Below are 144,179 nucleotides of genomic sequence, written 5' to 3' on the forward strand. Positions count from 1 at the left end.
TGTCATCTCCTCCGCTGCCTTGACTTTCACTGCCTGTACTCTCAGCGCCATTCAGATGTTCCTCGTAGTGCTGCTTCCACCTTTCGATCACCACACGTTCGTCCGTCAAGATGCTCCCATCCTTATCCCGGCACATTTCGGCTCGCGGCACGAAGCCTTTGCGGGATGCGTTGAGTTTCTGATAGAACTTGCGTGTATCTTGAGAACGGCACAGCTGTTCCATCTCCTCGCACTCCGCTTCTTCCAGGCGGCGTTTCTTCTCCTGAAAAGGCGGGTCTGCTGTCTCCGCTTCCGTCTATAACGTTCCACGTTCTGCCGGGTACCTTGCTGCAGCGCGACCGCCCGCGCTGCGTCCTTCTCCTCCAGAATCTGTCTGCACTCTTCGTCGAACCAATCGTTCCGTCGACTTCGACCCATATACCCGACGTTGTTCTCCGCTGCGTCGTTAATGGCTGCTTTGACTGTATTCCAGCAGTCCTCAAGAGGGGCCCCATCGAGCTCACCCTCTTCCGGCAACGCTGCCTCGAGATGCTGCGCGTATGCAGTGGCGACATCAGGTTGCTTCAGTCGCTCTAGGTCGTACCGCGGCGGTCGTCGGTACCGAACATTGTTGATGACGGATAGTTTTGGACGCAGTTTAACCATCACCAGATAGTGGTCAGAGTCGATGTTAGCGCCACGATATGTCCTGACGTCGATAATGTCGGAGAAGTGCCGTCCATCAATCAGAACGTGGTCGATTTGTGATTCTGTCTGCAGTGGTGATCTCCAGGTGTACCGATACGGGAGGCTGTGTTGGAAGTAGGTGCTGCGAATGGCCATATTCTTGGAGGCGGCGAAATCAATTAGTCGTAGGCCGTTTTCGTTCGTCAGCCGGTAAGCGCTGAACTTTCCAATAGTCGGTCTAAACTCCTCCTCTTGGCCAACCTGAGCGTTCAAGTCTCCTATGATGATTTTGACGTCGTGGCTTGGGCAGCTGTCGTACTCACGTTCCAGCTGCGCGTAGAATGCGTCCTTATCATCATCATCAGTGCTTCCGGAGTGTGGGCTATGGACGTTGATTATGCTGAAGTTGAAGAACCGGCCTTTGATCCTCAACTTGCACATTCTTTCATTGATCGGCCACCACCCGATCACGCGCCTTTGCATATCGCCCATCACTATGAAAGCTGTTCCCAGCTCGTGTGTGTTGCCGCAGCTCTGGTAGATGGTATGATTACCTCTAAACGTTCGCACCATTGATCCCTTCAACAAACCTCCTGCAGCGCTACGATGCCGAATCCACGGTCCTTGAGCACATCGGCGAGTATGCGTGTGCTCCTGATGAAGTTAAGAGATTTGCAGTTCCACGAACCGAGTTTCCAATCGCTAGTCCCTTTTCGTCGCAGTGGTCTTCGCCGATGGTTCCGGTCCGTACTCTCTTGTTGATTGTTCATTGTTTACGATTTTTAAAGGCTGGCTTGCAGGGCCTGACACCAAACCCCCTAAATTTCCGGAGGACCATTCCTCCTTATTTCCGGGGCACAGTTTCACTTAGAGTCCCTCGCTGGCACTCGGACGATGATCAGCCGCCCCTAACATGGAGAACAGACGCTGTTGTGAGCCGATCCTGACATGGAGAACAGACGCTCATTAAGATTTGCACCTCCGGAGAGGAACAAACCCCTTCCCTGTCAGCATACGACCATAGTTCCCACCGGGGTTGGTTACCCGATCTTCCCTAAGGTTGCTCGTATCCCGGCCAGCACCGCGGGGAGGTAGGGATAGGAGTTGCTGGGTAAGAGGCTAAGGACCGCGAGATGGGGTCTATTTTATTCCTTCAGGTACGCGAAGTACCAATGGTACGCTTTACCCAGCATTTGCCGTGCCATTCCGAATTATTACAGACTGCAATTCTCTGGCTATGACTCTAAACAGGAAATCTATCAATGCCAAAATCGCGAGATGGGCTTTAGAGTTGGAAAATTACCACTATGTCATTCAGCACCGTAACGGTAAACTAATGAACCATGTTGATGCTTTAAGTCGTATTCCCAACAATCCCGATCAGATCGTTTCCGCTATCAGCCCAGATGACATTGATTTTCAATTGCAATTGGCTCAAGGACGTGACTCAACAATCCTCAAGTTAAGAGAAGAACTCGAAAAGGGACCTGTTAAACGTTTTACTCTGGATGACGGGTTGGTTTATCGTTCACTTGTGGATGGAAAACTCTCATTTTATGTCCCAGCTGAAATGGAAACTCACATTATTCGGAACGTCCATGAGAAGTTATGTCATATGGGTATAACAAAGACTGCAGATCAACTGAAAATGCATTATTGGTTTCCGAAACTTAAGAATAAGGTCGAAAGTTACGTGAAAAATTGTGTCCGCTGTATTACGTATTCCGATTCAAAATCCGATGGTGGTCGTATGCTGCACAGCATTCCGAAGAAACCTGTTCCTTTTGACACGATTCACATTGACCATTTCGGACCCCTTCCGTCTATTGCGTCTAAAAGGAAGCACATACTAGTTGTTGTTGATGCTTTCACAAAATACGTTAAGCTGTACCCTGCCAATTCTACCAGTACGAAAGAAGTGTGTGCTTGTTTGGATAAGTACTTTGAATGTTACAGTCGACCTCGTAGGATTATCAGTGACCGTGGATCGTGTTTTACATCATTGGAATTCGGAGCATTCGTGTTGGAAAACAATATGGAACACGTAAAGGTGGCAACAGCTTCAGCTCAGGCAAATGGCCAGGTGGAACGTGTTAATCGTGCACTTAAGACTATGCTAGGGAAAGTTTCTGAACCAGTTCAGCACGCTAATTGGAGTAAAATGTTAACCAAGGTGGAATACGCATTGAATAATTCTGTTCATTCTAGCACTCACCAAACGCCTTCGGTCCTCTTGTTTGGAGTTGGTCAACGAGGAAGGGAAGTAGATAATCTGTCTGAGTATTTGGAAGATAGGTCAGATTCAAATGCAGCTCGGGATTTACATGCATTACGTGACGCTGCTTGTCGTCACATTGAAGACTCTCAGAGTAAGAGTTCCGCTTTATATGAAAGAACTCACACAACACCAAATGTCTTTCAAGAAGGTGAATACGTTGTAATACGGAACGTCGATACTACCATTGGAACCAACAAGAAGTTTAACCCTAAGTATAAGGGACCATATCGTATACATAAAGTACTTCTTAACGACCGTTATGTTATTCGAGACATCGAGAATTGTCAAATATCCCAACTTCCCTATGACGGTATAATCGAGGCAGCCCGAATCAAGAAATGGGCAGATTGGAGGACACCTTCTGAAAAGGGGATGCACTGATAAGTAAAGCGACACTTGTTAAATATAATGTAGTTCATGTTTGTTGCTATGTTATCAATCGAGATCAAAAGGCCCAATTGATCGAGTCGATCAGTAGTCAGGAGTGGCCGAGTTGTAGTACATATTCCGTTTCCGTGTTTTATTATAATCTATATTTCCTTCAATTATGTGTTGTTTCCGATAAGTGTGTTTCCCAATTTGATTATTTTGTTCAGTGTATTATGTATGTCAAAAGTCCCACCTTTTTGTATTATTTAGAAAGTACTTCCTGTATCACTTCTAATCCGGCAACCGACACGCGCAGTCGTGAAAATAAAATAAGTGTAAAACCACGAAAAGTAAGACCGCGTGTTCTAGTTATCACATGTTATACATTTTTTTATTAATGCTTACTACATAATCCCATTCTGAGTCGACAAATACGTTTTTTTTTCTATAAAACGTCTTCAGTGTTTTGTTGGAAATGACTAACAGAATACGAAAAGTATCTTCAACTATTCTACATGTTCGCTCGTACCAATATGTTCAGACTTCACTGTAGATTTGATTTTTTTATGAAGAAATTTGTATTAATTATCCGTACTGTACTGACGTCTGGACGAAACCAACCAACCTTCTGTGCAACCTGTCTGGGAGAAGATCGATCCATCCGAGCCTCGTTGGGTGCTCCAGGCAGCACAGCCATCTCTCCAGTGGTTTTCAAACATTCTGGCCGGTATGAAGGTAGTAAGACGGAGATTGGTAAGTCGGGAAAGATGAAGTTGACTAAAGGGCATATGACGCAGGAGCTAGCGCAGGACAATGATATAGAAGACGTCGATGACGTTGAAAATTCGACAGAAGTAGGAGATCAGGGACAGGCAGAGATAGGCAAGAAACACGTAAGCGGAGACGAAGACGCTACAGAGGATGATCACGATGAGTTGTTGCATGTGTTGTCAGGCATGATCGGTCGGTATTGCAACCGCGAAAACCAGTCGCGTTCGTGGGTGCAGTAAAGTTCAAAGAAAACTGGTCTACTGGTCTACTACTCAGTGACTGAGTAAAATTGTATTGATCTCTCTTTCTTCTTCTTCTTATTGGCATTACATCCCCACACTGGGACAGAGCCGCCTCACAGCTTAGTGTTCATTAAGCACTTCCACAGTTATTAACTGCGAGGTTTCTAAGCCAAGTTACCATTTTTGCATTCGTATATCATAAGGCTAGCACGATGATACTTTTATGCCCAGGGAAGTCGAGACAATTTCCAATCCGAAAATTGTCTAGACCGGCACCGGGAATCGAACCCAGCCACCCTCAGCATGGTCTTGCTTTGTAGCCGCGCGTCTTACCGCACGGCTAAGGAGATCTCTCTTTCTATTCCACGGAAATTTTACTCAATTTCCGATAAAAGCAGGACAACTCAAAACTATGAGTAATCCTGCTTTTGACGGAAATTGAGTAAAATTTCCGTGGGAAGAAAAAAGACGGCAATGCCATTTTACTCAGTCACTGAGTAGGTGAAAGTTAGAGTGTACCATTAATGGTCTTTTGCCCTGAGTGCTGTAAAGAAAGTTGAGGTGCGCATACCCAACAGAAGCCCTAGTGTTATCTTGTTTCTGAGCCGAAGTCGCTCCAATGTGCTGTGAAACCATCCCTCCTGGCCAGAGAGCCGGAGAACTCCCCATCCGGCAAGCATGTGCTGGAATCCGCATTGTGGCAAGTAGCCATACTCCATCCGGCTGTCCGTCGGGCCTTCGAGCATCGAAATCGTGAGTCGAGCCAGAGTCTAAGCCAGAATAGAATTCCGTGAATAAAATTTGATCCTAAAAATCCTAATTTGACTTGAATTCGCGTACTTTCTCGCACCAATTCTTTTTACAGGTTGAGAATTTACTACAGAAAGAGATAAGTGCTTCCTTAGTGCGGTATTGTGCCGGCCCTGAGTCAAAAAAAGTGAGCTGGATCGGGACGTGCGGACATCCATGCCACAAACGCATGGGCGTCCCTGGTTCCTAGTAATAAAGTCTAATCATAAATATGGATATGGTGATATTATGTAAAAAGAGATTAAAAGTCCTGGCAATATAATAGAAAACATTCTATTTCATGACACAGTGTTACAGTAAAACCTTACGCTAATACAAAAATACAAACAACAAATTTCGTTACGCTTTAACTTTCATATAACGAGAAGTACATTACACGTGGTTCAAAATCCGGACACGAATGATCAGAAAGACAATACATAAGTTAAAATGGCTTTGAAGCATTATGTCGGACATATTTACACACATACATTGCGCACCGTTTTACTTTGTTTCTTTTGTTCTAAGCCAGACGAACAATTGATTCTGTTTTTGCATTTGTTTATAAGTTTTTTTTTATTTCTATTATGTCGTATTTGTGTATGTTTTCCATAGTTTCATTTAAAATCAACCGATATTCGGTTGATATGTTCAGTTAGAATAAATATTATAGTTTTCTCACTTAAGTAATGATACTTAAGTAAAATGTTCCTTTTAAAATTCAATTTCAATAGTTGAAATTATAAGTACGTTTCAACAAATGAATAATCAATATGACTGAGGGTTCCTACGATATCACTTTTGTCCGTTTAGAACAGTCGAAAGGAGAGATAATTTGTAACGGTGTTAAATAGCAGATAAGGAAGAGATTGCAGACATTGTTTCGCGCTTTGAAACATTGGAAGGATTTAAGAAAGAATTTGAATTAAATGTGATTCACCAGACCTCACATTTTTGTGCTGGATTCATTGGCGATCCGACCGGGCAGTTGAAATCCTTCGCGAACTCAACCATATTGCTCATTGGTCCAAGTACTCGGAACTGACCCGGAGAATGCACTCCGGTGGTAATGCGCATCTTCATGGTTTCCGGTCGATACACTGAGCACCAAGTTTGAGCTGCAGATAGCCAGAACATCTGCTCTGGTGTGAGATCCAGCCCAGGCAGACGTGATTCCGGACCATGCTTCTCAGTCCATTTTTTGTAGGCGTAGTAAGCTTCCTTGATGCCGCCGTTGTCCGCAATGTTTTCGCCCTGGGTGTTGATACCGTTCAAATTAAGCTTCACATTCGGTTCCGTGTAGTTGCCGTACTGTTCAATGATGCAGCGAGCCTTCTCCAAATAGGCTTTCTTGGTATCGGATTGCCACCAGTCCACAAGGTTTCCGTTTTTGTCAAACTGTCGCCCCTGGTCATCGAATCCATGAGTAATTTCGTGTCCAATCACGAATCCAATTGCTCCATAGTTCATGTACTTTGGTCGGTCGTACGAGAAGAACTGGCCCTGTAAGATACCGGCTGGGAACTCTGTAGAAGAAATACATTTTGAAAAATTTCACTGCATTGTTCAGATTATTCTAAAGTACTTACGAATACTGTTTTCAATAGATGAATAGAATGCATTGACAACAGCTGGTCTAGAATGGGTAATCCAGTCGGTTTTGTTGACAGCCTGTCGAAGCTTCTTGAACGCTTTGGTAGTTCCAAACTGGTTCATGTATAAAATTGTGTTCAGATAGTTATCTTCCGGTTTGAATTTCAAATCCTTGTAGTAGTCAGCAATTTTGTTGTCATCCATCAGTTCATCTGGATAACCGATGTGAGTAACCATCGAGTCAACCTTATCAAGGGCAGATTTTCTAGTTATTTCGTCCATCCAATCTACCTTCTTCAAAATGTCCACAAATACACTTTTGATTCCGTCCACCATATCTAGAGCTGCGCGCTTGGAATCTTCCTTGAAATATTTTCTAATGTAGAGAGCCCCCACTGAGATTGGAAGGCTTCCTGATGTGATGTCCACGCATTCTTTCCAGCGAGGTTCCTGTTCTTGTTTGCCACTGAGTGCTGTACTGTACTGCAACTGCCGCTTTCGCAGTTTCTCTGTGAGGAAGAATGAAGAGAATCCACTGACGCGCCACATCACGTAATTAGCCATAGTTCGCTTGGGGGTGTTCTGCAGCAGTGGCCCCAATTGTTCCATGAAGCTCGGTACGCTGACAATGATGACTTCGTTCTCATCAATCACGATGTCCGTATCCTTCAGAATAACGTTGAAGTATTCGACCCAATCGGTGTACGGATATTTGTGCTGGAAATCTTTCACGGTCATGGGATTGTAGAGGGCAGTCGCATTACGACGTTTTTCATTTGGCAGCGAAATGTTAGCCAGAGCGATTTCGAAGTTCAGCGAGTCCATCAGTTCTCGTTTGGCGCGTTCTTCTTCTGCTCCGAATAGTACCGCCATGTCAACCATGTAGCTGTAGTAAGCAGACACGATCGGATTTTCCATGCCCTTCACTAGATACTCGCGACTTATGCCAAGGGCAGCTTGATCCGTCTGCGAATAAAAATTAAGATAGAAATAAGTTAGTAGATGGGTACTCAGTATTCACGTCAGGTAGTATCAAATCAAATCTGTTAAAAAATATAGTTGTGTAAAGCTTTTTCTGAATCTTTTCTAACAAATAATTTTAGAAAAATAGCATATAAACTATAACTATATACCGTTGTCCAGGGAATCACGGGGAAAAAGTCCTGGTTGATCTGGCAGATAAAGGACAAACCTAGAATATTTCATATACCTACATGTAAGCTACGTTGCCATGCAATGGGGGGTGTCGTATGCGCATTTGCGTGCTGTGGAGTGTAGGTTTCTTTGTGTAAATGTCCTGTCCGTTGTATAATGCTAGGCGTTATTCGATTTTTAATCTATACGACCTCTAGTCGAAGACGGTAATTATGTGTCTATTAATGAAATTAATGTGTATACACCTTTATTTTTATTGCCGAGATTACAGCGCAGTTTTAGTTTCTTTTTCTAAAGAGTTCTTGCTGAGGTCTCAGTTAGCGCTGTCAAAAGGCGGGAAACTTTAGCCGAAAATCAACTTTTAATTTTGTCGAACTTAGCTTTTAAAATTTACTTAGACCTGTGCGCTGATTGAAATTTTACCGGCAGCGGCGTGATAGGCCATTTTTAGCCAGCGGCGACGGTGTGGTGGCGTCACGCCGTTGGTGATCTTCGGCGACGGCGTGGCAACGTGGGTCGGCGTGAACTTATTTTAAGCGTCAAAAATTCCCCCGGAATTCTTCGGAAGTTCATCATCGAATTCCTCAGGGAGTTCCTCTATGAGTTCGTTGAGAAATTCTTCAAGAAATGCCTCTAGACATTCCTACAGATATTCTTCCGGAAGTACCTCCAGGAAGTTTTTACAGGAATTCCTCCGGAAAGCCCAGGAATTCCTCCGGAAAGCCCAGGAATTCCTCCGGAAGTTCCTCTAGGATATAGTCCGGAAGTTTCTTCAGGATTTCATCCGGAGTTCCTCCAGGAATTCCTTCGGAAGTTTATCCAGAAATTCCTTCGGAAGCTCTTCCAGGAAGTGCTCCGAAATTTTATCCAGAAATTCCTTCGGAAGTTCTTCCAGGAAGTGCTCCGAAAGTTCTTCCAGGAAGTGCTCCGAAAGTTCTTCCAGAAAATGCTCCGAAAGTTCTTCCAGAAAGTGCTCCGAAAGTTCTTCCACGAAGTGCTCCGAAAGTTCTTCCAGGTAGTGCTCCGAAAGTTCTTCCAGGAAATGCTCCGAAAGTTCTTCCAGGAAGTGCTCCGAGAGTTCTTCCAGGAAATGCTCGGAAAGTTCTTCCAGGAAATGCTCCGAAAGTTCTTCCAGGAAGTGCTCCGAAAGTTCTTCCAGGAAGTGCTCCGAAAGTTCTTCCAGGAAGTGCTCCGAAAGTTCTTCCAGGAAGTGCTCCGAAAGTTCTTCCAGGTAGTGCTCCGAAAGTTCTTCCAGGAAATGCTCCGAAAGTTCTTCCAGGAAGTGCACGAAAGTTCTTCCAGATAGTGCTCCGAAAGTTCTTCCAGGAAGTGCTCCGAAAGTTCTTCCAGGAAGTGCTCCGAAAGTTCTTCCAGGTAGTGCTCCGAAAGTTCTTCCAGGAAATGCTCCGAAAGTTCTTCCAGGAAGTGCTCCGAAAGTTCTTCCAGGAAGTGCTCCGAAAGTTCTTCCAGGAAGTGCTCCGAAAGTTCTTCCAGGAAGTGCTCCAAAAGTTCTTCCAGGTAGTGCTCCGAAAGTTTTTCCAGGAAGTGCTCCGAAAGTTCCTCCAGGAATTCCTTCTGAAGTTTATCCAGAAATTCCTTTGGAAGTTCTTCCAGGAAATGCTCCGAAAGTTCTTCCAGGAAATGCTCCGAAAGTTTTTCCAGGAAATGCTCCCAAAGTTTTTCCAGGAAATGCTCCGAAAGTTCTTCCAGGAAGTGCTTCGAAAGTTCTTCCAGGAAGAGCTCCGAAAGTTCTTCCAGGAAGTGCTCCGAAAGTTCCTCCAGGAATTCCTCCGGAAGTTCCTCCAGGAATTCCTCCGGGAGTTCCTCCGGGAGTTCCTCCAGGAATTCCTCCGGGAGTTCCTCCAGGAATTCCTCCGGAAGTTCCTCCAGGAATTCCTCCGGAAGTTCCTCCAGGAATTCCTCCGGAAGTTCCCCCAGGAATTCCTTCTGAAGTTTATCCAGAAATTCCTTCGGAAGTTCTTCCAGGAAGTGCTCCGAAAGTTCTTCCAGGAAATGCTCCGAAAATTCCTCCAGGAAGTGCTCCGAAAGTTCTTCCAGGAAGTGCTCCGAAAGTTCCTCCAGGAATTCCTCCGGAAGTTCCTCCAGGAGTTCCTTCGGAAGTTCCTTCGGAAGTTCCTCCGGAAGCTCCTCCGGAAGTTCCTCCGGAAGTTCCTCCGGAAGTTCCTCCAGGAAATGCTCCGAAAATTCCTCCAGGAAGTGCTTCGGAAGTTCTTCCAGGAAGTGCTCCGGAAGTTCCTCCAGGAATTTCTCCGGAAGTTCCTCCAGGAGTTCCTTCGGAAGTTCCTTCGGAAGTTCCTCCGGAAGCTCCTCCGGAAGTTCCTCCGGAAGTTCCTCCGGAAGTTCCTCCAGGAATTCCTCCGGAAGTTACTCCAGGAATTCCTCCGGAAGTTCCACCAGGAATTCCTACGGAAGTTCCACCAGGAATTCCTACGGAAGTTCCACCAGGAATTCCTCCGGAAGTTCCTCCAGGACTTCCTCCGAAAGTTCCTCCAGGAATTCCTCCGAAAGTTCCTCCAGGAGTTCCTCCGAAAGTTCCTCCAGGAATTCCTCTGAAAGTTCCTCCAGGAATTCCTCCGGAAGTTCATCCAGGAATTCCTCCGGAAGTTTCTCTAGGAATTTCTCCGGAATAAGTTCCTCCAGCTGTTCCTCCAGGAATTCCTCCGGAAGTTTCTCCAGGAAGTTCTCCAGATGTTTCTCCAGCAAGTTCTCCGGATGTTTCTCCAGGAAGTTTTCCAGAAGTTCCTCCAGCAATTCCTCTGAAAGTTCTCCCAGAAATTCTTCGGAAGATTCCACCAAGACCATATTGGGAAGTTTTTCCAGGAATTCTTCGGAAAGATTTTTCAGAAACTCCTCCGAAGGTTTTTCCTGGAATTTCATCAGGAAGTTTCTTCGAAAATTCCTTCAGGAGTTTGTACGGAAGTCCCTCAGGTAATTAATCTGGAGATTCCTGAACAAACTCTTTCAGAAGTTCCTGAAGCAATTCCTCCAAATTCCCTTTAAAGAATTCTCTGGTCTCCAGAAATTTCATAGGATCGATTACGAAATTCCCTCATGAACTCCTCCAGAAACTTGCTTGGGGATTATTTAGATTTTTCTTACGAATAGTCCTCTAGAATGTGCCCCAGCTTTTCCTCAAGGATTTTTTTCACAGAAATTCTTCTTGGAGTTCCTCTAGAAATTCCTCCAAGAAATCTTCATGAATTACTTTGAGAACTCCCCAGAAATTTCCACTGAACTCCTTTCGAATGTCACATAGAATTCCTACCCCAACAACATTCACCCCCGAGAATTCTTCCGGGAATATCTCCAGACTTTTTTCTAAGAATACTTACGGAAATTCAATTGCGAATTCCTCCAGAAAATACCTCGAGGCATTTCCCGAAACATTCGTCCAATAATCAACCTGGGAAATTCTTTTTGAATTCGTCATTAATTCCTTCAGAAACTCCTCTGGCAGGGTTTGAGTCCAAAGCAGAATGAGAAAATCTCTCACTTATCATGTCTGTATAGACTCTCGATAGGTAGCATACCGTGAGAGACGTTTTTCGGTAGCTGTTTCGATATAATGAACTGATTCGGGGGGCTACAACCCATGATAAATTTCTTTTAATAAGCCCTAATTGCGGGGGGCACCGGTTCTGATGATGCTTTTAAACTTGTTTTTTACACAGCTGTGCGAAAAAAATATGGTCCCCAAACAAGAAATGAGCGAGAACAACGCGTTTTATCAAACCCCCTCGGTGGGGACCGCCTATCGGAATAAGCTTTTTTTCAACTTGTATACACGTGCGATAGTTTTGTTTTCATGGCTTGTTATGATTCGAAGAGGTTTTTGCCTCTCTTTTATCTTTGTTCGTTATCTATTGAGAGCGATTTCTGCAATCCCTGTCCTCTGGACATTCCTTCACAAATTTTTCTCGAATGCACATGAAAATAAATGATTTTTTTAAATAAAATTCTTATATAAATTTCATTATTTTTTATTCTTTATTAACGTGTTTTTGCCTTTCTCGTACAACTAAGTTGTACCGAAAGGCTATCATTTCACTCCGAAAACGAACTTTTTATAGAAGTCTCTGAGACCCATAGTATTATATACCAATCGACTCAGCTCGACGAGCTGAGCACATGTCTGTCTGTCCGTGTGTATGTGTGTCCCAAGTAGCACACGCAACATCTTCCAAAAAGCACATTGTTTCTATTCAGTTTCATTAAAGGCATTGGAAAAACATCAAAGCACGAAAAAGTTGCATCAAGATGTCAAAAACGTTCGAGTTGTGATCAATGTTTCATTAGCATTGCAATGCAGTACGTGTTTGACAGTTGGAAACAAACAACCAAAGAATACTGCACTTTATGTTGCAAACACGAAACAAAATCATCAAGTTGCATATTTTTTATCATGTAACTTCAATGCGTCTTTCAAAATTTATTTGTTTGTTTAATTTAAGTTGCAGATAAGTTGAGTGTGTCTTCTTGTTTAATTTAGCATTGTTCAACGTTTTGAAAACTAACAATTTTTCCCGGTGATGGTGCAATCAAGTAACAGAAAACCCGAGTACAAAACTTCATAATCGTATGGTTTTTATGGTGAGTCAACATGCAGTCCCTTCGAAGTGTTGAATGGTGCTGTGGTAGAGTGAAGGACTATCAATCACAAGATCCATAAATCGAATCCAGTTTTATATTTTTATTTTATTTTTTTCCGCTGTAGTATTCTGCAACATTATTGCAATTTTACTGCAATCGAAGGATGTTTCCGTAGGCTCCACCTCTTGCGCTTTTTAGATTGCAAGAGAGTTATGTTTGATGGCACATACGCAAAGATTGTTTCTTGCCGAATAGTTGCAACACAGTGAAATGTTCAGTAGTGAAACAAGTTGTGCTGCTTGGGGTGTGTATGTGTGTGTGTATGTGTGTGCACAAAAGCTATAAAAAACATTAGACAACTTTTCGTATAGTAATCCTTAACCGATTTTCTCGCAACAAGTTTTATTCGACAGGGGACAAAGCCTTGTTGATCACTATTGAATTTTATAACGGTAATTGCGTTTCAAAGTTATGAAGAAAATGGTACATTGGACCATATAAACCCCATATAAGGTTGGTGTCTTAACTAAATGCGAGAAAGGCACCACCAACGCTAGGTGGATTAATCTGGGTTTTTAATCTATAGAGTTCAACATCGTTATATAATTTCAGATCAAAACACTAAAGAAGTTCAAATAAAACTTTTTCACAGTTTTCTAAAGCAATTTCTTGAATTCTTGAAAAGCAATGAATTTCGTAGTCTGCGTCTCATAATCTGGTAGCTTGTAGTCTCATTACCTGGTAGAAGGGTTCGATTCCCAGTCAGGAAATTGTCTCGACTTCTCTGGACATAAAAGTATACTGCCGTAATCTGGAAAAGTGACGTAACAGCCATTGTACAACATGTATGTTTTCCATTTTTCTGTTAAAGAGTTCTCGATGAGTAGTACTCGTTAACACCATTTTTGGAAAATGGCGTATAAGTCACTTTTTCAGATTACGGCAGTACCATTGTGTCAGCCTTACGATATTCTTCTATTATAGATATTCTTATTATAGAGTTTTGGCACTTCCTTAGCAAGCGTGCTGGGAATTTTCACCTACCCCGGGCAATCTGAATGCCAAAGGGGATTAGGCTCTGTGGATCTCATTCGCCGGATGACTTAAAATCCTATAATAAATGTTTGCACCGGATGTATTAGTTATGGTGGTTCAGGAATCTTCTTACGATGCTGCAAGTTCCAAGAATCACTGTCTTTTGGATGCTATGGATGTTATGAGATAGTTCCAGCTCTCCTAAGGATCTCAGAAGAGATTTCGGGACTATACCGGTTGCTGAGATAACAACCGGAATTATACACACGTCCTCCAGGTGCCACATGTGCTTCAACTCCTCTGCCAAGTCGTGGTACTTTGTTATCTTGATGGAGAATGTTGTTTGGACATTATGGTCTAGCGGTACAGCAATGTCGATGAGGGGTTACCCGATGAAGGTTACCCGCTTCATCCTTTTGTCGTAGACCACAATATCGGGCCGATTGGCACGAATGAGGACATCCGTTATGATCTCGCGATCCCAGTACAGCTTCACGAAACTATTTTCCAGAACCGGGACAGGCACATATTTGTAGTAGGCGACAAACTGGTTAACCAAGTTGAGCTTTAAAGCAAGCTGTTGGTGCACAATCTTGGCTACTTCGTTATGACGACCGAGATAGGCTGAACACCCGGACACGATATGTTCGATCGTTTCTCCTACTGAATTGCACTTCCTGCAGCGGTCCTCCACGTTTTTGTGCAATATATAGTGCCGATAGCTCTTCGTCGCAATTACCCGGTCCTGGATGGCTACCATGAATCCTTCTTTTTCTGAGAAGAGTTCACCCCGCAACAGCCACGTATTCGACGCCGCTTTGTCGATATATTCCAGCTACAGTTGATGGGGGTGCGTCCCATGCAACTCCTTCTGCTTCCACGATGCGATCATCTCGTCGACAGATTTGATGTCGTAATTCAGCTGATAGTCCTCCTGCGCTAACAAGGCTAACAAGATGATACTTTTATGCCCAGGGAAGTCGAGACAATTTCCAGCCACCCTCAGCATGGTCTTGCTTTATTGCCGCGCATCTTACCGCTAGGCTAAGGACGGTCACCACAAAAATGGTAACTTGGCTTAGGAACCTCGCAGTTGATAACCGTGGAAGTGGTTAATGAACAGAAGAAGAATAATATTACTTTGATTAAAAATATATATTTCCGATAGGATGAACCAGTAAAAATACTCAGAACGAATCCCGTTAACCTACTGGTTTAATAGTCGTTCAATAGCCACCGGCGTGGTGAAAAATATTCGGCGGCGTGGAAAATTTGTATGCGGTGGCGCGTTGATTCATTTTTGGCAGTGGCAGTGGCGATGTAAGAAAATAACGGGCAGCGTGGCGCGGCGGCGCATAAGTCTAAATTTATTGAGCTTCAGCAAATCCCGATTTGCGCGATCAATTTTGTCTACAAACTAGGTAATCAGCCAATCAATCAGTAGCTCAGCATGAAATTTTATTCTCTGTTATCAGGATTTATTTGTTTCAAGGTTCGGGTTACAAAAATACAAAATCATCGTCTTCGACCGAAGAACGTACTACTGAAAAATTAATACCTAACATTATACAACGGACAGAAAGTTAGGCAAATAATATGAATAGATATTGATAAATGTAACTTTGATATGTCTTTTGGATCTAACATCACTAGTTCTCCATACAAACTTTAGCCTTGGATTGTGAAGCCAAACTAAGATAAGATTTTTTTTTTTCAAATTTTGCTAAGTGTAATTATTGAATATCAATATTTAGGGTTTACCGCCATGTGTTGTACTTGTCAGATCTCTTTTTTTTGCTTAAAATGCATATTTGTATGGTCGAAACCGATGACAACTGTTCCAATTCGTTGTGCCAATCATAAGCCAATCCTGTTAAAAACATAATATCGACAGTGTTGAGCTTTAAACTATACTTACGTCGATAATCCTACGGGTCGAGTTTTTCAAATCCGTTCCAACCGAAAAGTCGAAGAAATAATCGGTACTGTAGCCCTTCAGGCGGAAGTCTTTCACTGATTTGGTCCAGGACCAAGAAGAATCCGCATTCCAATTGTCGCCGCTCAAAACAGGCCACCCTCCTAGGGAGTCCAAAATGTCCAGTAATGGCTTGATGCCCTTTTCCTCGATCCTCGCTATAAAATGATCATAATTAATCGTAGAAATTATCACCGTGGTCAATCACCTTTACTCACTCTTGTTCATGCACAGCTTGTACATGTTCTTGGCCAGCTTGAACGGAGTGGCCTCATTCTCGTCAATGTCATCACTTACGAGCGAACGTAGCTGCTCCTGCAGCCGATCTCCAATCACCGAGAAGGTGTTAACCGACACCTTCTCATCCGGAATATTGGTTTCCTTGAGGAAATTACCGCAAGCGTAGTTGTAGAAATCGTCACACGGTTCCACACTGGTGTCCATTTGATCCAATGCTTTCGATGCTGTTTTGGTACAAGTTCGTATTAAATATCATTTTACCGCCATTTGAAATTAGCACACTGACCTGAATGGATGCATCCTGGCGAAAGGCAGAGATCGCTGCCATCCTTCGAATCATTGGAGTTGACTCTCATGTTTTTGCCCCGCCGAGAACCGGTCAGCGCCTGCGGTGACTGTGACGAACCGTTATCCGCTGTAATGGTACCAGAAAGAGAAAGGAATTAACGGTCAATTTATTTGGATGATCGTGTCCGTGTGGATCGAATATTTCGAAGTTGAAAAGAAATAGGTTGATATTTTCATTTTCATTTTACAGATTAGGTAGATGATAAGAACGTAAGTCAATCCAAATCCAATCGTGTTGTTCGAACCATATGAAGGGCATGGGATAAGTAAGCTTATTCTAAGAGTAGGGTGACGTAAGATATCTCGAAGGAAGTGAGAGTAGTCGTATGATCCCATTTCAATTACATGGTCGACTAACATGAGATTAGCCAAAATCGACTCATCTCACGTCACTGTACTCGTCCCCAAAGGTTATAGCTTGTAAATGCTGAATCATACAGCAAACAAAATAATCTTAACTTGAAGCTCTATGATTAGAACCGCCTATATCATGCTGTAGGTATGTGGAAAACACATAGGGCTGTTGTTGAAAGCCTTCAGCCAATTTTTTTTCTCGATTTTGTGATCTCCTCGGAATCATTGCAGTTCCAAGACTGACAAAGAACCCGTGTTTTGAGTCAGTTGCCGTAACTCATATGTGACCGAATTTAGTCACAATCAAGTCGCTGCAACCAGATTTGATAGAAATGTGCTACTTGGGAAATGATTTTTCGAGAACCTCAAAAGTTTATTAGGAGTGTTTCTCGTAAGAGCTTTTTCTCAATATTCTGTTGCCCCAAGTACTCATTTTCAAGCATGTTCTAAGAATTACTATTGCTTTACACATTTGGATCTTGATACCCGAAATTGAAGAATACTGTTTTGGAATTTTGATAATATTCTATGTTTAGAGTAGAGTGGGGCAAGAGTGCGCGTGGAGTAAGAGTACGTTTTCGATTTTTTGAAGTAATAAAAAAAGATAAACTAGCAGCACTGCATCAGTTCGACAGGTATTCTGGCCAACTATTATCATGTGTAATTGTAAACGATTTGAATAAACAACAAGGGACATATGGAGTTAGATAACTTTTTGATCATTTTGCTAAAAATAATTGGATTTCCGCAACTAGTATTTCATTACCATATATACGTTCAATCAGGTGAACATTATACCATTTCGATTACCTATTGTATAGAGTACTTTATGGTACAAAACACCAATCCGGTTGGTTTTCCAAGAAGTCGAAACCATTACTTGAATATTTTTTTGGGACTGTGGGGTAAAAGTACGCAGGAACCGGTGGGGCAAGAGTACGCATAAGAATCTTCAAGTTATGATGCCAAACCCCAATCTCCGGCCGAAATAAGACTGCTTCCAAAGCGTAAAGATCCATAACTAAGAAAAAAAGGACAGAATTTGAAATTATCACAAGTTTTTAGGATAAGTTGAAGTAATTCGGTGTTAGAAAGGACTTAGCGAACAAAGCACTGAAGCAAAATAATGAAATTGTATTAGGACTTGTTGTACACCTAAACATAGTACGAAAACACAATTTCATCTAAATGATAATTTCATTTAATCAAAAGAAACATTCATAAATAACGCAACGTTTAGCTGGGAGGGGTTGCGAGATGTGTGACGATCCATATAATTTTTAGAGGATTCATACAAATAGTGTAAGATAGGGGGGAAGGGGTGATGAAATAGCCAAATTTTACGTTACGTGATTGGTGGACTTTCTTTAAGGAAAATGCCTTTGTATGCGCGACGCGAAACCTGATATATATTTTTACCTCTGTAGTTTTTTGTATATATAAAAAACAATGGTTTTTCGTATGAAAGTGCACATTTTTAGGACCCCCTCCCTCTTAAAGAGTTACGTAATCTTTGAACATTCCCTAATATATGCTTATTAAACATCAATTAAATGTTATTAACTCTTGTTTGTGTTAATATATACTTAAAGCCCTTGATTTAATAAGTGCGTACTCTTACCCCACCCAATGCGCACTTTTACCCCACCGGTGGGGTAAGAGTGCGTTTTTCACTTGTCTTGCAGAAAGGGTTCTACTAAAACGAATCTCAATAATTTCAATATTTTTTCCACTGGGTAACATAAAAGAAGAGTATATGAATCATCGACACTGATTTGATATGCAGAAGCTTGCTTCATAAGGGCCACATGATCGATTGAAAACTAAGTGCGTACTCTTGCCCCACTCTACTCTAACGGTTTAATGGATTCTCTCCCGAATTCCACGGTTTTCGCTTAATCTTTCAATTCATCTTTCAAAAATTCTCATAAATCATTGAACAGTAGAAGCGCATTTATTATAGCCTAAGAACTTCGTTATCATAGGTTCTTATATTACCTATAGAGTTATCAGATACAGAGATGTTGTGCGATTGTTGTTGATTGTGCAAGAAGAATTTCGAAATAAACGCGTGCTAAGAACCGCTGGATCGGTTTTAACCCTTATGCGGCCAACAAAAAAAACACACGTGGATGGCCGACAGGGTACCCGTGTTCCCATAAATTGATATTATCATAATTTCAACAATTTTCAACCGATTTGGATAATTTTGATAGTTTTGGAAACAGAAACTCATATACTTTTTGCTCATTGTCAAGGTTTACAGCTTATGCCCATGGTTATACAAGAAATCTTTGAAGTAAGGCTTAAGAGTCTACACGCGTAACCAAAGGCCATTCAACCAGTTTCAAATATGCTACAAGCTCTTTGCGCTTCTTAGAATTGAACGTGTTCACAGTATATGCTTCGGGTAATGCAAAATCCCTGAAATGAGGTCTTAGTCATCCGAGAAATCTCTGGAGTAAAGCCTAAAGATCTACTCGCGTAACCAAAGGCCTATTATGCATATTCAAATACGGTACATGCTCTTTGTGGTACTTAGCATAGAATGCGTTCACAGTATATGTTCCGAGTCATCCAAGAAATCTCTGGAGTAAGTCCTTAAGGTCTACACTCGTAACCATGGGTCTATGGACTTGTCTCAAAAGTGGTACATGCTCTTTGCGCATCTTGAAATCAAATGTGATCACTACATATGTTCTGCGCTATCGAAGAAATCTCTCGGATAAGTCTTCTGGCTACTTCATTGCATATGTTCATGGTCATCCAAGAAAACCCTGGAAAAGGCCTTCAGGTCTACACGCGTAACCAGAGATCTTTTAGATTGTTTCAAAAGTGGCGCATGCCCTTTGTGGTACATAGAAAAGAGCGCTTTCATTGCATATGTTGATGGTCATCCAAGAAAATCCTGGAAAAGGCCTTAAGATCTACACGCGTAACCAAAGATCTTTTAGATTGTTTCAAAACTGGTACATGCCCTTTGTGGTACATAGAATAGAACGCCTTTATTGCATATGTTGATGGTCATCCAAGAAAACCGTGGAAAAGGCCTTAAGATCTACACGCGTAACCAAGGATCTTTCAGATTTTTTCAAAAGTGTTACACGCCCTTTGTAGTCCATAGAATAGATTGCGTCCATTGCATAGGTTCATGGTCATCCAAGAAAACCCTGGAATAGGCCTTTAAATCTGCTTGGGTACCCAGAGATCTTTTGGCTTGTTTCAAAAGTGGTACATGCCCTTTGTGGTACATAGAATAGAATACGTCCATTGCATATGTTTATGATGTTCCAAGAAAATGCTAGAATAGGCCTCAGGATCTTCACACGTAACCAGATACCTTTCGGATTGTTTCAAAAGTGACATATACCCTTTGAGGTACATAGAATATACCGCTTTCATTGCATATGTTCATCGGTATCCAAGAGAACAATTGAACAATCCTCAAGAACTTCACGCGTAACCAGAGTTCTTTCGGCCTATTTGAATAGTTATACATTCCTTTTATGGTACGTAGAATAGAATGCACCCATTTCAAATGTTCATGGTCATCCATTGAAAACCCTGAAGTAAGGCATTAGGATCTACACCAGAGATATATCAGCCTGTTTTAAATTTGGTACATGCCTTTGGGGCCCATGAATAAAATGCGTTCATGGCATATGCTAATGGTCATCCTATAAATTTATGGAGTAAGACTTCTAAGTTTTCGATGGGACACCACTCGATACGGAAGCAACGCACAACTGTCATTTTTATTATTTCACGCATGCTGTAACGCAGCAAAGCTAAATCAACAAAAATGACAGTTGTGCGCCGCCTCCGTATCGATTGGTGTGCCCCGAAAACGCGAGCATTTTGAAACTTGGATTCCGTGAGGAGTGTCCTTAATCTAATTTAAATATGGTACATGATCTTCGCGATATTAGCCCGTTTTTCCCTCACGTTCTCGGCATGAAGTTGTATCGTTCCAATGTATTTACATTTTGCATTTCCAAAGAATAGACAACTTCATATTAGTGATATGAATGAAGGGTTTTTACTACCTGGAACCAACAATAACTACTTGGAATGCTAATATATCAAGATGAGGTTTAACATCTTGTTTATTCTTCAATAACTGTCCAGAGCTAATGATAACAACTTGAACTACTTGAAATGCAAACATATACAAATAACCTTCCGTTCGTGGGTTGATCTGTAGATCATTCCTATATGGAGTTCACAGACCACCTAGTACCATGGCAAAAACAAAAACTACAGCAGACGTTCGATAACTGCAAGTCATTTAACTGCAATGCTTTTTAACTGCAATTCGATAGTTGCAACAGTTTTACAGTTATCGGACCGCTAAACTTCAAACCGATGTCAGACTCAATGACAGCTGCATTGCGCTGCACATTTAGATGCACTTTTATTGCATCTGACGTCGATTGACAACCGTTTGACGTCTAGAGTGCGTTGCAGTTATCGAACGGCACTCGATAACTGAAAAGTAAACATTTTGCAGTTATCGAACGGCTGCTGTACTAGGAATGCGTACATTCACTCAGATGAGGTTGACCCGATTTTGTCACTACCAGATTTTGTCTACCCCTAATTTTGCCTAACCCGATTTTATCACGTTTTCGACCCAATTTCGACAAAAAACTACGGATTCCATTCACGTATTTTGCCTTGCCTTCATTACGGAGCCCACGACAATGCAATTAACTACTTAAAATTCAAACATATACCAAGATGGGGTCACAAAACTTGTTTATTCTTCGATAACTGCCTCCATTACGGAGATTGATCTAAAGAACTTCGGTGGGGTTTGATCCCACGAAACCAGTACGCTAGACAGGTGAAGGACCTCCGTCGTCCTCCGCAGCTTAGCGGGTACTGATGAAACCAAATTCACAGCACCGGGCATGTAGCCGAACTCTCGCAATACATTCTCAGAACTAACTCTCTCATATATGTTTTTGTACAATGCCAACCAAGTAGGATGAGTATTTAGTATTATCTGGCTCCTACACACTTGCTTCATCACCAACGGCGCTCGATGAAGTAGGGTTGTGTGAGATTATGCCAGTTGGTCGTCAGATCCCAACCCGACCACATAAGCGAAGAGAGATCGCCTTTCGAGTTCAGTACATTCAAAGTTAAATGCCTATGTTCCGGGTATTGAGCCACCCGGAGTGGAAATTAATTACTATGTCTGAAACTCGATTATTCATATGCACAACATGTGATAGATTAAGTTCGGAAAAGGTATTGGAGGAAAACATCTACCTTCCGTCCTTCCCAGTTATTCTTCAATAATTGCATCCGTTACGGAGGTTGATCCACCGACCTTGACTCTATGGAGTTCGTAGACTACCTGGAGTCCTCGACAGCAACAAGAACTACTTGGAATACACACATATACCAAGAGGGGTCAGACAACTTGTTTATTATTCAATAATTGCCTCTATTACGGTGGTTGATCCACAGATCTTGAATCTATGGAGTTCGTAGACTACCTGGAGCCCACGACAACAAGAACTACTTGGAATACAAACATATACCAAGAAGGGGTCACAAAACTTGTTTATTCTTCAATAACTGCCTCCATTACGAAGATTGATCCACAGCCCTTGACTCTATGGAGTTCTTAGACTCCCTGTAACCAATGACAACAAGAACTACTTAGAATACAAAGAAATACCATGAAAGCGTCACACGACTTGTTTATTCTTCAATAACTGCATCCGTTACCAAGGTCGAACCCCATACCTTGACTCTATGGAGTTTGTAGACTAACTGGAGTCCTCGACAACAACAAGAACTACTTGGAATACACACATATACCAAGAAGGGGTCACGCAACTTGTTTATTCTTCGATAACTGCCTCCATTACGGAGATAGATCCGAAGATCTTGACTGTATGGAGTTCGTAGACTACCTGGAACTCACGACAACAACAAGAACTACATGAAATACAAACATATACCAAGAAGGGGTCACAAAACTTGTTTATTCTTCAATAACTGCTTTCATTACGGAGGTTGATCCAGCGACCTTGAATCTATGGAGTTCGTAGACTACCTGGAGCCAACGACAATAACAAGAACTACTTGAAACACAAACATATATCAAGAAGGGGTCACACAACTTGTTTATTCTTCAAACGCTGCCTCCGTTATCGAGGTCGATCCCCAGACCTTGACTCTATGGAGTTCGTAGACTACCTGGAGTCCTCGACAACAACAAGAACCACTTGGAGTACACACATATACCAAGAAGGGGTCAGGCAACTTGTTTATTCTTCGATAACTGCCTCCATTACGGAGATTGTTCCGAAGATCTTGACTGTATGGAGTTTGTAGACTACCTGGAACTCACGACAATAACAAGAACTACATGAAATACAAACATATACCAAGAAGAGGTCACGCAACTGGTTTATTCTTCGATAAACGCCTCCATTACGGAGATTCTTCCGAAGACCTTGACTGTATGGAGTTCGTAGACTACCTGGAACTCACGACAACAACAAGAACGATGACTGCCTCCATTACGGAGGTTGATTCACCGACCTTGAATCTATGAAGTTCGTAGACTACCTAGAGCCCACGACAACAACAAGAACTACTTGGTATACAAACATATGCCAAGAAGGGGCCACACAACTTGTTTATTCTTCGATAACTGCCTCCATTACGGAGATTGATTCGAAGACCTTGACTGTGTGGAGTTCGTAGACTACCTGGAACTCACGACAACAACAGGAACTACTTGGAATACAAACATATACCAAGAAGGGGTCATGCATCTTGTTTATTCTCGGATAACTGCCTCCATCACGGAGATTGATCCGAAGACCTTGACTGTATGGAGTTCGTAGACTACCTGGAACTCACGACAACAACAAGAACTACATGAAAAACAGATATATATCAAGAAGGGGTCACACAACTTGTTTATTCTTCAATAACTGCCTCCATTACGGAGGTTGATCCACAGACCTTGAATTTATGGAGTTTGTAGACTACCTGGAACCAATGACAACAACAAGAATTACTTGGAATACAAACAAATACCAAGAAGGGGTCACACAACTTGTTTATTCTTTAATAACTGCCTCCGTTACTGAGGTTGATCCACAGATCTTGACTCTATGGAGTTCGTTGACTACCTGGAGCCCACGACAACAACAAGAACTACTTAGAATACAAACATATACCAAGAAGGGTCACGCAACTTGTTTATTCTTCGTTAGCTGCCTCCATTACGGAGATTGATCCGAAGACCTTGACTGTATGGAGTTCGTAGACTACCTGGAATCAATGACAGCAACAAGAACTTCTTGGAATGCAAACATGTTTTAAGAAACGGTCATTGAATTACCCGGAACATATACTGTGAAAGCATTATATGCTAAGCACCATAAAGAGCATGTACCGTTTTTGAATTTACACGATAGACCTTTGGTTACGTTAGCAGACCATAAGATCTTATTCCAGGGATTTTTTGGATGACTTAGGCCTTACTACAGGGGTTTTTGGAGACCCAGAATATGTACTGTGAACACCGACCATTCAAAGAAGCGCAATGAGCATGTAATATATTTGAAACTGGTTGATAGTCCTTCGGTTACGTGTGTAGACTCTTAAGCCTTACTTCAAAGATTTCTTGTATAACCATGGACAAAAGCTGTAAACCTTGACAATGGGCAAAAAGTATATGAGTTTCTGTTTCCAAAACTGTCGAAATTATCTAAATCGGTTAAAAATTGTTAAAGTTATGAAAATATCAATTTAGTGGAACACGGGTACCCTGTCGGCCATCCACGTGGTAAAAAAAATCAGGTGCCCCTCCCCACGTCCCTCCTCACTGTATCAACGTGATTTTCTCACAGATGCTACATTTTATGGAGTTCTTAGATGTCACCGAGTTTCAGCTTTCAGCTATGAAAATTCATTGAAATATCACCACTTGAATTTGAAAAAGGAACACGGGTACCCCGTCGGCCGCATAAGGGTTAAAAATGAACATGATTTAGGTCTGCTTTCAGTTCTCCTTTATGAACGCGTTCAAAATAGTTGTTAATATTGATTTGACTCCGCTCAACTTATCTTCAATGCAGACGGTGCAAATAGATACTGATTGGATTATTATATGTAGAAATGTCTTCATATTCAGCTCTATTATTCGGTGTATGTTGCTGAGCTTCACTTTGGGGATAATTTCCAATCAGCCCGTAGACCATTTTTTCATCTTCTCGGATAGTCTTAGTTCTATCGAGGTACTCCGGTCGATGAAACCAGTTAAGCACGCATCTTATTTTCTTACAAACATAAGAGAGTAGATGCGTGATTTGGTCGAAAGATCATTCAAGATTACGTTTATATGGGTCCCATCTTATTGCCTAATTTATGGCAATGAGAAGGCGGACTCGCTGGCAAAGTTGGGGGCACAGGAAGGTGACGTTTATGATATTCAAATATCGAACAACGAGTTTTTTTTCATTAGTGCTCTTCGAAATTGACTAATTTATTGGTCCCACAATGAACTTGGACGGTGGCTATTTTCTTTGGTTCGACAGCAAATGTGGGGGTGGAGCTGGTTACGATTAAAAAGAAATCTTCAGTAAGCTAACTATTGGATATCTTTGTGGCCCGGGGTGAACAACCCTACAGGGAAGTAAGACGTGTTTTGGGAGATCGCGATGTGGTGTATACGCAGACCTTTCTTTGCTCGTCTGATTTTAAAGTCTAATACTTATATTTTTTCAGTTTTTTCATGTCTCTGTCTTATTGTTCCGTGTACTGGCCATCCGGAAGATGCTCCCTGACGAACTACAACTCGAGCACGACGCCACATAGGGGTATTTTGCCAATCTAGCCGGAATAAAGTTGATTTTAAAAAAAATGGCTTTTTCTCAGTGTAAAAATACCCTGGGACGGGGACCTGCTATCTGTATAATTTTGTTTGTTTAAAATGATATTTTGACAGCTACGCTCTTTAAAACTTTGCGGTTTTTAACTAACATATTAGTTTTGCGGCTTGCTTTTTCATTGCATGAAATTAATTATTTCGGTCCAGGGTTCGTATCGCTCACTCAATCTCAGGAGCACAGGTTGCTCCCTCACGAAAATTTTCGGGGAGAAATCACTTTTCGGGAAAGAAAAACAGCCTGGATAGTGATAACCATTTTTCGCTCACTTCGATTGCCGCCAAACGTTGGTTTGCACTTTTTCTTTCATATTCGAGTCTTTTCGTGGCATCATCAAAGCAAATGGTAGTAGCTTATGTGAAACAAATTACTTAATGCTTTCATACAGATAGCGTGGTGGTGTGGCTGGAGTAAGCGCATCCCTACGGCTATTATTGTTACTATTCTGGGATCGCATCCTGGCGCGGCCATACAATTTTGTAATTGTTCTGCGATAATTCTCGAGAAAAGTGGGTGAGGGGTACAGGTGATGAAACGAAAAAGGATTTTCATCTAATAGGCAAGGTTTTCGTTTATCATCCAAGGCTAATTGCAGAGAAAGATTGATGGGTGAAAGATGATCCTCAATATAAATAACGAAAAAGGATTCTCCCTTGGCCCGAGAAATGCTTGCTTTGGTCTCATTGAAACGAAAAGTTGAAACCCTGATTTCCGTGTTCATTCTGTATAACCTTAATTCACATTATTACCACGGATGATGATTATGGTGGTAATATAGTAGTCCACACATATTTAATTCATAGAAAAAATCGATTGTTTTGAGATATATGGAGCAATCAATAGTTATTACTTTTGAGTAAAAAAAGATGAAAAACTCAAAATTTCGTTGGTCTGGCATTTCGTTATTCGGCGATATTCGGTAATATTTCAGTACATAGCCGCTAGATATAGGGGTAATGACGGCTTTGGCAGGTTTTGTTCTATTATTGGCAGGGGTTTTTTTATGTCTGACTATGCTCAAATTTGGCCTAAACATTCTTTGCATGTCAAAGAACATTGTGGCCAAATTTCATAAAATTTGGTCGAAAAAAACCCCCCTGCCAATAATAGAACAAAACCTGCCATAGCCGTCTTTCCCCCTACATCCATATTTTGTAATCCCGAAATAAAATCTTGCGCAAATTTGCGCCATTTTAAAATCGGGGTCTCAAAAGTTGTGATACAATTTGATATTTTTCTATGAAATGCAAGTTATTTCCAGGTGCGATGAACTTACCATTCCACTTTCTAAGCGTAGTGATAGTATATAACAAAATATTTCTCACATTTACGAGATTCTAATCAGCCGCATTACGCTTGGGGAACATGGGGTAAAACGACTCATAATTTATAACGACTAGAAGGAATGTATCTGTGACGATCGGTTATTCACAACTTTAATGTTAAATTCACTTTATAAATCCAATACAATACAATTCTTTCTGTTACTATTGGGAAAGTTGCTAAAGGGCGTCCAGGAAGGTTTTGATTTGTGAATGACTCCAAAACAATAATATAAAATAATAGGATAGAAACAAAATAATCATACAATGTACGGAGACGTTAAGCAAAGCATGATTGAAGTGAATAATAAAGTATACTGATGTCGGTTTTTACACGAGGGATACGTTCCATGGAAATCGAAACCACGTGAATTCCAAAAACCACGAAAACTCTTAAATCCGCGTGAAAAAAAATTAAATTCAACAAAAATCGGTTCTTCATGTTTTTTTTTGGGGTTTTCGATCTTTTTAAAAAATCGCTCCACGAAAACTTATATGGAAATTCGCGTAAAAAATGCGTAAGTCGCTTAAAAAGCGAACCCAGTGTAAACAAAATGATTTCGTTAGAGTAAATTGTCACCACGGAGAACATCAAAACTGATGGTCAGCTGGTAGACGAATTACGAAGAACGATGATCTATTGGCACAAAAGATGAAATCAGTGCGATGTTTGAATGATTTAGTGAAGACTAACTAATTCATTATTTTTTTAATCTTAAACATTCACTCACTCACAGTATCAAACATTCACATATTCGCTCAATCTTTCTCATATATTCACAAACTGATTCTCATATACATTCACTTATATAACTAACTAACTTATATAACTAACTAACTCAATCTAATCTAAGATAACCTCTAACTCACTCAGTCACTAGCTTACACACATATTGGCTCCTTATCTCATAGCTAACTTCCTTACCCACTATTATACTTTAACATTTGCTTACTCGCCCACTTAATCACTTATTCACCTACCCACCCATTATCTCGCATACTCATTCACTCACTCACTTTCTCACCTATTAATTCGTCCGTTTTTTATTCTTACTCGAATAATCATTAATTTGTTTTCTAGCTTACTTACTTCTCACTCATTCACTCACTTACTCACTAATTCATTTGCTCATTCACTTACTCATTCACCCGCTTACTCTTAATTAATTGCCCATTCACTCACTTACTCTCTCATCTACTCATTTGCTCACTTACTCACTTACTCACTCACTCGCTTACTCACTCACTCACTTAAGCAGTAACTCATTCTCTCATACGATTATATCTTCATTTATTGGTTTATCGCGTTCGTTTACTTATTTATTCATATGTACGCTTATGAACGATAGTCTTCCATTCACTTGTTCGCTTACTCACTTACTCACTTACTTGCTCACTCACTTATTCACTCCCTCACACATTTGCTCAATCACCTTCTTACTCACTAAATTACTCACTCACCCACGCGCGTGGGAAAGTTGCGCCCTCATCAACTAGGATTTTGATCGGATTCTACATACAGTCATATATTCATTTTACGGTGCACTAGGGTCGCTTTTTACGCAATTTGTTTTTGGTTGTATTTGGCACTTGGAACTAATAAAGCTTTACGTTTATCGCTCGAAAAATTAGGTGAAATTGAAAAAGTCGTGGAATTTGAGGTGATCAAAAAATTTATGAAAATCAACCGCGTAAAAATCGAGCTCGGCGTATATGAAGGTCATGTTATCCTTAAAACTGTTTTTATATCACAATAACCAAGAAACAAAGTAATTTGAGTGGTTTCAACAAATAAAATAGTTTATTCCGGCTAGATTAGCAAAATACCCCTATGCGCGACGCTATGCTACGCCAAATTACGCAAATTAACCTTGAATCGCCACGAGTATATTGGTCTACATCTCTTTTTCCTCACTAACTATTGATAATAATGATATAGTTTGTATCCAGCTTTTCGCGCACGGTAATGGCTGCCGTTTTTTGACACTTGGCTGCCTGGAAAGATTCTCGGCTCCGTTAAGTGTTATACACGCCGGAGCCTGTAAAATAAACGCAAAAGATAAACAAAATTGTTCTGTATTCCGTACACTGTGGTCGCTTTTTACGGGGTTTGTTTTTGGCTATTTCTGGATTTATAAAAAACATTGAGTTGACCCCACGAGAAAATCGTAGAATAATCAGATGTTATTTGAAAAGCTGTGGAAATTTAGGAGACCAAATAGTTGCTGTTGTGGTTGATCTAAGAATTTGTTGCTCCGTGGCCCCGTGGGTTTACCTTCAACATGCACTGACGAACCTAACCATGTAGCATCAATCATAGTAATTCATGGGTCAGCAGACACAATTTCACAGTTCTATTAATCGAACTCTAACCGTGATAGTAAGAACAGCGAAGCAACTCCGTTCAGAAGTGTGCGCGTTCAAAGAACGGCACCGCGCCGCGTCGACAACGGACATCGTGCGACACTTTGTGAACGCCGGATACGCCATTTCCGGCACCTAAAGCATATTGGCAATATTAGACAACAATCAGAGCATCGAAAGAAGGCTGGTTCCGGACGGCCGACGATCCTGAGCAACAAGAAGCTCCAAAGGAAGCTCGAATGGAATCTGAAGAGGAAGACCGAGCTGCATGCCGGGAGAATCTATTTTCACTGTTAATGGTGAGAAACGTCTTTCACTCATGAATCTTTCTCTGGAGCTAGACTTAGAAGATAACCGAAAATCGTGTCAATTAGCTGTAAATTCTTTTTCGTTTCATCGCTTGTACCTCTCACTAACTTTTCGCGAAAACTATCGCAGAACAATGAATCGCCCACTTTGAGCGTGCTTACAGCGGCACACTAGGAGTTAACTTTCTGAAATCAGTATGGCGAAAGGCATCTAAGGTTCGATTTCTCAAAATTAAGCACCTTCATCGAAAAAATATTTGGTAGGCGTAGTAGCAGACACCTTCCTACATAACCGGTACCAAATAGTTTTTCATGAAAAGTTTCTATTTTCGAGAAAACCCACGTTAGATGTCTTTCACCATACAAATTTCTGGCGGTTAACTCATGCTGGCTATTTTGCGCATATACTATAGCGCCTGAATGTGGCAGCGGCGAGTAGAAAATCAGCCACTGCCAATAATTCATTAAAAAAGTGCATGGTTGCGGCGACCGTGTGCCGCTCAATGCGCACAAGCCCAAGTCCTGGTGTCCGGTGGGACACAAAACAGACCTGACACGACGGCCCTCCGACGAGGCAGGAGATTTGCGCAGGCCCTATAACTCGCCTATAAAACCAACAATTACGAGCAATATAATACTATGTTCGCACTAGGGCCTTGTAACATGTTATTCGGCTGTCTTGATGAGCTTTCTTTTGTCGATAATTTGAATAACATGTTATTCAGGTCGTAGTGCGAACTTAGTATAGGAGATAATACGACTCGATATAATCGACAAAGACATAGGAGACCAACAAAGGATCATGATTGGAAGCTTGGAACATGGAACTGCAAGTTGCTAGGTTTCGCAGGTTGCGACAGGATGACTTACGATGAACTACATCCCCGCAGCTTCGACGTCGTGGCGCTGCAGGAGATTTGCTGGACAGGACAGAAAGTGTGGAAAAGTGGGCATCCAGCGGCTTCCTTCTACCAAAGCTGTGGCACCACCAACGAGCTGGGAACCGGCTTCATAGTGCTGGGCAAAATGCGCCAACGTGTGATTGGGTGGCAGCCAAGCAACGCAAGCATGTGCAAGCTGAGGATAAAAGGCCGTCTCTTCAACTATATCATCATCAACGTGCACTGCCCACACGAAAGGAGACCCGATAACGAGAAAGAAGCGTTCTAAGCACAACTGGAGCAGACATATGCGGATGCCCACTGCGGGACGTCAAAATCGTCATCGGTGACATGAACGCAGTTGACGGTAAGATGCGCAGCTACAATGCAAGACCGGTCCGAGTCTAGAAAATTTTCGGGAGGTATTTGTTTTAACTCCTCTGTGCCAGGGCATACAAAAAACAAGGCAGGCTCATCACGCAGGTAAACATTCAGTTTGAATGTAAACATGTGACGTATGTAATATCTTCGCACAAGCTGAACCGAGACGATGCTCTACGGTCTCAGCATGCTTACTTTTGTACTCCAACATGTTGCGATAAAATATGCGTCATTCCTGAAGTGTCACTTTTCTTACGAGCCTACCTTGTTGTCTGTATACCGTGCTCTGTGCATAGAGAATCATCGTATTAGCCTCATAATTAACTAATGCAAAAATAGTAATTTGGCTTACTTACTTCACAGCTAATAAGTGTAAATATGATTGATAAACAGTAAGTTGCGAGGCGGCAATATCTCCTTGGGGGATTAAAGAAACTCTTAATTTAAAAAAAAATATTTTCTGATTTCAAAGGTAATCCTTGTAAGCCGAAATAAAGTGCCCTAGCAGCGCATATGTTCCACATGGGTTACCGCAACTTATATTTAATTAAGAACACAAGTAAATCCAACAGGACAGAAAGTGTGGAAAAGTGGGCATCCAGCGGCTTCCTTCTACCAAAGCTGTGGCACCACCAACGAGCTGGGAACCGGCTTCATAGTGCTGGGCAAAATGCGCCAACGTGTGATTGGGTGGCAGCCAAGCAACGCAAGCATGTGCAAGCTGAGGATAAAAGGCCGTCTCTTCAACTATATCATCATCAACGTGCACTGCCCACACGAAAGGAGACCCGATAACGAGAAAGAAGCGTTCTAAGCACAACTGGAGCAGACATATGCGGATGCCCACTGCGGGACGTCAAAATCGTCATCGGTGACATGAACGCAGTTGACGGTAAGATGCGCAGCTACAATGCAAGACCGGTCCGAGTCTAGAAAATTTTCGGGAGGTATTTGTTTTAACTCCTCTGTGCCAGGGCATACAAAAAACAAGGCAGGCTCATCACGCAGGTAAACATTCAGTTTGAATGTAAACATGTGACGTATGTAATATCTTCGCACAAGCTGAACCGAGACGATGCTCTACGGTCTCAGCATGCTTACTTTTGTACTCCAACATGTTGCGATAAAATATGCGTCATTCCTGAAGTGTCACTTTTCTTACGAGCCTACCTTGTTGTCTGTATACCGTGCTCTGTGCATAGAGAATCATCGTATTAGCCTCATAATTAACTAATGCAAAAATAGTAATTTGGCTTACTTACTTCACAGCTAATAAGTGTAAATATGATTGATAAACAGTAAGTTGCGAGGCGGCAATATCTCCTTGGGGGATTAAAGAAACTCTTAATTTAAAAAAAAATATTTTCTGATTTCAAAGGTAATCCTTGTAAGCCGAAATAAAGTGCCCTAGCAGCGCATATGTTCCACATGGGTTACCGCAACTTATATTTAATTAAGAACACAAGGAAATCCAACAGGACAGAAAGTGTGGAAAAGTGGGCATCCAGCGGCTTCCTTCTACCAAAGCTGTGGCACCACCAACGAGCTGGGAACCGGCTTCATAGTGCTGGGCAAAATGCGCCAACGTGTGATTGGGTGGCAGCCAAGCAACGCAAGCATGTGCAAGCTGAGGATAAAAGGCCGTCTCTTCAACTATATCATCATCAACGTGCACTGCCCACACGAAAGGAGACCCGATAACGAGAAAAAAGCGTTCTAAGCACAACTGGAGCAGACATATGCGGATGCCCACTGCGGGACGTCAAAATCATCATCGGTGACATGAACGCAGTTGACGGTAAGATGCGCAGCTACAATGCAAGACCGGTCCGAGTCTAGAAAATTTTCGGGAGGTATTTGTTTTAACTCCTCTGTGCCAGGGCATACAAAAAACAAGGCAGGCTTATCACGCAGGTAAACATTCAGTTTGAATGTAAACATGTGACGTAAGTACTATCTTCGCACTAGCTGAACCGAGACGATGCTCTTTTGTACTCCAACATGTTGCGATAAAATATGCGTCATTCCTGAAGTGTCACTTTTCTTACGAGCCTACCTTGTTGTCTGTATGCCGTGCTCTGTGCATAGAGAATCATCGTATTAGCCTCATAATTAACTAATGCAAAAATAGTAATTTGGCTTACTTACTTCACAGCTAATAAGTGTAAATATGATTGATAAACAGTAAGTTGCGAGGCGGTAATATCTCCTTGGGGGATTAAAGAAACTCTTAATTTAAAAAAAAAAAATTTCTGATTTCAAAGGTAATCCTTGTAAGCCGAAATAACTTAGCAACTTATATTTAATTAAGAACACAAGGAAATCCAATTCTTGTGATGCCGAAAAGATAAGGATGTTACTTTGAGAATGACCTAAAACATAAAATATTGAAATGCTATTTGTGTTTATATGGATTAAGCAAGGAATGGATAGCATTTTGAGATACTGATTGAATCCTGAAGTATTGAAGCAAATTCCAACCCACTAGATATAATACTGATACTCCTTTTATAGAATCCTATTTGAGAGCTGTGCGAAGAAATGTGATACTCTAAATATCATCTTGGAATTCTGTGGGAGTTCCATAAAATGTGGAATCCAGGATTTGGTATAGACTTTTTGAATGAGTGAATAGTAGAGTGGCCCAGCCTTGTACGGGGAGAAAAAAGTTCATTTAATTATTGTATAATGTTCTGTGGAATTGATCTTTAACATATCAACTGCCTTTGTTGCAATTCTGAGCTCAGTCGGGCATACCGAACCAATTTCCTGAACAAAACAAACGGAGGTGTATTTTCCTATGCATTTCGGCTGGAACCACCATTCAAACTTCAAATCAAATGCGCCAGCTTATGCAACAAGCGATTGAGCTGAATTTTTCAGAGATTGATTTTCTTACCCAAAGACACAATCCTGGGGGGTGCCCCCGGAATCAAAAGAAGCCCCGCACGACGGTACACATCTGCCTCAATATGCCTTTTCCTTCGCACCAAATCACCATTATGCCAAACGGATTTGAACAATTCATCCCTCGCGAACACATTATCGTCAAATGAGCGTTCTTGCGAATCGCACCTGAATTCATTGAACACCAATCCAAAAATTCCTTAGTCTGAAATGGGATTTAAACCTATCCACCATCGAAATGGCCTACACGAGATAAAAGATCAGATGACAATATCAACATTTTGCACTGAAATATCATGAGGATATCAAATTATGCTATGCGATCCATATCTCGAGCTATTAGTTTATGCTTATACATGGTGCATACCTTGATATTTAAATGATATTCCGATGCAAATTTTTGATATTGTTGCCTGTTCTTTTAATTCTTAACAGCCACGTCCATGTTATGTTTTGTGCTTCTGTTAGAATAACTACCCTACACATGGTCGCTTATATCTGTTGTATGAACTTCACTAGTTTTCCTTTTTGTACCTCTACGAATGCAATCTTGCGTAGTATAACTCTCTGCTATACATATCATACTTACGTTCCTGTATCCGATCGCTGAGCAGCACCGAAATGAGTGAGATCAGTAGTGCCAGGACAGCGATTGCGCATACGATGCTAACTAATGTGAGCACTTTTTCAAGCGCCGTCCGACGTCTCCACCAGCTGGGATTCCTGCAACGAAAGCAATCGAGACGAAAATTTCTATCAGAGAATGAGACATGGCAAAAAAGGTGCTAAAATGTTGTTACGCAGCAACCAGCGCCAGAATGCGTCATTCAACCCGAATAGAGTTGAATATCAAATTACTGTCTTTATTTTTCTGTAAAGAATATTTTATGTAGTATTCTCTCTTTTCACACTCGTTGAACACATTATTGATATAAAACAGGATTTATGGATTCTCTTCAGTTTTTAATGTGTCATTGTTGTTCATTCGATTATGATTATTCTTGAAGAGCAGAGACAAAATAATGTCAATTTCATAGTGAAATTCTTCTGTCTGGGAATTGAAGAAAAAAAAATACAAAACCGAAACCATTCATTGGGGTTCGTCATCCGCACCCCGGAGGTAAACAACTTTCCTTGCCGTTTCATGCGCGTATTGTGCCCAGTGATTACAACAGGGACACGGGCGATGCCGTATTTGCATGATTCGTATTACTCTGTTTATACTGATAACGAGACTAAATATTGCCATTGAAATGACTGTTAATGAACAATCGGTATAGACAACGACGTGTGTTATTCTCTGCGTCTGAATGGTGTTGACTGTGTTGATAAACTTCGCGCCTGACCTCTCACTACGGCACGCTGGATGAGAATATTACTCACTATCAGTCGGTTGCGTTCGAGGTTCGCGCGCTTTAGACGGCATGATGCCAGTTGCAGAAAAAATGCGCTGATTTGTTACAATAATTGTGCATATATGTAGACAAGGAGAGCTTGACCGTGAAAGAAGCATCACTTGTCCGAGGTTACACCGGAAATTTACAAACAAAAAGTTGCTAAAAACGTAAGCATTCCGCATTACTACCATATGCTGTAATCGGATTGTTTGTTGCAGGGTTATTCGCTGTAAACATAAATTTATGAAATGGATAGAAATGCAAGTTATTTTATTTTATAATGTGTGTTTTTATCTCAAGAGTTCGAACTACTTTTATACAGCTATAACTGAACCAGAACATTACAAGCGCTGAACAACATTTAATCATTGTATGCTTCTGAAATTTCTGAGTCCTGATGGAACTTAACTTCTTCTTTTTCTTCTTCATTGGCATTACATCCCCCACTGGGATATTGCCGCCTCGCAGCTTATTGTTCATTCAGCACTTCCACAGTTATTAACTGCGAGGTTTCTACGCCAGGTTAACATTTCTGGATTCATGAGTTAACACGATGAGGCTAACACGATGATACTTTTATGACCAGGGAAGTCGGGGTAATTTCCAATCCGAAAATTGTCTAGACCGGCACCGCGAATCGAACCCAGCCACCCTCAGCACCCAAGTAACATTTTAAGTTTTATAACGCTTTTCAAGACCATAATTTACTCTACAAGAGTGTTATAAAACCAACATAAAACCAAAATGTTACTAGGGCATGGTCTTGCTTTTCAGCCGCGCGTCTTACCGCACGGCTAAGGAGGGCCCACATGGAACTTAACTAACTAACTTTAAATTTAGTGTTTTCTAATTCTAATTCTAATAGGATCCCATACCGCCCACAATCAACGAACAAATTTTGCTCCTACCTCTCACCGGGTAGCGAACAGTTCGTCAAATTCAAATTTTTCAAACATGCCTAGCTACCTTTGCAAGCATCGCTGATGCAATGTTCAGAGCAAATACTAAAACTGAAACTGTTCAAGTTGGTATCAAATTTACTCAAAAAATTGTTATTGGACTTCGTTTTAATGGATCCAAATATTTTTTAGAAAATTTTAAATTGGAATACCCGCTCTTTAAAGGGTAAGGAAGATGATTTATTGAACTTCCTAACAGTTCATAATGTTCACATTGTCCTTAAAACTGAAACTTATTTAAAACCTGGACTCTTCAGAAAAGAGATCCAAATTATTTTATCTACAGGAATGATTGACTTGACAAGGCCTGTGGTGGGGTCACCATTGTCATCAATAGACGTATCATACATAAATTATATTCTTCTTTCGAAACCAAAGTTTTTGAAATCTTGGGAGTTTCTGTTGAAACAAAATTTGGAAAATTATCTTTTATTGCTGTCTACTTGCTTTTCCAGTGCAATGGTCAGCAAAGGAATGTGTTGAAAGCTGATCTTCAAATTCTAACTCGCAACAAACCATTTTTTTTTAAAATAGGTAACTTCAATGCTAAACACCGTTCATGGAATAATGCTCAAAGCCATTCCAACGATTAAATTTTATTAGAAGATTTTTCTGCGGGGTATTATACTATTCAATATTTCAATGGACCAACTTGTTTTGCTTCCAGTCCTTCGACAATTCTCGCTTAACTTTTCAAAAGGACCTAAGTAACATTTTTTTCATGAATTAATTTTAATAGCGCAATCAACAGAAAAACATGAAAGCTTTTGATTGCAGTACTCAAAATAATTCATGAAAAAAATGTTACTTAGGTCCTTTTGAAAAGTTAAGCGAGAATTGATTTAGTTCTAACGAATTCAAGTTTGGTCAATTGGTAACCCATGCTGACATTGATTCTGATCCACCTTCCTGTGACGTTTGAAATGTCACAAGAAGCCAACAATAATCCATTCACTTCTACTTTTAATTATCATAGAGCTGATTAAGATTTATATAAAACGTATATCGATAGGAATTTTGATTTTGATATCCCTCTCGATACCAAAAGTGATATTGATAATGCTCTCGTGTCTTTGACATTGCAGTTCTTTAATGTGAAATTAAATTCAACTCCATTATTATTGACGACGATCTTCAGCTACTGATCCGTCTTAAAAATCTGAGGCGAAGGCAATACCAAAGAACTCGCGTTCCCGCGTTGAAAGTTATTTGGCGCGATTTGCAAAATTAAATTAAAAACCCTGAATAATCCACCAAGCGGTGTTGGTGCCTCTCTCATGCAAAAAAAAATGGGTGAGTGTTTTTTTTTGCGATAGAAAATAGTATTTTGGCCATAACCTCTTATACCATAGTCCAAAAACTCCTAGTGTGCCGCTGTAAGCACGCTCAAAGTGGGCGATTCATTGACGATTCGCTCGGGCGACAATATTTATCATCGTAGTGAAGTCTGAATACTGAATGTCAGTCCACTATCCAGGATAACGCCAAGATCTCTGATGTGCTGAACTCGAGCGAGCGATTGTCTGGATAGGACGTAGTCAATGATGTTGCATTTTTCGATACTTAAGACCATCATATTTCTCGAGCACCCATCTTCAAAAGAACATAGCATGTTCTGTAGGTCGGTGCAATCTGCTATACTTTTTATAATGTAATACATTTTCAAATCGTCTACGTAGAAGAGGCGGCAGCCTGGTGATAATAGCAAAAAAACATCATTTATGAAGATCAAGAATAGCAGAGGGCCCAGTTTACTGCATTGAGGTACTCCCGAATTGTTTGCAAAAGCTTCAGATTCCGAGGTGCCAATCTTAACCCGTACCAGACGGTCCACCAGGTATGACCTGAACCAATCCACAGCCGTTGATGAGACGCCTAGCAAGCAAGCAAAATTTCATGGTCTACATTATCGAATGCGGCTTTCAGATCCATATACACTGCGTCAACTTGCCATCCAAAATCAAAACAAGGCAGCTAGACGTGAATTGTACCAAGTTCGTACTAACCAACCGCTTTGGATAAAAGCCATGTTAGTCGAAATCGATGCAGTTTTTAAAACAGGCAAACAAGGAGTCATTCAAAATAATCTTGAACAACTTTGAACAAGCACAGATCCACGGTAATTGTAAATGTTCCGCTTGACTCCTTTTTTGTGGATCGGGAACATAAACGAGTGCAGGAAACTCGCTGCGCAGTGCCAAGAGTTTGAAGATTCTCGCCAACGAGCCGTAGAGATTAACAGCGCACCGTTGCAGAGCTGAAGATGGAATTTCATCGGGGCCAGTTGCAAAGGAAGCTTCAATTTGCGCATTGCAGTCATCACCATGTTCTGAGTTATGTGGGGAATGTCAAAATTAATCACATCGCGTGGCGTCCCGGCTGTGGCAGCTAGCACTTGTCCCGCCGAGGCAGAGATATCGTGGAACAGTTGCTTGAATTATCGCGCAAACAGATTGCATTTCTCGCTTCCGGTATTGGCTGTGTCATTTCCAAGGAACATAGGAAATGGCAGTCCAGATCCATTGTGGTTGTACTTGCGGTACCGATTGCTTGCGAAATTGAATAGCTGTTTGTAATAAGGTGAGCGAGAAGTGCAATATTTTCGGAGGGCGGCTGAACTTTGTCGCTTAAATGCGCGTAGGCGTGGATTCGACCATGGAGGTTTTTGCGGGGGTCGTCTTTATGGAACAGTATGGAAAAAGACATCTTCTAGAGCCATATTCATTAAGACCACTAAATGTCAGATGAATCTATACAATAAACATAAACATATTGAATAAATCCGCTGCATAGTTTACGCTGCTAGTCGATTCGATAAATTGCCAGTCAATTTCCGCCAGTGCACTGCAGTGCGTTGTTCAGTGCAGCATAATCAGCACGAAAAAAGTCCAGAGAGTAGTCTTCAGATGGATCATCGGATCAGGAAGAATACACTTCAAGAGCAGGGTGGTCAACGTCTAGACAGATCAGTGGTTCGATTGGAAGAGAGATGAATGTACCTGCGCAGACAAACAGACATAACACATTGAACATTCACTCATCAAATTCATCGTCGTTCAAACACTAACGACATCTGTTGATTTCAGTTAGTTGGGCAAATCACGAACCAGATGGCGGTAGTGAGCAAACGTCAAACTAGAGCAAATCCGATGCGCGCGCTACGAGTGATTGATTGGCCAACTAATGATTATTTATATTGACCAGTGAATCTGTGAACGATGGAAATTTGACGAGTGTTATGTCTGTTTGTCTGTGGTACCCGGTGCTAGGACAAGATAAAGCAATCGTCCGTTTTGATTAGGATAGGAATTGACTTGTGTCAACCCTAGGATAGGATGTGACAAGTAGGGGAGACTGGGTAGACTTGATCCCTATTTCTGATTTCCGATGTATCACAGCCAAAAATAAATAAACATACGCGATTTCCACACAGACTCTCTAAGAAATATAGTATTTAACTTTACTGATGTATGAAAGTCCTTAAATTATTGTTGTTATTGATACACAATCGATTTTTTGGACTGCTGTCAAAAATCAACTTTTAAAATATTCGGGGGAAATTGATCCCTCTCCAAGAACTTGCTTTGATAAAATTAGAAAGGTGCCCTCAGATTTTTAAAATATTTTTCCTTCAAAATACGCGGAATTTTCGAAGTGCTGTTCGTATACGTGAACGATTTTTGTTATTGAATTCGACAGCACATGCAATTATAAAATTTGGGGAGACTTGATTCCCTTTTTATGATATCTACGCAATAAATATTTTTTCCTATAAATATTTTTTCCCCTTCATCAAATATGTCAAATCTATAAAAAATTAGAAGCCTGAGAATAGATTTATATTTTTTTGAATTTATTCGCCAAAATTTTGTATGGGTGACTAATGGGGGATCAAGTGATATTGAGGCAATAACTTCAAATCCAAATATCCTTAAACTTTGGTGGAATGTTAACATTTTCATCAGTACAGATCATTAAGCATATTTGAGGCTTTGTGCTATGAAAAAACGAAAGCTATGGTCATTGTTATGAAAAGTTATTCAAATTTTGCTTGGCCAATAAAAAAATCTTTAGGAAGGTCAAAACATACAAACCGCCCTGCAGAATAAATAAGGTTGTCAATCCAAAAAATAACTAACCACATAAAGGTCATTTGCCTAGAGAAGCCATACTAAAAATACGTTAGAACAAAACTACTTTAGTCCTCGATAAAACAGGGGGTGATCAAGTCTCCCCGGGGATCAAGTCTACCCACCTTCCCCTAGACATTGAAAATCGTACCGATTTTTTGTCACAATCGTACCTGTTGCTGATTGGTTGAAAATGACAATCGATTACTTCGATTGGCGGCGGCGCGTTTTTCGTAGGGCAGCAGTTTGTTAGTTTGGCCGTGTTGCTGGTTTGTAAAGTTGATATAAGCAATATACGTGAATGTTTAAGTTCGAGTTTGTTGACACAAAATTAATCACTTGTCCTAAGACGAGTTTATACCATCCCATTGAATTCCACTACTTAATTGTATCTTGACAGATACGTATTTCGACCTCAACAGTAAGGCCGTCTTCAGTGTCTCGTACTTGACTCGACTTGAAGAAAATGATCGCAGCTTACACTATTTATACTATGCGTAGGTATAATAATTTATCTAGGTACTTAACTAGTTACATTTCATACGGTGCTTACTTCTACTCGAAATGTAGCACGAAATGTAACTAGTTAAGTACCTAGATAAATTATTATACCTACGCATAGTATAAATAGTGTAAGCTGCGATCATTTTCTTCAAGTCGAGTCAAGTACGAGACACTGAAGACGGCCTTACTGTTGAGGTCGAAATACGTATCTGTCAAGATACAATTAAGTGGTGGAATTCAATGGGATGGTATAAACTCGTCTTAGGACAAGTGAAGACATTCCACTAAAAAGCTCAAAATAATTTTCTTAACAAAATTAATGCATATTGAATTGCAAACGCCTTATAAATTATGCTCAAGGGCTGTAAAAGTTTAAAACTGTTGATTTTAATCATTTAAATTTAGTTTTCTGTCATTTTTTATATCAAAGTCATATTTTTATTAGCGAAAACTTTTTTCTGTTAGTATTCCGCTTCTCTTACATAAATAATGGATGAAACGGAATGAAAAACATCAACTTTTGATACATGATATCTGGAAGATTTTGAACCAAATTAATTCAACAAGGCAGTCTCAATGGAATTTTCACATCATATCCTAGTGTGAACCCATTGAAATTGAATCTATCCAAAAGAGCGCAGCAAGCTCAGCCATGGGCGTAGCCATAAATATAAAATCGGCTATAACAATTATTATAAAAATCCTGCATTCTTCCATAAGTTTAAGAAAACTAGAACCATACATCTGAATTTCAAAACAAATCCTCTCTGAAATAATATTTATTATAAAATAGGCAGCAAAATCAATATGCAAGCTTTCTCCAGGAATTCCTTCGACAATTGCTCCTGTCATTCTATCCGAAATTCTATCAGGGATTCTTTAGGAATGCCTTCAGTAACTTCTTCGGCAGTGTCTTCAGGAATTCCATCATAAATTTTGCCGGGAATTGATCCGAAAATTCCACCATTATTTACTCCAAGAAAATCTTCACGAACTGATTTATAAGTTCGGCAGAATTCCCTGCAATAATTCAAATAATTTCGTGCTGTTACCCATAATTTTTAAGAACAAGAATATTCCGTGGAAATTCCGCAGAATTGCCAGTAAACATTCCTGAGAATTTCACGAAAAATCTTCGAATTTCTTGTGTAAATTCCATAAAATTTTCCGTGAATTGTTTCGAATAATTTCTTGTGAAAATTTCAAAGAATTTCTCCAGCAATTCCACCGGAAATTTATACAGAAATTATACCGAAAATTAGATCTACAATGGAATTTTCGGAGGAATTCCTAGATTAATTCGCAATGAAATCCTGAAATAATTCCACTGGAAGCTTCAAGATTTCCACTGGTAGATCCACCGGCATTTCGGCCAAGAATTTCTCTAGGATTTCGTTCGAGAATAATTCCGGTTCTATCGGCAGTTCCTCTGAAAAATCTTCCGAGAATTTCGGCAAAATTGGAATTTATTTAGCCTTCTTCAGGAATTTATATGGATTTTCCACCAGAAGCTTCTCCGAGAATTTCTCTGCGAGCTCCTCAGGGAATTCTCCGGGAGGTCCTCTGATGATGATGATGGCCCAGCTACAAACCCCAACAAAGGTTTCAGCTAGACGAGATTTATTTATAAGATGAATTCTCTTGCTTCCGAGAATGCTTCTGGTAGTTTCCCCAGGGTTCCTTTGGAAATTCTCCCGGGAGTTTCTTCAGAAATTCTTCCAGAAAATTCCTTCGAGAGTTCCTCCGGGAATTAAACCAGCAATTCATCCGAGAGTTTCTCCGGAAATTCCTCCGGGAGTTTCACCAGAAGCTATTCCAGGAAATTATTCAGGCTTTTTTCAGGAAATCATTTAGGCTTTCTTCAGAAATTAAGCTGGAAATTCTTCCCGAAGTTCTTCCGATAGTTTCTCTGGGAGCTCATCCGGGAGGTCCTCTAGGAATTCTTCTAGGAGTTCCTCCTGAGATTCCTCCGGGAGTTCTTACGGGAGATCTTACGGGAGCTCCTCCGGCAGTTCCTTCGGGAATTCCTCCGGGAGATCCACCAGCAGTTTCTACGAGAATCCCTCCGGGAGTTTCACCGGCAGTTTCTCCGGGTGTTTCTCTGAAAAGGAACTCCCGGAGGAACTCCCAGAGTAATTTCCGAAGGAACTTCCGGGGGATTTTCTATTGGAATTTCCGGAAAAATTATCAGAGGAATTCTCGGAGGAACTGCCGGTGGAACTTCTGGAGGAATTTATTGAAGAACTACAGGAAGAATTTCCGGAGGAAATCCTGGAGGAACTCTCGTAAGAATTCTCGGATGAACTCCCAAAGGAACTTCCGTAAGAATTCCAGGAGGAACTCCTGGAAGAGTTCTTAAAAGAACCTCCCGGATGAATTCCCGTAAGAACTCCCAGAGAAATTCTCCGAGGAACATCTGGAGGAATTTGTAGATAAATGCCTAAAGAAATGCTAAATGAATTCCTGGAAGACATCCTGATTGAATTCCCGAAGGAACTACTGGTGGAACTTCAGAGGAACAGCCGGTGAAATACCCTAGAGGAAGAGAAAAAATATTTCTGAAGGAACTTCCGAAATCCCATTTCCCGTGATCGTCAGGAATTCCCTGTAAAGTTCCTGGAAGTATTACCAGAGAATTTCTTGAAAAAAAAACTCAAGGAAGAACTCCCGGAGGAACTCCCACAAGCACTTCCGGAGGAATTCCCACATGGAAGTCCTGAAATAATTCTTAGAGAAGTTCCTAAAGAAATTTCCGAAAAAATATCTGAAGGAATTCCCAGAAAAATACCAGGAGAAATTAATGCAGGAATTCCCAGATGAAATCCTGAAAGTATTCCCAGATGAATTGCTGAAGAAAATCCCTGCGGATTGATTCGAAGAAATTTCTGGAAGAATTCTTGGCAGATATCCGAGTAAATTCCGAGTGAAATCCGGAAGGAATTCTAGTACACTTCCGCGGAAAATCTCCCGGAGAAATTCCTGAAGGAATTCCTGGAGAAGTACCTGAAGAAACTCCCGACAAAATACCTGTAAGAATTTCTGGGGAAATACTTGGACGAATTCCAGGAGAAATTCATTAAGATATTTCTAGAGGATTTCTTGAAGGATGTTCTGAAGTAATCGCGAAAAGAATTCCAGATTGGAATGCTAGATGATTTCGCTATTGAATAATTGGAGGTATTCCCGGAAAATTTCCTGGAAGTAATCCCGGAGGAATTAAAGGAAGAGTTCCGAGAGGAATGCCCGGAGAAGTTCCTAGAAGAATTTCCGAAGGAATTTGTTATAGATTTACAAGTGAAATTATGGAGCTAAATCGGAGGATTTCCGTCATAAATTTTTGAAGAAACTTCTGGTAGAATTTTGGGAAGAAACTCCGTATGTATTCTTGACGGAACTCTCGAATGCATGCCTGAAGGAAATGCCGGATTCTTCCTGAAGAAAGAATAGCCGAAGAAATATTTAGAAGTAAATCTTGAAGAGAAGAAAAGAAATCTTCAAGGAATATCCTCGTGAATTTCCTAAAAAAAATAGTGGGGGGTTTCTAGATAAGGAGGAATTACAATTACATGAGAAGGATTTTCGAACGATTTTCAGAGGAATTTGTGGATAACTTTCCGGAGGAATTCAGAAGTTCCCAGGGGAGCTTCTAGAAGGATTTCAAGGAGAATTTTTGAGCCCGAAATGTTTCGAGTTGTTTTGAACTTTCATATATTATGGATCCTGGATGCCCTAATAAGTTCTGGGAATCTTTTGAATTTCAACCACCTAATTCTGTATATGATTGGATCGTAAAGTGCACATGTTTGAGGGAATTCAATTCAGTACGCGTTCAATCTTTCCACAATTAAGGGGGGGCGGCGGCCCCCCTGCCCCCCCTTGGCTACGCCCTTGAGCTAAGCTGCGAAAGCAATGGGTCGATAGTTGGTGTTTTGTTTTCGGCCTGCACCATTGTAATCCAGCTTGGTTGTAGTCGCCAAATATGAGCGCAGGAGAGTGAGGTCTCAAACCAGATGAAATCGAGGATAGCGAATCCACATGCTCACGGATAATTGTGTTGTCGTTTTTACGATCGGGAGGAAGGTAAACTGCATCTACGGAGAGTGTTTCTCGTGGAAGTGTCGTAGAACTTCCAAAACTGTTCTAATAAGCTTGAGACAGGTGAGGTACTCAGGTAGCTAGTTAGTCTAGTAGAAACGGCAATCAGGACTCCGCCACCGCGTGATTTGTGGCTATTCAACGTAGATCGGTCGGTTCTGAAGACGTTGTATAACGAGCCGAAAAGTTGCGAAGAATTAATTCTATCGTCCAACCAGGTTCAACCAAGTTTTCGTTAAAACGATTAAATAGAATTCGGCCTCAGAAACTTCCAGGAAGAACGAATCGATTTTGGTCCTCAATCCACGAACGTTCTGGTAATAAATCCGTAGTCTGTTTGAGCGATGATCCGGAAAGCTGCAAATTATGGTCAGACTAGACTTGCCTGGATATGTCGGCTGGAAGACCCCTTCTCCTGACCCAAGCACATGGCCGGGACGACTGTGGAGCGCTGGCGGGAGTTGTTCGAACTTAATGGGGGGATACGGGGCTTCCAAAGGGCGGATGTTTGCGCTTCCCGGGATGACGTCTGTATGTTAAGATCCTTTGTCAGAGTTGGATTTGGATGAGGCGGTGTTTATTGTAGTTGTAAGATGAACGATGAATGAATGGGTTGAGTCACTTTGGGTGAAAAATTATATCTGCATCAGGTAGCGAATTACCATTTTCAAGAGCGTACTTGTCTGGAACTGCAGGCTGGAAGACCCCTTCTCCTGACCCAAACACAGGGCCGAGACGACTGTTGAGCGCTGGCGGGAATGGCTCGACTGTGATGGGGGATATGGAGCTTCCAACGAGCGAGTGAAGTTGCGTCCCAGGATGAAATCTTTCAGTTGAGGTCCATGACTGGGGTTATGGAATGATGAATGACACAGTGTTAAAATGTGTCTAATCTGCATGCATGTTTCAAAGTTTATTAGAAGGCCACAAATTAAATGTTATCTTGAGAATACTAACCCAAATTTGAGTTGATTCATGCGGTCGTGCGGTCCGTTAACTTAAGCGATATTCTCCAGTGGTAATTATAAACAAACATAAAATGGCACCAATACATTACGGCAATTCAACCTTAATGTCTGGTTGCCAATGGAAGCGTTTTCCTTGCGAACAATATAAATTGTTATGCTATAACCAGAAATTACAAATTACAAAGTTTGTGATAATAGCTTTTATATTTAATAAGTATTAATCATCAAGGAAGAGCCTACAAATTTAAACACGTTTGAATATCATCCGTGTTTCAAAGTATATATTCATTATTTTAGTCTTTCAATTTGGCGTACGTCTTAGATTGCTAAGAATTGGTATTTTCCCCTATTTGCTAGTAATTCGTCTTGCTTTCTATTGGTATACAAATATCAGCATACTACCAACTAGGGCCAAAGTTATGGATCAAATTAAAATGGTGCCCAGAACCAAATCCTCTCCCTATATTATTTTTTTTCATTCAAAATCAAATGTTGTGGATGGTTTCGAATTTTTGCCTGAATCTATAATGAAAATATTTTATGAAAGAGGTCAACCAAAAAGAAAACTTCAGCCAGCTGGTTTAGAAATTTACAGAAAGTACATAAACATTATTCACGATAAATAACTAGCTCCACAGTATCATTACTTTCCAAATAATTTTCAAAAAGAGATATTGTGGTTTCAGTGAGTTTATTCTGTTCTACGAGACTTACCTTTGTAATCGCTCCAGCATTGACGAAAGTCCACCTTTGCTTATCAATGAACATTGACTGGTGCTGATTCGTCGAAAATCATCCACCGTGGGAACCGCTGTCATTGCCATCATCGTGGTTGAGTTGTTGAAGTGTGATCACGTCTATGTTTGAAGCTAAGCGAATCACACAATATTACCTACATTGAACTGCACACATGGTGTTGACCCACATTTTCGCGATGCAGTGAGTTTATTTGCGACACTGCATTGGACTTTTTAATAACTATGTCGTAAATAATTTTCTTATTTTAACCGTACTACACTGTTCATGACATTGTGTCATATTTGACATAATTAATGTTTCGGGATTTTCTGTTAGTCCTACGAATTGCTATGTTACCAATCTCTTAACCTACCACTCTCTCTGACAACGCACTTATTTCTATTTTCTATATTCGACAATTCGAAGTATGGTTATCAGAAAAAGCTTCATTCAGTTTCATAAATGTGTATTCCCGTCTGCAACTAAGAGTGCTAATTGCTCCTTGCGCGGTAATGGATATTTAACATTACATTTCAACGGTAGTACACGAGAGGAACTCGATTGAGGGTTGGCCTGTAGTTACGCATGTAGCCATAAACATGTGAGCAAAAGACTTGTGCGGTGCGCACATCGCCGATGTTTGTTTCCATCAATGTGCCACCAAATTGGCGGTCGTTTTTCGATGACAACGACGGCGATGAATGGCGGACCTAAAAATAGATTTAAGCGTACTACAGCTGTTAACGTTTAGTTTCAAATGGAGCTGCACCAGTATCTATGTCTGAACGAAAGCGATATGCTCGGATGGTAGTGGAGGTCGATATTATGGGCAGTACGTGCTATTGTGAAGTAAAGTCAGCTATCCGTTCGGTAATACTGTACAACAATGTACGTCACTAGAAAAGTTTTCATTTTAATACTGATTGGTAGTCAATAAGTTACTATTTTTTATAAGAACAACTCAGTTGAATTAGTTCTCTGCAATGCTATCTTTTCTTAGGGCCCTCCCCGTCATTTTTTAAGGAGCAGCGTTGGAATAAAATAAGGGCATGTTACGAATTATCCATGCAATCAGGTCCAAGTGGTGGACTCTTTGTGCACGTCGTCAATAATTATTGGAAAATACAGTTAACAGCACACATAATATGTGCCAAAAGGGTCGTTCGATCAGCTAATTTGCATGACTGCCGGGAACTGCCGTATTAAGTATAATGGCTCTAACGGGCCGATAATATAGCAGCAGCAGCCAAGCAGTCCGTCTAGACTGGTTTTGGGCGCATATGTCTTGGAAAATATCACCCATCTGTGCAGTACTTCCGATAGCTGAGCATGCGGCCATATAATGTCAATTGCGATAATGCATAATAATTGTGGGTTGTGACGGTGCAACATTTGTATCAACCGCAGGCGCAGAGAAGAAACCGAGACTGGAGACCCGGTCGCCATATAAATTGGTGTGGTCAAGCCTAGATACCAAGCCTGCTGACCAACTGATCGACTGACGGGTATGCAAATTCATATGTTACGCAATAAAACTCGGTCATCAGCATAACTCGACATCTTCCTGTTTGGAAGCAAGTTGGTTGTAGATTATTGAAAATTTTATTAAATGGATCACCTGTCTTGAGTATGTTTCCAAGCGGCACACCAACACTTTCATCGAAACAATAGTTGTTTTTATTTTGAGAAATTTTAGTTTAGATACCATTTGCTACACAAAATGTTTGATATTTTCATTGAGGTAAGCAAATCTGCTACTACAGTCAATTTATTTAAAACAATTTTGTGAGTTTTCTTATTATTTGGGCGCTAAATTATTTTCATAAACATGGGCATGGGGCACTAAATATATTTAAGAATGGCACATTCAGTTGATATTAATAATGTTGTGTATAATGTTACGATTACGTGAGTAAAAGAGAGATGAGAAGCGACAAATTTTATGTTCGAAGGAAGAAAAAAGGAAGAACGAATAAAAAACATCAAAATGATTTTTTTGTTGTTGTTTGTTAGAGCACAACTTGTCGCAAGAACGCTGTATTTGAGAACTACAGCGTGCTGGCCGCGAGTGAAGCCTCCTCGGATTTGTTAAAGAATGTTTTGAAAATCCTCAAAATCATCCAAAATTTTTGTTGTTGCCCTCTCAATACATAATTGTTTTTAAATATTTGTATCGGCCTTATTATTATTTACTAAATATTAATTTTGTCATCGGATAATGTAAAAGTCCCTGGATAATGTTTTGTAATATCAAATGGAGCATATGTAATAAATACGAGATGCATATCACAGGGCCGGATTTAGCCGGAAGGGGCCCCGGGGCCAACAGCTTGTGGGGGCTCCAAAATGTACAAAAAAGGTTGGTTTTGGTACATAAGATTTGTGGGGGCCCGGTGCCACGGCCCTCCAGCCCCTCCCCCCCCCAAAATACGGCCCTGTGCATATCAACCGCTTCATTTCTTAATGACATTTTACATCCAAAAAATGTATGTGCTTTTTTTTTCGCGAAAAACCATGCTTAGTTATTTTTCTTTGTAGGGTAACGGTACCAATAGTGGAGGTATTAGTAGATCCACAAAAGAAAATATTTTTTTTAAATTGATAATTATGGGAAATGCACTGCTTTAATATCTTAGTTAATAGATAAACTAATAAATTTGCTAACAAAAATGAGATAGATGTCATTTAACATCAACAATTATCAAATATTGCTTGCACCACTATGGGTACACTGTTCCTTTAGTGGCGATAAAAATTAATTTTGGTTCCTATAGTGGTGCTATGCATTGGTTTCTTATGAGACTCGCCACTATTGGTACAGTTGCACCACTATAGGTGCAAGGGAGTCAATTTTGTTAAGGAAAATCATTGTTTTCAATAGTTTTTCAAGCGAAATTTTAAGATAAGTTGCATTTAACAGGATATTTAAAGCACGACGCATCAACTGAAACCATCGTAAACTATATAAATATGATAAATCTCATTAAAACCCCACTACCTCCACTACTGGTGCTACCTCCACTAAGGGTACGGTTACCCTATAGGTTTCCTAGCAAACTTTACTATATTAAAATAAAAATAAGTCCCGATTGCGTGAACTTGCGTGAAATGGTTTTTTTTTTTGTGCGCACCTGTTTCAAATCACTCAGAGACTGAGTGAAATTGTATTGCCGTCTCTTTTTTTCTCACTGAAAAGTTACTCAATTTTCGTAAAAAGTGGAACTACTCAAAATTTGAGTAGTTCCACTTTTTACGAAGATTGAGTATTTTTTCCGTGAGAGAAGAAAGAGACGGCAATACAATTTCACTCAGTCTCTGAGTGATTTGAAACGGGCGTGTGGAGCTTATCAAGGACACTCCAATTTTTCCAACGCTGACAATTTTGTTGCTTGGACGGGCTTGGAATCTAATCAAAAAATTTATTTTACAGAACATAGTATTGTAAAAAAGGTTAAAAAAAACTTGCAATTAATTTCATGATCGATTCATGCTTGAAAACCTTCTACATACCCTCATTATTGATACCTATATTGATTTTAAAATTAAAACATTAAACATTAGAAATCAATAAAAACCTAGAAAAACACGACAAAACGTGAACATTTTTTCATACACAATTTCGACAAAACTAGCATTGAAATTTTGGTGAAGTTTTGACAGCCAGCATTGCTTCAAAAATCCCATGTCTCATCCCATGCAAATTAGTATTAACATTTGAGAGTACAAAAACGAAAAATAATATGGCAATATAAAAAAACAGAATTATTGGCAGTGGCTGGTTTTCTACCCGCCGCTGCCATCATCCAGGCGCTATCGTTATGCGCAAATAGACAGCATGAGTTAACCACCAGACATTTGTAAGGCGAAAGGCATCTAGGGCGAGATTTCTCAAAAGTAGGGGCTTTTCACGTAATACTATTTGGTACCAGTTGTGTAGGAAGGTGCTTTCTATTACACCTACCAAATACTTTTTCGATGAAGGTGTTTAATTTTGAGAAATCGAACCTTAGATGCCTTTCGCCATATTGATTTCAGAAATTTAACTCCTAGTGTGCCGCTGTAAGCACGCTCAAAGTGGGTGATTCATTGTTTTTGACTTTTGAATAGGATTTGGGCTGAAGTATTCCCCAGTGCGTAGAATGCAACTTGTTGCGAGCAAATCGAATAAAGCTAAGTACCAAAATGTGTGTCTCACATTTTTGTACACATACACACATACACATTTGGAGCGATCCTATAGCCTTTACGTATATTTACTTTGTATACGGGAAAGGCAAAAAGAAACAAGGAAGTTGGAAGGAAGAAAGAAGAAGGGAGAAGGAAGAAGTAAGAGGGGAAAAGGAAAAAATAAGAAAATTGAAAAAAAGAATGAAAGAAGAGAGAAGAAGGAAGAAAGAAGAAAGGAAAAGAAGAAGGAAGAAAGAAGAAGGAAAAATGAAGAGGAAGAAAGAAGAAGGAAGAAGGAAGAAAGAATGAAGAAGAAAGAAGAAAGAAAAAAGAAGAAGGAAGAAGGAAAAAGGATGTAGGAAGAATAAATAATGAAGTAGGAAGAAGAAAGAACGCAGAATGAAGCAGGAAGAAAGAAAAAGGAAGAAAGAAGAAGGAATAAGCAGGACGAAGATTGAAGGATGAAGAAAGCAGGAAAAACAAGAGAACAGAAAGAAAGAAAGAAGTAAGAAAGGAAGAAGAGAATCAAGAAAGAAAGAGAAGTAATAAAGTAGAAATATGAAAGCAGAAGAAAAGAAGAAAGAAGAAAGAATAAAAAAGAAAGGTGTTAGAAGAAAGAAAGAAGACGAAAGAATAAAAAAGAAAAATTAGAAAAAATAAAATTAAAAAGAGTAGAGATAAGAAGAGCAAAAATAAGATACTAGATATTTTTTTTAGTTAGCTTCTTTTAGGCTCAAGCGCCATAAGGCATAACGGAGCCGATACTAAATTGAAATTTACGATTTCATAATGTGCTTCTTAGTGCTTCATAATGTGCTTCTCTTCTTTATATATGTTATGGCTCATCGCTAGTTGCTGTCTATCCATTCTTCCCTTGCCCTGCGAGAAGTGTAAACCCAAACCGGTCTGTAGGAAATAATATAAGAATGCTGAGAATATAATAAAATCAATACATTTGAAAAGTAGGATCATATTTAAAGAAATAGATTATTATTCAATTGTATAATTAAAACAAACATCGCGTTGTTTGTAGAATTTGTTAGACAAATGATGGCACTCTACAGCCAAACTTTGAATTGTGACGACCCACATGAGAGAGAGAGAGAGTTATGTTATGGAGCGTAAAAGGTAGAAGGCCGCTCGCGGAAGACATGAACGAGCATGTCCGTTGGGGTAGTCAGTTTTGTGACGAACGCATTAGTGGACGGATGTGTGTAACAAAATAGAAAAAAATGAATTTGAAAAAAAAAAGATAAATAAAAAAGTGACGAATTGATGTTGAATTATGTGTTCAATTATTTAAATAAAAAGAGAAACCCGACAATGGCATAGTCGGTAATGATTACGCTCCCTGCAATGGTGCCTAAATTTATTATTTTTGCTTGTGCGCGACAGTTAAAAATTGAGAAAAATAGTGTGTGTGAAAAGTGATTTCCTATGGCTGATGCCATTTCAAATGTCGGATTGAATCTTGTTGGATCATGCACGTAAGTTGTTTCATTTTTCGTTTAATTTTGCCCTACGAAGAAAGTTTGAGTGGCGTTTATGACATTTTTATCATTGGCTCAATTGGCTAGCCCTACAGGGCTGGTTATGATTTTTGTCTATTGTGATAACATAAAAGGGCTGTATCAGAATTATTTATTGAATTAATACTGTTTTGATATATATTGATGGCAACGAAGCAAATGGTTTTCCTTTTTTGAATTCAGCCATTTGTCGGTGCTAGTGTTTATAAAAAAACACCATTTGTGGAAGATTTTCCAAAATTTATGAGATTTTGAAGGTTGACATCTGTAACGAAGATGTTCGGAGGGCGGAAACATTTTAATTGAAGATTCGATCAGTTTAGAATTTAGCCATTTGGCGAGGCTAGTGTGAACGGGAATAATAAAGTGTAAACTGAGATGACCTGAGAATTTTGTGGAATAGAACGTTTTCTTGATTTGGAAAAAAGGTTGTATTTAGAAGCGTTTCATAAGAATGGATGATATGAAGAAATCCAATCTCCGAGTGGGTTGGTGCGTCTCTGAGAGGACGTTTGATCCGGGTGGATCTCATGGAAAGAAGTCCAACCTCTGAGTGGGTTGGTGCGTCTCGGTGAGGACGTATGATCCAAATGTATCACGTGGTAAAAATCCAATCTCCGAGTGGGTTGGTGCGTCTTTAAGAGGACGTTCGATCCGGGTGGATCCAAAAGCAGCAGATACAATATCCGAATTATAAGCACCATGATAGCATGGCTGCAAAACAACATTAGATATGAGATTGTGTATGAAATGGGAAGGATATAGGTGATAGGTATCATAAAAAAAAATGTTGGGAATTTTTCTGGTTTTGATGCAAGGATGATTTTCTAGAGCCTGGTAAGTACTATCCATGACTGCAATAATGATTTTATAGAGCCTGGTAAGCACTATCCATGACTGCATGAACAAGATCAGCTGTTGACATGTGTTAAGAGTTAGAAAATGTAAACTGAGATGAACTGAGAATATTGTGGAATAGAACGTTTGGTATTGACCTCTCCCGTCAACTTTTTTGATTGGCTAATACCTAACATTAACGTCAACATTTGTAATTATTTGACTAATTTTCGGTTGACTTTCCAAAATTTCCATATATTTCGGCGCTTCTAAAGTAAAAAACCAATAAAAAATTTAAGTGCTGAAATCTAATTCGCCAAATTTTTAGAGAGCTTCATGCTTATACTTCAGGCAGGTTCACACTGCAGCACTTTTTTGATTTTATGTTTTCAATTTTTGACAAAGGAATGCAGAACAAAATAATAACACACAGTTATATCAATGATTGGTTGTTATTTATAACAACGGTTGTAATAATTAGACAATTCGATAGAATATAATCTTTGACCAGTTTAATTTTACATCAAAATTATAACAGCATTTGTCATGTATATTTTCACTGAAATTGACATTGCCATTGCCAGAAAAAAAATTCTGATTCATCCACCTAGCGGCGTTTGTGCCTTTCTCGTGCTTTATATATACTAAAAAGACTTGAGTGAGATTTTCTTAGCGTGTTTTTGAATGGAATTCGTATTTTGATCATAACTTTTGATCCCATAGTCCGATCTGGCCAAATTTTCAATAGAAATCAATGGGACAGGGTTCCCCGTCGAATACAACTTGTTGAAAATAAATCGGATTAAAAACAAGTGCCTAAAAGATGAGTGAGTTTCATTTTGCGCGCACCCATACACACACGCACACACATACACACAGACAGACATTATCTCAATTCGTCGAGCTGGGTCGATTGGTATACAACACTATGGGTCTCCGGACATTCTATCACAAAGTCGTCTTGGAAGTGAATATATAGCATTTTCGTTACACCTTGGTGGGGCCCTCCTTAGCCGTGCGGTAAGATGCGCGACTACAAAGCAAGACCATGCTGAGGGTGGCAGGGTTCGATTCCCGGTGCCGGTCTAGAAAATTTTCGGATTGGAAATTGTCTCGACTTCCCTGGGCATAAAAGTATCATCGTGTTAGCCTCATGATATACGAATGCAGAAATGGTAACTTGGCTTAGAAACCTCGCAGTTAATAACTGTGGAAGTGCTAAATGAACACTAAGCTGCGAGGTGGCAATGTCCCAGTGGGGGATGTAATGCCAATGAAGAAGAAGAAGTTACACCTTGGTGTACGAGAAAGGCAAAACATTTTTTGTTCGTAGATATTGGGGGAAAAATCGAAGGTAACCTTATAACTTGAACCACGTTCAATATGAAAAGCTGGAACAAAGTTAATTGACTACATTATGGATAACAATCCGTCATTTGTAGCGTGCCGGATTTTTATACGTAATGTAGGCAATTACTTTTGATGTAGATTTTTGTACCTAATAATTATATCAACGTTTGTTATAATGTTGATATAAAGGTATCAGCTTATGTAATAATTGTGTTACGGCTAGTGGGATTTTTGTTATAATTTTTGTTATTTTAACAACTAACCAGTCAAATTTTGTTGCTTGGACGGTTTTGGAAAATGTGGACTTCGTGGCCGTGCGGTTAGCGACGTCAGTCATCTAGACGCATGTGCTATGGAGTGTGGGTTCGATTCCCGCCCTGGTAAGGAGAAAACTTTTCGTAAAGCGAAAAATTCTCCACTGGTTCACTGGGTGTTGTATATATACCCTGTCCGTTGTCTAATGCTAGATGTTAAGTGTTCAGTATATACGACAACGTCTGGTCCAAGACGGTGATTCTGTTTTTTTTAAATTTATAATACAATTTGTTACAATATTTTTTTGAAATAAATAACTCCTCTTATTCTGCCTAGGGCCGAAAATCTCGTAAATAAAGATAATCCAATTCAATTCACTACTCTTATTATAATTTTGTTTCGCATTATTGATCGGGTAGACTGCCGTGAATCGCATATTTGTCCCATATGAATAGGAAACTCAGCAAAGATGAGACAGATATGCGATTCACGGCAGTAGAGGTGTCAAAAAAGATGGGCTCTTTGGGAAAGTTCACCTTCTTCTTCTTCATTGGCATAACATCCCCCAATGGGACATTGCCGCCTCGCAGCTTAGTGTTCATTAAGCACTTCCACAGTTGTTAACTGCGAGGTATCTAACCCAAATTACCATTTTTTGCATTTGTATATCATGAGGCTAACACGATGATACTTTTATGCCCAAGGAAGTCGAGACAATTTCCAAACCGAAAATTGCCTAGACTGGCACCGGGAATCGAACCCAGCCACTCTCAGCATGGCCTTGCTTTGTAGCCGCGTGTCTTACCGCTAGTCTAAACAGGGCCCCAGGAGTTCACCTTATTAAGTCAAATAATCGCTGAGACAATAAAACGGGACAACATTTTTGACGGAAAAGTTTTGGTTCAGTCCTTGTACAAAATCAGCCTTTGTGCCTTTAAGAAAAAAGTTTAAGCTTGTGGATATATTGAAGAATTAAAGGGAATTAGTCAAACGTAAACCAAGTTTACATATTGTATCTCAGTCCCTGAAAATTTCATGGCAATCGATTGAAAGACTTATTTTTGACCACCCAGGGCCCAAAGCCTCGTTAACACGCCGAATACCGCAATCAGAAAATCATGGGAACTAAATTTTCGAACAGCTGATTCTCTCAATCCTTTTACGGAAGTCTTACCCATCTAATCTAGTTTTACCATACTGGTGAGTAATGTTTCTAGGGATGCTCATTTTTTCCATAGAGGGGCGTTAGTAAGGTTTTTTTTTTCTTCAAAACATAGTGAAATTTACTTTACATGACATATTTCAGTGTGAACAACACTTAAAGGTTCCAAAAAATGTTTTATAAGACTATTATAGCATTGACTATACTGGGCTAGGGACAAAAGGTCGAAAGACAAAAGGTCGAAAGGACAAAAGGTCGAAAGACAAAACGTCGAAAGACAAAAGGTCGAAGGGACAAAAGGTCGAAAAGGACAAAAGGTCGAAAGGGACAAAAGGTCGAAAGAACAAAAAGTCGAAAGGGACAAAAGGTCGAATGGGACAAAAGGTCGAACGAAAAAAATATCAATAAGATCAAAAAGGCGAAAGGGACAAAAGGTCGAAATAGAAAAAAAACTGAAACGGAGAGAATCAATCTCGCACCAGAGTTACATAGTTGTCAAAAAAATCTGCGCTTTTATTTTTTCACAATTTTAACAATTGAATAAAAATCATTCAGTGAGTACAACTAATAGATGAATATTTGAGTTTTCTATATGTCACTTCGATTTGTCAACATGGCGCTCATCGCACATTTTGATGTGTATTACACGCAGGTGAATTTTTAATGCAGGCGTCTTTTTTATCTTTAACAGAACTACAGGGGTTAGACAAAAAGGTTGAGATAGGTAAAAATAAGTCGAAATTCAAATCAGCATAACTATGCGTATAATAATCCGATTTTGATAAAACCAGGACCATCAGAAGCGGACACTCTTCTAGTATACTGTCTCCCTGCAAAACCTGAGATTGGTCCTTGGCCACCGGAAATGTTCCGGATTTTCCGAGGGTATGTTCAAGATGCATTTTTTCCACTGCTTGTCATTTTATATGACGTTAACTTTCATCATGTTTTATGCTTTCTCCGAAAACTAGAACTAATATGCCGGCCAATGGTGGCTGTAGATCGAGAATCCATTTAAACTACACAGAGATACGGCCATTTCCGTAAAAACGGTACCGGGAACATGATGGAATGATAACAGATCGGAATAATGTAAATATGAGTATCTGACTTCATGGATTTGCAAGATGATGATTACAGAAACATGTCCAGAATGATAGTGTCCACTGCCACCCTTATAGCAGGTTCCATGGGCCTTCCAGGAGGGGCCGGTTTTGGCACCATCTGGAACCATGCATATATGGGTGTCAAAATTCATGTTTTCCCAAGACGATGAATATAGGACCTTTATTAGAGATATATTTTGAGGACTGTGAGACTCTTTGGCCAATTTGTAACAGGTTCCAGAAGTTCTGCGAAAGTGACATTTGTTCAGGGTGTATGGCGTAATCCCGTATCGTTTTCATGAAAATGGCCATATTCCTGCGTATACCCATCGGATTTTCGATCTGCAGCCAGCATTGGTCAGCATATTAGTTCTAGTTTCTGGGGAAAACATGGCAGTAAACGTCATATAAAATGACAAGCAGCAGAAAAAATGCATTTTTAACATACCCTCGGAAAACCCGGAACACCACCGGTGGCCAAGGGCCAATAACAGGTTTCGCATAAGTCCAGTATACTAGAAGAGTATCCGCGTCCGATGGTCCCAGTTTGATCAAAATCGGATCATTCTACGCAAAGTTATGCTGATTTGAACTTTGACAATTTTTTGCCTATCTCAACCTTTTTGTCTAACCCCTGTGTCTAGATATTCATAATATTGTTTCATAGTCATTACTCCTTCTTTGAAAATTGCTTGTCCTTTCGACCTTTTGTCTTTTCGACCTTTTGTCTTTCGACCTTTTGTCTTTCGACCTTTTGTCCTTTCGACCTTTTGTCTTTCGACCTTTTGTCATAGATTCGACTATACTATGTGTGAACAATATGTTTCTTCTGGACATCCTTGGCGATTCCAAAATGATCTCTATGACTGATGAAAGATGAAATGCAAATTTGCCAATGGAAACCCAATGGCAGAAACTTCCGGAGGAATTCCTGGAGTAACTTCCGGAGGTATTCCTGGAGGAACTTTCGGAGGAATTGCAGAAGAATCTTCCAGAGGACTTTGCGGCAGTATCCCTGGAGGAACTTCCGGAGGTATTTCTGGAGCAACTTTCGGAGGAATTCTTGGAGAAACTTCTGGAGGAATTGTTGGAGAAACTTCCGGAGAAATTCCTAGAGTAACTTCCAGATAAATTCCTGGAGCAACTTCTGGAGAAATTCCTGGAGCAACTTCTGGAGGAATTCCTGGAGGAACTTCTAGAAGAATTCCAGGAGGGATTTGTGGAGGATTTCCTGGAGGAACTGCCACAGGAACTTCGGGAAGAATTCCAGGAAAAACTTTCGTAGGAATTTCTGGAGGAACTTCGTATCATTTCATCCAAACTTAGGAACAGATTTGCATCGAGCGCAGTTGACCTGGTAGACCAATTGATTCAAAGTCCACAATAGTTTTGAGAACTGATCAGTCATAAAGATCATTTTGGAGTCGCTAGGGATGTCCATTATTCTGGTCCTGCTGGTCCTTTTTAGTCAACAATGGGATGGGAATAACTTCGAGCTACTTCGAGCTGCCTATTGGACAGCATTGAGTGTTATAAAACATTTTTGTAACCTGTAAGTGTTGTTCACAGTGAAATATGTCATGTAAAGTAAATTTTACTATATTTAAAAAAAAAAGCAACCTTACTCACGCCCCTCTAGGGAAAAAATAAGCATCCCTAGAAACATAACTCAACAGTATGGTAAAACTAGATGAGATGGGTAAGACATTCGTAAAAAATGGGGGAAATCGGTCAAAAGACGCCTGATCACGGTAGTCCGCGTTAGTAATTTTATCACGGTATTCGTAGTGACAATGGGGTGACAATTGGGTCATACAGCAAAATCTTTCTAAAAGGTATCTTATATTTTAGTCTTCTTGCCCTCTGATATATTAAATCTATTCTGCAAGCATTCTAAGTAATTGAAACAGTGACTCATTCTCGCCCCCATTTGATCCATAGTCACCCCCGACGACGGCGACGGTGTTAATAAAGACTCAAAGATTTGGGGATCGCGATCGGGTTTATATGCAGGCCATCTATGCCTTTCTTTGCTGGTCTGATATAAAAGTCTAATACCCCTATTTTTTTCTTTCTCAGTTTTTTTCTTGTCCTTGTCTTATTGTTCCGTGTATCACGAAGCTAAGGCCATCCGGAAGATGCTCCCTGACGAACCACAATTCGAGCACGACGCTACGCAATACCGTTAATGACGCCAAATATGTACCCGGATGAGCAGCTGTAATACCTCAAATCTAAATCCCAACCTCGTCCGTCCTGTAATTACGCAATCTAACCTTGAGTCGCCACGAGTATCTTGGTTTATGCCCCTTTCCCTACTAAGATGATATCGATTGTAAATATCATGAAGTCTCGGCTCCGTTAAGTGTTATACACGCCTCAGCCTGTAGCAATAGATAAAAAAGGCTGAAAAAACTTATTTTTGGCGAGCAGTTCTAAGTGATGCAATTTAACTGAAGATAACTTCCAAAGTTTACTTTTCGATTATATTTAGAAAATTGCTGCCTTCTAATAACGCAAATTCTATCAGAAGCTCGACGTAAAGTCAGAATCTAGGACCAGAACAGTTACCGGAGGATTGGAAGGAAAGGTGTCAATACTGAAGCTCAAACATATTGTATTGCTTGAGCTCATTATGAGATCGAATTCCTTCTTGTTCAGCGATCTGATTGCATTACGTTTGGTATTACCGTATTACTGAACTTCACCCTTACTCTGTCTTTCCAAAGACACAAAGAGTGAAGCTCGAAAAACTAAGCAAGTCTGGACCACGCTTTTCCTACTGTAATAATTGCCAATCAATTTTCTTGCATTACATTCTTTTTTTGTCTTTATTAGCGAGACTTTCAGCCCAAGGTTGGTTCGTCTCGTTCATAACAACATCCGACAAGGAACAAAACTTAGCTGATCAATAACTTTTTAATGACTAAAATAAAAACTCACCTAAAAAATTAGGGTAGGAGCAATAATTAAATACAAAATTTCCCCTAATACAAAATTTCCATAAACAACAAAATAATTTTTCACGGAGCAGAGAAATTTAGGACTTTCAAAAGCAAAAATCGCAATTATAAAAGAAGAATTTCCATAAAGAAATCGAAATCAGCCATGGAAAAAAAATACAACTTTACCATAAATAAGTCCATATCAGCAATAAACAGTTAGAAAATTTTCCATAAAATAAATATTTATTTCCTTTATTTCCTGGAAGAATAAAACTGAGCAAAACACAACTTTTTTTTACGGTTATATGATGAATGAGGTAAATTTTACCAAAGCATGAAAAAGCACACAAAACCTCAAGGGAAAAAACGCTACTGCTCTAGAAATTTAAGCCATTGTAAATGGAAGTTAATATCCGTACAAATACCTCAACCACATGTGTTATTTACCGAGTAAATGCCCGAATTTAAGTTTTGCCCAAGGCACCTGTTCAAACCGATGACAAACAATGATGTTTATGTGACGCATCATTACACATGCGTCGAAACCGTCCCGCGGCTTTGCAAAACGATTTGTCACGGTAGAAAGTAGGTATTTTATACACCCACTACTAGCAGTTTTTTTTTTCGGTACAATTTTCGGCTCAAATTGGATTCGACCAGTAACGGTCGGATGCGTATGGAATAACACTTTTGTTCTGCACATAAAAACATTCTCCGAGAACTGGTCCAGAATTTTATGGTCAGAAATGAGTAGTTGGCCCTGTAATGGGGCCATTTTTTCATTATCCTCTATCAACCTCGATTCAATGCAATTACCGGTGTGCAAGAAAATGCTTAGATAATTTGAACAAACATGTTGGCAAACCTGATATGGTTACAAATTTCCAAACGACATGAATTGACCGCCGCTTCTAAGTGGAACCATTAACCTTTGTGTTGAGCTAGTGCAGAAAGCTTTGCACTATGCAATGAAACATGATTGAAATTATGAACCCATTATATTAGTCATATATGCAGATATCGTCCATGTGATAACCATCAGTAAACAATGATATAAAATTTTCAAGTGTTTCGTTGCTTCAGTTTCACAAATGTACGTTTAGTCATTTGGTTAGGTGAACAATGTGCAATGTGCTCTATTGATTGAATGTTACATTATACTTTAAAATTAAAGCGACTGATGAATACATATCACATTTACTTATTTTAGTAGGCTAGCGTAGAGCAGCCATTTATATAGATCACGGGGTGCGGAATTCGATCTCAATTGATAATTATAGACGATAGAAGAAAGGCTTACTTATCTTACTTATTACAGGTCAAGAAAACAAGTGTACCGCAATCTGATACGAGTGCGATGAAAACAGAATGCGAAAAGCAGTGATCATCGACAAGCTATGAAAAAGCGCCGCGATTTTTTGCATAGCTGTGTAATACATGTTTCAAATACATCATCAGCACCGGTTCCCCTTTCATATGGAGCATTTTATCTAAAGGTACATCCCCCCAATGTAATTTCTTTTGTATCAGTTTACTATAGATGTCTCTCACGATACGCTTTCTACGTTGAGTATATACAGAGATGAAAAGTAATAGATTTCTTCATTATTCTCTGAATTTAAACCCTGATCTAGATAGAAGGGATTATCAGATATTTATTCATATCCAAACGTAAGCATACCGCCCATACAAGCACAACTTTCGCCATTTACTTGACTTCCTATAGTTACAACTATGTTGTACATCATTCATATTGATATTTGATGATTGGAAGAGTATGTAACATTTCGTTTCCTGATGACCTTCCTAGTTATTGTTATAGGTTCATGTTGGAAAGATCACTGGAGTAGAGTATTGAAACGAAACGCAATTACCTTGAGATTGACTTCAAAGCCATGTCATCGGCTTTACGTAAATGGTTATATTAAAACAGTAAATTTTTTAAAAATTACCATTAGAAAATTTTAGCTTAAACACTATAGCACACTATAGCCTAGTGCTGGTGTTGGGAACTTTTAACAAATTTGCCCAGATTCATCGAGCGTCTGTTCATCAAGGAGGTGCGGCTCCAACAGCGTCTGTTCTGGCATCCAGCGGCTGAGTATGAAATGCTATTCCCCGCAATCTATACCTAAGATGGCAGCTTCATTCCGGTGGATAAAGAACTTTGGGTCAACCACCTACTGTTCCCGAAACATCAATTTTGTTTGGCCGAACGCCATTTGGTCGAAGGCCGTTTGGCCGAAAAGTTAAAAATTTAACCTCAGATTACGAGTAGTGAATAGTGAGAAATCCCTCCCTTCTTCCTTCTTTCATATTTTTTCCCTTCTTATTTCTTCCTTTTTCCTTCTTTCATATTTCTTCTTCCTTCTTCTCCCTTCTTCTTTCTTTCTTCTTTCTTCTTTCATCTTCCTCCTTCCTTCTTCCTTCATCCTTATTTTTTATTTCTCCTTTCTTCTTCCTTTTTCCTTCTTCCTTGTTTTTTTCTTACTTCTTCTTTCTTTCTTCTTCCTCTTCCTTCTTACTTCTTCCTTATTTTTTCTTTCTTTTTTCTTCTTCCTTCTTCTTTGTTCCTTCTTACTTCTGCCTTCTTCCTTTTCCCTTCTTCCTTCTGTCTTCTTCCTTTTTCCTTCTTCTTCCTTGATTCTTTCTTCTTTCTTCATCCTCCTGCCTTCTTCTTTGTTTATTCTTCATTCAGAGATAATCTTGATTCGTATTGCTTGCTACTCGCTATCTCACTTCTCGCTTCCCACTACAAACCCTTCTTACTACTCACTTCACACACTTAATAAGGAAACGTATTTCAACTATTTGGCCAAACGGCATTCGGCCAAATGACATTCGGCCAAATGACCCTAAACCTCGCGGAGTTGGCTTACTACTAAGCGCCCAGGCCAGGGTTGTAAATTTTCGGCAGCACTGGATGAAGGTGATGTTTTTTTATATCATGTTTTTATTTTCTTCCTGCTTTGAAATCAACCTCACATTCCCGGAGAGGCAGAAAAGTAAACAACAGAACTCACATCACCCACTGCGCCGCGAAGATGAAATTTACCACAGCAAAATATACACATTCACCAAGCAAATTGAAAAAAATCACCACGCGTTTAAATGGGCCACTCACAGTCATACGGTAAGGCGCGAACTGAGCAGCCTGTCAGAGCGACTTGTGAGTGGCTGAATGCGAAATTGAACAATCGGTGTTGGAAATGATTTCTCGCTTAACTTTTCAAAAGGACCTAAGTAACATTTTTTTCATGAATTAATTTGAATAGCGCAATTAACAGAACAACATAAAAGCTTTTGATTGCAGTACTCAAATTAATTCATGATAAAAATGTTACTTAGGTCCTTTTGAAAAGTTAAGCGAGATTTTTCGGCTGCACCCAGTCGCACTCACCATGACGGCGATGAAGGCGACTGCAGATTATACTGAGATCCATGTTTTTCACTGCATTGACTGTGAAATATTTCTACCCTGGCCCAGGCACACTCTGCGCTTATGAAATGGGACCTATAAGTGAAAGGTTAATCATTGCCAGATTTAGAATACGGACCCCATACCTTATTATAAACCAATGTTATGCGCCAATCGATGCTGCCGATCTGCAAGACAAAGAGAACTTCTACAGCCAACTCAATGCCGTCGTAGATAGAATTCCGAGGGGTGCTATCAAGATCTGTATGGGTGACTTCAATGCAAAGATCGGATCCGACGACTTGAATCATGAGCGCATTATGGGACGAAATGGTCTCGGAGATATTGAGCAAAAACGGAGAGCTGTTGGTAAAATTCTGTGATAATAACGACATAGTGATCGGGGGATCGCTGTTCCCTCATCGACCGGTTCACAAGGTCACGTGGGTCTCCCATGACGGAAGAGAAAATCAAATCGACCACACCTGCATCAGCCGAAAATTGATGTACGGAATAAACGTAGTGCCAATATCGCGTCTGATTATCACCTCCTCATCGGCGAAATACGCCTGCGCATTGCGCGGATTCATCGGCAGAAGGAAAGAATTGGACGACGGTTCAACACACGCCGACTGGAAGATGCCAAGGTTCTTCGTGAAAGAACTAGAAACTCGTACTGCAGATATTCCGGAAGGTGGCAGCGTAGAAGATCATTAAAAACGTCTTCTTCCCCACTAACGGATGAAAAAACGGATCATTGATGAGACCTGGAGGAAGACAGAGAAATTAAGAGTAGCCAAAGCCGTGATACAGTGAATAAAAAACAGAGGAGACAGAGTTTTAGCCCACCATTGATACTCGGCTCTGGAGAAGAAAGTGAAATGCTCATGGCAACAGGAGTAAGCAAACTCTCTCGCAGACGAAGGAGAGAAACTCGCAGTAACCGGGGATATCCACCTACTCTACGATATCTCACTGACCGACCCAACTGTTCGAGCATTTCAAACAATGTTTCCAAGTGCCGGCCAGGCCAACACCACTCCGACATGATCTGCCTAGGGTCCGACGTATAACACGCGTAAATACCGAAGTTTCTTAACTGCTAGAAATTCAAACCATGAAATCGAACAATATCACATATCAGCCGAGATGCTCAAAGCTGACATACCTATCATTCTGAAGCCGGTCAAAGTATAACGGCGGAAAACTTTCTCGAAGTCCAAATGTACTAAATAAAGGGACTCTTGGAATTAATTGACCTGCTCTGCTCCAATGGTATGGAGCGAAACAATATGGTCCACACAGGATCTTTCGGCACTAATTCCAGTTATCGCTAGTTATCGAATATAGCTGGACGGATCATGACGAGGAAACGGTAGCCTGTCTTGAAAAAGTTGAAGTCCTTAAACTAGCGTTTTATCTAGTTAATAGGGTCGGTCAGCAGTTGAGTAGTCGCGCATTTCAAATGCATCGTCGTTTTAATCTATGTCCCGCTAATACACGGGATTATACACCAAAAAACAAGTCTTACAATTCTGTATAATATTTTTGAGCATATACAGGTTCTGTAAGGTTTTAGTATAAAAATGTAAGATTTTCAATGTATAGACATTGAACTACAGTCGACTCTCTACATCTCGATGCCCTGCATCTCGATATCTCTCCTTATGTCGATGGTTTTCTCGGTCCCTTTAATCTACATACATTTTGGCTTTCTGCATCTCGATTACTTATATATCTCGATATCTCCTTATCTCGATGTATTCTGGGTATATCTTGTTTAGGATTCTGTCTCCTTATGAACAATAACAAACACATAAAAAAGAAATGACATTTGTTTTGTTGTCGTTTTTCATAGCAACGAGCTTTTTTCGATCTAGTACCCATTCCAATTTTCCTTCCATTTTTCGATCTCTCCTTATCTCGTTGGTCCTTAATATCAAGTTGTCGAGAGGTGACTGTAATACAAAGCTATAAGGGGGAAATATTGTAGAATCAATCACATTAAGCGCCAAAGCGACAATAATGATTGTTGATATAATTACAAATATGGTTTAATCAAATGTTACTGAAAGTTGATTCAACTCTAGTATACATACTCATTTGTTTCAAATATGACTTCCCAATGTCACAATAAAATAATACACCAGATAATAGTGAGCTGGAGTTGAGCACCCTATGCTATCAGCACAATCATTATCAAACCGCTCATCACTTCTGAATGAAGGTAGCGTAGTTTGGGGCAAGTGAGCCATGCGGCATTTATTCAGTGAAATATCTATTAGGTAAACGACCCAGCAGAAACACAGATAGATTCGGTTGTATTACCAGACAAAGTGTACGGAATTTTATATTGCATAGGCAAATTTTCACTTTTTTATAATCAATTGCGTCAAAATTAAGTTCAATTTTATAATATACTAGCAGACCCGACGAACTTCGTTTCGCCTAAAATTGATTTATTCTCTGCTTAGTTCTCGAGTTGTGCAGAAATTTATGTTTCATTTGTATGGGAGCCCCCATTTCCAAAGGAGGGAGGGATCTCAAACCATCTTAAGAACCTTCCCCGGCCCCAAAAACCTCTGCATACAAATTTTCACGCCGATCGGTTCAGTAGTTTCGGAGTCTATAAGGTTCAGACAGACAGAAATTCATTTTTATGTATATAGACTAGCTTTATGTACCCGGCCTTGTCCAGAATTGCCAGTTTCATTTCGCAGCTGTTGGAATTGCCAATTTGATTTCGCTAAAACCAGTTCGTAAACGGAGTTATCGCGATAAATGTACGTTATATTCGGGGAAATGTCACGTTCAAAACTAATTGTTGTCATTTTCGTGGAAATTTCATATTCGCGGTTTTTTTTTGAGGAAAGACATGTTTTCAAGGATATGATACATGCGGAAAATGTTATTTCCGGGAAAATGTATATTTTTTGTATTTTTTTTTAATTAAAAGAATTGGTTTCCAGTGAATTTTACAATCTCAAATAACCTAATTAAAGAATGGGACATTTTAAATGTTGCCTTTAACAGGTATGAAAAAACGTTCGTTTCATTAACATGTCCCTCCCTCCTTTCTCCTTTTACTCTCCCATCTATTATATAATCGTTTATGATAGAGAATAAGTGTTTCAAATTTGGTGGAAATCGGTTGAACGACTCAAAAGTTACAAAAGATCGTTAACTAAACAATACCCCCTCCCAAATCTTCCCCCTTTACCTAATGACTAACTCAACCCCCTTGTTCTCTTCCCTTGGGGATAGAGACTGTGTGTTCGGTGTTCCAAATCTGGTTGAAATCGGACCTGGTGGTTAAAAGTTACCCTGATTTTCTCGTTTTCTGAAGAGTTTCCCTCCTCCCACATCCTACCCCTTATTATAATGACCCTCCCTTCCCCTTTGTCATTTGGAATAGAGAATGTGTGTTTCAAATTTCGTTGAAAAGTTACACCGATTTTATTCTTTTCTAAAGAGTTCCCCTCCCCTCTTATCCACCCACTTTTTCAAATGACTTCCCATCCTCTAGTTTCATCTGAACATAGTGAATGTGTGATCCAAATTTATTTGAAATCGTTTAAGTGGTTCAGAAGTAGTTAGCGAATATGCATACATATATATACATAGATTGGTTTTTATATAGAAAAAAGATTTTAAAACCAATCAATTCAAATAAAGTTGTCTATTACATGTGAAACTTAACGAAAAAGTAATTGTTTCTAATGGTCAATCAGTGGAAGACAATATTATCTAGGTGGCCGTCTGCCTCATAAAAAACATGATATTTATAACAATTTTTAAAACGCTTCAGCCTTTATTTTTTCTGGAAGTCAATAATTAGTGAAAATTTTAGTGTAAAGTGATAGCATATCGGAGTTCGAACAAGTTACAGAACTAATCGCTTAACGTGACACACTTGCCCCAGACTCAGTTACTTATAATTAGTGTAAGGAAGTTTTGATACTCATCAAGGTCAAATCAGGACATTAGGTTTGGATTCGTAAATTAAAAATGTATCTATCAGTCGACGTATTCAAATCCTTCCTCTTATTACCTATTTCTCGGGTACTTATTCAAAAGGACGTATGTGATTTTGTAAACAAAGATTCAAACGTCGATTTGTCCATTCTGATAGTACTCCCACGCAAACCATCAACACAGACAGGTAGGAGAAGCCTTCGGCAACCTGTTGGTGGTGTTGGTTTGCGTGGGAGTGCCATCAGATTGGACAAATCGACGTTTAAATCTTTGTTCACAAAATCACATACGTCCTTTTGAATAAGTACCCGAGATTTGTCTGAAAAAGCTTTTCTTTTGTGGATTTTCTTATACCTTCACTATTGTCACTGCGATCACAAAAAGCGTATTAGCGGCAAGTAGGTATACACGTAATCAATAAATAAACACTTTCAACAAACACGGATTCTTATATTATCGCGCAGAGCAAGCAGTGCTAATTGATAATGTCTTGTTTACGACTGGTGCTTATTCAATAAATTTGTTTCTCGTCCGTCTTCGATTTATTAGATTGACCCCTTGTGTAGTGCGGCACCAATTGACCCTCGCAAATCAGGTTGCTAAACAAACAGGTTCAACTATGCCGCTCATAAATAGTCAGACGCAGTAGCCACCAGCAGCGTCGTCACCGCGTTGCTGTTATAGAATCGTGAGAGTCCCTCTTCCGAACGAGATTTACGGCAGCAATTTGATTAGACTGACGCGATTCGATGCGACATACGTGAAGATTCAATTGCACCGACGACGAAGGGACATCACTTATATAGCTTCGATGGAATTCACTGCCAACACGATCTACACGGGAAGGAATAACGCCAAACGGCAAAGGGTGCACTTTGTTTGCCGCTTCGCATTTATCCGATTTACTACCGGCACGACACAACACAATTGCTGCTAATTGCTCCGGGATGTATGGTTTATTGATATTTTTATGCCGAAAGACGCAATTTACTTGAAATGACCGCGAACGTGAAAATGTCGTTCGATTCTTACGAGCGAATCTTGGATACTAAAAGTGCACCCGAGTAACGATTGCATTGCGGGAAGAAAGTCATTTGCGCACAAAGTATAGTAGACATTCATAATTGATTGCTGCTAAATGTTCACCCACACGTCAGCGATTCAAATGGTTTTATAGGTGTTTTGCAGCCACACATTCATCGTGAATTTCGCCGGAACTAATCGACGATATATGAGGACCTTACATGGAAAACTGTGCAAGCTGTTTATGTACTAAGAAAATGTTACTTTGTCATTCGATAAGTTCGAAATTCTTTACTTGTGATCAATAATATTATAAGTTGTGATTCTACTCATCGTCCCATTTTCTAACATTTATGCGATCCAGACTCTCGTCATTGTTACCTGGAAGGCACATTTACTATCATACATTTGCACATAGTCAAGACGACTGCTCTTCATTCGTAATTAAATTTGACGTAATGCTATCTGATACCATAGGTATACGAGCGTTGATGATACAGCGTCAAACCTAAATGCTCTGTTCTGGTGTCGGGAAATAAACTCTAATTGATGAACTTGAGAGGTAAACAGAAAACCCAACTTAATTCTCCGCGTAGGGATACTGTCTTTTTCGCATTTAGACATGAATCTTATATGGCTCGTTATCAAATTTCTAAATCTCCAAAACTAACACATGAGTCACGGTGTGTCTATGGGGAAAGATTATTTTTCAAAAATCAGTATCTCTGAAACACCCACCACGTGAAAGTAGATGATCTCCTCTTTCATATAGTGGGTAAACTAAAAGGTTCTATCGGGGGATCTAGAACAATTTTTATTTTTTCACTATTTTTGGTGCAAATTCCACAGAAATCTTAAATGATAGCCGATTTAACCACCCCAAAAATGTATGTAAAAATGACCCCCGATAGAAAATTTTAAAAATGCACCTATGTGAAAGAAGAAAACCTATACTTGCGTGCAGTGAGTGTTTTAGAGATACTGATTTTTTGAAAATAATCCTCTTCGGACAAACACATCGTGGAGTACTTCGTTTTTTGGAGATACCCTGGAGATACTGGAGTCTGTCGAAAATCATAACATCTTACTCGAGGAATAGTTTGGTTTCCGACGCGGCCGTTCCCGGGTAGAACAAAACAGCAAAACAATATCAATTTTTACTGTTAATATATGAATAACTGAATAGCAAAATCTTATATTAGTTTGTTTGATATAGTTGGTAAAAAAGCAAAAATAATAACAGACATTGCTTTAGCAAATATTTAGCTCATAAATAACTCATTTTGCCATTATAATAACAAACCAATAGCAAAATATTTTAGAAAAAGAACATATCAAACTCAGTTATTATGCATATGCTTCTCCGAGATAATCGGCTACTTTTATTCAATCTCAACTTGAGGTTAAATAAGGGATTATGAGAATGTTTTTATTTAGTTTTTCAACAAATTGTCAATATGGATTCGCATTATGTGATTTACACATTGTACTCTGTGGTTCGTCTTTGACGTTCTTGATGTTCTCTGTTCATATTAATGCTGAAGTTGTGGAGTCTATTAACTTAATTCGCAATTGCTACAGTTAAGATCGCTTAAATCAAATCAGTGTCAATCGTAAAATCTTTGTAGACTTATGCAAATTGGCAAATCCCAAGTGGCTTTGGTGCAGGAACCCTTTTTTCGCAAAAGTAACTTCTACCTAGGTAACCTAGTGAACCCGGTTTTTGCTGCTTTTAGTAGTGCAATGGCAAACCTCGATCAATGCCGCGTGCATGTGTACTTGTTAACAACGCTATCGTTGCTGCACTTATCTCTGAATTAACAACCAGAGATGTATGTGTTGTCACAATTGCTGCAACTGGCGGAACCCCCGTCAGCAAATACGTCTATTGTTCGGTTTATTTACCACATGTTGAACCATCCCATACGGATGCTTTCAAACGAGTTGTCATATATTTGCACTTCAAAATGCCTTCCGCTAATTGTCGGCAGTGATGCTAATGCTCATCACATCATCTGGGGTAGCTCGTATATCAATCTGAGAGGCTCCAGCTTGATGGAATACTTAAGTACTACCGATACCGGTTTACTTAACATATGCAATCGCCCAACCTTAATGGTATCTATTAAAGTATTAGACATAACCCTTTGCTCCAACAGAATCAGTCACGAGTAGACGAATTGTCATATGTCAGATGTGGAATCTATATCTGACCATTGCTATATCTATTTTAATCATTTTTTTTTCTTCGCAGACTTTGCGTTTTAAAATTTCTCGTTTAAACAACTAGGATCTTTATACAGAGTTGCTGTCTGCTAAATCTGGATATCTGCCATCTATTGAAACTCCTACCGACTTGGATGATGCAGTTGATACTACAACGTTGCACATCGTGGAAGCTTTTGAAGAAGCTTGCCCTTTGCGTTCTGTAAAAACCTCAGGAGGAACTCCGTGGTGGAATTCCGATTTGGCTAAGCTCTGGAAGCAGTGTAGAAGTAGTTGGAATAGACGCCATTTTGCAGGGACGGATTCTTTTTAGTTGACTAGGAAAGCCTACAAGAAGGCTCTGCGATCTGCTGAGCGATCCAGCTGGAAAAACTTTTGTGTAAATGTTTCTAATTTGAGTTAAGTCAGTCGATTAAATACAATTCTTGTGAGATCCAAGGTTTTCCAAATTGGCAAAATTCGAAAGCCAAATGGCGATTAAACTTTTTCTAACGCAGAAGCATAAGAGCACTTATTTTATACGCACTTCCCTGGAATCCTGGATGTGTCGATATAGCATCTTCGGATTGGCTCATGAGTCGTTCAATAATTACGTAAACATTTTTTCTTGGTTTTTCGAACCCACCCAAGATTTTTGTTTATATGAAGAGTAAGAAAATGAGGTTTTATTCCTGAAAAAGGCATTAAATTCAATATCTCAGGAATTTACTGGATTATATTCCCTGTTTTTATACCAAAAGATAGATTTTTCACTAAGAAATTTGACCCTCACCCGTTTGTTCAAGGCACGCATGTGTTTCTAGCAGTTTTGTACAAAATACGGTGTTTTACCCTATTTTTACTCATTATCTGAGAGAGAGAAGACAGCTCGCTTTATTTACGTTCATCCTAATGTCACCGCGATCCAGTCACTGCGAACCGAAAAAGTAAACACTGCGATGCAACTTCAAATGGTCGTAACCAAAATTATTTATTTGGCGATTTATGTTCGCAACTTTTCTTATATCTGCTACAGTGAATTGAACCCGTAATTATCCATGTGAATGATCCCGTATTATGAGAAATCGGGTTTGTTGCACGTTATGAAATTCATAACCATTAAAATAAGCTAATTCGAACAAGTTTTTATTGGAGTGAAAAATGTTACTTCCGACGTTATGAAATGTTACATTGATTTGTTGAGTTTCCTCGGTTGCCACACAAATAAAGAAGAAGAAGACATAGTAAATAAACGATCTGTCAGTGAGCTGGCTTCTCTCTCTCAGCTCATTATATATTTTTTATTGGGCGATTTGACATCCTAGTTAATCTTTATCAATTTTCTCTCAACAGGTTCCAATCGAAAGCTGTTATGTTCCTTCATTATCAAGGTGTATTAGTTTTAATTTGCACCTACTGCTCTTAAGGTACAATGGGGTTATATGTTTGATATTTATGCAATGAAAGTATAGAAATCAACTGTCTCATGATTTCTTTGAGCTAAATTTAATATTCTTATATCAAAAGGAAGAGATTTTCATTAGGAACCTGATAACTATGTGCTTGCATCTGGCATGCAACTGTTTGTGGCTGTTTCGAAGAAAAAAAATAGAACTGTTACCTTATTTCGCTTATTAGCACCCAAAAAACCAATGTCTTCAGGACGATCAATTTTGAGATTGAGCATAACTCTGTTTGCTACCAACGGATCAAGGTAAAATTTTGAGACAAAGTCCAGTTTTTATCGTAGTTAAGGTTTAATTAAGTGTGGTTTCCAGATTCTGGAATTATTCTAGATTCCGTTGGGGTACCTACGATTTGGAAGATAAAAATTTTCGTCCGGTGGCTTTATACGGCCATGAAACATGGACGTTAAATGAGGCTGATCTGAGAGCCTTCGGAGTGTTTGAGCGTAAGGTGCTGCGGGCGTATGTGGCAGCGTCGCATGAATCACGAGTTGTGCCAGGTGTATAAAGGGCTGGATATTATTAAGCTTATACAACACGGCAGACTACGGTGGGCTGGACACGTCGTTCGTATGCCGGAAGAACGTCAAGCGAAGATAATATTTAGTAGAGAACCCGGAAAAGGCCGCATGCTTCGTGGAAGGCCGCGTACACGATGGCTTTTTGCAATTGAAGAGGACCTTAGGGCGCTCAATGTTCAGGGCGACTGGAAGCGATTGGCCCAGGATCGAGTCCAGAGGAGAAGGATACTCCATTCGGCGTAGGTTCATCGAAGAGCTGTACCCCATCAGTATCAAGTATCAAGCACCTACGATTTGGAGTTTGGGGTTTTTCCACGTATTTCGACGGAAACTTTGTTTTTATGTGGAACTCTTCTCAACCTTTACCTTATAACAAAGCTACACTCAACACGGTTCTATTAGTGATTTTATAGAATTTCTGAAGTGCTTGTGAGCGTCTCTAGGAAGATTCCAGATTTTTCCGGGGAAGTAGTAGTATTCTCATTTTTTGCCAAAAACATGTCATGCGACAGCTCATTCTTCATGATTTCTCACAAATAATCGTCTGAAGAGTCTGTAAAGTGCAAAAGGCCCCATTGGCCACTCCCGGAACCTTACGTAGTGCCCCAAAGGAACCTGTAGGAGGTAACATTTCCGTTTTCGAACAAAACAGGTCATGCGATAGCGCATTCTTCACGGTTTCTGGCGAATAAACCTGTGACGTCTTTGTAAGGGGCCAAAGACCTCATTGGCCACTTCCGGAACAACACGGGATTCTCCGGGGGAACCTGTAGGAGGGAACATTTCTGTTTGCAGACCAAAACGTGTCATGCGGCAGCTCTTTATTCATGATTTCTTACAAATAAACTTCATATAAGTCAGTACAGAACGAAAGACCTCATTGGACCTGTAGGAACGGTACCAAAGACCTCATTGGGCACTTCTGGAGCGTCACCTGTATGGGAGACATTTTCATTTGTAGACTAAAATGTGTCATGCTACACCTTATTTTCCTCGGTTTCTTGCGAAGAAAACTTCTGGTGTCTTTGCAAAAAATGAAAGATCTTATTGGCCACTTCCGGAACATCACGGAGTTCCCGGGAAAACCTGAAAGAGGGAAATTTTTTGTTTGCAGGCCAAAACAAACCATGCGACAGCTCATTCTTCATGATTTCATACAAATAAATAGCCAATGGGCCAATGAGGTCTTTACAAAAACCACAGAAGCTTATTAGTAAGAAACTGTGAAGAATAAGCTGTCGCATGACACTTTTTGGACTGCAAACGTAGATGTCCACCGTAACAGGTTCCCCTGGAGTACCCTATAAGGGTCTTGTAATGGCAACTAAGATCTATCGTGCATTAAAGATTTATAAGAAGTTTATCCGTCAAGAATCATGAAAAATGAGCTTTCGCATAACACGTTTTGGTCTCAAGGTGTCGACTACCTGGAAAAACCTGGAAAGTCAGGGAAAGTCAGGGAATTTCAATTTGGGCCTGGAATGTCAGGGAAAGTCAGGGAATTTTGATTAAGGTCAGGGAAAAAATCACAAAACCCAATGTTGAAAATTTATAGTGATTTTTTAATTCAAGTTATGAAGGACACTTATGACAATGAAACACCGAATCTTTCTAGTTTATTGGAAAAGAACCAATAAAGGTACCGAAACGTCGGATCAGAAATAATATAGCGTTTTAGTTGGTCATCAGACTGCATAGCCGATAAACAATACTCCGAGTCAATTACAGTCGACAACCACCTCCACTATCAAGCTGTTATTAAGCTTATTTTTTGTGTGACCGTTGGCAGTCTCTAGACTAAAAGTTTCCTCCGGGCCCATTCCATGTTCACCATGGTAATCGAGTTTGTTTCTATTAATCTCTAATCAATAACAGAGTTTCCAAAAGCCACGTTGCTCGAATGATCACTGTTGAGGCCTGATCCATATTGTTATTTATATAAAAAAAAGTCCCTTTTAATATTTTAGATTATTTAGTTTGAATGGTTTTGTGTCGGAGTCGTTTTGAATTTTTTGCAGTTTCTTCAACAGTTGCGTTCAAGTAATGTTACCAGCAAACAAAAGAAGTTCTAAAAGTTCGTACTACTTAAACATCAATCGCGAGAGTCAGTCTTAATGAAAATATTTGCTTATGATATAGAAAATGCAATCTATCTTGATTAATTTAACCAACTCTAATGAAAAACCTAAAATATCACATAACCTTTTGATGAACATTTAACGCCCAATTTTTTGAAAATTTTCTATTCAAAACAGTCGAAACTGAATCAAATGGTTGAAATGGGCCATAGTTCAGAACCGTTCAAACACAATTATCAAAAATGTTCAACCTACAACCATTCCAACAACTAGATATTTGGAAGCTTGTTTAAAGAAAACGCCTATTACTATCTTTGTTGACCTATGATGGCACTGTTTTGAAAACATTTCGTGAACTTCCATTTGATGATGAGCTTATAATGTCATTGGTCGATCCTCACTTCCTTAGGTGGTAAAATTATTAGTCATGTAGAGAGAATAATAAAAATAAATTAGAATTGAAAAATCTTCAAACATGTTTGCACGAGTTCCTAAAAAAAACTCCATTAGATGTTTCTTTTAAATTTTCCTTGCTTGTTGTAGTTGTCTGACATCTAGTTGACAGTAGTTGAACTTTCTATACATAAATCAATGCTGGAATTCCAAGACCATTGATTCACTTTTGACAAACAACTAAAAATCCATAAAATAAATAGAGTAGGTGTAGCTTCCCTTAGCATTTGGGACTAGTTATGCCACTTCTACACAAACATGACCTAATTTTTTTCGGATATTTTCCATGAGGCCATTGTTTCATTTAACCCGAAGGCCACATTCGACAAAAAATAAATGACAGACGGAGCAAATATTGCAGTGCTTGGAATCATTTCCTGGGCTTAATACAAGTGAGTGTGGATTTTTGTGAGCTAGTATGGATTGAATTCTTGATTATCTGGAAGATTGCTGTTACTATTTTTAGATGTCCATAAACTCTACAGAGATTGAATAAGAATCATTACTCCGTAAGTATACTTGAGAGCCAATGGAGGTTATTCGATGTTCATGAAAATACCTAATCCGTATTTTTTTTACGGAATTAGAAGGATTTCCAGAAGCTCCCACGATTCTTTGGAAGGAGTTCAAAAGTCGTGTCGAAAGATACAGAATTTCACACAAACTTCCAGGTAGATAATGAAGGTCTATTGCGACTCCAGCAAGATCGTGAGAATTTTGAATGGTGGATGAAGATCAATCGGAACATTAATTGGAGCCAATTTTGGAAAGATGTGAATTATGATAAACTTTCAGGTATCATAATTGCGCATGACTACACTTTTACTTGAGTCTTTGTGAACGACCAGAATTACCTACGATATTCTTTAAATCCTTAATGTTCTGCTTTAAGAAGTGATTAGACTTCCAGTTACTCAGGAACTCATATGGACTTCAAGGATTCATACATACAGAAATTTTCAAATGCTTCTAGGAATTGAAAAAAAAAACATTTTTGATACCTGGAATTTTTCGAGAAATGGTCTGGAAAGTCAGGGAAAGTCAGGGAATTTTATTCTCAAATTTGAGTCGACACCCTGGGTCTGCAAACAGAAATGCTCCCTCCTGGAGGTTCCCCCGGAGAATCCCGTGTTGTTCCGGAAGTGGCCAATGAGATCTTTGGCCCCTTACAGGTATCGAACAAATGATTTCCTTCACTTTTCAACTTTGTTCAATTTTGAGATTCGGAACCTTTTTCTTTGCTATCGAATGATCAGTTGCACTGCAAAGTAATATATCTGCTGACAGAAAAGCATACATTTTTGAATAATATGTTGCTTATATAACACTGCTACCGGCGAAGGGCTGGGATAACTTACAAGTGGAATAAGAAAATACTTCGTTGTGAGCCATGAATAATTTCTATTTGAAGGTCATTCAAAATGTCTATTTAGTCTAGGGAAGTTGGAAAACTAAAAACGGCCGCGAGGACAAACGGTCTGCTACAGCTCGGCTAGTCCAGACAAACACAATTTATGCACAAATTACAACTTTCGTTCCGAACGTTGTAAACAATCGTTAGTCAGCAAACCAGTAAAATAATTTAGTCAAAATTAGTGCCCAACATCTGGCGGCAATTATTTGCAAACCAAATGACTTAGTAGTCAATAATTTTTATGTCCCCCGGACGCGTCGTCACGTGTATTTGGGTACTGATTCGCTACTGACTGACCACACTCCGATCATCGGCTTGGCATGGGGCGTTGTGAGATTTTGATGATCGTTGGCGACAAATTTTCGGAACATAAATTAAATTACCAAACGATACACATGATTTCTCAGTGACGAAGATGCCCCTCTCTCCACAAGCCTACCTACTACAGTACGAACTTTTACTTTGCGCGTCAACGGTAACGGCCGATGGCGACCTGACTGTAGAAAAAGATTATATATTACTTAATCTCGCCCGACAGGCGCAGTTAATTCTATCGCGCTTGCTTTCGTGCGGCTAAATTATGACTTCGAGCTGACTTGCTGTGTTGAATTATGTGGATGTTATTAGTGTTTTGCGTCAATAATATCTTCATTTTACTCACATAAATTAAACTTCCTGGTCATTTAAAACTTACCTAAAAAGATAGATAGAAAAAATCGGTTACTAATTATATACATGCATTCTGGAGCAGTGCCTACAAAAATTTAGGAAATATGAATATGGCTAATTAACGTAAATTTCGATAACAAAAAGAGCAGCGGTAGAAGCAGCCTTATTATTCTGATGAAAATATGTAGCACCCCAAGAAAATAGTCACCATGCGCCTCCACTGAGCAGGGAAGCCTTAAATCTGATTTTCAGAAAAAATCAGTGAATGTGGCTGAGTGCAGATTTCTGAGTCATGGGAACACATGTATTATACGAAATACCTTGATGATGCAGTTTATCACGAGGCACTGTGATGTTTTCCCTGAGCTTTACATTTGCAGTATTTATTCATTTGTTCAAGTCAACATCATCAGACTAACGAGGGTAGATAATTTTGAAAAATATACTTAGCTCATAAAACGTTTACAATGATTTACTGTTAAATTTGATAAAAACGTCAGCCGAGGAATGATGTAATCGAACAACGCTGAGACTCTAGTAAACAATCTCTGGAGTCCACAAACGGCGCCTTGCAAACTGTTGTTGGTTCGATGGAAGGGGATCATCAACATTGTGTTGTTTCGTAGTGTTCTCGGACTGATGTTAAAGTTTATCTGCTCCAGTGCCTTATGGTCCACTGGCGTCCAGTGCATTTATGGTCCAGGTTGCAGCACTACTTGGAAAAATGCTTTTACGCTTAACTATACCAAGCCTTTCAGGACCAAATTTGTCTAAGCTGTAGTACGCAGTCAATTTGATATGTTTCATTTGTTTTCGTGGTTAATAATGGAGATCTGACTAAACAATTTGGAAAATATGTTTTCGGGATGTATTAAATCATCCAAACTGTCCTTAAGTCCGGAACTACAGTTACCATGCGAACTTTTTTCGTCACTTTAAGCTTGGATATGTATACCACCATATCCATAACATATTCTTAAATATCAAAAGACGTGGTCAGATGGTTTTGGGATAGCCTGGGTCATCCAAACTGTCCTTGAGTTCAGAACTTGCGATCTACAGCCACGACACTAGATTTTTTCGTCACTAGTAGCTTGAATGTGTATTCAACCATGTCCATAACATACTTCAGAAGACCATGAGACAGTAAGATGGTTTTGGGATATTCCGGGTCTTCCAAACCGTCCTTGACATATGTTCTAAGTTGCCCAAGGTTTCCGCGGAATACAGGCCTTTGCATCTACAAGCGGAACAGGTTGTCTTTGAAGAATTTTTCAAATTGGATCAAATCAAGTACAGGGAATACAATATAAAGCTATATGAAAGCTATACGAACTCCATGTAATAAAATCTTCAAGATGTACAAGTATACTTTCAGTCACTAAAAAGCTTTGAACATTTTCTGAATATTCCAGATTAGATTTATTTTGAAGTCGGTTACCTAAGTTGAGGGAGATTATCAAAGGATCCAACAAGTTCATAGCACGAATGAAAACGTCATGTAAATTATCCTCTCTTAAAGCTTTCCTGGCATGATGAGTCCAACTTTTTTTAGCCGGATTTTGTTTTAATGCCTTCTGGGAGGACCAAAGAAAGACGTAGGAGTTGTCGCTAAGCGAAACTTTAAGAAACTTTTTTTGTATGGAACTTTTTGTATGAAATTTTTTTTGCGATGGACCGTTTACCAAACCATGGGGTGCTCTGGCAGTCTATTACGATTGAGCATCTAAATGGCTTCGATTTGGCTGATGAAATTGCTCTATTAGTGCTACGGCGCTCTTATATGCAGAGTAAACTGAACGAACAAGGTCCTCTGCGGAGGATCAACGTCAGCATAACCAAATCGTTGAATCAACACGAACAACCACTCCAACTTTACGGTAGCCGGGCAAGTAGTGGGTCGAAAAATTTCAATATCTTGTCAGCCAGTTAGCGTCGGACAGTGAAGGCAAGATCGACTTAGGAGCACGGATCAAGAAGGCTGCTTTTGCGAGTTTACGAAATATGTGGAGATCCAATCTGATTAGTCTACGCACTAAATTACGAATATTAAACTATAACGTGAAGTTCTACGCCAGTTGGGCTTGGTATGTATAAGCAGAGATCACGCTGAAACTGTAAGTATTCATCAACCGATGTTTATGTTTTTAATTTGGGCTTGGTATGCTTGGTATGGTATCAACAGAAATTTTAGAGCGTAAATGGATGTGGGTCGGCCACACATTACGAAAGAGCGGAGACGAAATCTGCAAATAAGCACAAGACAGGTAGAACATTGCAGCAAAATCTGCCAGACCACTTTTTGTGACGGTCTCAACGGGACGTGATCCTACATCAAAAAATATAGTCTTCGTCATAGCATTTACCGCATTTTCCAACGCAGCACCTATTCGGTTTCTTCGTGTAGCATGCCCACCACAATTTTCTCCAAATTCATTATTTCAACGGTTTAAACGAAATCTTTGAATCACTGTCGCTTGATGAATAATGGTATGAAATCTTCTTGATCGAAGTAGTCATAACGAGTTGGTTGCACGACGAAAGCAAATTTCGTACGCGTGATCGACGATGCGACCAGTAGTGGTGAAGACAGCTTTTTTGTCTGCCATTCAGGTGCTCTTGGTAGCGTTGAACCACCACTTCTTCACTACCGCACACAAGTTCATTATGGGCCGTACACTAATTACGTAATTTTTCTAGGTTTTTCAAACCCCCTCCCCCCATGTAAGATTTCCCATGATGATCATGTTTGCCTTTCTCGTACAACAAAGTTTTAGCGAAAGGCTATCATTTCACTCAAAAATCAAACTTTATATAGAAATCTCGGAAACCCATGATGTTATATAAAATCGACTCATTCCTCGAACTAAACAAATGTCTGTTAGTCCGTGTGTATGTGTGTGTGTGCACACGATAACCGAAAAACATTAGCCACTTTCTCATATAGTAATTCTCAACCGATTTTCTCGAAACAAGTTGCATTCGACTTAGGACAAACCCTAGTTGATCACTTTTGAATTTAATCACGATCGGTCAATGCGTTCAAAAGTTATGAAGAAAATGGTGTGTTGAACCATTTAAGCTTGGTTGGTTGATTCGCTATACAGTGTTTGCAAGAGCCGTAATGTAGACAATTCTCTATGATGTGCATAAAATCAAGGCGAAATCAAACGATTGAATCGAGAAAGGCATCTTCACCGCTAGGTGGATTAATATTGGTTGTTATTTATATGGAACGTAAGAAAATGAAAAACCCCCTCCTTAAAACCTGTGTGTGTTATAAACGCGGTACGGTTGTTTACTATTTCGCCGAAACACATTTCGCGGAATTTTCATTCGCAATACGACCTTCCGCGGAATGTACCAAATCTCCGAAACACATTTGCGGAATGCCCTTTTTTGTCCGAAAGACACTTCGCGGTGTGTACCTTTGTCATTCTGCCAAAATGCCATTTAGCGGAATTCAGTTAGAATAATTATCATTAAAATATTTACTAAATTTTGCTTAATTACATGCAATCCGGTCCAAATTATTTTGGATTGTGATTGAAAGCAATGAAAGAAGCTAATGCTTTCTTTGAATGACCGCATCCGGTCGGTATAAGGCCAAATGTTATTCCGTGAAATGTTCAACCGCGAAAATTAATTCCGAGAAATGATTTTCGGCGAAATGTTATATCGGTCCCGAGCTTCAATTTCTACTAGTTTAAAAAGAAATGAAAAGATGAAAAGTAACCTCGGGAAAATTTTATGCTTGGACTCCGTGCATTTTAAATGGGGCCGAGATTTTGATTTTCCGTGCCCAAATTAAAAAAAAAAAAAAACATCGCATATATAAAAATACATGGGGAAAAAGTCCGCAAACCGAATTCCCGAGGTTGGAGGCTACCTTAACACCTCCTTTGGTCCACGGATTTTCCCCCATGTATTTTTACATATGCGATGTTTTAGGGATTTGGGCGCGGAAAACCAAAATCCCTGCCCTCAGACCTCGGGAAAATTTTCCGCCGGATTTTGATCCCCGCGCATCTTGAAGGGGTTGGGATTTTGATTCGTGCCCAAATCCCGAAAGCATCGCATATGTAAAAATACATGGGGAAGAATTTAAAGGCTATCCTTAAGGTAGCCTCACACCTCGGGAATTTGGTTCGCGGAATTTTTCCCCATGCATTTTTACATATGCGATGTTTTCGGGATTTGGGCACGGAAAATCAAAATCCCGGCCCCATTTAAAATACACGGGGATCAATTCCGGCGGAAAATTTTCCCGAGGTGTAAGGCAGCCTTTAAAAATCCGGCGGAAAATTTTCCCGAGGTGTAAAGGCTACCTTACACCTCGGGAAAATTTTCCGCCGAATTTTGATCCCCATGCATTTTAAATGGGGTCGGGATTTTGAATTTCCGTGCCCAAATCCCGAAAAAATCGCATATGAAAAAATACATTGGGAAAAAATTCGCGGACCAAATTCCCGAGGTGTGAGCAGAGCCTAAAATCATCTTCATGAAGCAACTTCTGTCCTAATTTTGAAAAACATCGCATGAATATTCAAAACATAGAATGACATAGTCAGACGACTATTCCACCAACTCATTCATTCGACTGTCACTATGAGCAGAAAAAAATATAATTACCATTGTTTATGTTGATGTTTACTGTTGAAAGTGCCTCCCGGATGAAAATCGGATTCAGTCCTATGTGATAAATCACTTTACTCATTTGAAACGTGTTCAGATTTCAGATAATTTATCAATTTGTAAAATGTGCATAAATATTCAATGACTAATATTCAACTGAATATTGACTGTCCAGAGCCGACTATGAATGTGTCTGGAAGTGAGCTGACAAGTGAAGAAAGGTCGACTTCACCAAAAAATTTCGATTATTTTACACTCTGGGTGTGAGGCTACCTCAACCCCGTGTATTTTAAATGGGGCCGGGATTTTGATTTTCCGTGCTCAAATCCCGAAAACATCGCATATGCAAAAATGCATGGGAAAAAAATCCGAGGACCAAATTCCCGAGGTGCAGTATTTTTTCCCGACCCACTAAAACCAAAAACAACTACTCTGCAATGCACAATAGTCATCAAAATGTTTTCTGGTCATTTGTAAGCACTATCGAGTGACATGACGAGCTCGGTGGCCTAGTGGCTACCGCTTCTGCCTTATTAGCAGGAGGTCGTTGGTTCAATTTCTACTTCGTATTTCTATCTTAGTTCTTTCAGTGTTTCATGTTCTGCCAAAACGATTCCTACTGTTATAACCTTACTCACTTACAATTCCAAAAAACCTCCCGTGGCACCTAAGAGAGGTCGTCTGCATCTTTCTTAGGTAAGTGTCCAACTAACCATTCTTCCCCTTCCTCAGCATTTGCAAGGACGTGGCCAGGACAGATCTTAACTATTGGAGAGTGCATCGCTTCCATCTAATAGATAGTGATTAGTCTCAAATCAATATCTGTGGTAACGGACAATCATACAATAGTCCAGGATTGTACCACCTACGAATTTGTGCAAATTGCTCAATGCTAATGCTAATTTGTAAGCACCACGGGATAACTTGACTGCAAGTGGAAGGCTTTTCTTCTTGGGGCAACATCTGCTAATCCCGTGTTACGGAATAACAGTTGATATATTACCACCCTGTTCTGCTAGATATTTCGATGTGTAAAAATTAGGAAAAATAGAAAGAAAAGCTGTTCGGTTAGATACTCGTAATATGCGTATTTAGAAACCTGTCTTCTCTACGAAGATGCTATCGTGGTCAAAACGTGAATATAGAAAGATTTATTCTAAAAGACCCACCTCAAATATAGGTCAAGATTAAACCGAAGCCAAATCAAATGACTAACCATCAAAAAGGATATCTTGATAAACCTGCACTCGAATCTGCATACTGAACTCAACCTCATTGAAACTGACCGGAGGTACCTACATCAAGGGTGTTCATCCATTTACAACCAAAAGCAACGACAGCCAGCAGCGGTTAGCAGGTGCAGCGGCCCCTTGACACTGATTCCTTGCTGCACAAGCTCAATGCTTTCTCGCGGTCTTGAATTGCAATATTGCATGTCACGTTCGAATTTGTTACCTCGTGTCGTCGTTAGTAGCGTGGTTCTTGCCCAATGCCCACCCATAGGTACGACGGCCAACAGGGCAGTATCTTCCATTCGAGTTTAATATCCGCGTACGCTGGTGGACTGTGGGAAGACGAACGATAATTTGCGTTTTTGTTTTATTCCAGTACACATTATTACCATACCCATCCATTTGACACCACTAGGTGGCTACTGTTTGCAGCCAAAGATGTACCTTTTCGAGGCGGTGTACGAATTGGTATTCCTGGCCAGACTATTCCGTAATGGCATTTTCTGATGGCACGATTCTGAACGATCATTCGTTTAGCGGTCGATGTCAATACCGTCATCAATACGATAATGGATCCACTGGTATTTAGTTGTATCCAAAAAGTGACTTAGTGCATTTTTAAGGAATTGAAAGCAATATTGAAGCAAACTGAATTTACTAACATAGATGGTGGCTGAGTTGTAGGCGTGCCTTGCTCTTTCTAAGGCGCAACCTGTTTGGACATCCATTAATTGAAGAATGTATAATTTGCCGTTGATTTGTTTGTCAACGTCAAGTTTAAAATTTGACGACTGGCTTTGAGAGAGTGAAAACTTGGTCTTAATGCTACGATTCGTAGATTGATACTCAACTGTGTACTATTTGGATATCGAAATCTATGAAACACTTACGAACCTTTGATGCACAGTACAATGCGATAATATTCATTGAAAACGTACTAAAGTCAATGGTTTAATGCGATGAAGCGACGAGAAGGTGACGACGTTAATGGGCAAATTGCTGCTTCAAGGTTTTAATAAAAACAAAGAATTGCCCCATGTGTTTGGGTTCCGATGTAAAAACTTCAATTTCGTATAACTTGTTAAAATTCTTTAGCATAACTCTCGGGATTAGGAGAAACATGATAATCAATTAGCATGATGTGAGGGTTTCTCTCATTTCAGTCTCACTTCGCAGGTCCGTGCCCGATGAGTCAATACTCCAATATGCAAATGCATGAACGGTTGTTTACTTATTTGAACGGTCTTTGCAGTTCGCTTTTACTGTCTGTCCAGCCACAACAATAAACCAAGTATAGCCCACCTGACCGTATACTGAAAAGTCAATCAGGTGGAATTGTTCTTTTTTCATTGCCAATCTCCGGCGGCAATGAGGACAGTAACTCACATAAACCGTGAAATCGATGATCTGTATGGGGCTAACTCCTCGGTTGAGGGACGAACGGCGTCCGCCAGCCAGCCGCGGGTTCTATCTTATTTTGTTTCTCCAGGTGAAGCAGAACGAATGACAATCATTGGCGGTAATAACAATTGACCTACAAACGAGCGAATCGAACCTGTTTGGAATATCATATTTGATATTATCGAGGTTTAACGTTGATAATTCAAACGGAGAAAACTATATTGTATAAAGCGACGGAAATCTTTCGAATAAGGGCTATGCAATGTATTTATCCATGATCGAGTTTAAAATTTCTAATTGGCTATTGTACAAAACAGCTTGACTATCAGGTGCTCGAAATACTAAAACTAATGCTGTTGAAAATAATATTAAAAATAATGAAGGATCAGCTACTATACATATTGATGAAGTGTTTGCAGAGAAATATTTACCATAGAGTCTATGGCATAGACACATTACCAGCTTCAGGTAGGCTTCATACTGTCCCAACAAACTCTTTTCCTAATTTCCGAAAATTTCGATGGAATTCTGAATTTGAATTTTTTTCTAACAAATCTTCTTATTCTCTATGGTTTTTTTTCTGAAATTTTAGGGAAATTGTTTTGAATTCCCACGGAAAATTGATGTTGTACTGAATTTCCGAAAGAAATTATATTCCGCGGGAATATATTCTGAGTTTCCACACTAAATTTTTCTGAGTTTCTACGAGAAATAGTTCTTAATTTCCACCGTAAATTCTCCTGACTTCCCATAGAAAGTTTTCTCAAAGTTCAATTGGAGTTTTGATTTTCCACAGCAAATTATTCTTCTTAATGTCCACACGGAATTTTTATTATTATTATTATTACGGAAAATTGTTCTGAAAAAGAACACTTTTGACTCATTTTGTGTAATGGGCTTTCATTATGATACAAGGGCATCTTGTAGCAAACGATTTCATCATTACCGCGAGCGTCTCATTTTGTAATCGAAGAACACTTTGGATACATCATTATGGGTGCCAAACCTAAATATGGAGATTTACTCTCAAATACTCCCGTGTAGTGGTATCTCGACTCGCAATGGAAGTACCATTTCCAATAACCCTATTTCACTTGTGTTACAAATTATGGACACATTGTTAGTATACCGGAAGGGGGTCAAGCGAAGATAATTTTCAGTAAAGAATAGAGAAGGAATACCTCGTACCGCGTAGAAAGCCATCGTTTTCTGCATTTGAAGAGGATCTGGGACGCAACGTAAGAACGCATTAAACTATATTCTTTATGCGGGTATCCCACAAACGCAGAGAAGAAGCTTATGAGTGCGGGTGTCCCACCACACGAAATTTGTTATATTCATATCCACAATAATAATTTCTTCTTGCGGGCGTCCCACCAACGCAATATCCTGTATGCTGGCTTCCCACCACATAAAACTATGATTATTCCGATCCTGTTCTGTTCTTCTTGTGGGCGCCCCACCATGAAAATGGAATAAACTCATGAATGCGGGCAAAATTGTGGCCATTTCATAACATTCTTTTTGCGAATCTCCCACCAACGCAAAAAAAGAATCTCTTGAATTAGGGCGTCTTGTCACGAAGAATTATGACCATTCCTAACCACAACAACACCGTTCCCCTTGCGGGCGTCCCATTAACGTAGAAAAAAAAATACTCGAATGCGGGGTCCCCATATTCTTCCTGTAGGCGTCCCACCAACGCAGAGGGAGAAACTCATGAGTTCGGGCGTCCCAGTACACGAAAATCAGAACCGCGTATATCAATCACCCATCATGTTTGCATTGCTTGCACTCGCGACTCACCTCGAGAAAAAGTTAGAATTGACTGACTGCGAATGTAGTCAGTATGATGGCTGATATGATCTTTCATGTGACTGAGAAACAGACATATGTTGCGCTTATTCGTGTTATAAGCTTGTCCAGTGCCACACAAATACATATAATATTTTCCCGTCATAAATTGTCTTGAATTTCTATGAGAAATTCGTCTGAATCTGACGGGAAATCCTCCTAATTTCAATTAAAATAATATGTCCAAGGCTGACTAATTTTAATTTTAAAATATAAGCATCTTCTAAACGGGATACGGAGAGCGCTGTGGAAAGCAACATCACGGATTTTTTTACACGGCCGTGTAAAAAATATCCCATACAAAATTTTTGCAAAGTTGCTCCATTTTGCATGATTTGTCGAGAAATCATAAAACTTTTTTTGAACGGATTTTCAAATTTTGAACTGAAAACTTTTTTTACACGGAACGCATCCTCCGTGTAAAAAAAGAATCGGGTGTATATATTCACGATCTATTGCGTTCAAAATTATAAGGAAAATGGTGTATTGAACGATTGAACCATATTGGTTGGTTGGCTGAATCGCTATATGTACAGCGTTTGCAAGAGCCGTAAGGCAGGCAATTATTTATGATGTGTGTTACACTAAGGCGAAACCAAACGATTGATTCGAGAAAGGCATCGTCACCGCTAGGTGGATTAATCTGGGTGAAACCAAACGATTGATTCGAGAAAGGCATCGTCACTGCTAGGTGGATTAATCTGGGTTTTACTGTAATATTGTATTTCCAAACATCGACAAAAATGCGAGTTTTTCGGTTCCACAAAACTAGCATTATTTATATGAATAAAAAAACTAAACTGTTTTACAAGTTTGAAAAACCCAGATTAATCCACCTAGCGTTGGTGGTGCCTTTCTCGCATTTAGTTAAGACACCAACCTTATATGGGGTTTATATGGTCCAATGTACCATTTTCTTCATAACTTTGAAACGCAATTACCGTTACAAAATTCAATAGTGATCAACAGGGCTTTGTCCCCTGTCGAATAAAACTTGTTGCGAGAAAATCGGTTAAGGATTACTATACGAAAAGTTGTCTAATGTTTTTTATAGCTTTTGTGCACACACATACACACACATACACACACACACACCCATACACATACATACACACGTACAGACAGACATGTGCTCAGCTCGTCGAGCTTAGTCGATTGGTATATAATACTATGGGTCTCAGAGATTTCTATAAAAAGTTCGTTTTCGGAGTGAAATGATAGCCTTTCGGTACAACTTAGTTGTACGAGAAAGGCAAAAAGATTTCGGCCTCCCAAACAAACGAACGATAAAAAATCTGGATTATACTGAAGGTCTGTGCTCAAAACAGTTTACTATTTTCAACTACAGAAAAATTGTAATTTTTGAATTCCCACGTTTTCTATTTTCCTGATACCTACATTTAGCTGAACTCCCATTTTTGAAACACATAGCGCAAGAAATCCTAATAAAGCATGTTATCGAATTATCAAATGCCAATTCAAAGGAAGGCAGTTTCAAAATGATTAACTTTAATGTACATTTTTAACCATATTTAAGGGAGCCCAAACCGAGAATCAGAATATTGACCTTGACAGCTCTCAACTGCCACCTTTAACTAGAATAATCCAATGGCACAGAAAGGTAGCGACACCGGATCTCTAGCGGAAAATTTCCGGTTGTTAACGTTTCGCCAGCATAGCCACCACAGCTACTGGATGCTCCTATTTGGGCTTCCCCCATGAACCGATTTAACTTCAACCGAAGAATAAATCATTTCCTCAATCAATCATCGACATCCCCAGGATTCACTTTTATTCTCCCAACCCAACGTTATTTTTCACCAACGACGCAGGTAATTGACTCTTGCTATAAAAGTCCCACAGGAGTACAGCCAACACGTGCATATATAATAAATTGGCGTTACACTGTTGTACTTTAGTGCAAATTACATTTCAACCGGGCTGAGATGGGGCAGGTAATGGTGTGATTTTTGGTTTATGTTTTCGGTTAACGACTCTTTGTGTGATGAACGGCCATATTCGAAGATCATAATATTATCGGCACAATTTATACTATTTATTGAAGCATCTGATGATTTTATATATTTTGTACGATTCTTCATTCTTTTTTTATTCTTTATCTTAATAAAATCCTGGTTTAAATGAAGAGTTTTTAGAAAGTCTTTAAAGAACACTTACAGTTATCATCAATTCATGAGTGAATCTATACCATATCGACATTCAAAAGCCAAACTTAGTATAAATTGGTTTTGAAATCGTTTTGCACAGTTGTGCTGCAGAGCAAATAATAACCAAAATTATATTTGGATAGGTTTGGTTAGATTTTTTTCCTTGAGTTTACTGAAACTGGTTTCACAACGAAAGTCCCAAATTTGACGTCAACTGGAAAGATATTGTTATCGTCATTTTCTCCAACAAGAAATTTCTAATTCGTTTTGAACGTACGAATGACGAAAATTGAACCTTAATAAAATGATATCAGTAGAGCTCGTGGGTCATAAAATGTTTTTTTTTCATAATCAAATATTAATCTGCATTTGAAATAGCTATTATATCAGTCGAATTTTTATTTGAAGTGTATGGGAATGTTAGTATTGTCGTCTAGAAGTAGTTGCAAATATGTTGCGAAGGTTAAAAAACCTCGAAAAAGTAAAAAACTTTATCTTGGTAAATAATCAAAAAATAATACCAGCGTTAGGGTGGCTCAAAAAACACTTTTTCCAAATTTTTGATGGGCCGCCCTCTTATTCGGTTCTATTTGATGCCCTGATGCTCTGGACAAAATTTCAGCCAAATCGGTCAACGTTTGGCCGATGCTAAACTCGTTGGAAGTTTATATGTAAAAATGTATGCAGAAATATACAAAAACAGTGATTTGCAGTTCGACGGCACAAATAACGATGAAGAGCTATGAAACTCATTCAGTTTTAGAGAATTAAATACAGAATGTCATGCTGAAAACCGCGAGAAGATTAAAGTTTATTAGGCAAAGATATTAGCATTTTACTGGAGTGTTGTAGGGGTGAATTTATTTCTTTTCAAAGGTAAAAGAAACGAAATTTGCTCAAACCCCACTTCAGAGAAATGCTAATAACTTTGGCGGGCAAACACTAATCTTTTCGCGGTTTTAAGCATAACATTCTGTATTAAATTCTTCACGATCTGAATGAGTATCATAGTTCTTCATCGTAAATTGTGCCGTCTAACTGCAAATCATTGTTTTTGGATGTTTCTGCATACATTTTTGCATATAAACTTCCAACGAGTTTAGCACCGGCCAAACGTTGACCGTTTTGGCTGAAATTTTGTCCAGAGCATCAGGGCATCATATAGAACCGAATAAGAGGGCGGCCCATCAAAAAAATTGTAAAAAGTTTTTTCCATACTAATTTGAGCCACCCTAACCAGCGTGGTATAAAAATCAAATAACCTAGGCGTTTGCTATATGTTGGGGCTTATTAAGAATCCTAGTTATAAGCCAACATTGATTAAATGAAGCAAAAAAACATGTTAAATTAGGGAAAACGAGGGCTTGACATGACGTGAGTTGCCTTCTATTTGACATTTGTGAAATAAATTATAGTTCGAACTATGATACAGTTTAAAATGAAAAGAACGAAACAATTTTCAGAGCACGGATTTGAAAAAAATTCTGTTTATGTGTTTTTTTTTCGAAATGGCTATTAACCCGTTTCGATCTGACCTAGAAATCATTTTTTTTTTTTTAACTGATTTTATTTGCTAATTATCTAATACATGCAGTCATCTCTTAGACTAGGTGTTCCGTGTTTTCTTAACACTATCATCCTTATTTGCTATGTTATATTTTTAGTTATTATTAATACATTTAAATTGCCTCTGGCAGTTAGAATTTTTCCTCTGGCTGAATTGAGCCATGTAGGAATAACAATGTTTTCTACTTAAACTAATCTTAACCTATTTTATACTAAGGGTACAAGGAGTTAATCGTTGCAATAGAAGATTGCAACGATTTTTGTCTAAAATTGGAAATTATTTTGTTGGACATTTGTTGCAATGTCTCAATATTAGAAATTCTATGAAGTTCATTGGTACTATACCACGTAGGCAACTTCAGAATCATTTTCAGAATTTTATTTTGAATCCTCTGAAGTGCCTTCTTTCTGGTATTGCAGCAACTAGTCCATATTGGCACAGCATACAACATGGCAGGTCTAAAATTTGTTTGTAAATCAAAAGTTTGTTCTTAAGACAAAGTTTTGATTTTCTGTTTATAAGTGGATATAGACACTTAATATATTTGTTACATTTGGCTTGAAGGCCTTCAATGTGATTTTTAGAAGTTAATTTTTGATCTAGCAGAAGTCCTAAATATTTAGCTTCGCTAGACCAATTAATTGGAACCCCATTCATAGTGACAATATGTCTGCTAGAAGGTTTCAAATAAGAAGCTCTCGGCTTATGTGGGAAAATTATAAGCTGAGTTTTGGAAGCATTCAGGGGAAATTTTCCATTTATGCAAGTAAGTGGAGAAAATATCCAAACTTTTGCAATCTACTACAAATGACACGAAGGCTACGCCCTTTGGCTGAGAGTGGTGTGTCATCTGCGAACAAAGAGTTTTGACACCCTGGTGGTAAATCAGGTAAGTCAGAAGTAAAATGGTTATACAAAATGGGCCCCAGTATGCTGCCTTGGGGAACACCAGCTCTTACAGGTAATCTATCAGATTTAGAATTCTGATAGTTTACCTGCAGTGAGCGATCTGATAAATAATTTTGGATCAGTTTAATAATGTACAGAGGAAAATTAAAATTCATCAATTTTACAATCAAACCTTCATGCCAAACACTGTCAAATGCTTTCTCTATATCAAGAAGAGCAACTCCAGTCGAATATCCTTCAGATTTGTTGAGCCGAATTAAGTTCGTAACTCTTAATAACTGATGAGTGGTTGAATGCCCATGGCGAAAACCAAATTGCTCATCAGCAAAAATAGAATTGTCATTAATATGAACCATCATTCTATTTAAAATAATCTTTTCAAACAGTTTGCTTATTGAATAAAGCAAACTGATTGGGCGATAACTAGAAGTCTCAGCTGGATTTTTGTCCGGCTTCAAAATTGGAACAACTTTTGCGTTTTTCCATTTATCTGGGAAGTATGCCAATTGAAAACATTTGTTAAATAAATTAACCAAAAAGGATAAAGAGCTCTCAGGAAGTTTTTTGATAAGTATGTAGAAAATACCATCATCACCCGGGGCTTTCATATTTTTAAATTTTCTAGTAATAGATCTCACTTCATCCAAATTAGTTCCCAACGAAGTGTCAAAAACATTATCTTGGTTGAGAATGTCTTCGAAGCTTCGTGTAACCTGATCCTCAATTGGACTAGTGAGACCTAGACTAAAATTATGGGCACTCTCGAACTGCTGAGCAAGTTTTTGAGTCTTTTCGCCATTTGTTAATAAAATGTTATTTCCCTCTTTAAGCGATGACTTTTGAGGTTTTTAAGAATTTTCGTTGATTTTCAAAAGGGTTTCGAACTGGGATCCAACTTTCAGACATTATTCTCAAAGTTGATATTTCACAGAATAGCGAAACGTTTTTTAATTTCATTTTGCAAATCTCGCCAAATAACTTTCAGAGCGGGATCGCGAGTTCTTTGGTATTGCCTTCGCCTCACATTTTTAAGACGGATCAGTAGCTGAAGATCGTCGTCAATAATAATGGAGTTGAATTTAATTTCACATTTAGGAATTGCAAAGCCTCTGGCTTCGACAATTAAATTTGTCAAAGATACGAGAGCATTATCAATATCACTTTTGGTATCGAGAGGAATATCAACATCAAAATTCCTATCGATATAAGTTTTATATAAATCCCAATCAGCTCTATGATAATTAAAAGTAGAGCTGATTGGATTATAAATGGCAAACGTCACAGGAAGGTGATCAGAGTCAAAGTCAGCATGAGTTACCAATTGGCCACACAGCTGACTTGAATCCGTTAAAACTAAATCAATTGTAGAAGGATTTCGACTGGAAGAAAAACAAGTTGGTCCATTGGGATATTGAATAGTATAATATCCCGCAGAACAATCTTCAAATAAAATTTTACCATTGGAATTACTTTGAGCATTATTCCATGAACGGTGTTTGGCATTGAAGTCACCAATTACGAAGAATTTTGATTTGTTGCGAGTCAGAATTTGAAGATCAGCTTTCAACAAATTCTTTTGCTGCCCATTGCATTGAAAAGGCAAGTAGGCTGCAATGAAGGAAAATTGTCCAAAATTTGTTTCAACAGAAACTCCCAAGGTTTCAAAAACTTTGGTTTCGAACGAAGAAAATAATTTATGTTTGACACGTCTATTGATGACAATGGCGACCCCACCACAGGCGCTGTCAAGACGATCATTTCTGTAGATAAAATAATTTGGATCTCTTTTAATGGAAAGTCCTGGTTTTAAATAAGTTTCAGTTATAATGGCAATATGCACATTATGAACTGTTAGGAAGTTGAATAATTCATCTTCCTTACCCTTTAGAGAGCGGGCATTCCAATTTAGAACTTTCACACAATTATTTAGATCCATTAAAACGGAGTCCGATAACAATTTTTTGTGTGTACTTTATACCAACCTGAAAAGCTTCTGGTATGGTATTTGCTTTGAACATTGCATCAATCATGTGATGCAATTGTTCAGTTAAAAAATCAAAATCGGAAGTAGTCATGCTACCTGAATCGGCAACATGACCATTATTTTCCGTTGGGACATGGGTATAAACCTCATTTTGAGAAGAAAAAAATTTTGTCTACCAGCAGCGATATTTGCATACGTAGGTACATTCGAAAAATTGGAATTTACTGAAGTGCTTGCTACCCGTTGACGAGCGGCAAAATTTGTTTGTGAATTGTGGTGGGTATGAATTGCTCGACCGGTAACTGGTTTCGAAATTTGAGCGTTTGAAAAATTTCTACCCGTCGAATCTGGGATCCGATTGGAATTTCCCGTCATCAATTTTGCACGGGAATTCAAAACTTTTTTGCGTGAAGGGCATTCCCAGAAATTGGATTTATGATTGCCCCCACAATTTGCGCATTTAAATTTATTGGAATCTTCTCTCACAGGACATGCGTCCTTGGCGTGAGAGGTTCCACCACAAATCATGCATTTAGCATCCATGTGACAATGTTTGGTTCCATGACCCCACTTTTGGCACTTACGGCACTGGGTGGGGTTTTGAAATTTCCCCAGGCCTGTGGAAATGTTCCCATGTAACACGGACATGGGACATAATACAGGCCTTTTCCAACTTTTCATATTATTTAGTTCACTTTTGTTAAAATGAACTAAATAAAATTCTTGAGAAATGCCCTCTGGGAAGTACCAGAGTGGGATTTCTTTTTCATCTTAATTACTTGGACTGGTGAAAATCCAAGTAATTGAGAAATTTCAATTTTAATCTCATCCAGTGATTTATCATCACTGGGGAGACCTTTCAAGACGACTTTGAATAATCGCTCAGTTTTGTCGTCGTATGTGAAGAATTTATGACGCTTCTCAGTTAAATACTGAAGAAGACGTTTGCGATCGTCAAAGGATCCCGGCAAAACGCGGCAGTCACCCTTCCTAGCAATCTGAAATGAAACCTTGATCCCCTGAAGGTTACTCAAAATCTCATTCCGGAAGCCAGAAAACTCGGCAACAGATACCACAATTGGCGGAATCCTTTGCTTTTTCGCATGAATCGAATCACCTGGGCTAGAGGTATATTCGATTTGCTCAATTTCATCATTAATCAAATCGAACTGATTCTCAGTTCGATTGGAGAAGAATTATTTATGATATTAGAGTTAGAAGGAATATCTGAATTCTCCAGCTTCCTTCTATTTTTTCCGCGCTTTGGCAGGACGGTCTTGAAACCTTGTTTCTTTGAAGGAAGTGGAGAATTCAGAGACTCCCCCTTCCTCTTGTTTTTATTAATGCTCATTGCTGAGCGTGGAGACGTGACCTTCTAAGAGGTTTTTCCCAGAACGGTGTCCCTGCAGGATTACCACCGCTTGTCGGAATTTTACTTCCGCAAACGGGTCCAACGTAAAACGAAGGCACGGGTCCTTGCAAAGATCGTAACGGGATCAGTGGGTACAAATAGCGCTAAGAAGCACCGTTGAAATTAAAATAGCTTCGGGTAGTATTAAAAACTTCCTTCCGCAAAGAGAGAAAGAACCGCACAGCACGAAAGCACGATGCGGTCTGAGCTTTGTCTAGAAATCATTGATTTCTATTTGAATCATTCAATTGAATTACTCGTTTGGGCTCATTCTATGTTCGATTGCCATGGAATTTTTAGAGAAGAACCATCATATTCTCTATTTTTTGTTACATGAGGGAGGGATCCTGGGTCAGGTGCGTTCAAAAACGGGCCAGTTTTTAAAAATATTTGATAAATGAGCGGACGTGTCCAAACAGTTAATTCAAAAGTGCTCAATCATTATTGACCAGTATCAAAAGCCAGTTCTGGTAAAATTGGATCATCAGAACCCGGTTCCGGATGTTCCGGGAACCTTCTTCCCTATGTAGGGTAATGGCCATTTTTCAATGGTTGACACCCAATCTTGTGACACATCAAACTTCATGATTCTGGAAGATAAGCTCAACAGATGAATATTTGAAAGTTTCTGGATACATGGGCCACGTTCTAAAGTATTTCACGGAAGAGGACATATTTCGACTAGTTCCGAAACTCATCTTGTGACTAATGAAACTTCACAATTTTGAAAGACAAGACCAATAGATGATCTTTTGCGAGCTTTTTCTTTTGGAAGCATTGTTCACGCCCGGGAATTCGAACATTCGGTTCCCTCGAAAAAGAGGAGGAATTTCGATTAGCTCCGGCATATCAAAAATCATGTTTTTGAAGTCAACCTCGTATTTGTTTTTGCTATATTTTTGTTCGGATTTTCCCGGCTGTTATTTGTACCGAGGAGAAAAACATGCGAAATCTGTGTTGGTCTGAAAAAATTGAAATTCACCCTTGTTTTATTTTTACGTTGGTATACGTACCTCGTAAAAAAAAACCTGTGAAAAACCATCGAAGCAATAAAAAGCATGAACAAATTTTCAAAGTTTTTCGAATGGAAAAAAAATATTGATAAGTGAAAAGTTTCTTAGTCCATTTGACTAAAAACTTACCCAACAAACTTTGGAAGCTGATAAACAGATTATTACATTGAAAATATAATTCTTCAGCTAAGAAACTAGCTTATTAGCTTAAATTTTTTGTAGGGTAGTAACTGGGTATTGTCAAAGCATGTTCGATGAGTAGAAGCCGGAAATCAATGTTTGGTGGCATTTTGGATTTCAAGATGGCCTACTTTCGGAATCTATTCACCTATCAGTGCTATTTTTTATCTCTCTTATACGTTTTTTTGGCATATTGAAAACACGAGAAAGGCATCAATACCGATAGGTGGAAGAATCAGACATTTTCTTATTTATATTAGTCCAATCAGCACTGAAATCACCATGATAACAAAGAAGCAATATATTGAGATTTACAACAATCGAAATAAACCCTGGAGGGGAAGGAAAAATGTGTGTGATCAGAACAGATTTTTTCTGACTTCTACTCTAAAAATCGAACACAAGGGCGGAATCCTATGTATACGGGAGAGCGTGCCGTTAGACAGGGATGCTTACCATCTTCAATTTTGTAAGTTTTTTTATGAACAAATAAAACTAATCTAATTGAAAAATCTCATGAATTGCATGAAATTCATAATGCTTAATCACAAAAATAGAGGTGATAATTTTCAAAGTTGGCATTTTAAAACACAATCACTGGCATTAACATATTTGGAATGTTATTGTGCAGTTGCTGATCCAATTCTGTAGGCACACATTTTATAAATTCAGAGCACTTGTTTTCCGCTGAATCACTATACAAACCGCAATCCGATATAAAGAGAATTACCGCAACAAACCTCAACATCGGTCACTTCGGGTTTATCATGCAGGAAAAACTTGCGCTGACAGCTACAGTCACGGATTGCATAACCAATCGCAGGAATTCACCTGCTTTGCCGTTTCTTCTCTTGCCGTTCGGCTATTGGTTGCGATCGCCTTCGTCATAAGAGATCGACAGCGTTGAAGACATTACTAATTCTCGGTCTATTTGGGATCAAGCGAGACACGCATGGAACTTTCATCATGCGGGAGATAATGGTCAAATACGAAACCTTTAGATATTGTTCTTCTGAATTGGGTAAAACAGATGAGCCAGCCTCAGGCTGGAAGTCTCTTTAATGAAGATAAAAACAAAGTTTATAAAACTTAAAGAAATGCAAAATCAATTAATGAAAAACGATAGTCCTTAATCGTGCATGTCAGGGCAAACTTGTGTCATGATCATTTTTCGTTCTATTGGCATTTATCTCAACAATTGATTTGTGATTTTGACTGTTCTCCCCTAATGATGACATGGGCGTATCACACTATACTGCAGTATGTATCGAATGCCTCACAGTTCGAACGATGGACTCGATTGCGACCACACTTTTATCATCACCGGTTGGAACCGGTTCCATGATCGATCAACACTGGTTAGAAGCAGAGCCAATGTAATTGATTAATGGTATAATCTACTCCATAGTGGAAAAAATACAAAACGGATACTGCTGAAAGAATTCAGAATTCATTCATTTTATACTTTAGAATTTATGCACTTTAATCTTACCCTAATTTCAAAACAGAGTGTTACAAAACACTCTTGGTCAAAATGACCGACACAGAGACTTCTATATGTGGCCAGACACCTCGACAACTTCACGAACGATCCCCTTTCTTTGCTCAGTGGAGACAGCGGGTGTAGCTTGATTGTGGATTGCAGGCATCTTCCCACAAAACGTAGATTGATATATCATTTGCATGACATTTTTAAAATTTAATTTAATTAATTTTTTTTTGCTTTTCCACATGCCAAATTTGGTTCCATTTGCTGGATTAGTTTTAGAGTTGCGTTGCGATGTAACGGAGTATTTCGTAGATTGCATACTAATGGCAGTAATGTATATTCTTTATTAGTTTATTAGATTAGTTTTAGAGTTATGTATACATTTGGGTTTCATTTGTTTAGGAGCCCCGCCTCTTCCAGAGGAGGTAGGAGTGTCGAACCACTTTAGAGACATTTCTTATTTTCAAAAACTTCCATATGCCAAATTTGGGTAGACTTTCTTGGTTAGTTCCCAAATAATGCAGACATTTCTGTTTAATTAGTATGGATGTCCCCTCCTTTCAGAGGAATTCTAGAATTTCTAGAATTAAATAAATACATGAACAAAAATAAAATAAAAATCTTGCCTTCAAATACATCCACATGCTAAATTTAGTTCCAATTGCTTGACTAGTTCTCGGATTGTGCATAAATTTCTGTATCATGTGTATAGGAACCATCCCCCATCATTCCAGAAAAAGGAGAGGTCTCGAACTTCCACATAAACATTTACTGCCTTCAAAAACTTCCACATTCCAAATTTGGTTCCATTAGCTTGATTAGTTCTTAAGTTATGTAGAAATATGTCTTTCAATGTCATTTTAGTGTAACAAAGTATAACGCAATTAGGGGGGTCCCGTAGCGTAGTTGGCTACACGTTCACCTTACAAGCGAATGGTCATGGGTTCGATTCCCAGCCCCTACACCAAACCCTCGTCAGTCGCCGGATCCACAGCTCATACGGAGGCGTTTTGGGGAACGCGCCTCACCGTCACGGCTGCCTAACGACGACTGGCAACTTGTTCTTCTCGGGGGCATTTCTCCAACGTTACCCGAATAAATGGCAACCAAACAATGCAACGATCATTGGATACACGACATGGACAAACAAACACAATGGACTCACGATGAGATGGACTAGCAACGACAACAATAATGGAAATGGAAATCTAAAAAAAGATTCTGTGTGGATTCTGTACAGCAGAATACCACAGTAGATCTCGGCACAGTAGCGGTTAAGAACACAGAGTGCCGCCTACCAAATAAATATATGAATAAAAAAAATAAAAAAAAATAGACTGAAAAAGTATAACGCAAGATTGACCTCCGCTTTTTCCTAAAACGCATTAAGTAAATTGTGAACATATGATTATGATTCTAACACTATGATACTTTTAGGGTGAAGCTAGAGTAAACGCGATAGTGCAATTTGACATTTCATTGATAATAATTGTTATTTTTTCACGTGAGTCGCGTCACGTCGCAAAGCACGTCGCGTTTACTCTGGCAGGAACCTTATGCTCAGGTAAGCTAAAAATATTTTCAACTAAGAATAATAATCAATCTAAAAATGTCTACCCTCAGCATGGTGTTCCTATGTAGCATTTTGTCGCTGGGCTGAGGATGGTTCTAATTGAATAAAATGGAAATGGAAATGTTTTATTTTTATTTTTTAATGCTCTTTATTGATTATTTTGTGGAAATTTTTAAATTTTTTTTGGAAAAAAAATATGTTGTATAATTTTTTTGGATTGTTTATTGCAAATTTTGATTTAATTATGGATATTTTGTATTGTTTTTCCGTGGAACATTTTGATTTTTTTTCGGAAAAAGTCTTCTTTTATAATTGCAATTTTTGCTTTTTAAGGTCACTTCTGACGGAATCCAAGTTTCAAAGTGCTCGCGTTTTCGGGCGCACACCACTCGACACGGAAGCAACGGACAACTGTCATTTTTATCGTTTCACGCATGCCAATTTCTCTTAATCGGGATATTATGCTGTTCTTTAGTATCATGTCACATAATCCTGAAGGGCTATACAATAAAAATTTGTTGACACTTTGGAGGACCAGATTCTTTGAGTACTCGATTTTTCTAAACTGATTCTAAATTAAGAGAGGCCTTGAAATCCTACCCAACAAAGCGTGGATAACTCTATGAAGGATGCAGGTTTGTCAATATGGTATGCTGCGCATATACTCCATACCTAAAGAAAATTAGAAAACAACAGGACCAGTACAAATTTGACAGGTAGTGGTTCTATTTCGTTTCCTAATTTTCATCAAGTGGGAAAGAGATAGCGAAGATTCATGAAATGCCTTATTGGAGCAGAAGGGTATGGAGGAGTTGCGCGACCACCCTATCGCGAGCATCTGTGATTCCTCATGAAGTCTCAATATCTATAATGTGCTTGAGCATGAACAAAGTGAAATGTGAAATCTCGGATTGCGAAATAACAGAAACGTTTTGAACCGAAAAAAATAGCTTACCAAGCAATTATGGGAATTGAGCTCTGACAGTACAAAGAACTAGATAGCGACTAGCTGGAGCTGGAATGAGCAGCCTAGTTTAGTTAAGGAGCTGAACTGGATGTAGCATAAGGTCGGAAAGATGAAGTGCCTCTCTATATCTCAACCAAGTGGACAGAGTTCATAACAACCAGCGTACTTACGTGCGACATAAGCTTAGTCTCGACGTTTCTAGCAATAATAATACATGATTTTTGCAACAACATTTAAAGGAACATTATCAAAAATGTTGGGAACACAGACTAAGTTCTAAACACAATCGTGAGTCCCGGAAATCCAGCTCAGTTTCGCTTGATTGTCTGTACATTTCGTAGTTGGCCGAGAAACAACAAATATGCACTGCTCACCAATTTAATAAGCTTCTTGGGATAAGAAAACTATTGTCATTGTACATGCGTTGGAGTTTCATCAATTCAAGACCAATAACGATGTCGCCCATGTCCTCACAGTTAATTTAGGATTTCGAGTGGAAAATTGGTTCGACACACGTTGCTTCAAGAGTCTGGGGAATCTTCTGCCTCTCCGTGAGCGCCACGGATTCTTCAAATTCGTTTATTTGATAGGCTTAGGCGTATATAACACTTAACGAAGTCGAGACTCTTTATGATATTTACAAATTATATCATCATTATCAACATTTAGTAACGAAAAGGGACCAGATGAAAGGTTAATCTATAGGAAGTCGCCTTGGTAAGCAACTAATTAAATCAAGACAAAATTTTCAAAACGACTTATCTGCTTTTGTAAACAAAGATTCAAACGACGATTTGACGAATCTGATAGCTCTCCCACGCAAACCAACACCATCAACAGGTAGCGGAAACCTTCGCCTACCTATTGGTGGTGTTGGTTTGCGTGGGAGAACTATCAGATTCGTCAAATCGTCGATTGAATCTTTGTTTACAAAAGCAGATAAGTCGTTTTGAAAATTTTGTCTTGAATTATTTTATACGAAGCTATGTCATAGTAATTTATTAATCCGCACATAGCAGCACAAAGCATTCCAATTATCGCGCGATCCTTCTTCGATAGAAAACACGAGTAAACTGAACTGAACACCTAGATCCTCGCAGATATGAAACACATTCAATGGCGAACTTTCTGTAATGTGTTTCGATCCCAAAGTATTGCTTGCTTTGCATACAGTCATATAAAAAGGCGATTTTTGAGAGAGTGCAAATATAAATTCACGACAACACTTCAAGGAACCGAGATTTTCGCGACTGGAAGAGTAGATCCTCGACAAATCCGCGAAATTCGCGAAAAACCCGTAAATCGCGATATCCGCGACTGTTGTAACAGCCCTGATTCGATCTACAGAACTAGCATTGGACAATTTAATAAACACACCCAAGCCACACTTACCTTAGATGAAAAATGATTACAGATTGATGATAAAAAAAAAACCAGATTAATCCACCTAGCGGTGACGATTCAATCGTTTGGTTTCGCCTTAGTGTGATACACATCATAAACAATTGTCTACATGACGGCCCTAGCAGCACAATTCAGATCGATTTGGTTGCAGTGGCTCCAGTGTGACTGAATTTGGTCGCATATGAGTCACAGTGACTGATATGGCACAAGTCTGCTTCTTGCACACATACACACGGCAGACATTTGTTCAGCTCGACGAGCTGAGTCGATTGGTATACAACAGCATGGGTCTCCGAGACTTCTATAAAAAAGTTCGATTTTGGAGTGAAATGATAGCCTTTCGGTACAACTTTGTTGTACGAGAAAGGCAAAAATGTAGGGAAACTGTACCGGTTTTGGCCATGTTCCTAATTTGGTAAATTTTGCGAATAACTCCAAAAAGAAAGCAATTCGCAAGGGTTTTATTTATTCCAACAAGAGATATATCCCTCACGCTTCAACGCTGCTTTCAACTGATCGATTATTTTGGAAAAATATGTATTTTGCAGGGTTGGCCAAATTAGGCACTAAGTTGGCCAAAACCGGCGCACTTCCCCTATCAATAAAACAAAGAGAAAGTCGCAAAAAGTAGACTGTGAACTGAAGATTGACCTGAAAGCTGATATATCAAAGTAGTTCTCTGAGTATCTGTAATTAGAACCCGAACTATGGTAATTGACTGGTAGCTTTTCTAGATGTGGCTGGGCTCGTAAACTTTCGTCGAGTTCCTTATTTTCGTGTTTCCATGCTAAAATATTCAAAATTACTCAATTAGATATTTACAGCATTTATCTTTTCGATTGAATCGTTTTTTCTATCATATGTATGTAAATAAACAACGTGAATTGGTTGCTGAGATACATGTCAGCGTTGGAATCAGAAGCGTCGGAAGCAGTTGCTGTCAGAATTATTTATAGCAGCTATTATGACTAGCGTGGAAAGCTGGATATCCGATCCAGATTTTTTTTATTTTCCTGGGCATAACAGTATGGTGTTACCCTAAACTTGCCTTAGAAACATCGCAGTTAATGACTGTGGAAATGCTAAATGAAGTTGTGAGAATGTAATGTAATGCCAATAAGAACTAGAAGAAGACTTTCGTCACTACATGCGTAGTAGGTAATTATTGCAATGAATATTAAATAAAATATGATAAAGTTAAATAAAACATAATTAGTTAAATGTTGTTTCAAGTTGCTTATAACAAGTTTCTTTATTGTATTTAATATCATTTTTTGCTAAAAATATGTTAATTTACTGACGGAGACAAGACATGCTATTAAAGCAAACGAACCAGCTGCTTATACTGAGAATTAATTCAAATTTTCACAAATTTACATATTGCCACTGTCATTATTTTATTTTGTGCTGGCCATGAGGCAAATTCTGCTTTCATTCTCTCCGCGTGTCTTTAAATAACAACCACTGTGTTCAAAATGCTATAGACAGTAGTCTGAAAGGATGAATAGTTTGTTCAACCAACATGCATACAATTACTGTTTCAATAATGTGACCTAATTGAAAACTGTCTCCAGGGAAAATTTAATTGATAGAACTAACCCAACAAACATTTTCAGCTGAATAAGCCAGTTTTTCAGCAGAAAAAGGTTATTTTTGGCTTAATAAGCGGTTTCATCGACTCCAGTGTTTGTTGGGAAGCGAATCGGACTAATAATCATCAACAAGTACATAATAAAAAGAGGCTGAAGAAAAGACAACGTAAGCCACACATCACGAGTCTGTATCGGTGGTGACGAAACACTGGTGACCGCGGATAACGATACCAGCAGCGAAATTCGGAGATGCATCGTGGCTGGAAGCTGTACATACTTTAGACTCCGCTAGGAGCGTCTCGAATCGAGTTCGCCGTCGTATCAAACTGACTAGGTAGTCCTTTGCGGACACGAGACCTGTACGATGCTCGTGGAGAACCAACGCGCACTTTTAGTTTTAGTTTTAGAAACCCACCATGTGTGGGGCCCTCACGTAACCCGGTCGGACAGTAACCCGGTGAAAATGGTTCTGAACAACGATCCGACGGGCACAACGATTTTCTGACTGCGAAATTGGTGACGATTCTGTTTTTTTGCACTTACATACAAGTTTGATAAATTTGTTATCATGGCTTGTTATAATTCAAAACAGTTTTTGCCTTTCTTTTATCGTTGTTCGTTATCTATTGAGAGCGATTTCTGCAAACCCTGCACACGGGCCATTCGCCCCAAATAAGCAGCCAAATTTGGATATACCATCCAGAAGTGGGTATCTAAAATCAGAAATACCATTATTAACTGCTTATTACAGGAAGTAGAAAATGATCTGCGAGGGAAAAAACGTAGCTAGCTCAATAGCTTAAGTTATTGGTTTAGGCTAGACCGATACGAGGTAAGCTCGTCGTTTCTTAATTAGTTGTCAGAATCGTCGGTGCGACATCCGACTTGTTCGTGTCGGTAGATCAGTTTCCGTATCAGTTTCGTCGGAAAACCATGTTCTAGCATAATTTACCATAATTCATATCGTTTCCAGTGACCAGATTGATTGTACACCACAGCAGTTCTCAACCGTTTACTTCAGAGGTACCCCTTCGTGTTTTTGTATTCATTGAGGTATTCCTATTTTAATAAGCGTAACTCATAAGATTATGTTGAAAGAGTGCTTTCGAACCTTTTGAGCATCTTGAGATGACGTTTCTGAACCTTTTGAAAGTAAGCTAGACGTCTTGAAAGAAGAATTCCCACCCACTCGAAATGGGCTTCTGATCCTTTTGAAAAGAGGCTTCCGAGCCACTTGTGATGGTTGGCTAAATGGATTCCGAGCCCCTCGAACGGAGAATTCTGAGCCTCTTAAATGGGGGCTTCCGAACCTCATGAAAAAGGGTCTTTCCAGCCTCTTGAAATGAGGCTTTGGGCATCTTGAAATGACATTTCTGAGCCTTTTCTGTAGTAGGCTCCTAAGCTTCTCGAAGGAAGAATTCCGAGCTCCTCCAAAAGAAGTTTTCGAGCCACTTGAAGGGGGGCTTCCGAGCCTCTTGAAAGTGAGCTTCTGAGCCTCTTGAAAGGGGGCTTCCGACCCTTTCAAAAAGAGGTTTCCGAACCACTTGAAAGGGGGCTGATAAAAAGAAGAATTCCGAGTCCCTTCGAAAGGTGGTTTCCGAGCCTGATGAAAGTGGTCTTTCCAGCTTCTTGAGGCATTAACCAACTTAAAATGACTTTGCTGAGCCTTTTGAAAATAGGTTTTTAAACTTCTTGAATGAAGAATTCCAAGCCCCTTGCTTGGGTTTCCGAGCCACTTGAAAGTGGGCTTCCGAGGCTCTTGAAAGGGGGCTTCCGGGTCTTTTGAAAGAGGGCTTCAAACCATCTGAAAAAAAGGCTTTTGACCCTCCTAAAAAAGGGGCGTCTGAGCTTCTTGAATGAGGGCTTCCTATCTGTCTTGAAAGGGGGCTTACGAACCACTTCAAAGAGGGCTTACTGAAAGAAGAATTCCAGAGGGCTTACTGAGAGAAGAAGTTCTCTAAAGGAGGTTTCCGAGCCTCTTAAAAATGTGCTTCCGAGCCGCATGAAAGGAGGCATCGAGCAACTTAAAATGACGTTGCTGAGCCTTCAACTTGAAAGGAGGTTTCCGATACTCTTAAAAGGAGGCTTTCGAGCCTCATGAAAGAGGGCTGGCTGAAAGAAGAATTCTGAGCCCCTCGAATGGAGGTTTCCGAGTCTCTTGAAGAAGTCTTGGAAGGGGCTGTTGAAGTCGAAGAAGGCTTCCAACAGATTTTTTTTGGAAAAAAAAGCCTTCGTCCTAACCTTTAAATTTAATATTTCAATTATTTTGCTTGGAAGAAGACTTGAAGAAGAGTGAAAAAAGCCTTAGTTAAGAAGTATGTTCTTAACATATTTCATAATTTTGTATCGATTAATTTGATTGTTTTTGATGATTTTTTTGATCTTTTGTCCCTGTTGTTTAAAATAAATAAAAAAAGAAATTCGGAAATAGCTTGTGAGTCGTCGATTAAAATCGACCCACCCCACCACTAATGCACTATTCTGAATCCTTGAATCTTAAATCGATTGAATGGCTTACGATTGATTAACTCATACATTTAATTCGACATAATTGTAATTGTACATGTTGTACATATGCATAATCAAGTTTCAGACATAGTAATTAATTTCCACTCCGGGTGGCTTAATACCCGGCATATAGGCAATTAACTTTGAATGTACTGATAATTGTATTTACAGTGTGAAGACAGGGAGATTTGTATAATGAACGCCCAAATTTGGTCTGAACAATCTTCGCCTCTCCAAACACCCATAGCATGTTGAAACCGTATTTCAGAAAACCCCCTGCCAATAATAGAACAAAACCTTTTGAAACCGTCATTACTTAAGAATGACGTAGAAGAAGAGAAGAAAACCATGACGGCAAATTAGGATATTAAGATATTCGTTGAACTCTATCAATAGCAATGATTTATTATATGTTAACCCCGGCATTAAAATAACCATTCCGAACTCTCGAATAACCAGTTTATTCCGTTGTTGAAGAAGCTGTGCAGATGTTCGACAGCAACCATCATCGCTCCTAACATTATTTGATAGGAGACCTTTTTGTGTGGTTTCCGATAGACCGGTTTGGAGTTTGTTGACCAATAAGGTTAAGTCATTATCTGAATGCAATATTTCGTCTTTCTTTGGATCCAATTCTTGAAACGAATTGGAATATGATTGACACATACATTCTTGAGTTGAAGAATTTCCCAACGAAAACCCTAAATTAATAACCGATAGTAATCACATAATAGCGAATCTTGATTTGTTTGGTTTCCACCTTTATTGCACCCTAGTGGGTAAATGTATGCAATTTGCCGCTTCTTGATTATGGCTTTGTGCATTAAGAGAACGCATCGTTTTATCACTGTATCGCTCAATTAAATCTTAAATGCATTCTTTTGTTCCGTCTTCGATGAAGCTGAAAGATAGATGCGTATTGAAATCGTATGCTTCCAAAAAGTGTGTCACTCTAATTAGTATTTTGTTGTTGCAATTATTAATTTTTTCTCTAAAAATCGACGGATGTTCATGGTAGGCTATAAAGTTTTGGTAAGATTTTTTAAAACACAATTTGACCGTTAATTGAATAGAAAATTTTTCAGAGCTTTTTAGTGGAATTTGCTTGGCATAAGACAAGTTAGTACTACTCATTTAATTACAGCACATGATGTGTTTCTGTGTTTCTTTGTATCTGCAAGTGGACTTTTATTCTCTAATCGTTATAGGCATTTCAGACAAATTTTGGCGAGATACGGGCTACGCTGCCAAGCTAAGGTGAACACCTGTAAAACCAGCTAATGCAGTTTTTATCGGAATCTCAGCCCATCAAGCGCACAATGCACACTCATGCGGATACGAAACTTATCAAATTTGTTATAGACGATCCCACAAACTATGTACGAACAACATCATGCAGCAGCATCCGGAACGATCATTTCAGACACAACGCTTTCATATGGTATTGGGTTTAACGTACATTAGAAACTGGTTTAGTTCCAACTTAGGTAGTTGTTCATGCTAAATTGGTTCAAAACAAGTAATTAAACCATCAACTGTGGAGCTACCTGGTAGGATCGTTGGGAAAAACGCTGAATCGTACAGGCTGGGATCATACTGTACGAGTGTGTGGACCTACTGAATCACTTCCACGTCCATAACATTTCGCTGGTCGATCTTCTCTACCATCGCAGCACCTTATCACAGAACACAGTTTACATTTGCCAATTACCTCCCATATGAATATGAATAAATAAATAGCTATATGAATATGGATGCGATTAAAATGAACCAGAAGCGCTCGGGCCGGCGCAAAGCCAGGTCAAGCCACGCTAAGCTGGTTGACTGAGATATACGTACTTGATTACGGTTTGCATTGTTGTGCTGGTCATATCGGCGGCACGGGAAAAGAGAAACCCACCACCAGCGCTGCTTCTGCTGGTTACCGACGTATTGCTTTACTGGTTACTTAACACTTTACTGATTCACTCACTAAAAACTCCTGGGTTTGTTTTCTTCTCCGATGCGCTTTTGAATGGGTAATTTTCAGTAGCTCTAACAATGCTAATTTCCAACCATCCAATCTATTCCACACTTCACTATACGCCGACTGCGGCCGGCGGCTTCCTTCTCTCCCAAACACGCGGAACCGAAATCGATTTAGCAAGCCTCCCTTCCTGTTTCCCTATGCTGTCATCATCAAATGAGTTTCCTGCGAACAAAAAGTCAATCATTTGAGCACTCCTCAATAATTCATACTAATTTATTCCGTAGTCTGCGGTGGTTTCAAAACAACACACTCTTACTATCAATTTCACGCACTTCGTCTTTGCCAATGTTCAGGTCCGTCTTTGGGCGCTCGCGAGGATGGCAGAGAAAGTATAGCACACATGCGATACTGGTAGTTATTACAGCGGTTCTCAAATGTTGACTGATGCCCTTTTTAGACAACTAAATGAAATTTGATGAGCCAAGAAATGTAAAGTAAATGTATTATTGCTAAATTTGGCTTTGAAAATGGTCGGCTGTCCTTGGTTTGTTTGAACAACTAACTTTTCTCGATAGATATTTCGGTTATCAATACATCAAAAGTGAAACAACATAAATTAGTACAGTATAAAATGTATTGACCATTTTCTGAATAATCTATGTGTATGAAACAGAAAAACCCTTCTCCATAATTCAAACCAGTTTAAAAAAAAAAAAAACTTTGGTTGTTTGTAAATCTTTTCCTTGCCATTCAAATCGTTTTGAACTAAAATTAGGGTGAAATGGTCCAACTCATAAATTCAACCATAAAAGCATATGAAGCTTGATTGGTAGAGCATTTCTGTTCGAATACTTACTCAGTGTTTGATAGTGAGATCTAAGTGTGTCATGTTGTTACGGAGAAAAAGAAACATTTGAAAAGCTTCGTGAAAATAACGCGCAGAGGTAAATTGGAACGAACGTCTTAATTAGTCTTAGACAGAACGATGTATTGGTAACATCCCAGCAGGTGCATTGACCCGAGATATTTAACTCATTACTTTTACAAGCTACTACAGACCTTTTCGGTTCTTCAGAACGTCCTGAACATCAACCCAGTACTGAACAATACATCCGTGCATTGCTGAACATCCCAGTAGGTCCATTGATCCGATAGGATTTCACCCATTACTTTTACAAGCTACTACAGACCTGTTCGGTTCTCCAGGACGTTTTGGAGTTCCGAACATGCAATCTAGCCGATTAACCAAGCCATAAATGATGTATCTGTTCAGCGCTCAATATCCCAGCAGGTCCATTGAACATATAGGATTTTACTCAATACTTTTACCAGCAACTATAGACTTTTTTGGTTCTTCAAAACGTCCTGGAGTTCAGAAAATGCGACCTACCCGATCAACCAAGTCCTAAATTATATATCCGTGCATCACCAAACATCCCAGCAGTTCCATCGAGCTAGTGGGATTTCACTAATTTCTTTTACAAGCTACATTCGATCCTCCATGAGTCTGTATGAGCTCAGATTATTTGACGTAACCAATGATCCAACTTATGATCACGCTGATACTCTTCCCTCCCTCTTCATACGGGAGCTTGGCAGAAGGAAGGTCGTGCGATTTATATCATCACAAATATTACCCTCCGCCCGCTTTCAAATCCTCTTCTATAAAACATTCTTCATGTCTGTCGTATCCTAACGGAACAATCAAATCTATACTCTCGCCTCTAATTCTATCATGAACATTCGACGTACATGATTGAAAGATGATATTAGCATTTCCATATCATTATGAATGATGTTAGATGTGATATCCCAATAGGTCCATTCAACTTATATGACTTCAATCATGGCACGGCAAATGCTGGGTAAAGCGTACCATTGGTACTTTGCGTACCTGAAGGAATAAAATAGACCCCATCTCGCGGTCCTTAGCCTCTTACCCAGCAACTCCTATCCCTACCTCCCCGCGGTGCTGGCCGGGATACGAGCAATCTTAGGGAAGATCGGGTAACCAACCCCGGTGGGAACTTTGGTCGTATGGGAAGGGGTTGCTCCTCTTCGGAGATGCATATCTTATTAAGCGTCTGTTCTCCATGTCAGGATCGGCTCATAACAGCGTCTGTTCTCCATGTTAGGGGCAGCTGATCATCGTCCGAGTGCCAGCGAGGGACTCTAAGTGAAACTGTGCACCATGGTCCACCGGAAATAAGGAGGAATGGTCCTCCGGAAATTTAGGGGGTTTGGTGTCAGGCCCTGCAAGCCAGCCAAAAAACTCACGCAACGAACAATCAACAAGAGAGTACGGACCGGAACCATCGGCGAAGACCACTGCGACGAAAAGGGACTAGCGATTGGAAACTCGGTTCGTGGAACTGCAAATCTCTCAACTTCATCGGGAGCACACGCATACTCGCCGATGTGCTCAAGGACCGTGGATTCGGCATCGTAGCGCTGCAGGAGGTTTGTTGGAAGGGATCAATGGTGCGAACGTTTAGAGATAATCATCTACCAGAGCTGCGGCAACACACACGAGCTGGGAACAGCTTTCATAGTGATGGGCGACATGCAAAGGCGCGTGATCGGGTGGTGGCCGATCAATGAAAGAATGTGCAGGTTGAGGATCAAAGGCCGGTTCTACAACTTCAGCATAATCAACTTCAGCATAATTAACATCCATAGCCCACACTCTGGAAGCACTGATGATGATAAGGACGCGTTCTACGCGCAGCGCAGTGAGTACGACAGCTGCCCAAGCCACGACGTCAAAATCACCATAGGAGATTTGAACGCTCAGGTTGGCCAAGAGGAGGAGTTTAGACCAACTATTGGGAAGTTCAGCGCACACCGGCTGACGAACGAAAACGGCCTACGACTAATTGATTTCGCTGCCTCGAAGAATATGGCCATTCGCAGCACCTACTTCCAACACAGCCTCCCGTATCGGTACACCTGGAGATCACCACTGCAGACAGAATCACAAATCGACCACGATCTGATTGATGGACGGCACTTCTCCGACATTATCGACGTCAGGACATATCGTGGCGCTAACATCGACTCTGACCACTATCTGGTGATGGTTAAACTGCGCCCAAAATTATCCGTCATCAACAATGTTCGGTACCGACGACCGCCGCGGTACGACCTAGAGCGACTGAAGCAACCTGATGTCGCCACCGCATACGCGCAGCATCTCGAGGCAGCGTTGCCGGAAGAGGGTGAGCTCGATGGGGCCCCTCTTGAGGACTGCTGGAATACAGTTAAAGCAGCCATTAACGACGCAGCGGAGAACAACGTCGGGTATATGGGACGAAGTCGACGGAACGATTGGTTCGACGAAGAGTGCAGACAGATTCTGGAGGAGAAGGACGCAGCGCGGACGGTCGCGCTGCAGCAAGGTACCCGGCAGAACGTGGAACGTTATAGACGGAAGCGGAGACAGCAGGAGAAGAAACGCCGCCTGGAAGAAGCGGAGTGCGAGGAGATGGAACAGCTGTGCCGTTCTCAAGAAACACGCAAGTTTTACCAGAAGCTCAACGCATCCCGCAAAGGCTTCGTGCCGCGAGCCGAAATGTGCCGGGATAAGGATGGGAGCATCTTGACGGACGAACGTGTGGTGATCGAAAGGTGGAAGCAGCACTACGAGGAACATTTTAATGGCGCTGAGAGTACAGGCAGTGAAAGTCAAGGCAGCGGAGGAGATGACTACGTCAGTTCAGCGGACGATGGAAGCCAACCAGCCCTCGCCTTGAGGGAAGTTAAGGATGCCATCCAACAGCTAAAGACCAACAAAGCAGCTGGTAAGGATGGTATCGGAGCTGAGCTCATCAAGATGGGCCCGGAAAAGCTAGCCACTTGCCTGCACAAATTGATAGTCAGAATTTGTAAACTGAACAGCTACCGGAGGAGTGGAAGGAAGGAGTTATATGCCCCATCTACAAGAAAGGCGACAAGCTGGAGTGTGAGAACTTTCGAGCGATCACCATCCTTAATGCCGCCTACAAAGTGATATCCCAGATCATCTTCCGTCGTATGTCACCATTAGTGAATGAGTTCGTGGGAAGTTATCAAGCCGGCTTCGTTGACGGCCGCTCGACAATGGACCAGATCTTTACTGTACGGCAAATCCTTCGAAAATGCCGTGAATACCAGGTCCCAACATCTGTTCGTTGATTTCAAGGTGGCATACGACAGTATAGACCGCGTAGAGCTATGGAAAATTATGGACGAGAACAGCTTCCCTGGGAAGCTTACCAGACTGATCAAAGCAACGGTGGATGGTGTGCAAAACTGTGTGAAGATTTCGGGCGAACACTCCAGTTCGTTCGAACCGCGCCGGGGACTAAGACAAGGTGATGGACTTTCGTGCCTGTTGTTCAACATTGCGCTAGACGATGTCATGCGGAGACCCGGGTGTAACAGCCGGGGTACGATTTTCAACAGATCCAGTCAATTTATTTGTTTCGCGGATGACATGGACATTGTCGGCAGAACATTTGCAAAGGTGGCAGAACTGTACACCAGCCTGAAACGTGAAGCAACAAAAGTTGGACTGGTGGTGAATGCATCAAAGACAAAGTACATGCTTGTGGGCGGAACCGAGCGCGACAGGGCCCGCCTGGGAAGCAGTGTTACGATAGACGGGGATACCTCGAGGTGGTCGAGGAATTCGTCTACCTCGGATCCTTGCTAACGGCTGATAACAATGTCAGTCGTGAAATACGAAGGCGCATCATCTGTGGAAGTCGGGCCTACTACGGGCGCCAGAAGAAACTGCGGTCAAAAAAGATTCGCCACCGCACCAAATGTGTCATGTACAAGACGTTAATAAGACCGGTAGTCCTCTACGGACATGAAACATGGACAATGCTCGAGGAGGACTTGCAAGCACTCGGAGTATTCGAGAGACGGGTGCTTAGGACCATCTTTGGCGGTGTGCAAGAAGACGGTGTGTGGCGGCGAAGAATGAACCATGAGCTCGCCCAACTCTACGGCGAACCCAGTATCCAGAAGGTAGCTAAAGCCGGAAGGGTACGATGGGCAGGGCATGTTGCAAGAATGCCGAGACGAGACGGTACGAGAGGACGTGGAGCGCAGCGAGCGAGATGGGCAGACCAGGTGCAGAACGACTTGGCGAGCGTGGGGCGTATTCGAGGATGGAGAGATGCGGCCTCGAACCGTGTATTGTGGCGTCAAATTGTTGATTCAGTGTTATCTGTTTAGATGTAGACTAAATAAATGAAAATGAAATGAAAATGACTTCAATCATCACTTGTCCTAACCATTGCAGGCGTTTATGGTTGGCTAAAATATCCTGGTTGTCGTATTCTTTGAAGTAATCATCCAAGTCCGTAAACGTAGTGCTTCTACGCCCCAACAAAAAAAAATCCTCAGCCACATCCTGATAGACATTGCTGGACACAAATACCTCCTTAAGTATTATGCATCTGGAAGATATCTTAATCTTAACTCAAGACCATTTTGGAGGACCTTGGACATCTCCTTCTTCTTCTTCTTCTTTTTGGCATTACGTCCCCCACTGGGATATTGCCGCCTCGCTGCTTAGTGTTCATTCAGCACTTCCACAGCTATCGAACCCTCAGCATGGTATTGTAGGACTGTATGACTGTATTGGACTGTATTTTAGCACCTCGAACATCTCGTTTTCAAGAAAATTGGGTTTGCATAGTGCGCATGTGCCTATTGGACCGTATTGAGTATATGCCGACGATGAGAACATTACAAAAGCCTTGGTTGGTCTGGTAGATAACTTGGGTTGAATTTGAGAACGTTTTGGCGTACCTTTAACATCTCGTATTCAAGAAAATATGCTTATGGAATCAGTTTGGGTACATATCGATGTTGAGTACATTGAAAAATGCCTTGATTGATCCGGTAGATACTTTGGGTTGAACTTGAGAACGTTTTGGAGTACTTTGAACATCTCGTATTCAAGAAAATTGGGTTTTCATGTGCGTATATGCTTATGGAATCACTTTGGTCTCATATCGATATTGATGACATTGGAAAAAGCTTTGGTTGATCCGATAGATACTTTGGGTTGAACTTGAGAACGTTTTGGAGTACCTTGAACATCTCGTATTCAAGAAAATTGGGGTTGCATGTGCGTATATGCTTATGGAATCAGTTTGGCCTCATATCGATGTTGAGGACATTACAAAAAGCCTTGGTTGATCCGGTAGATACTTTGGATTGAACTTGAGAACGTTTAGGAGTACTTTGAACATCTCGTATTCAAACATTTCAGATTCAACTGCATGCTCTCAGAAGCAAAATCTTCCCAGCAAACACAAGATCGTATATCATAGCGAATAAGTGTACAAAGTGGAGGCCATATACGTACACTTTGCATGCAGTCAAATGGAGAAATGCGCCTATATCGCCTCCACCTTGTATACTTATTCGCTATCATATATGACTTTGTGTTGGCTGGGTTCCCAAGGTCTTGGATATCTGGGTCATCAGTGTATAGTCAAACTTGACCTCCGTTATTTTTCCTGTGAGGCCGACATCCTGATGAATGATAAGAAAATTATTTTGAGCATTTTAGTGGAATGTTTTCACCTGTCATAAGACGAGTTTATACAATCCCATTGAATTCCACCACTTAATTGTATCTTGACAGATACGTATTTCGACCTCAAAAGTAAGGCCGTCTTCAGTGTCTCGTACTTGACTCGACTTGACTCGATCCTGATGAATGTTTTTGCTGAAGAAAGTGAGTGCCTAGCTCTCTTTTGTGATTTTTCACAGCCAATCGTAAACGATGGGCATATATGACCCATCTGTCCTGAAAAGGTTAACCCTAAAAGAGAAATTTTCGCTTCGATTGATGCATAATAAATAGTGTCTGCGATCTGTAGTGTCTGTTTTCCAAAAACGAACCCCGACACACTACTTGCCCAATATATCCAACATCCCAGCTATTTCTCGTGGAAGTGCAGATGACTCGTCGGTTTGCATTAAACTGAGTATCACGTCAACATTTTCTTATCTCTTCCCTATAAGTGACCTGTATTCGGACACGGCCGGCGCTGGTATTGCTCAATTTGGGGTCACCAGTTTTTACACGTAGAGGATGATGTTAGTCCCAAATAGGGCTAGGGCCCTACACGTCGATACATTCACCAAAGATTTGATTCGATTGCGGAATGTTACTCGCAGGCAGTTTCAGCGTACTGGACTGCCTGAGCTTAAGGCACGCTGCAATCGAATAACAAAAATTATCAAGGCCAGAATGGTGGACCTCAAAAATAACGATTTCTCGAATAAGATCCGCACTCTCCCAGATTATGCAAAGCCGTTCTGGAAAATGAACAAAATACTAAAATCCAAGCCTCGGCCCATTCCACCTTGGGCCAATCTTGGGCAGAACATCGTCAGTCCACACGAAGCAGCCGTCAACGAGCATGCTTGATTTGATTCCCAACGACTTCTCGGAAGAGTTGGAGATCTCAGCTGGCGAATTGACGGCCTATATCAAATAATCGAAGAACATGAAGGCCCCAGGATTCGACAGCATCCTGAATCTCGAGCTCAAAAACATGAGTGCTCCGTTCTCCCCATCCGGAAGCCTGGGAAGGATCCTTCGTCCCCCAAAAGCTATCGTCCCATCAGCCTTCTTTCAGGATTATCCAAGCTATTCACCACCGATTACTTGAGTTTGCCGAAAATCTTAACATCTTGCTCGAGGAACAGTTTGGTTTCCGACACAGTCGGTCAACTGTACACCAACTGACTCGAGTTACCAACGTCCTCAGACGGAACAAGTTTGTCTCTAAAACATCCTCCATGGCCTTACTCGACTTCGAGAAGGTATTTGACAATGTATGGCATGATGGCCTGGTGTACAAACTACAACGCTACAATCTTCCTAGCTACCTGGTAAAAACCATCAACAATTACCTGTCGGCAAGGACATTCCGGGTCTCAATCAGCGGAGCAAGTTCCAATGTGCACAACATTGTTGCTGGCGTCCCCCAGGGCAGTTTCCTCGGGCCCCTGCTTTTCAATCTGTTCACTTCCGACATGCCAGAGCCTCCAGAAGGCGGCATTCTGTCTCTGTTCGCAGATGACACCTCTATCGTCTACAACGGTAGAGTGATCAGAGCGCTAGTGGCAAAACTCCAACGAGGCCTGGAGGCCCTGACAGAATATCTCACCAGCTGGAAGATCTGTATCAACGCGACGAAGACCCAGGTCATCATTTTCCCCCACTCTAAACATGTTCCGCCTGGGGACTGTAGAATTATACTCAATGGCACGACTGTGGAATGGGCCAATGAGGCCGACTACCTTGGCTTGACCCTCGACAGCAAGCTTATTTTCAGGCAACAGGTTGACAAGACGGTGACGAAGTGTAACGTTTTGTTGAAACTGCTGTACCCTTTGATCAACCGTCGGTCGTCATTGTCCCTGAAAAATAAGCTTGCTGTCTACAAGCAAATCATCCTCCCTGTGATCGAATACGGCATGCCAGTCTGGGAGAGCTGCGCTAAAACCCACCACCTCAAACTTCAACGGGTCCAAAACAAATTCCTGAGGATGATCCTCAACACCCCTCCCAGGACAAGAACATCCGAGGTCCACCGTCTGGCCGAGATAAAAAACCTTACATGGACGCTTTGGTGAGTGTAAAGAAAAGTGTAGGGTCCGTTGCTTGCATTCGGAAAGCAACATTGAAAACATTTAAAAATCAAAGTTGGAGGGCCAAGCCGGCCGAACACTTTTTATGTAAAATATTACTTGTAGAACAAAAATGTTTAAATAAAGAAGAATTTTACTAACTAACAAATAGGGGGAAAGACGGCTTTGGCAGGTTTTGTTCTATTATTGGCAGGGGGGTTTTTGTCGACCAAATTTTATGAAATTTGGCCACAATATTCTTTGGCATGAAAAGAATGTTTAGGGCAAATTTGAGCCCAGTCAGTCATAAAAAAACCCCCTGCCAATAATAGAACAAAACCTGCCAAAGCCGTCTTTCCCCCTACTAACAAATAGGGCTGACAATAGTCATCGTCGCAGCACGAAATGCCACAGTAGCGACGAACTGAAGTGTCTTCCTTGCTACTCGATGCATAGTCGATGACGCGCACGACGTTAGCTTTCGTTGTACAACCAAATCGTCATGACGACATCGAAGAACGAAGACTTCATACCATTATTCTTCAAGCGACAGCTGCCATACGGAGATTTTTATTAATCCTTTGTAATAATGAATTTGAAGTAACGTATGACGAAGACTATATTTTTTCGCTTTCTTCATATGACGAGAGTGACTATTGTCAGCCCTGGTCCCAAACATTGTCTATTGGTTCAATCAAAGTTAATTGCCTATTTTCCGGGTATTAGACCACCCGACTTGAACATTAATTTACAATGTTCTGAAAACTCAAATGTAAATATGTACATTATGTGGAAGATTATGATTTGAAAAATGTATTGGAGGTAACTACTCTCCTTCGATGGGACTTGAACCCAGGGTCGTGGGTTCGAGTCCCATCGAAAGAAAGTAGTTACCTCCAATACATTTTTCAAATCACAATATTCCACATAATGTACATATTCACATTTGAGTTTTCAGCAGGCATTACAATATCATCTGAGCACAGGATATCATCTTTGCTTGTGCAAAGATATTATCCCTAATCAAAGAGCACTCTGGAAAGATAATATCTTTTGAGCATTTGATGATGATCCTGATAGTCAGCGCGGTTCGGGGTTTGTTCACGTTGCGAGGGCGTTGATACAACAAAAGTAGTGAAAAAACTTTTCTCCATGGCAAACATTGCACTTTGTTTACTGAGCAGATAGATAACTTAGATCGATATCCCAGCATATCATCAGTATCTTTGACTCCAAAGATCGAATGATGGGATAAACTGCAATGCCTGGTTTTCAGAACATTAAATTATTGTCTATTGGTTCTCTGTGTAATAACAGATCAACTGGCAATAATGTAGTAGCAACTGTGGACGGTCAATCATGCTCATGCTCATTTCTGTTTGATTCATTTTCATTACAATTCAACATTGGACGTTCATTACCGATATGGAGCGCAATGTTTGATGAAAATCCTTGGATTTCCATCGAAAATCAACAATGTGTGATCAAATGCGTTCACCGTTTATTTCCCATGCAAGTTTGCCATTTTGTAGTACCTCGATCGAGTGCGTTTTACCCCAGGCCGATTTTTTTAAACAAATTTTAAATGCTTCAGAAAGGTATGAAAACCTGGTTATTTTGAGTAGGATTGTAACATGTAGCGTGTTTGTAAATTTGGTGTCTGCACGTTGAAATGATTCGGTATTTCGGTTATGGTTAAAGCATCGGAAAGGGAGCATTTTAGATCATTCTCTCCTACTATTTTCCATCGAGCAGATCGAAATTTCAATTTCGAGTAGTTTTGTTTTCTAAAAATAGATTTGTCATATGCAATTTTTATATGTTGGTACAATTCAGAAACAAAATGTAGCTTGATCCAACCCTTTTGAAGCTTCTGAAACAGGAAAATTAAAATATTATATCAAAGTGAATATTATTTTTTGCATTTCTCGTATATTCTGTCTCCAGAATGGGGTTTTATTAACCCAACTAAATTCAGTAGTAGTTCCAAATCACCATCAGACCCACTGTGTTTGATTTTCCTTGGTTGTATGTCTAATAGCGATTCCGATTATAGAGCGACCTACTTCAGAATTGACCCAACAAGATCTAGCAGTGTAAGGGTTCTGGAGAAATAAATCCTTTTTTTATTTTTTATTATTTATAAATTTCCTCTTCTCATCCTCCTTGTCACTTTTTTTGTTATAAAAATTGAAAATCACTACACATTCTAACTACAAAATTTTATATATAGATGCCATGATTTAGTATCCCATAAATCTTTTCGTGGCAGTAGTTTTTTTTCACATGCCATTATAAATAGAGGAACGTAGAGCAAGATCACCATATGGGGGAAGACAGCCAACGTGAATTATGACTTAAGTGAGCATTATATTCACATTATTATTACGAGGGATGGTTGAAAATAATGTAAAAAGGCTATACAACTGAAAAACGCACTTTGACAACCTTACTTGTTCTTATATTGATTTCCATCTAAACCATCTAGTTGAAATTCGAATTTTCTAATAATTTTGTAGTTACATAAATTAAGAATTGAAGCCTAAACTACTTATCTTTCAGCACAAATTGATATTTTAAAAGGCTTTTATATAACTATAGCCTATCTACAATAAAAAATTGAGGAGATTCAAAGCAGAACAGAAGTTGCTCATGTCTAAAATGTGTTAAATATTCTTAAAAATAGGTCTAAAACATTGCTAAAACGCCAAACGGTCCTTTTGCCCCGGAGGTGCATATTACCGCAGTTTACCCTATCTCGTTTCCCTATACGCACTCATAGAGACAATCCCAGAGACATCAATTTTCTAAATTCATTGCGCTGAGGCTTCTATCAAAATTCAGCTTTGGGAGTAATCCAAAGTAATTTGCATGTTCAAGTCAAACAAAAACTACCCAGAAATTAAGCTAGTCAACAAATTCGCATTAACTAAATTCTGAATCTGCAGGCAAACTACAGCGTATTATTTAGGAAAGGGGTGGTAAACTGAACAGGCGCGGTAAAACTAACAGGTAGCTATATTTCTATTGGAACCCTATTTAGTTATATTGCAATTTTGCGCAGGCATTCCATCAAAATGAAATAAGACACCTGAGCTAATCTTCTTCTAGTCTATCTTCTTCTTCTTCTATATAATAAAAATGAGTTGAGATTTCCTTCCTGACGATTTAACTCGCGAACGGGTTGACCGATTTGCAAGATTTTTTCCCTAATCGATTCGTTTTGGGAACCGCAAGGTTTGTATATACAAAAAGTTGGTGAATATAACGGGGAAATGTAAAAAATCATTAGAATACTATTTTGGGTCAGCTGTTGAGGAAAACAAAACAAACTCACGGAAATTGATCTAGAGTGCGGTGCTGCAAACAGTTCATTGTGACATTTTCAACACCCGGGCAAAGCTGGGTTTCTTTCGCTAGTATTATTATATTGATATATTGAATGGGGCCATAAAATTGGCCTGAAGTAAATTATTGCCAATCTGTCGTAAGCTCCTCCATAATAAATTTAAAAAAAAATCGATTTAAAGCTACATAGGCAAATAGTACAATCTTTATAAATATGCTGCAGCGCTAAAAACTAATATTATTGGTTAACATCCTTCAGAAGAACGATTTATTACATAACAGGTATTCATGTGTAATGGAAGCTTGTAACAAACTTAAATAAATTTATGATAAAATTTGTGCAATTGTGGAACGAAAATGCCAGAAATAAATAACATAAAAAAATAGTTAAAAAGGCAAAATTTATTTTCAAAATTGCAATACCAAAAAAATATTTTCTCTTGCTATTATTGTGATAACTAAGCAATTTTCAAAAGATATACCACATTGTATGTAAATGCTTTCATAATATGCGCTGATCATTTTTTCAGTATTTTAGTTGAAACATTAAAAATTAAAAGCTTTAAAAGGATTTCCAAGTGGATGTTTCTTTTTTCCACGAGGTAGTGTTCATGTTAGCTGCTATGAACAACTGAATTTTGATTGTGTTATTTTAACGTTAAACTAAACTATTGTTAATAATGTTCAAAGCGAAATAATGGTTCCGTTTAAAAAAGGTAACTTATGACTTGACTTATGAGTTAACTTATTGAACTGAGTGGTAAAACTAATCATAATCATCGTTTAATAACTGAATTGAACACAAGTCATTAACATGTTAATTTTACCGCCTTTTCCCTATATGAATTCCTAACGCTTCATCATTTCTACATATTTAGACTTAGACATTGCTGTAACTCTAATTTTAAGCGCGTTGCAGCTAATATATCCACCAAGTTTTCCAGCTGGATCAACAGTTCCCATTGTGTTTGAAATAGCTTGAGCGAGATAGTAACCTTAATCGTATTTATGCGAAAAAGATGTACTAGATGAATCGATGCACTATATTTATCAGCCTACGAATGCAGATGAGAAACCGACTAGAAGCAACATAAAAAACTGTATTCATATCGCCGTGATTCATATAGATAATTGCAAGCAATTTTATCAACGCAAAACTCCGAAACAAGCATATAATAAATATTGTTGGTTTTGCAGAAAATTCTGGGTAATTGATACAGAATTCATAGAATTTACAATAGCTTAGATACTGAATAAACCTATGGACAATCTTTACATTGAGAAACGCTGTCTTACTACTTAATACCATTTCCAACAAGCGCCAGCACAAGTCCAGTCTGTATATTCATTAAACATTCCGTGCTAATCAGTAATCACACCAATGCTGCCAACACGCACTCATTAGTCCTCATAGATTAACCACTGTAGCAGGGCAGCGAAGATTTGCACCATTATTCGTCCAACTTATTAATGGTTACATTGCCTGAGTCCAGCTTTATGATTCGTTAAACACATTCACTTTTCTTCCTAAAATGTCTTTTCCGTTGGGCGAACTTTCGAATTCTGCGAACCAGTTCACCGCACGGCCGTATCACAGGGTCTTCCTCTGTCGGATCATCCGCTTCGAATATGTACAGCATCCGAAAACTAGTTTCGGCTTAAGCTAAAAACGTATATAACTGTAGTGATACGCACAAATCGCTATCGTGGAACACCTGAATACAGTCACAATCAATCATGATAAACACACATTTTCCCTTCATCAGAGAAAAGGCAACTCACTAGCTAAAAAGAGCTTCGGGGCCAGTTACCGAAAGTATTACTGGCCGTTTTTTTTTTTTCAAAGCTCGAAGTAATCGCGCGACAATCAACCCACAATCGATACAGACGGCGGACAAAAAGCTCGACCATTTACTGGGTCGGCTTCGGAAGAACTAAACATTCACGATGGCTGTTGCACAGTTTTATACCACGAGGAGTAGAAAACACTGCGCTCAAACGGGCAAGTTTAACGATGATGATGATGATGGCGGAGACGACGGCGAAGCGCGTTACAAAGTCTGTCGCTTTAAAAATGCTGCGTTTGCTCGCAGACGTTTGCTGAAATTCGCTCAATCCACCATCTGATCATTCCCCCTCGGGTCGTGTGTGAGAGTTTGGGGTACATCCTGTTCCTGGAATTGAGATTAAGCCTACGGATTAATTGGCGGTAAATTTCTCCCAAAATAATCTAGAGCGTTCTATGATTGAGGTTTCAGATCGGTGTTTTGGAAAATCACAATACTACGTACATTTGCTAAATAACAAATATTTAACATTTTTGTATAGAGTTTTAAAACAAGAAAAATAACCGCTGGTGTCCTATTATATCTGAACGACAGTAGTATGAGAACAAACAACATTGGAAGTTTGCATTCCGTTTGGGAAGGGCACATGCTTTCTTTATTACTTCTAGATTCCACACTTGATCTCTATAGGTGGCGCAAAGCGCAGCGATTTTCAACGCCATTCACCCAAAACATAAATCTTACAATTATTGTATAAAACCATTTGCATAACTAGCTTAACGATGCCTAAAGGATGCTATAGCCCTTCCATCTATTTTTGTTTTGTAAAAAAAATCTTGAACGTCCACTCAAAAATGAATGAAACAATTTGAAATCCAAGCAAAGCAGATATAATTTAGACCTGTGCGCCGGTCATATAATCGGCGGCGGCGGCGTAGTGGTCACTTTTGCCCCGGCGGCGGCGGCGTAGTGGTCACTTTTGCCCCGGCGGCGGCGGCGTCACGGCGGCGCGCCGTTGGCTTTTATCGGCGGCGGGGGCAGCGTGAACCGGCGTGGATAAAAAAAATCAATGGCAAAAAAATCAATTTTAATGTGGATTTTTGAACTCACGTGGTTTTCATTCACACCATACGAATCGCCCGTATAAAAATCGACTTCAGTGGATTAAAATTGTAATATTCTATGTTTGTCGATCATCAAACTGCACATTCCATAGTTAATTACCAGCGACACTAATAAGTACCTAATCTCAAAATGTTATTTAAATTAAAACTATTTTATTATTCTCTGATTTTGATGAATCAAAATTTAACATATTAACAACTTTTCGTAACCCTTGAGCATTATTAAGAACTAGACTTCAGTGTCATAGGACTAATTTGTTAATATATTTTTCAAAAAGTTTTCCCAATTCAGGATTTTGATAAACTCCAGTCGATTTACTTCTCAATATATCTAATTTTGAGAAAAATTCTAACTACTATTCTTTGAGTTACATATACAATTGGGTAATGTTTGAGCGGCTGCATATCTAGTATATTTAGAGAAATTGCAGTGCTACTTCGTTCACCTGCTGTGACCCTTGGATCCTGGAAGGGCATTCACGATGGAGTCCACTAATGACAACCACAATGGAAAGTTTACTCCCCACCTCGCGTTCTTGTATGCACAAATCCCAATAGATGATCAACATAACTAAAATGAGCTCTGGCTGAGTAAGACTGGTGCACAATGACCAACCAAATTGAATATTGTCTTCAAAAGTTGGTGGAGGAAACTACGATTTTTTTCTAAGTTTCATTAGAAATTCCTTTGTAAAACCCTATAAGAAATTTTTGCGGAAGCTCATATAGGCATTTTTTCAAAAACCATTAAGGTTCTTGTTGGGAAATTTCTTTAGTAAAACCACAGGTAAAACCGTAGAATATTCTTTCAGGATTTCATTCGTAAATTTATTAAGGAATGAAATAGTTTCCGAAAGAATTCCTAAAACGATTTCCGAAGAAATTGCTGAAAAATCTTCGAAGGGGTTCAGAAAGGACTCTCCTAGAGAATAGCGAAAAGAGTTTATAAAGACATTTCTGGCAATTTTTTTAAGGAATTTTCGAAAGAACTTAGTGTAAAACACTTCTTCCGAACTTGGCCAACTTCACTATTGATCCTACGACTCACTTCCCACAAATCACACCAAGGAAATACAAAACCTTGCTTAATGTAGACTCGTTTATTCCTCATAAGGAACAAAGGTTTGGGCACGCAAGCCTTGCTTATTATATGTATAGGTATTTTATAATTTTGCCCGGTAGCACCGACTTCAAAAGTAGTTTACAAGGAAGGAATCCCGCAGAAAAATCAGAAAGCGAAAGCGAAAGAATCTTTTTAGTAAATTTCGAAAAAAAAACAATTCTAGGGAATTCCTAGAAGATTTTCCGAATGGTTCCAAATAGCAATTTCCGAAGAAATTTCTTTGAATTAATTTCTGGAAAGATTCCCGAAAAAAATGAAAAGAAATGGAGAATGTTGTGACGGAATTAGGCCGTTACAAATATTTAATTTAAAGTATGTCCTACTGATCTCCGAAAGGCCAAGGGGGGGGGGACAATAAAAAATAAATTATAAAATGGAAAAAATCAATAAAACTCCTCGGATTTGTTAAAGAATGTTTTGAAAATCCTCAAAATTGCCCGAATTTTTCTTGTTGCCCCCTCAAAATATTTTTCCTAGGCAAACAAAACCGAGGGGGGGGAGACATAATTGTTTTTAAATATTTGTATCGGCCTTATTAAGGGAAATGTCCAAGAACTTCTTCCTAAAGTGACCAAAGAATTTTCAAAGGATTACCCGTAAAAATTCCCAAGGAACTTAACTTGCTAAGGAACCCCTAGAGGAATTTCTATAAAATTTCCAACGTTTTTTTTTTCTTAAAAAAATTCCGAAGGAATTCCTAAAATAATCCTCCGTATTAATTTCCGAAGAAATTCCTAAGCAAACTTTCAATGATTCCGAAGGAATCTGTAAATGAATTTCTGAAGGAATTTTTAGAGGAATTCTATAATATTTTCCGTCGATATTTCAAAAGGAATTAGCGAAAGATTTTCGGAAGGTATATCCGAAAGAATTTCTAAGGGAATTACGAAAAAAATCCTAAGGAATTTTATGAAACAATTCCTAAAGCAATTTCCTAAGAAATTTTCAAAGGAATTTCCAAAAGAACGAACCTTAACGAATTTCATAAAGTTTTCTTAAACAAAGAAATACGTGGAGGAAATTCTGAAGTAATCCCTGAGGTAAATTTTAAGGAATATCCGAAAGAATTTCCGAAGAACTTTCTGGAACTCGTTTACGGAGGAATTTTTTTTTTGAACTTTTTGAGGCAATTTCCTAAGAAATTCCTGGACGAATCTTCAAAGGAATCTCTGGAGGAAATTGTGAATAAATTACTGGGAAAAATTCCAAAGGAAATCTTAACGAAACCTAGGAATTACATCAAAAAACCCAGTAAGCATTTTCTTTAAAATTCTATTAGGATTTTCTTCGTTATTTCCTTTCAGAATTCCTTTTGAAATTCCATCATAAAATCCTTCAAATATACCTTTATCGATTTCTCTTGAAATTCCTTTAGGAATTCTTTAGGGAAGTATTTTACCTTCAAAAAATCTTTTAGGAATTATTTTCGAAAATCCATTTAGGTTTTTTTTTGGGAATCCCTTCAAAAGTTTATTTGGAAATTCCTGCACTAAACCCAACACAAATTTCTTTAAAAACGCCTCCAAAAGTTTATTTGGGAATTCCTCCAGAATTTTATTTCTTAAATAATAAAAAAATACTGCCCGGAATTCATTCGGATATTCCTCCAGGGACTTCTTTAAAAGATTATTCGTAAAATTTTCCTTCGGATATTTCTCCAGATTTTTATTCGGAAGATCTTCAAGGAGATCCTTTGAAATTTATTGAAAATGAAGTTGTTTGAAATGTAGTTACTTATTGAATTTTCAAAAAAAAAAAAATCCAAAAAAAAAACAACAAACAAACAAAGACTTTAGGAAAGATGAAGGCATTTTCGAATTCCTTTCCGGAAGAATTCCCGAAGAATGTTTTAAAGGAATTGCTGGAAGAAGTTAGCATAGCATAGCATATCTGACCGCACACTATCCTGGGTTGGCTGTCGATAGGGACGTTAGATGCGCCAGAAAAACAGCCTGGGGCTTGGCATGTTTTACATTCAACGATCCCTTTGTTCAACACCTGGCCAGGTCCTTACGATCAGTGGGGATTTGGGTGGGAAGTGATGATTAGATACGACCGCGCGACCTTCATACGCGATACGCGCGACCTTCATAGGTATCTGGAGTTGGAGTTTGGATGGGTTATTAAGGGGTGCTTTTCTTGGCGAAAAAGCGTAAATATTATATTTTTATTTGTATTGATATTGTAAAAGGTGATGTTTTGTTCTGGAATGTAATATGAATAAATAGATTTTGGCAATGAATAAATTGATTTTGCAATCTGCAGCATATTTCTAAAATAATAAATTGTAGTAATACTAGACTCGTAGCACAGAGAAACAGACGTCTTACTTAGAACAAAATGCAATCAAAATCATTGTCACGGAAACATTGTCGCCCAATGCTAAAATCACTATGTCTGGCCAAGCGGCAACCAGATGGCGGTAGTGCGCAAACGTCAAACACAAGCAAAATCGATGCAAGCGCCATCGGTGGCCGATTGACCACCTACACAAAATTAAATAAACCGTTGAAAAGGTGATCGATGGAACATGTGTTGAGTGAGACGTCTGTTTCTCTGTGCTCGTAGTGTGATGCTGCTTCAGAATCTTCGTCAGCACCCAATGTTTCTGAAAGTGAAGATCAATAATTGTCATTTGGTTAGGTAAATCGTTTATGGCAAGATGATTGTTTATGAATGATAATGCGAGATTATTTAAAAGGAGCTCCGTGGAAATTAAAGAAAATGTATGAGAATATTAGGAATAAGTATAGAAGAAACGCTGAAATTTATGAAAATCGAAGGAGAGCAATATGATTCTTGGTGTGAAACAAACTTCACCAGCAACACTTGTTTCAGCTGAAAAGGAAATAAAAATCTCTAAATTGGGATTACATTATTTGAAAAATAGTTCACAGTGTCCCTGACCGAAGGACTTCAGCTTCAAGAAATCACCGTCACCAGATCACCGTGTGTCAATAAAAATATATGGTAAAAATTATTAAAATAAATATGTTTCTTCTATTGTATTGGAAATGTTACCTTTCCTATGTATCTTGTCAGCTCCTCACGTTTTTCTAAAGTTTGATAACCGAACCTATCAAAATTTTGTCAGATAATAACGACCTAGTTAACTGATGCCCTCTCAATCTATCCGTATTTTTTTAGGAAACCAGTTTTAGTAAATTTTTAATAAAAATTTATATGAAAATGTGGAAAAATAGATATTAGAAAATATGACAATAGGAAGGGATTACAATCTGTATATATGAAAATATGAAAATATGAAAATATAAAAAATATATAAATAAAAAACACATGAACATTTCACGCTATGTTTAAAGACAACTATTATGCAAAGTGAATGCACCTCGGATGTTAAGCCGTTAGATCATAGTTTTTGACCTCTAGTTTAAGGATCTGTATCGATTGAAATATTTCATCGGTGAAAATTTGACTTTTTTACCATTTAAAGGGATATTTTTAACCTAAAAATCTATTCGGATTTTTAAATTATTTTGACGTAAGTTATATAAAATCCAGGCAACATATTTTTTTCCTGACGCTTCAAGGAACATTTTCATATAAAAACAATTTTCATATGATGAAAGTAGCAGCAGTTATACTAAAAATACGGTTGACGCCGAACATATATTTCATTTTTCGATAGCGAATTCTTGTGTGACTGCATACCTCATACGTGTCTCTTAAAAAACCAGCAACCCTGCACCGTCCACTTGTTACCATAGACACAGATTTTAACGCTGGACATCAGAGGTCAACGCAACTCATCACGCTCAACTTGGTTTCACTGGGCGTTACTGCCGAAGTCTTTTAGTTAAACGGGGTGTTTTGAAAGGAAAATAATGCAATGGTTATTACAAGGTATTGGAGATTCTACTACAGGTAGTTGATTGCTGTTTTAGTGTAACATTGTTGGACTTCTATTCAGACGCCATACGAGGTTTTTGTGATAGTTGGATAGCAGCCGGGCTACCAATCACCAAACAATTTCTTCTTTTGAAATTCCATGTTCTTGAGGGGAGGCCTTACAAAGTATACAGAGCAAACAACGGAAGCCATCCACAAAAATTTCTACACTGTGTAGCAAAACTAAAAAAATGGCAGATAACCACGAACAGTATGCAAGAAAACTGTTATCCACGGTGGTAGCATATAACAGTGGTCACATAATGCAGACGTCCATTGAGGTTCAATCAAGTTTGAAATACAGAACAAAAATACTACTTTGAACTAGTTCGTAGTTTTAATTTTTGGTTGATTTGAAATGTTAAAGAGTGATATTATGTTCATAAATTTAATAATACTTCTTCTTATTGACATTACATCAACCACACTGACATATGCCGCCTCGGAGCTTAGTGTTCATTTATCACTTCCATAGTTATTAACTGCGAGGTTTCTTGTCCAAGTCACCATTTTCGCATTCGTAGATCATGAGGCTACGGTGATACTTTATATCCAGGGAAGGCGAGAGTATTTCCTAGACAAGACCGGGAATCGAACCCAGCCACTTTTGGCATGGTCTTGCAGTGTAGCATTGCATCTTACCGCACGGCTAAGGAAGGCTCCAGATCTATTCGTAAAAAACCTCAAGAACATTTAAAACTGGCAGTAATTTTAATATAACTTCTACAACTTTCATCATATGAAAAATGTTTTTATATGAAAATGTTTCTTAAAGCACCAGGGAAAAAAAGTAGTGGTTTGGATTTTATATAACTTGTCTCAAATTTTTTTAAAAATTCAGAAAAGGTTTTTGGGTTAAAAATATTACCTTAAATAGTAAAAAAGTCAAAATTTCACCGACGAAATATTTTAATCGACACAGATCCTTAAACTAGAGGTCAAAAACTATGATCTAACGGCTTAACATCCGAGGTGCATTCACTTTGCATAATAGTTGCCTTTAAACATAGCGTGCATTTATAATGAAAATAAATATAAAAGAATGAAAACAGAAACATATGAATATATAACAAATGAAAATATATAAATTTGAAAACATGAAAATATAAAAATATGGAAATATAATAAAATATTTGAATATGACAATATGAAAATATAAACCATGAACATATGAAAATATTTTATATAACTGAAATATGAAATATAAGAAGTAAACATTTAAACAAGCAACATTATGAGAATATAACACATGAAAGCATAAGAATAAGAAAATATTAAATATGAACATAACTTCACACTTTCACACTTTTATATTTACATGCTATAAAAATAACAATACACCCGATTCTTTTTTTACACGGGGGATGCGTTCCGTGTAAAAAAAGTTTTCAGTTCAAAATTCGAAAATCCGTGTAAAAAAAGTTTAATGATTTCTCAACGAATCATGCAAAATGGAGCAACTTTACAAACATTTTGTGTGAAATTTTTTGGCCGTGTAAAAAAAATCCGTGTAAAAACAGAATCGGGTGTATGAGAAAACTAAAGTATGAAAATATAAATGTATATGAAAAAATAAATATATAAAAATATAAATATATGAAAATAGAAATATATGAAAATAAAAATATATGAAAATAAAAATATATGAAAATAAAGATATATGAAATTATAAATAAATGAAAACATAAATACATAAAAATATGAACGCACGAAGAAACAAAAATATGAAAACAAGAAAAAATGAAAATATGAAGATATGAACATAGGAAAATATGAATACGTATACGTATAAATATGGAAAAGTGAGTAAATAAATATGGGACCCTCCTTAGCCGTGCGGTAAGACGCGCGGCTACAAAGCAAGACCATGCTGAGGGTGGCTGGGTTCGATTCCCGGTCCCGGTCTAGGCAATTTTCGGATTGGAAATTGTCTCGACTTCCCTGGGCATAAAAGTATCATCGTGTTAGCCTCATGATATACGAATGCAAAAATGGTAACCTGGCTAAGAAACCTCGCAGTTGATAACTGTGGAAGTGCTAAATGAACACTAAGCTGCGAGGCGGCTCTGTCCCAGTGTGGGGACGTAATGCCAATAAGAAGAAGAAGAAGAATAAATCTTACAATTATTGTATAAAACCATTTGCATAACTAGCTTAACTGTTTTGTAAAAAAAATCTTGAACGTCCACTCAAAAATGAATGAAACAATTTGAAATCCAAGCAAAGCAGATATAATTTACGATGCGTATTTATTTCTCATGCGCTAAAAGTCATAACGAAGCCGAAATTCTTCGCTTTTCGTTTTGATAACTGCCTATAAAGTACTGCATGATGACGTAGTTTGACAGTTCACTTGTTTAAAGGGACTTAGTTTCTGGAGCAGCATCTGGAAGAACTGTTTTGAGATTTATTAAGAATACTTATATTCTATTTAATTCTTATATTTAATGTTACGGCTACGCAGTCTTGATTGATAGAAACGAGTTTATTCGTTGACCAACGTTTCGACACGGGGATTGTGTCTTAATCAGGGGGAATTACCCTATGAGGAAGACACAATCCCTGTGACGAAACGTTGGGCAACGAATAAACTCGTTTCTATCAATCAAAACTGCATAGCCGTAAAACTAAATATAAAAGTTACGGTTAAATATAAAAGTCACTGTGATTGATTTACGGTAGGAATCAAAGCATATTACTGGAATATTCGAATCAAAATACTTTGAACGGGAAACGTGAATTTTTAATTCTAGCTCATCGATTTTAATTCCAACAACAAACAAGCTTTGTGAACTTTCAAATAAGTGAGGTTAGGTCGTTCGTCGCTTCGATGAAAACCGTTTCTGAATACAGGGTGTGAGCAAATTACCCGTACAAAAAGATAGGTTTATAATATTTTTTTTGGAACAAATTAAAAAAGCAGCATGCATTGCATGTTATTGTAAAAGGATTACATGAACCAAGCTGGATTTGTTCCCTTCAAAAAGACTCCTGTATCCTGAAATGTACGCCTTCGATCGTGTCGAAAAAAAAATCACGATGGCCGCACGTTTCTATGCAGATACTTTTCAGATATTTTAGACGATTGTGACATGATTTCAAATGGCTTGGAAATATTATTGGTGTTTTTCTGGCAGTTGTTTTCAAGATGGACCATACTAAATGATAAATTCAATTTAAATCCGGTGAGTTAGAAGGCAATTCCATTTTGTTAAAAAAAGGAATCTAAAAGAATAAAAGTTTTTTTACATGAAAAGACTCTCATTATTCCCAGAATATACATTGCCGTGCAATAAGACGCGCGGCTACAAAGCAAGACCATGCTGAGGGTGGCTGGGTTCGATTCCCGGTGCCAGTCTAGGCAATTTTCGGATTGGAAATTGTCTCGACTTCCCTGGGCATAAAGAATCATCGTGTTACCCTCATGATATACGAATGCAAAAATGGTAACTAATGGTAAGAATTAAAATCGATCAGCTGGAAATAAAAATCCGAAATTTCGTTCAAAATCATTTTGATCCGAATATTCTAGTGATATGCTTTGATTCCTACCATAAACGACGACCTACGACAGCTACATCGTTGAGATACAAGAGGAGGTTAAGCAAGACCCGTTATTTTTTTGGAATTTCGTGAGGCAACGAAATTCGACTAGCCGGATTCCATCTAATATATGCTATAGTTCAACCACGGCCAAAAATGCTTCTGAAGCAGCTGATCTCTTTGCTGATTTTTTTGAAAATGTGTATAGCAAAGCGTCGCCAGTTCAACGTAGAAACTGTTTTGCACATGTTCCCAACTGCGATATTTTTTGCCTGCTATTCATTTTACAACGAATGAAGTACTGGAAGCACTGTGTAATCTCGACGCCGACAAAGGCGCTGGTATAGATGGTATTCCTTAAGAAATGCGCCACAACACTTGCCCATCCGATTACAAAAATCTTTAATCGTTCGATACGCGATAAGACATTTCCGGCTACATGGAAATCCGCAAGAATCACGCCGATCTACAAATCTGGGAACCGTAACAATGTATGCAACTACAGAGGAATCTCTATTCAGTGCTACTAAAGATTTGGTACACAAAGCTTTGTATGATAAAGCGTATCCGTTCATTTCAAACACCCAGCATGGATTCATGAAACATCGATCAACTTCTACCAATTTGATGAGCTACACCGCCGCGTTGTCACGAGAAATTGAAGCACGACGGCAGGTAGATGCAGTATACATAGACTTCGCAAAAGCCTTCGACACCGTTCCACACATTTTGGTGATCGATAAAATGAAGCGCCTGGGATATCCCGAATTAATCCCTGATTTGGATTTTCAAGGAAAGAAAGTCCCTTGCATCACGAGTACTCCATGGGAAACGTCATACTAAATCGTGCACAATCTACTTGTGATCTATGAGTAACTATGGACTCTAAGCTCAGGTTCACGGATCACATACACGGACAGATAAATCAACCCAAACTTTGAGTTCAATATACGCACTATTGAGAATATCGCAGAAAAAATTTACCCAAATTTGGGTAGTTTTCCCTTTCTTTCCCATGATTGCTATCAAAACTAGAGCAAGATGCAAACACCTCACCGAGGTTGCTCAGCCCAATAACCCAAATTTGAGTAAATTCAATATTCTCCATTTTGGGTTGATCAAGGTCCGCTTTGGATAAATTAAACTCAGCTTTGGGTAAATTGTTTACATGGGATTAAAGGCAAACTACCTAGTGCCAGAAAAGTCATTTTACTCAAATTTGGGTTATTGGCCCAAACCACGGTTTTGAGTGCAAACAACCCACTTTTGGGTAGTTTTGGTTTTCAGTGTAGGGATAATAGCTGCTAAAGCCTATTCCACACTAGGGTTCATTCGTCGCCATGCTTCCAGCACAGACAAACAGACATAACACATTGAACATTTACATATCAAATTCATCGTCGTAGACACACTAACGATATCTGTTGTTATCACTAAGTTGCGCAAATCACACACCAGACGGCGGTAGTGAGCAAACGTCAAACTCGAGCAAATCCGATGCGCGTGCCACGAGTGATCAATTGGCCAACTAATGATTATTTAAATTCACCAGTAAATCAGCAAACGATGAGAATTTCACGAGTGGTATGTCTGTTTGTCTGTGCTTCCAACTTTACCGATACATACGCATTAAAAACGCTTTAGGGCCGATGCCCACATAGCGTTTTTTCAACGCTGCGTGCACGTGGCGTTGAAAAAACGCAGGTGTGCATCGGTGCGGCGACGCTGCGTTACCGCTTTTTCCCGATGCACACATGTGCGTTGAAAAGACGCTACGTGGGCATCGGGCCTTACTGTTCGCTTGTACGCAGTATCCTCGAATATACTGGCCCCATATGGTGTCCTTATCAAACAACGCATATACTTGCAATTGAACGGGTGCAAAAAAAGTTCATCCGCTTTGCATTAAGGGAACTTCCTTGGAGGAATCCATCAAATCTGTCACCTTACCCGGATCGGTGTCAGCTGATTAAACTGGAGATACTATCAACGAGGCGAATTAACCTGCAGCGAATGTTTATTTTCGACATTTTTACCGGAATCATCGACTGTCCGCCGCTTTTAGAACAAATCGCACTACACGTTCCAAGCAGACGACTTCGTCACTCCCCGCTTTTGGCTATTCTTTACCACAGAACAAATTATGGCTTCAATAACCTATTTGATTCATGTCTACGAGCATTCAACGATGTGGCAGACTTAGGGTAAAGTGCCCAATAGTGGACCCCCAACGAATAGTGGACCCTCCAGCCATTTTTGCATTTTTTCATTATTACAGCACAATGTATACATTTTGCTATGAAATTCCATCGGAAGAACCTACAGTCCTATGATTTAATTACATGCATTGTAAATGCTATGGAAAGTAAAATTAAATGATTTTTTACAATTCCATAAAAAATAAAAACGAGAGTGTCCATTAGAGGAATATTTTGGGGGGTCCATAATAGGGAAGAAGAACGTCCCGAAACGGAACATAAAAATCAAATGAAGTGTCGACTATAGGGAAGCAAATTCCTATTATGGACTCCCAGGGGGTCTACTATAGGGCGAGTTCAGAGACTTTAAAATGTTAATTTCAACGAATAACGTCGTGTATTTGAGTATTTTATGTATGTATCGTGAAGAGGAGATTCAGAACTTGGTATCAGATGTCAAGCAGAATTAATATGTTGAAAATTTCTACTCCTTATGACAATAAGAGCAAAATTTCGCTACAAGGGGGTCCACTATTGGGCATTTTACCCTATTCGATATCAACGTGTCAAGAGATGTTTTTAGAAATAGAATTAGAGAAATAAGATAAGCTAATTTTAATACATCAGTCTGTACGCAAATGTCGAAGACGGTGTAAATAAAATTCTCGCTTAACTTTTCAAAAGGACCTAAGTAACATTTTTTTCATGAATTAATTTGGGTACTGCAATCAAAAATTTTCATGTTGTTCTGTTGATTGCGCTATTCAAATTAATTCACGAAAAAAATGTTACTTAGGACCTTTTGAAAAGTTAAGCGAGAAATAAATAAATCAACCACAGCAGACATCAATATTCTTAATTAATCACAAAACAGTGTTTCCGGAAGCTGCTACAGAGACTAAGTCCCTGTAAACAAGCTCTGTGAACTGTCAACATACGTCATCATGCACTGGTCTATTGTCTGTTTTTGCGCGGTACACGGTTAGAAAAAAGTACCTAATATTAGATACTTTTCACTCAAATCAGGGGTTCAGTGTGGGAACCCAAAATTAAGTATATTTTTCTTAAAATTAAGTAAAATTCACTTAATATTAAGTAAAATATACTTAATTTTAAATAGAAACTAACCAAAAGTTAGGTAAATTTCACTCAAGTTTTGTAAACATGAGATTACTCAACGTTGGGTTCCCACACTTTAATGCCCTTGTTGAGTGGTTTTGCTCTTCATTTTATGACAACAAAGGAAAGAGGGAGGGAGATGCAAGAGAAAAAAAAATACCTAAAATTAGGTACTTTTTTCTAACCGTGTAGAAGCCAAGTGTCATAATCTTCTTCTTTCTTCTTATAGATATTACATCCCCACACTGGGACAGTACCGCCTCGCAGCTTAATGTTCATTAAGCATTTCCACAGTTATTAACTGCGAGGTTTCTAAGCCAAATTACCATTTTTGCATTTGTATACCATGAGGCTAACACGATGATACTATTATTGAGATGAGTGACGTTTAGCGTTCGCACACTAATGTGTAATTCGTCATGTGTAAAAACATGTTTGTTTTCCTTCTGCTCATAACCTCAAAAATGATCGGGTCGTCACAATGATGTCAAAAGAGTAAAAAAATATATGGAAATATACTCATTTTTACCCAATCTTTGCTGAGTTGCACCATCTAGGAGTGTTTGTTTTCCTTTTATCGCCACTCACACATTCGGACGTGAGAATCTCAATGGCCAGGGAAGTCAAGACAATTTCCAATCCGAAAATTGCCGAGACTGGCACCGGGAATTGAACCCAGCCACCCTCAGCATGGTCTTGCTTTGTAGCCGCGCGTCTTACCGCACGGCTAAGGAGGGCCCCCAAGTGTCATAATCTGTACGGATAATTTGCAGACACCCTGTAGTTGAGCTCGAGCTGACTTTTTATTGTTTACAGTAGACATTCGCTAATGAGGGTTTCTTGATGGGGCTTTCTAATTGGGTCAAAACCAGGAATTCGCTAGTTGGAGTGAGACTGTATTCCAATTAGCGAGCGATCATTGGACTACGTCGTACACTCAGAAATATAGAAAACCTATAATAACACACAAACAAAGCATTTTTCGTATTTGCAAAGGTAAGCTAGATTAAAAACCCAACTTAAATCACCGAGTAGTGATACTGCCTTTCTCGCATTTAGCAAGACACCAAGCTTATATGGTGAATATGGTTCGATGTACCATTTTCTATATAACTTTTAAACGCAACTGTCGATCGTTTTAAAATTCAATATTGATCAACTAGCCTTTGTCCCCTGTCGAATGAAACTTGTTGCGAGGAAATTGGTTAGGGATTACTATATGAAAAGTTGTCTAATGTTTTTCTTAGCTTTTGTGCACACACATACACACATACATACACACGGGCAGACAGACATTTGTTCAACTCGTCGAGCTGAGTCGAATGGTATATAGTACTATGGGTCTCCGAAGCTTCTATAAAAAGTTCGTTTTCGGAGTAAAAAGATAGCCTTTCGGTACAACTTTGTTGTACGAGAAAGGCAAAAACTTATCTATTTTGGAATAAATCGTTACACAGAAAGGATACGAAGGTTATACTAATCGAGTATAAACTGCACGAAAATGAAGCTGGGTCAACCAGGAGAAACGCAGTTAGCATAGATTTATTTCAGAGTGTAGGCGTTATTATTATACAAGAAACAGATATGTCTACATAACTCGAGAACTAATGAAGTAAACGGAATCAAATTTCGTATATGGTGATTTTTGAAGGCGAGAAATATTTCTATGGTGGCTTGATACCCCTTTCCCTAGAGAATCGATTTATTACCCGTCTTCTGAATGAATTGCAAATGTAAAAAAAAGAGATTAATTAATTTTAGACGAGACGAAGTTCGTCGGATCTGCTAGTGCCCACATATTTTTGCTGGAGATATTCAGCCCTTAAACACCGTTTATGCTTACAGCTGGGTCAGATGACTTTCCATGCAAACTTCCTCATAAATTCACTAATAGACGTGTGAAATGTGCACTCGCACAGTCACTGCCTCCTTATTTATATACAAGGGGATGTTGACAGGTTTCTGATAAACACTAAATTAAAAATCCACGTTATTGTGATCTTCTTCTTCTTATTGGCATCACACAACCCACTGGGACATTGCCGGCATACAGCTTAAGTGTTCATTAAGCACTTCCACATTTGTTATCTGCGAAGTTAATTAGCCAAGTTACCATTTTTGCCTTTGTATATTTTTTTTTCCAATTTCGTTTATTTGGTAGGCTCAGGCGTGTATAACACTTTACGGAGCCATTGTTCTTTGTGATATATACAATCAATATCATTTTATTATACGGTTAGTAAGAGGGGGTAGAAGCCAGCGTACTCGTGGTGACTCGAGGTTAGTTTACAATGTTTAAGGATGGACGGGGCTTAGGATTTGGGATCAGGAAATTTCAGCTTCTCATCCGGGCATTTGGCGTCAGTGACGATGTGGCGTGTCGTCGTGCTCGAGGAATGGTTCGACTGGGAGCATCTTCCGGATGGCAAGAGCTATGGAGCTCTACGGAACAAAAAGGCAGAGACAGAACAAAAAAACTTTAAAGAAAGAAAGAAAAAAAAACAAAATGTTAGATTTTGATGTCAGAAGCACAAAGAAAACTATAAATGGCCTGCATATAGACAACATCACGATCTCCCAAAACACCGCGAACTTCCCTGAAGGGTTGTTTACCTCAGGCCACAAGGGTATCCAATAATTGCTCTCTGGAGGCGTCATTTTCCGAGCAGGACCAAACTACGTGATCGATGTCATCATAACCGGCTCCGCACCTACATAAGTTGCTATCGACAAGGTTTATTCTGTACAGATGTGCGTTTAGTGAATAGTGATTAGACATAAGTCTCGACATCACGCGAATGAAGCCTCGACTTAAGTCCTCACCTCTGAACCACGCTCGCCCAGAAACTTTTGGAACTATGGAAAATAGCCACCGTCCAAGTTCGTTGTGTGTCCAATTTCTTTGCCAACTTTGAAGAGTACTCTATTGTCTATCATAAACTTCACCTTCCTGTGCGCCCACCTTTGCCAGCGAGTCTGCCTTCTCATTGCCGTAGATTGAGCAGTGAGATGGGACCCAAACAAAGGTAATCTTGAATGATCTTTCGACCAAAACACGCATCTGCTCTCTTATGTTTGTAAGAAAGTAAGATGCGTGAAGTTTCATCGACCGGAGTGCCTCGATAGAACTAAGACTATCCGAGAAGATGAAATAATGGTCTACGGGCTGATTGGAAATTATCCCCAAAGCGAAGTTAATTGCTGCCAGCTCAGCAACATAAACCGAACACGGTTCCTGAAGTTTTCGGAAGGTGGTTGGAGTTACATTGAAAACACCGAAGCCAGTGGATCCGTTAATGCGAGAACCATCAGTGAAATATCTGTTGTTGCAATTGACATGTTCATATTTTTCTGAAAAAAGGGAGGGAATAGATATTTGTCGAAGATGATCTGGTATTCCTTGAATAGCGTATTTCATGGACAGATCGTATTCAATTGAGGAACTGTCGTTGGTGAAGTGAACTCGAGGTGGATTATAACACGGAAGACAAAGATCTGAAGAAATGTAGTTGAGATAGACTCTAAGGAATCTTGAACGACAAGTCAGTTCAAGCATTTTATCGAAGTTATCTAAGACAAGTGTGTTACTTGTTCCACATTTGACGAGTATTATAAGTGAGAGCTCCCAGTAACGGTGCTTTAAAGGAGTGACTCCAGCAAGCACCTCCAGGCTCATGTTATGCGTTGAATGCATGCAGCCAAGGGCAATACGCAAACAACGATACTGAATTCGTTCCAATTTGATCAGGTGGCAATCAGCTGCTGAGAGGAAGCAGAAAGAGCCATACTCTAAAACAGAGAGAATAGTCGTTCTATAGAGTTTGATGAGGTCTTCCGGGTGAGCACCCCACCAGGTTCCGGAGATAGAACGTAGAAAATGGATCCTTTTCCGGCATTTTTGTATCAAATACTCAAAATGGAGTTTCCAAGTACATTTAGAATCAAACACGACCCCAAGGTATTTAGAAGATAAAGATTGGTTGATGTCATCATTCAACAGTTTTAGTTTCAGTTGAGCTGGGTACCGCTTCCTAGTAAACACAACCAACTGAGTTTTTTGCGGTGAAAACTCGATCCCTAGATGTCTGGCCCAAACAGTCAGATTATCTAGGGTACTTTGCAATGGACCTTGCAAGACAGCTGCACATGGACCTCTTAGAGAGACCACGGCATCATCTGCAAGTTGTCTGAGCGTGCATTGTCCTTCCAAACAATTGTCAATATCTTTAACATAGAAATTATAAAGCAAGGGACTTAAACATGATCCTTGGGGAAGGTCCATGTAGCTATTTCTGGAAGTTGTCAGAGTGCCGAGTGTAAAGTTCATTTGTTTTTCTGACAACAAATTATACAAGAAATTGTTCAAAATAACGGGTAATCCACTACTGTGCAGATTGTCTGACAGTACTTCTATGGAAACTGAATCAAAAGCGCCCTTAATATCCAAGAATACTGAAGCCAATTGCTCCTTGTGCGCAAAGGCCAGTTGTATATCTGAAGAAAGCAACGCTAGACAATCGTTTGTTCCTTTCCTTTTCGAAATCCAAACTGAGTATTTGAAAGCAATGCATTTTCTTCGACCCAATGGTCGACTCTTGAAAGGATCATTTTCTCCAATAATTTTCTCATGCATGATAGCATGGCAATCGGTCGGTATGAATTGTGATTAGACGCTGGTTTCCCAGGCTTTTGAATAGCTATTACTTTGACCTGTCGCCATTCAGGTGGCACAATGTTGTACTCCATGAAGCAGTTGTACAGGTCAAGTAATCGTCTTTGCGATATCTGGGAGGTTTTTAAGAAGATTGAATTTGATGTTATCGCATCCCGGAGCAGAGTTATTCGATGAAAGAAGAGACATAGAAAGTTCCAGCATTGTGAATGGTCCACCCAAAGAACCGGGATCAGTGACTGATTCTCGAAATAGCGGTTCTGCTGGTACGGAATCTGGGCAGACCTTTTTTGCGAAGTTGAATATCCATCGATTGGAGTATTCTTCACTCTCATTGGTGGAAATGCGGTTCCGCATGTTGCGAGCCGTTTTCCAAAGTGTTGTCATTGAGGTTTCTCGTGATAGTCCCTCGACAAAACGTCGCCAGTAGCTACGTTTTTTGCCTTGAGAAGATTTTTGAGTTTTCTTTCGAGCCTCAAATACTCTTCAAAAGCTCTGACCTTCCGTGTTTACGGAAGGTCTTGAAGGCATCAGATTTCTCAGAATACAACTTAGTACATTCATCATCCCATCCAGGAGTGGCTGGTCTTCTGATGACAGATGTACTTGGAACGCGTCGTTTCTGAGCTTCTAGTGCGCATTTTGAATCAACTCAATAAGGAATCGATATTCATCCAAAGGTGGAAGAGTATCAGTTGAGTCAATACCAATTTTTACCGCCGATGCAAATTTTTGCCAGTCAATGTTCTTCGTGAGATCGAAAGGAACATTAACTGGCTCAGATTGTTGATAGCCACTCTTAATTGTGGTGACTATCGGCATATGGTCACTACCATGGGGATCTTGAATTACCTTCCACGTGCAATCTAATGATAGTGAATTTGAACATAAAGACAGATCAATACGGCTTTGTTGACCATTTGGTCCTATTCGAGTTACTTCACCAGTGTTCAAAATATTCAAATTGAAATCGTCACACAAATCATAGAAAATAGGCGCTCTATAATCGTCATACGTTTCGCCCCATCCAATACCATGTGCGTTCATATCACCCAATATCAATACTGGAGATGATAGGAGGAGACTGCGCTCCAAAAATGTCGACGATTAATAGAGACATTTGGAGGAATGTACACTGAAGCTATGCAAAGATCTTTATTCTTCACATTTACTTGGCATGCGACGATTTCTAAGACAGGAACAGTCGGAATGGGAATTCTGTAGAAGGAGTAGCATTTTGATCCCCAAAAGAACGCCACCATAATGATCATTCCGATCTTGGCGAATAATATTAAAATCGTGGAAGTTGATTTCATCTTCAAAAGAAAGCCATGTTTCATAGAGTGCAAATATATCGCAATCGGAATTGCGAATCAAAAACTTGAACACGTCTAATTTATTTTTCAGACTATGACAGTTCCACTGCAGCACAGTGATTGTATCTTGGGTATTGGCCGTATTATCCATCGAAAGATACAATTCCTGCAAAAAGGCCATGAAACAGTCAATTGCTTCAGATAACTTTCCACTGTTGGTATAAAAAGGTCAATTATAGGCCTCAATGAATTCGGAATATTGAATAAATTCAAAAAACGGTCCACAAGGTCCTTAAAGGAGATCAATCCTCGCTTGGACGGAATACTTTTACTAGAAGTGCGAATTATTTTTTTCCTTTCGTTGATTCTCCTAGCCGGATGTTTCTTCGAAACATCGGATTTTGGCAATGGCGGGAATGCCTTACTGCAACTAGGATCAAAAGAAGCAGTAGGGACAGGTTGCTTCGGGATTTTAAATAAACCCCCATTACCTTCAGATTTTGCCAAGCTTTTATGGATGATTTTTGTTCTCTTGCGGCGCGATCCCGGGGAAGACGGTTGCTTCCTCTTTTCGGGCACGTGTACCTCCGCAGGATCATCCATATCGGCTGCGTCAGAGTCCAATTCATCAATGGATATGGAATCATAATAATCACTTACACGAACGGTGGCTGAAATAGCAGTCGATGCAGTGGCTGTGGCGGATGTGTCTTGCGACTTAACCATTTCCGCATACGACTGCTTGGAGCGCTGTACCAACGAGCGCTTCACTTTTTGGGTGCGCTTTTGTACACCGGGCATTCCTGCAAACCATGGGGAGGATTCAAACCACAATAAGCACATTTTGTTGCCTGTTGCTGGCAGGACTCCTCCCGATGCCTTTCAGAACATTTGCCACAACGTGGTTTGTTGTCACAAAACTCGGCAGTGTGACCAAGTTGTTTGCAATTGGTACAATTAAATACCCTTGGCACAAAAGACGCACGGGAATAGCATGTTTTCAATATCAACATATTTTGGGAGCATCGAACCGGCGAACGTCACCCGAAGCGAACCTGACTTGGAATATACCTTCTTTCCATCTACCGTGGCTGCTAAATGCAATTCCTTGCAGTCCAGAATATCCACGGTAGACTCCATTGCATTCTTTAGGCGGCCTTTTCCCGCAAGTACATCCTTGCAAGTCAGGCTCGCTGCGTTGATCACACCTTCAATTTCGACCTCCCGCGAGGGGACATAAACCATATATTCAACATTGTACGCCCTGTCGCCAGCAATTTCATTCGCCACCTGGTATGTAGGTGCGGTGATGCGTAGTTTGTTCCTGTTGATCTGGCTAAAATCAAGCTTCGGAAAACGACGCGTCAAATCTCGTTTAATGCCGAGAAAATCTAGGCTTTTTACTTTCTGCCGAAAGTAAACAACCCAAGGCCCAGGCGAAGCCGCATGGTACAATCGAGTGCGCCCTCCATTAGCAGGCACATTGCCTTCTCCAGTCTCCTCCTCCATTCTCACCCCGCAAGGTGGAAGGATAATTTTGCTTATACTAACTTAGAACTAATAGCAAATTAGAAAAAAAATTAAAAAAAAACTAATTTGATTAATTCTAAGCAGTCCCACTCTGTATCAAACAGAAGGGAGAACAATAAAAAGTTTTGCCACTTATCTGCCCCTGCTGCTGTAGGTAGCAGCAGTAACAATAACCTGCTTCACTGGCGTCGCCAGAAGCAGCTACTTCACTCGCCGACAGTGATCGCCTTGGATCCGTAGGTAGGAGCGCACCACACAATAGCCTTTTCACTACCGAACACAATCCGCGATGAGACACAGCACACACGTCTGGCTCGTTCGAACTATCGGCACGGAATGAGCCTTTGTATATTATGAGGCTAACACGATGATACTTTTATGCACATGGAAGTTCCACTCCGAACATTTCCCAGACCGGACCCGGAATCGAACCCAGTCACCTTCAGCATGATCTTGCTTTGTAGTCACGTATTTTACCACACGACTCCCATAATACAAGTTTCATACAAATGTTTGCACACTTGTTCATTTCAATAAACTGATATGATGAAATTTGCAAATAAATTTAGTTACAAGATGAATAATCGCAGAAATGTACCATGCGTCTCCATATGGCTCCATGCTTGCATGCTGCTGAACAGTTTTCAAAATCCCTATCTATTGTTTCTCCTGGGAGGCTCATTTTTGCCTGAAAACACTCATGGGAACATTCAGATATCGTAATAACTTAGATTATCATAATAACTTAATATCTTAACTTATCTGAAAATGCAATAATGGTAATGGACTATAAATTAAGTTATGTCTCTAATTTAATTTAAGACGAAGGGCTCTGTTGAACTTCTATAAAAAGCCGCATGTATCCGCAAGCCGGCCATACTAAAGCGGCTGTGTGCCAACAAGATACTTGTAAAATCAATCATAACGGATAGTCTTCACACCGTATCGAATGATGGCGGCCATCGATGCATACACTGTTACCGACGTTAACAATAGCTGCCAGCAAATTACCGTTAATTGGTAATACTAATGCATAAAGTTAATTAACAAAAATAATAGAATTGTGAGACTCCGCATGAAGTAGTAGGGTAAAATAGTCACATAGTTGTTAGAAGTATTTGGCTAGTTTACCCTAAACGTGTGTTCTAAACTAACGCTATATCCGAACATCGCTAAAAGGGCGAATTCAACGATGACATCATTAAACCCAGTTGACATAGAAAGGGAAAAAGTGGAATCAGGGGAGTTGAGCGAGAACACCGAAAGAGCAAATCGCACAAATTGTATGTGGAAGAATGAAGGTAAATTTGCATACAGACACCTGAAATTATCACTCAGGGAGTGAAGTTGACGCGGTAGGCAGAAGGCCAGATCGCCGGACCCACGAAACCCACCCAAGTAACAGAAGGTTACTTGAGTTACCCTCTCTTCTAATGCCCTGTCCCCCCGGGACTGTTTTACAGTATTACTTCTGTAGGGAAAAGCAGTATTGAAAGTACTCCTCCAAAAACGACGCGTTTCACAGTGCCTCTCTTCGACGTTTTGTTCTACGTCTGAGCCCTTTGGCTCCCTTGTTGGTGCCAGCAAGCACACATAAGCGTTGATCCCTTGAGCACTTTATTTATTGCTTGTGCCATTCAGCACCACATCTATTTTTCTTTTTAGAAACATTTAGCTCTCAACGTACTCGTAAGCTACTCAGATAGTCCCGGCGGCGGATCTATCCTACTCCGACGGGGAGTCCCCGGCGGCGGAAGCTTCCCCAATACCGACGACCCGCATCCGGGGAAGGCTGTTACATTACCAACACTACACTTTCACCTGGTCAGCATGTTCATAGATCCGCTCAAGTCCTACGCACATTCTCACTTCAACAGGTGACCGGACGAGTGCCGAGGTCAGCCCAAAGATTACGGGTGGAGATAGCTTCCGGTTCAGTGGTGGCCCGACGACCACAAGCCGGTGCATTCGCACGCCAAGATCTACTCAACTGGTCACCAGCGGTGGACGTAGCCTACTCCGAATAACCGATTTCCCATGCACTGCGCCTTTTAGCTTCTTGCTTAACCGGTGAGCCATATAGCTCACGCCTTGGTCGCGAACTACTCTAATAGTCCCCGGTGGTGGATCAATCCTACTCCGACGGAGAGTTACCCGACGTCGGAAGCTCCCCCGTAACCGACGACCAGTCTCAATGGGTGACCGGACGAGTGCCGTGGTCAATCCAAGGATTCCTGGTGGAGATAACTTCCGGTTCAATGGTGCCACGACGACCCGGAGCCGGTGCATTTGAACGCCACGATCTACTCAGCTGGTCCCCGGCGGTGGGCCTAGCCTACTCCGATAACCAAGTTCCGATTGCCTTTAGCCATTTAGTTCTCACCTTATTCATTGAGCCATTTAGCTTCCGCCTCGGTCGCGATCGCGAACGACTCGGATAGTCCCCGACGGCGGATCTAACCTACTCCGACAAGAAGTTCCACGAAAGCGGGAGCTCCTCCGAAATCGGCCGTTTCGCCACGTTCTGCGGCTACACGTGGTAGCTGGCGCTGGCATTCTCATTCATTATCGACATATATATTCACGACTTCCGCGGCGGAGTGCTCATGGTCCGCTATCCGTAAAGGCTGCCTGCTGCTGCAATATTCGCAAATTTCGTTGTAGGATGTCGGCTATCCTGGACGTCGCTCTTGCGATCGCTCTCCACAGTTCTGGGTTCTGGCATATTTTTCTGACGATGTTATCGGTGGTAGTGTTCGTTCCGCATGCTTCCAACATCTCAAGCCTCTCCGTTTCGAACCGGGGACATATTAACAGGATGTGTTCAGCTATTTCTGTCATGTCTGGGTATTGTGGACAGACGGGAGAAGCCGCGTGTCCGAGCCTGTGTAGGTAGCCCTCTAAGCATCCGTGGCCTGTTAAGAACTGGGTCAAGCCAAAGCTTAGCTCTCCATGAAGTCTGCTAATCCATGCCGACACACCTGGGACTAGGCGATGGGTCCACCTTCCCTTAGCCGAGTTGTCCCACTCCCTCTGCCATTTGTCTACCGTTGTTGCCTTGACATTCCTTCGAGCGTTATCGGTGCCCTTGAGGGCGTAGCAAACCTCGTCTTTCTCCACCACCAGTTTGT

The 144,179-nt window shown here is 39.6% G+C and overlaps 1 protein-coding gene across 6 annotated transcripts; it reads right to left on the minus strand.

Moving 5' to 3' along the window:
• Nucleotides 1–5,393: 5,393 nt before the first annotated feature.
• Nucleotides 5,394–120,670, minus strand: LOC134225491 (neprilysin-2). Of its 6 annotated transcripts, none has more exons than XM_062705603.1 (9): nt 120,510–120,670; nt 106,604–106,955; nt 34,103–34,236; nt 16,011–16,139; nt 15,703–15,948; nt 15,428–15,642; nt 7,923–7,973; nt 6,705–7,674; nt 5,394–6,641 (listed from the first exon to the last, which is right to left on the minus strand). In XM_062705603.1, the coding sequence occupies exons 2-9, from the start codon at nt 106,633–106,635 to the stop codon at nt 6,052–6,054; spliced, it is 2,367 nt and encodes a 788-aa protein (XP_062561587.1). In that variant the 5' UTR covers nt 106,636–106,955; nt 120,510–120,670; the 3' UTR covers nt 5,394–6,051. The 6 variants fall into 6 exon arrangements, with proteins under 6 accessions (XP_062561587.1, XP_062561588.1, XP_062561589.1 ...); XM_062705604.1 differs by having other exon boundaries at nt 120,423–120,669; XM_062705605.1 differs by lacking the exon at nt 120,510–120,670 and adding an exon at nt 120,126–120,142.
• Between the last annotated feature and the right edge of the window lie 23,509 nt (nt 120,671–144,179).

This window comes from Armigeres subalbatus, chromosome 3 (genome assembly GCF_024139115.2).
Source record: "Armigeres subalbatus isolate Guangzhou_Male chromosome 3, GZ_Asu_2, whole genome shotgun sequence".
Classification (NCBI taxonomy): domain Eukaryota; kingdom Metazoa; phylum Arthropoda; class Insecta; order Diptera; family Culicidae; genus Armigeres; species Armigeres subalbatus.

What these genes read in the sequence shown, in the direction of transcription:
- LOC134225491 (XM_062705600.1), bottom strand. Translation starts at nt 46,393, where the DNA reads ATGATGGCAATGACAGCGGTTCCCACGGTGGATGATTTTCGACGAATC. An exon ending in CAGCGATCGGATACAGGAAC is followed by an intron (nt 16,140 to 34,102) that starts GTAAGTATGATA and finishes GTACCATTACAG; the next exon opens with CGGATAACGGTTCGTCACAG. An exon ending in GCCAGGATGCATCCATTCAG is followed by an intron (nt 15,949 to 16,010) that starts GTCAGTGTGCTA and finishes GTACCAAAACAG; the next exon opens with CATCGAAAGCATTGGATCAA.